The 121,896-nt window shown below is 47.8% G+C and overlaps 1 protein-coding gene and 1 pseudogene across 1 annotated transcript; one reads left to right on the top strand and one right to left on the bottom strand.

Annotated features, from left to right (window-relative positions):
- Positions 1-1,836: 1,836 nt before the first annotated feature.
- Positions 1,837-99,155, top strand: LOC119963902 (lysine-specific demethylase 3A-like). The gene is made up of 25 exons (XM_038793294.1): positions 1,837-2,407; positions 15,083-15,229; positions 22,857-22,970; positions 25,291-25,396; positions 27,919-28,043; positions 33,346-33,442; positions 35,074-35,615; positions 46,148-46,305; positions 46,913-47,649; positions 48,953-49,154; positions 50,507-50,721; positions 64,452-64,604; positions 65,072-65,167; positions 66,279-66,406; positions 67,163-67,337; positions 71,799-71,980; positions 77,128-77,394; positions 81,700-81,871; positions 83,421-83,511; positions 83,832-83,962; positions 84,068-84,187; positions 89,068-89,207; positions 93,060-93,236; positions 94,281-94,415; positions 98,488-99,155. Exons 1-25 carry the CDS (start codon positions 2,180-2,182, stop codon positions 98,572-98,574), a joined length of 4,725 nt encoding a protein of 1,574 aa, XP_038649222.1. The 5' UTR covers positions 1,837-2,179; the 3' UTR covers positions 98,575-99,155.
- LOC119963984 lies at positions 10,295-10,516 on the bottom strand (annotated as a pseudogene).
- Positions 99,156-121,896: the final 22,741 nt, after the last annotated feature.

Genomic DNA, 121,896 nt, shown 5'->3' with positions numbered 1-121,896 from the left:
CAGACTGGCTTCAAAAATCCCAGAAGGGCAATTCCCATTTTAAAGAGAAATCAATCTTTCAGGTCTACAGCTCTGCTGCTGGCTTTTCGTAATTCATTCACGGAATGTGGCCTCACTGGCCATGACAGTATTTATTGTCCATCTCAAATTGCCCTTCAGAAGGTGGTGGTGAGGTGCCTTCTTGAAACCTCTACACTCCCTGAGGTGTAAGTAGTGCTGTTAGGGAGGGGATTCCAGGGAAGAAGGCTATGCATTGAGTGTGCACCAACCCTCTGAAAGAGCATCCTACCCAGGCCCAATGTCCGCAATCACCGAGGGGCAAGTTAGCATAGTCAATCCAAAAAACCTGCACATCTTTGGACTCTGGGAGGAAACCGGAGCACCCAGAGAAAACCCATGCAGACACGGAGTGTGCAGACTTCCCACAGTCACCCGAGGTCAGATTCAAACCTGCAAACCACTGCTGCCAGTGCCAGGAATGGTGATATATTTCCAAGTCAGGATGGTGAGTGGCTTGGAGGGGAACCTCCAGGTGATGGCGTTCCCAGGTATCTGCTGCCCTTGTTCTGCTGTATGGTCGAGGTTGTGGGTTTGGAAGATGCTGTTCGAGGAGCCTTGGTGAGTTCCTGCAGTGGGTTATAGAAGGTATACACGGCTGCCACTGTGTGTTGGTGGTGGAGGGAGTGAATGTTTGTGGACAGGATGTCAATAAAACTGGCTGCTTTGTCCTGGATGGTGTAGAGCTTCTTGAATGTTGTTGGAGCTGCATTCATCCAGGCAAGTGGGGAGTCACACTCCTGACTTGTAGATGGACAGGCTTTGGGGAGTCAGGAGGTGAGTTATTCGCAGCCTCTGACCCACCCTTGTAGCCACAGTATTTATATGACTAGTCCAGTTCAGTTTCTGGTCAATGTTTACTCCCAGGATGTTGATGGTAGGGGATCTAGTGATGCTAAACCCATGGGGCAATGGTTCAATTCTCTGTTGTTGGAGATTGTCAATTCCTGGTGGAGTGGTTGAAATGAATGAAATTGAAAATCGCTTATTGTCACGAGTAGGCTTCAATGAAATTACTGTGAAAAGCCCCTAGTCGCCACATTCCGGCGCCTGTCCGGGGAGGCTGGTACGGGAATCGAACCGTGCTGCTGGCCTGCTTTATAAGCCAGCGAGTTAGCCTTGTGAGCTAAACCAGCCCCTAAACCAGGTTGGCGCTGCTACCTCACAGCGCCAGGGACCTAGGTTCAATTCGAACCTTGGGTCACTGTCTGTGTGGAGTTTGTATGTTCGCCCCATGTCTGCATGGATTTCCTACAAGTGCTTTGGTTTCCATCCAAAGATGTGTGGCTTAGGTGGATTGACCTTGCTAAATTGCCCTGTAGTGTCCAGGGATGTGCAGGTTAGGTGGGGTTATGCGGGGGGGGGGGGGGGGGGGGAGAGGGGGTGCTCTTTCAAAGGTTGGTGCGGACTCGGTGGGTCGAATGGACTCCTTCTGCACTGTAGGGGTTCTATGAATCTTAATGGCTGCTCAAGTTGGGGCCAAGAGTTTAGACAAATGATGCAAGCACCATCACTTAAGTCACTTTGCATTGGAAAGTTCCCTCTCCGCAGTTGTTCCAGGCCAGCTGAGTATTTCTCTTTTAATTCCAGCAGGTGCAGCATTCCGCTTTTTATGAGCACCAACAACAAGTGGGCGAACTAGGTAGACGAGGGGAGTAAGTTGCAACGGAAAAAGCTATTTCCAGGGGCGTCACATTGTACTGCGCTCTGTGGGCTGCAGAGGGCGGTTTTGGACCGGGCTGGCTCTCCTCCCCCCGCCCAGCCTGCTCGGTGGCTACGCACGGATCAGCACGTAGTGTGAACCTGCTCGCACCCCACCAAAACATTGTCGCCCGCCGCCTGCACGGGCTGACAGCAACCTGCTTTTGCAAAGCCCGCGGCGTCGGTGCCGCCTAGCAGTGCACCGCGAGCGGCCGGGACAAGCTGGCTGTCGGAGCTGCCCGGCCCGGGGCTTTGGGAAGGGCTGGAGGCGCCGAGCTATTTGGCAGCGAGGCCCCGGGACTGACAGCGGGGCGGAGGGTGAATGATTGACGCGGAGCCTGGAGTCCCCGCCCTCCCCAGCGGCCAATGGGCGGCCAGAGTTGGCTTGTTACAGCGGGTGCTCTGAATGTAGCCAGGTCGCATGCAGCCCGGTGCCCGGGTCAACGTTCTGAGGATGGAACGTTGGCACATGCCTCCGCTCGAGCAGCAGCAAGAAGGAGCTGCCCCCTTCGACCTGGTGGGAAGACGCTTCCTCTGCGTCCTCACCAGCTTCAGCCGGCAGGAGCTCGAGCGAATGTCAGAATGGGACTGGAGGGCAGGAATCATCAGAGCCGCTTCCCACAAGGATCTAGCAGACCCCGATCTGTCGGTGAGTGTGAACTTGGTAAAGTTCTATTTGAAATTCGAGCATTTGAAATTGTGAAACCTTTCAAAAAAGGAAAAACACGCCCACGACAAATACACATCGAAGGTGGTCAATCGATAATCTGCTCGATTTGGGGAATAAAAGTTGGGGCGGACTGTGGGCTAAAATATGCACATGTCCAACTCATTTCATTGAGTTATGGTATTTGAATCAACAGGCTGTGACTTTTTAAAGCTCGTGGAAAACATTTTTTTGGCGGTAAGAATAAAATGAATATAACTTACTCCCCTCCTTTTCCCACCGGTATCAATCAGCACTTTTTGCTGCTTTGGTTTTCAGAACTTTCCCTCAATAAATCTGATGTGCAATTGAATATTCCAGTTGGCTTGCTTATGATTGGTTTATAAGTTTTACCGAGATGAACTCGGAGGAGGAGAGCAAACGAGGCAGTTGTCGATCACTGAATGTACCTGATCTTTTTTTTATAACTAGCGTACTACATCGATCCAGCAGTGCAGCAATAAAAAGGGACAAGTCTCGACCTTGTTGGGCGTGGTTTTTTGAGTTGGGGATTAAACCAGCCCGAAACCAGCAACTCAAATCAGTGCCAGTGTGAAAGTCACATTCATGTGCTTGTCAGCAAAGCCAAGAGAACTTGCGTGTGGAGTGCCGATATTAAACACCATTCCAGCCGAGAAGATTCATCCGGCGTTTACTGGGGAAATTCGGGATATTATTAGATTAAAAGAAAAAGGCTGCATGTTGCAAAGATTATTGGTCAGCCTCAGGATTGGGAGACTTTCAGAAACCAGAAAAGGGAATCACAGAATTGTTGCAGTGCAGAAGGAGACTATTCGGCCCTTCCTATCGGCACTGATTTAGTTTGCTTCGTGTCATTCCCCTGTTTTATCTCCCTGTAACCCTGCACGTTCTTCCTTTTCATATAACAGTTGCCTCGATTGAACTTGCCTCTCCGGCACTCTCCAGTCCTAAAACACTCACCTGGATGAAAATGTATTTCCCTCTAGTCACCCTTTGCTTCTGTTGCCAATTAATTTCAACCTCTGCCCTCTCATTCTTTTTCCTTCAATAGTGGGTACAGTTTCTCTCTCGCTACTGAAAATGAAATGAAAATGAAAATCGCTTATTGTCACGAGTAGGCTTCAATGAAGTTACTGTGAAAAGCCCCTAGTCGCCACATTCCGGCGCCTGTCCGGGGAGGCTGGTACGGCTGTGTCCAGACAACTCATGATTTTGAATTACTCAATTAGAATCTCCTATCAGCCTTCTCTTCTCCAAGGATAATTCATTGTGATTTCGAGGGAATGCTGCATTTTTGAAGTTGCTGACATTTTTAGATCAGACATTAAACTGGAGCCCGAACTGAGGTCTTTTTCTTAAAAAAGACTAGGGAAGCCCTGGCCAACATTCAACATCCTTCAACAAATGCCACATGCTAGTCAGAGTAGAAATAGAATATATTGGATGAATATGTGACTGAAGAGATGGTGTGAGGGGGAGGATTTCAGATTCCTGGGAATTTGGGACTGGTTCTGGGGGAGGTGGGGCCTGTAAAAACTGGACAGGTTACACCTGGGCAGGACTGGTACTGATGTTCTTGGGTGGGTCTTGCAAGAGCGTTTGGGACATTTAAACTAATATGACGGGGACGGGAAACCTATGTAAGGATTCAGAGCAAGAGGAATCAAGAACAAGAGAAAAAGACAGAAAGGAGAATAAGAAAAGTGATAGGCAGAGAAATCAAGGGCCTGTATCAGATAATAATACTGTAAAAATAATAGGGATGGGGACAAGGTACATTAAAAGGACTAACCTTATGGTTTTGTGCCTGAACTTGCGGAGCATTCAAAATAAAATGGATTATTAAGTTGTGCAGATAGATGTAAAGGGATATGGTATAGTTGGGATTTGTTGATTAAAGAAGGTATTGATACAATATTGAGGAAAAATATTAGTACAGATGATGTGGAATCTGTCTGGGTCGTGTTAAGAAACATCAAGGGGTAAAACACATTCATAGGGGTGGTATACAGACCAGCAAACCAGTGGTAATGTTGGGAATAGCATAGATAGGAAATCAGAGCTGCATGTGAAGAAAGAACATCTGTGATTATGGGTGACTTCATTCTGCATTTAGATTGGGTGACTCAAATTAGTCACAGTCCAATAGAGGAGGAATTTCTGGAGTGTATACTGGATGGTTTTATTGACCAGTATGTTGAGAAACCAACAAGGGAATAGGCCACCTTGGACTGGGTGTTGCAATGAGAAAGGATGAGTTGGCAATCTTGTGAGAACCATTGCGGATGAGTGACCATAATATGGTATAATTCTTTATCAAGGTGAATAGTGAGGTAGTTGATTCTGATGGTGTAAGGCATGAGCTGGCTATGACAGACTGAGAAACATTACTGAAAGGAAGGACAGCAAACAGGCAATGAATAGGTGAACGCCCAAAAGTTGTTTATTCCTATTTGGCACAAGAGTAGAAAGGGAACTGTGGCTAAACCATGGCTTATAAGGAAAATTAGAGATAGTATTAGATTCTACAAATTAGCTAAAAAAAGCAATCGACTTGGGGATTGGGAACAGTTCAAAATTCAGGAATGGCAATTAAGAAACAGAAAATATAATTTTAAAGTAAACTAGCGGGGGAACCTAAAAACTGACTTAAAAGTTTATATAGGTTAAAAACTAATTTAGGCCCCTTACAATCAGAAACAGGGGAACACCTAACAGGGAACAATGAAATGGCCGAGGAACTAAATTCATACTTTGCTTCTGTAATCACAAAGGAAGACATCAAGTTTTAGGGAGGAGCTGAGTGAAGAAATGTTTATGAAATTAATGGGATTGAAGGTGGACAAATCTCCAGGGCATGATAATCTTCATCCCCGGAGTACATAAGGAAATGGCCCCACAAATAGTAGATCCATTAGTGGTCATTTTCCAAAATTCTTTGGACTCTGGAATGGTTCCTGCAGATTGGGGGGTAGCAAATTAACCACACTATTCAACAAGGGAGGTAGATCACGGCACCGAGGTCCCAGGTTTGATCCTGGCTCTGGGTCACTGTCCGTGTGGAGTTTGTACATTCTCTCCGTGTTTGCTTGGGTTTCACTCCCACAACCCAAAGATGTGCAGGGTAGGTGGATTGGCCATGCTAAATTGCCCTTTAATTGGAAAAAAATTAATTGGGTACTCTAAATTTAAAGAGAAAAAAAGGGAGGTAGAGAGAAAACAAAATACACCAGTGAGCCTAATGTCAGTAGGAGGAAAGTTGCTGGAGTCCATAATCTTTAAAAAAAAATTTTTTAGAGTACCCAATTAATTTTTTCCAATTAAGGGGCAATTATCATGGCCAATCACCTATCCGGCACATGAAATGAAATGAAAATCGCTTATTGTCACGAGTAGGCTTCAATGAAGTTACTGTGAAAAGCCCCTAGTCGCCACATTCCGGCGCCTGTCCGGGGAGGCTGGTACCCATCTTTTGGGTTGTGGGGGTGAGACACACGCAGACACGATGAGAATGTGCAAACTCCACACAGACAGTGACCAAGGCCAGGACCGAACCCAGATCCTCGGTGTAATGAGGCAGTAGTGTTCGCCACTGTGCCGCACTGCTGGAGTCCATTATCAAGGATTTCATAGCACAGCATTTGAAAAGCAGTGGTGTAAATCAGACAAAGTCATCATAGATTTACGAAAGAAAAATCCTACCTGACAAATCCACTAAAATTCTTTGAAGATTAACTAGTAGAGTTGACCAGGGAGAACTGGTGAATGTGGTTTCTTTAGACTTTCAGAAGGCTTTCAACAAGGTTTCACATAGCTGATCGATATGTAAAGTTAAAGTGCATGGGATTAAGGGTAGTGTCTAGAGATGGATAGAAAGCTGATTAGCAGACAGGAAGCAAAAAGCTGTAATAATTGGGTCTTTTTCTGATATGGCGGGACTGTCATTTGAGGAGAGACTAAATTGGTTAGGATTATATTCATTGGAGTTTAGAAAACTAAGAGAGGATCTCATAGAATCTTACAAAATTCTAATAGGATTAGACAGGGCAGATTAAGAAAGAATGTTCCCGATGGTGGGGGGGTCCAGAACTAAAGAACGAAGAACAAGACGGCTCAAGGACAGGCCCTTCAGGCCTGTATCGGTCATGATACTACCCTTGGTAGGTCTGAGGTGAGGAGACATTTCTTCACTCAAAGAGAGGTGAATCTGTGGAATTTACTACCACAGAAAATAATTGAGGCCAAAACATTGTGTAATTTCAAGAAGGAATTAGATATAGCTCTTGGGGCTAAAGGGGGCAAGGGATATGGGGGTAAGGCGGGATCAGGGTATTGAACTTGATGATCAGTCATGGTAACGTACGGCGGAGCAGGCTCGAAGAGCCGAATGGCCTCTTCCTGCTTCAATATCTATGTTTCTAACAACCACCATGAAAACAGATTAGCTGGTTATTCATCTTTGGTTTTTTCTCCAAAGAGCAACAGTGACTTCATCTCATAGTAACTTCGTAGTGCCTGTAAAGCACTTTGGCATTTCCTGGAGATATGAAAGATACTATATAAATGCAAGTTCACAGAATGGCTACAGCACCGAAGGAGGCCTTTCAGCCTGTTGTGTCTGTGCTGTCACCTAATCATCATCGCTTGAAGCAGAATTGAGTCCACATTTGTAAAGCATAGAAATAGCAGGAAAATGGGATTAGAATCGACAGCACCAGCACTAACACAGATGCACCTGCCCAGAAGGCTCCTTCAAGCCGTCAATTCGATGATAATTTAAAAGCTTGGCATCCCTGTATTAACCAGTTGCCAAGTAAAAACCAATCAAATATACAAATGTTTGTAAGTATATACACCGGAGAAATTATCATGGAATGAGGAAATGGTGGGACACAAAATAAAACATTTTGTCTTGTCTTCCCAGAGTAAGTAAAATTACATACCAGAAATAGGAGGTGACCAAAATATAATCTCAATTGGCTCCAGATCTTTAAAGGCGGATCCACCACTGGACTTTCTGTAAACTTCCCTGGGGTAAGTGGGAGTGGGGCAATGACAGCCCTCCCACCCGCCGATTTCTTTGGGTTCATAGAATATTATGAGCACATATAAAATCTGAAATTATTATATCCAGTTTATACAAAAATGTCTTGGGTAAAAATATCGAGAGGGAATGAAACAAATTATCACTAAAGCCCACTATTCACATCCATTGATCAGGTGCTGAACTGGATTAGCCGTGCAAGTTAAAAAAATATAAAAACTCGCTACAAAGCAGGTCAGAGGCTAGGAATCCTGCGGCGAGTAACTCTCTTCCTGACCCCCAAAGCCTGTCCACCACCTACGAAGCACTAGTCAGGAATGTGATGGAATACTCCCCACTTGCCTGGATGAGTACAACTCCAACAACACAAAAGAAGCTCAACATCAACTATCTACAAGATGCACTGCTGGAACTCACCAAGGCTCCTTAGACAGCACCTTCCAAATCCATGATCGTTACCATCTAGAAGGACAAGGCCAACAGATGCATGGGAGCACCAAAACCTGGAAGGTCCTCTCCAAGTCACACAATCCTGACTTGGAAATACATTGGCGTTACTTCACTGTCGCTGGGTCAAAATCCTGGAACTCACTCCCTAATAGCACTGTGGACTGCAACTCACCAGCACATTCAGGGCAATTGGGAAGGGTGGTAGATGCTGGCCTAGCCAGCAAAGTCCACATCCCATGAACGAATTAATAAAATATATTTTGCCCTGGCTGGGGGAATCTAGAACATGGAGGCACATCCTCAGGATAAGGGGTTGATCATTTGGAACTGAGATAGGAATCCTGTTCATTCAAAGAAATGTGTACCTTTTTGGAATTGTCTACCCCAGAGCTTGCTGGAACATATTCAAGGCTGGGATAAGTAAATTTTTTTAAAACCAGAAAATTGAGTGATTGGAGGAGCGAGGTGGCGGTGGGCAAATGGGAGTTGAAGAAGGTAAGCCATGATCATATGGTAGTGCAGGCTTGAGGGACCATATTTTGACCATGTCTACTCCTGTTCCTACTGCTTAAAAAGTTCTTATCGGAGAAATTACAGTACAATCTCTACCACTCTTATCATTCCCAATAAACTAAACTTAGCCTCCGAATTACTGAGATCAACTGATTTCATATCATAGTTTACAGCAAGACATGGTCGAAATATTTTCCAGTTCTGACATAGAAATTGTTCTGTCTTAATGTTTAGGACTGTTTAACTTTCCGGGATTAGCAGGTAGCAATGCAGAACATACATGTATGTAGCATCTTTTATGCTTCAGAGTGAAGAAAGGAAAAGAGTAGCCAGCTTTTGTGAGATGGCTGGTGAGATGATTGGAAATTAACTCTGATTCTCTCTCCACATGTGCTGCCCGCCCTTGCGTTTTCTGTTTGTATTTCTGAATCCTAGGTCCTTGTGGTCCAGGGCAGCTTTCTCCCAAACTAACTCCAGTGCCATAGTCAGGCCTGATATAGTGTTCCAAAATGATATTGCTTTTCTTCCGGTTTCTAGGAGATGCTTGCCCAGAAGGAAAAGAACAGTATATATTGGGGAATGACCCGTGCTGGTCTGATCTGGCCTTCTGTACCTTAAAATAGGACCTCCATTTTGGACAATTACCAATCATTTCCAGTTTTACTCCAGGTAGCTGAGGTTAGAAGCTGAATGATTGAAACTGCAACCCACTACATTTGTACACTCTGCCACTATTTATAAAGTCACAAGTCTTGCATGCTAAGCTAACAGCCTTATGAACCTGTCCTGCAATCTTCAAAAAATTGTGAGCCCCTAAGTATTTAGGATCATAAGAAATAGCAGCAAGAGCCAATCGAGCCTGCTCCGTCATTCAGTAAGATCATGGCTGATCTGAATGCAGCCGTAACACTACTTTCCTCCCTGTCACCCCCAGCGCCGGCCCTAGGGTTGCTGGCGCCCCCGGCAAGCTGAACTTCGGCGCCCTTGTGGGGGGGGGGGGGGGGGGGGCGGCCGAGGGGGGGCGGGGCCGGGGGGGGGGCGAGGGGAGGGGCGGGGCCGAGGGGGAGGGGCGGGGCCGAGGGGGGTGGGGCCGAGGGGGGTGGGGCCGAGGGGGAGGGGGGGAAGGGGGGGGCGACCCGAGGGGGGGAGGGGGGGGCGGACCCGAGGGGGGGAGGGGGGCGGACCCGAGGGGCGGCGGACCCGAGACGGGGGGCGGGCCCGAGAGGGGGGGGCGGACCGAGAGGGGGGGCGGGGGGGGGCGGACCCGAGAGGGGGAGGGGGGGGCGGACCCGAGGGGGGGAGGGGGGCGGACCCGAGGGGCGGCGGACCCGAGACGGGGGGCGGGCCCGAGAGGGGGGGGGCGGACCGAGAGGGGGGGCGGGGGGGGGGGGCGGACCCGAGAGGGGGGCGGACCCGGGGGGGCGGGGGGGGGGCGGACCCGAGAGGGGGGCGGACCCGGGGGGGCCCGCGCATGCGCTGGTTGGCACCGGCCCAACTGCGCATGCGCGGGACCCGAGTCTCTGGCGCCCCTAGCACATGGCGCCCCGGGCGACTGCCCGAGTTGCCGGTGCCTTGAGCCGGCCCTGGTCACCCCTTAACCCATGACTCCTTTGTCCATGACTGTACATATGATCAGCACCATTCGCGACTCCTCTGATAATGATGCAGTCCATGTCCAAATGCAGCAAGACCTAGACAGTACTAAACCCCCCCCCCCTCCCCCACTTCCTTAGGCACCCCCTTCTAAACGCACGACCACTACAAAAATTAAGGGCAATTTAGCATGGTCAGTCTGCCTACCCTGCACATCTTTGGGTAGTGGGGGTGAGACCCATGCAAACAATTTTTGTTTTACTTTTTCTGAGTTACAAAGCCAGGGCTCGGAGTGTGGTCGGAGCGAACCCCTAATCCAGCTCCTTGCCTGCTCTAAAAACCAATTCAAATTCAAATTCAAATTCAAATTGAATCCAATTCATGGTCCCCACAAGAGAGACATACCAGATCTGAGCCAAAAGGCAGAGCAGATACTATGCTTGATCTTAGCCAAAAGGCCGAGAAGCGATTGACCCACGCAGGCAAGGGGAGAATGTGCAACCTCCACACGGACAATGACCTGGGTCCTCAGCGATGTGTGGCAGCAGTGCTAACCACTGCGCCACCATGCCGTCCCATACTATTTAGGACAAGAGCACCAGATACCTGGGAACACCAGCACCTGGAGATTTCCTTCCAAGTCATTCACCATGCAGACTTGGAAATTTATCGCCTTTCCTTCACTGTGTCTACACCTCAGGGACTGATGGTTCAAGAAGACAGTTCACCACCACCTTCTGAAGGGCAACTAGGGATGGGCAAAAAATGATCTGATGAAGAACCAACTGGACTTGAAATGTTAACTTGTTTTCTCTCCCTCCAGATGCTGCCAGAACCTCTTGGTTTTTCCAGCATCCTGATTGTTTCAGATTCTAGCCTCTGTAGTGTTTTACTTATTTAAGTGCTTTTGGGGTGTGGTCACTTGTAATGTAGGAAACACACTCAACAACCAACTACAAACAACAATGTGACAATAACCAGTTTCTTGTGTGATGTCGATTTGAGGGATAAGTGCTGGCTCAAACGTCTGGTATACTCTCTGCTCTGCTTCCAAATAGCTACACCCACCTGAATGGGCAGATGGTTTAACACAAGTTCATAATTCAAAGGAGGGAACAAAACAGAAGTAAAACATAAAATTATCATTGTAACTGTTTTTGTAGAGTTCTTCTGTTGCAAAGGCATAAAATTGGTTACAAATTTGAAGTCAACTTAATGATTAGAGCAGGGATTTTCAAACTCAAAGCTGCGTCCCGCAGGTGGGTCGTGCAGCAATCCGTCGTGGCGTTCCGGATCGCGGAAGGAACGACCATAACCAGCTTTTAAAAATGCCGGCTGCGACTGACTTTCGAGATTGCCGGCTATCCTACGCTGGATTTGGCAGTGTGCAGGTCCGGAACCCAGGCGGACGGAGACCGGCGCCTCCTAACATTAGCAAATTGTCCCATGGCCAGTTTTCTTTAAACAAACGACGGAGTCCTCCCACCGGAATTGGAAGGTAGAGAGAGCAGGTCACGCTCCTCATACACTGATGTCATGTGTTTTGGGTGCAAAATCACCAAGCCGAGATTCCTCCAATTTGTAGCTGCTAGCAATGAAGAACTGAAAATGGATCGTTTTGTGATAAGGAAAAGAGGGCCAAAGAGACGAATGGCAAGGATCTCACAACTAAATCTGCTGCAGAGATCTGCTCAGGACAGTTCACAGCAGGACAAAGCAGTTCTGATGTGAGCCCCAGGGCCTCTGGTGAACAACTCGTTAAGAAGGAGCTGAAATCAGGAAAAAAGCAGTATAAAGATGATTTTTTTAAGGTGTGGCTTTATTAATTATGCCAGTGCTAATCAGGATAGAAAGCCCATGTGTGTTTATATGTACTGGCAAATGAAAGTTTAAAATCACCAAAACTTCAAAGCTGTTTGAAGACTAAACATGGTGAGTTCGAGGACAAACCTCTTGATATTTTTCAAAGGATACAGCGAGAACTTAAGTCCTCAGCAGAAATGTTACTCCAGGGTCCATACCTTGCAGCTGACACAAAATGAAGAAACTGAACTTCTGCACCTCACCTGTGACAGCACCTTTAAAACACGCTGCAAGTCGATAAGGCTGTCAGCATTCTGCAGTAGCATCTCTGAGGAGTGTCCAGTGCTGAGTAAAACAAGCATTTTGTTGCTTTTGCCCTTCACAACGACCTACATGTGCGAGGTTGGATTTTCTGTCCTCACAAAGATGAAGACAGCGCAAAGGAATCGGCTGAACTCTGCACCCGATATGCGCATAGCCCTCCTCCTGTGTACATGATTGGAGTGTGATTGTGAAGACCAACCAGGCTCACCTGTCGCATTAAAGGTGAGAGAAAACGGAGGGTCCTGAAGGTTGGCTAGCATGGGTGCTGAAGAATGGCCGGTTGGTAAAACTGGGTCCCGGCAAAATAGTTTGGAAAAATACTGGATTAGAGTAAATAACGGGTTAAATACGTTTGAAAGGGTGAGAAGCCCTCTAGGCAGAGCTGCCCAATATTTATCTGAATAAAACTTTGTTTGCTGTTGTATGTTAATTATGAATCTTTTAACCAGAGGAGGAGGTGAAAATAAATTATGGGGTGGGTTGATTGACTGTTCTCTGCATACATAACATGTACAGCACAGAAACAAACTGTTTGACCTCTGCAATAGTGTTTATGCCCCATTGTAAGCCTCCTCCCACCTTACTGGGGAGGTGGTGGTGTTGTGCTACTGTCACTGGACTAGTGAACAAGAGAACCAGAGTAATGCTCTGGGACCCAGGTTCAAATGTGACTGCTGCAGATGGTGCAATTTGAATTCAATAAAAATCTGGAATTAAAAGTCTAATGATGATCATGAAACTATTGTCGATTGTCGGAAAAAACCATCCTTTAGGGAATGAAATCTGCCGTCCTTACCTAGTCTGGCCTACGTGCGACTCCAGACCCACAGCAATGTTGTTGACTCTTAACTGCCCCCACAGCCTGTGATGCCCACGTCCCATGAACAGATTAAAAAAAAAAATTCTTACCCTGTCAGTGTAGACCTTTCTTCCTTGTATATAGATCTAGCGTCGTCGTTTAAGGTGAAATAGCGGGTTGAAAGATAGGAACTTTACGGTGATATTATGAATGAGTTTTATTTTAAGATGTTGCTGCTTCCTGCTAGACATTTCTTTCCCAGCAAAAATTGCATAGATGATCAAACATTCAAATTATTTTTTTCAATTTAAAACCTATCTTGCCTGCTGTGCTGTCGGTCTGGGAAATTCAGTGGACCTTCGCATAAATTGCTATTGTTACAGAAATAAAACGTCCCAACTGCTAGACTATGAAAAATGCTGATGCCCATTTTTATAAAGTTTATTGTAAGCCACAGTCAATGCAATAGTCTATTTTATTTTTGCTTCCACCATTGAAGGTGGCAGAGGTATTGTGTTTACCTATGTTTAGAAACAATATTTGCCAAAAGCTATTGGATGGATTTCAACAATACTTAGTGCACAGGTAGGGTATGTCCGAGAAAGAACTGATTAGCTTATTGGCAAGGATGCATAGCCGGACCTGGAATTTAAAAAAAAGGGATCAATTAACATTGCTAGAAAGGGCACATTGGCTTTTAAAAAAAAAATTAGTGTACCCAATTAATTTTTTCCAATTAAGCAGCAATTTAGCGTGGCCAATCCACCTACCCTGCACATAGAACATAGAACAGTACAGTACAGCACAGAACAGGCCCTTCGGCCCTCGATGTTGTGCCGAGCAATGATCACCCTACTTAAACCCACGTAACCCGTATATCCGTAGCCCAACAATCCCCCCATTAACCTTACACTACGGGCAATTTAGCATGGCCAATCCACCTAACCCGCACATCTTTGGACTGTGGGAGGAAACCGGAGCACCCGGAGGAAACCCACGCACACACGGGGAGGACGTGCAGACTCCACCCAGACAGTGACCCAGCCGGGAATCGAACCTGGGACCCTGGAGCTGTGAAGCATTGATGCTAACCACCATGCTACCGTGAGGCCATCTTTGGGTTGTGGGGGCGAAACCCACGCAAACATGGGGAGAATGTGCAAACTCCACACGAACAGTGACCCAGAGCCGGGATCGAACCTGGGACCTCGGCACCGTGAGGCTGCAGGGCTAACCCACTGCGCCACCGTGCTACCCCTTTTAAAATAAATAAATAAATAATGTTGTGGGTTGTTTTTGAATGTAGTTTATTTTCAAATGCAGTTGATTGTTTCAGCTGCTGTGGTGCAGCTCGTCACAACTGTCAAAATATGAGCAGCATTTTCAGAGCAGGTTGTTGGATATCGTTTGAACTGAAACCTCCTCTTAAGATGGAAGCTCCAAAAAGATTTATTTTTTCAGCGTTTTTTGTTACAAAGCCTCTAACAGGTTGGAAAAGCACAGAGGATGAACTATAATTGTAGTAATATTTCAGTTAATACAGCATGATGGAAGAATGTGCTCTTGCAGTACCCTCTTTGCTGGTTAACTGAGAATTGTTTTCAGTTAAATATAATTGGTAAAGGCCCTGATTATGCAAGTGTAGTACTTTGTACTGCTTTGTACTGCATTCAAATTCAAAGAATTTACAGTGCAGAAGGACGCCATTCGGCCCATCGAGTCTGCACCGGCTCTTGGAAAGAGCACCCTACCCAAGGTCAACACCTCCACCCTATCCCCATAACCCAGTAACCCCATCCAACACTAAGGGCAATTTAGGACACTAAGGGCAATTTATCATGGCCAATCCACCTAACCTGCACATCTTTGGACTGTGGGAGGAAACCGGAGCACCCGGAGGAAACCCACGCACACACGGGGAGGATGTGCAGACTCCGCACAGTGACCCAAGCCGGAATTGAACCTGGGACCCTGGAGCTGTGAAGCAATTGTGCTATCCACAATGCTACCGTGCTGCTAAATTAGTCTAAAATGTTCGGTAATGGTGGATTAATTGACCATATTCATTTATATGCATATTCATTTATGTCTCTTTCTTTCCCTACGTCAGGTATTTTTAGAATTTGATGAAAGTTGGTGTAGGTGGATGAAACTTCATGATGAGGAGCTAAGGGTCTTTCTGATCGAACACCAGTTAGTTTTGGCTGAAAGGAAATCTCCAAGAGAAACTACAGATGGTGTGCAGTGGCCTGTATTGGTAAGAAATTATTTTTAAAGTGTTGGTTTGGATGAATGTTCTTGACCAGAAAAATTTAATGGAGAACAAATATATTCTAAACCAACAGGTGTATTGTAAGCACCTATTGATAAAATCCAGGTTGTGTATGTTTTATTCACTGCTCTCTCAATCTGTCCTGCCACATTCAATGGTTTATGTGCATATACAGCCAGGTACCTCCCTCTGCTCCTTCACTGTCTTTCTTTAGGATTGTACCCTTCATTTTATCTTGTTTCTCTGCATTGAATTTCATCAGCCACTTGAACACCCATTCCACCAACCTGTGTATGCTCTTATTATATTCTAACTATCCTCCTTAATAGTATTAACTTCTTTAATACGCTAAGTATAAAGAACACAAGTGTGCAGATGCCCTTATGATTTGACTGTCCTTTTCCTGTCTTGATTGTTAATTTATATATTCCACGGATGGACTCCATTTTAAATTGCTCCAGTTTTTCCATTTAGTCATTTTAACTTCTTACCCTTTTGTCTCTAAATGTCTAGTTTCATGCAACATGCTGGCCCAATCCATCACATGGCATCTTCATATATACCTAGCCACAATCAGTAAGCTCCCATTCAAACCCAACCCAGCAATTCATCCTTTGCTTCACCAAAAGTTAACACAAAACATACAATACCAAAGGTACATAGCATACATAAGAACTAGGAGCAGGAGTAGGCCATCTGGCCCTTCAGGCCTGCTCCATCATTCAATGAGATCATGGCTGATCTTTTGTGGACTCAGCTCCACTTTCCCTTCCGAACGCCATAACCCTTTATTCCTTTATTCTTCAAAAAACTATTTGTCTTTATCTTGAAAACATTTAATGAAGGAGCCTTAACTGCTTCACTGTATAGAGAATTCCATAGATTCACAACCCTTTGGGTGAAGAAGTTCCTCCTAAACTCAGTCCTAAATCTACTTCCCCTTATTTTGAGGCTATGCCCCCTAATTCTGCTTTCACCCGCCAGTGGAAACAACCTCCCACATCTCTATCCTATTTATTCCCTTCATAATTTTGTATGTTTCTATAAGATCCCCCCCACCACCACCGCATCCTTCTAAATTCCAGCGAATACAGTCCCAGTCCACTCAACCTCTCCTCATAATCCAACCCCCTCAACTCTGGGATTAACCTCGTGAATCTCCTCTGAACACCCTCCAGCGCCAATACGTCCTTCCTCGGGTAAGGAGACCAAAACTAAACACAATACTTCAGGTGTGGCCTCAATAACACCTTATACAGCTGCAGCATAACCTTTGTAGTCCCTCGGGCGATGAAGGACAAAACTCCATTCACCTTCTTAATTACCTGTTGCATCTGTAAACCACTTTTTGCGACTCATGCACTAGGACACCCAGGTCCCTCTGCACAGCAGCATTTTTAAAATATTTTATTATTTAAATAATAATCCTTTTTGCTGTTATTCCTACCAAAATGGATAACCCCACATTTGTTAACATTTGTATTTCATCTGCCAAACCCTAGCCCATTCACTTAAACTATCCAAATCCCTCTGCAGACTTCCAGTATCCTCTGCACTTCTTTTTGCTTTGCCACTCATCTTAATGTCGTCTGCAAACTTGGACACATTGCACTTGGTCCCCAACTCCAAATCATCTATGTAAATTGTGAACAATTGTGGGCCCAACACTGATTCCCTGAGGGACACCACTAGCTACTGATTGCCAACCAGAGAAACACCCATTAACCCCACTCTTTGCTTTCTATTAATTAACCAATCCTCTATACATGATACTACTTTACTCTTAACGCCATGCATCTTTATCTTATGCAGCAACCTTTTGTGTGGCACCTTGTCAAAAGCTTTCTGGAAATCCAGATATACCACATCCATTGGCTCCCCGTTGTCTACCGCACTGGTAATATCCTCAAAAAATTCCATTAAATTAGTTAGGCACGACCTGCCCTATATGAACCCATGCTGCGTCTGTCCAATGGGATAATTTCCATCCAGATGCCTCGCTACTTCTTGCTTGATGATATATCCCAGCATTTTCACTACTACCGATGTTAAGCTCACTGGCCTATAATTACCCGCTTTCTGCCTACCTCCTTTTTTAAACAGTGGCGTCACGTTTGCTAATTTCCAATCCGCTGGGACTACCCCAGAGTCTAGTGAACTTTGGTAAATTATCACGAGTGCATATGCAATTTCCCTAGCCATCTCTTTTAGCACTCTGGGATGTATTCCATCAGGGCCAGGAGACTTGTCTACCGTTAGCCCATTAGCTTGCTCATCACTACCTCCTTAGTGATAACAATTGTCTCAAGGTCCTCAGCTGTCATAGCCTCATTTTCATCAGTCACTGGCATGTTATTTGTGTCTTCCACTGTGAAGACCGACCCAAAAAACCTGTTCAGTTCCTCAGCCATTTCCTCATCTCCCATTATTAAATAATCTCCCTTCTCATTCTCTAAAGGACCAATATTTACCTTAGCCACTCTTTATTGTTTTATTTATTTACTATCTGTTTATATATTCTGAGCAAGTTTACTCTTTATAGTCTTATACTCTTTACTCATAATCTTCTTTATAGCTTTCTTAGTAGCTTTCTGTTGACCCCTAAAGATTTCCCAATCCTCTAGTTTCCCTCTAAGTTTTGCCCACAATTGTTCACAATTTACAGAGATGATATGGAGTTGAGCCCAAGTGCAATGTGTCCGACTGCACTAAATTTTCAATTTGATGCTCTCCCTTATTTCCTTACAACTCCAGGTTAAAGTCCAACAGGTTTGTTTCGAATCACTAGCTTTCGGAGCACTGCCCTTTCCTCCGGTGAAGTAGTGCTCCGAAAGCTCGTGATTCGAAACCAACCTGTTGGACTTTAACCTGGTGTTGTAAGACTTCTTATTGTGCTCACCCCAGTCCATTGCTGGCATCTCCACATCTTATTTCCTTAGATATCCACAGTCGATTTTCCCTCTTTCTACTGTCCTTCCTTTTTGTTGGTATAAACTTTTGCTGAGCACTGTGAAAAACCGCTTGGAAGGTTTTCCACTGTTCCTTAACTGTTTCACCATAAAGTCTTTGCTCCCAGTCTACCTTAGCCAGCTCTTCTCTCATACCATTGTAATCTCCTTTGTTTAAGCACAAAACACTAGTGTTCGATTTTACCTTCTATAGACATAGCAATGTCTATGCTTCATACAGTATCTAATATCATTTTGGTTCAATTTTGTTTTTTAAATTCATTTTTATGGGATGTGGACATCGCTGGCTAGGCCAGCATTTATTGCCTATCCCTAATTGCCCTTGAGAAGGTGGTAGTGAACAATCGCCTTGAACCGCTGCAGTCGATGTGGTATAGGTACACCCACTGTACTGTTGGGGTGGAAGCTTCAGGATTTTGACCCAGCAACAGTGAAGGAATGGTGATATATTTCCAAGTCAGGATGGTGAGTGACTTGGAGGGGAACTTCCAGGTGGTCATGTTCCTATGTATCTGCTGCCCTTGACCCTCTAGATGGTAGTGGTTATGGGTTTGGAAGGTGCTGCCTAAGGAGCCTTGGTGAACTCCTGCAATGCGTCTTGTAGATCGTACACACAGCTGCTACTGAGCGCCAGTGGTGGAGGGATGTGAACGTTAGTGGAAGGGATGCCAATCCAGCAGGCTGCTTTGTCCTGGATAGTGTTGAGCTTCCCTAGCGTTGTTGGAGCTGCACTCATCCAGACAAGTGGGAAGTATTCCATCACACTGCTGACTCGTAGGTGGTAGGCAGGCTTTGGGGAGTCGCGCAGTGAGTTACTTGCTGCAGGATTCCTAACCTCTGACCTGCCTCAGTAGCCAGTGATATGGCCAGTCCAGTTCAATTTCAGGTCAATGGTAACCCCCAAGATGTTTTTTTAAAAAAAATAATTTTTATTGGAATTTTTTACAGAAAATATAAAATATAACGACAAACAATGAAGTGTAACAAAATAACCCTTAATAACTGTAACACCCCCCAGACCGTATCAACGTATATATCACATCCCCCCCCCCCCAAGATGTTGTTAATGAAGGATTATTGAATGTCAGCGGGTGTTGGCTTAATTCTATCATCTGAGATGACCATTACCTGGCACTTTGTGGCACAAATGCTACCTGCCACTTGATGGTCCAAGCCTGAATGCCCTCTAGATCTTGCTTTTTTGCCGTGTGGACTGCTTCACTGTCTGGGGAGTTGTAAATGGTGCTGAATATTGTGCAATCATCAGCGAACATCGTGTCGTCTTCCCCCCGCGATTCTTATTGACTCTCTTCCTTCCCCCCCCCCCGATTCTTATTGACTCCAGTTTTGCTCGGGCACCTTGATACCACACTCTACTAAATGCTGCCTTGATATCCAGGGGCAGTCACACTCCACTCACCTCTGGAGTACAGATCTTTTGTGTATGTTTGAACCAAGGCTGTAATGAGGTCAGGAACTGAGTGTCCCTGGTGGAACCCAAACTGAGCATCAGTGAACCCGCTATTGCTAAGAAAGTGCCGCTTGATGATGCCTTCCATCAGTTTACTGATGATTGAGAGTAGACTGATAGGGTGGCAATTGGCCAAGTTGGACTTTTCCTGTTTCTTGTGTACACTACATACCTGCGCAATTTTCCATGTTGCTGGGTAGATGCCAGTGTTGTAGCTGTACTGGAACAGCTTGGCTATGATTGCAAAAAGTTCTAGAGTGCTGGTCTTTAGTGCTATTGCTGAAATATTGTCAGGGCCTTTGCAGTCTCCAGTGCCTTCAGCTGTTTCTTGATATTATGTAGGGTGAATCTAATTGGCTGAAGACTGGCATCTGTGATGCTGGGAATCACTGGAGGAGGCTGAGATGGGTCATCCACGGCACTTCTGACTTCAGATTATTGCAAATATTTCAAACTTGTCTTTTGCACTGATTTGCTGGGCTCCTCCATTTTTGAGGATGATGATATTTGTGGAGTCTTCTCCTGCAGTGAGTTGTTTAATTGCCCTACACCATTCACCCTCTATCTGGGTGGTAGAGGGGGTTGTCTCACACCTTTTTAAAAAGTCCCTGGACGAGCACTTGGCATATCATAACATTCAAGGTCAAGTGCTGGCAAATTAAGTAGGCAGGTCAGGTGCCTTTCATGCATTAAGCAGACTCAATGGGCCCAAGGGCAATGTGGCCGGTAGATCGCGCCCACAATTGAACCTGTTTCCCCCACACTCCCGGATAGAGCATTCCACATCCTAACCACTTGTGAGGAAAATGTTTTTCCTCCTCCTTCTGCCAATCATTTTAGATCCGTGTCTTCTGGTTCGTGATCATTCTGCCCCTCTACCATGTCAAGGTCTCTCATGATTTTGAAAACCTCTATCAAATCTCTTCTCGACCATTTCATCCCCAGCTTTTCCAGTCTGTGTTTGTGACTGCAGTTTTTCATTTGTGGGAACATTCTCCTAAGTCTTACCTGCACTCTCTGTTGCCTTTGCATTCTTGCTAAATTGTGCTGTCCAGATTTGGACACAATATTCCAGTTGAGGTCAAAGCATTGCTTAGAAAGATTCACCATAACTTCCCTGCTTTTGTCCTCTCTTATCCCCAGCAGCATCTCATGCAGATGCCTTTCAATCCAATCTCAACCTGCCATTGCAACCTCAGTGATTTGTCCTGTACCTGCATCCCCTTTTTAGAATTTTATACTGTCCCTCCTCGTTCTTCCTTACAAAATTCAATTTTATCTGGCACGTATTGGCCCATTCCACCAGCCTTTTGAAGCCTATCCCTCTCTCCCTCACAGCTCCCAATACTTCCCCTTTTGTATTGTACACCCTGACAAGGTCATCAATATCGATCAAGGAACCATATTAGTGGTTCTAATATTGACCCCATGAACCCTATTATATACATTGCTCCAGTATGAAAAACAGCTATTCACCATTGCACTGTGTCTTGTCACTCTGCCAACTCTGTATCCATGCTGTGACTGTCCCTTTTATTTCATGGGCTATTAATTACGATATCAGTTTCAATGGAGCCATGAGATTGTTACACCAGTCAAGGGGCAATATTCTAGTTTCAATTCCATAATGAGAAATGGAGCACTGTCTCTCACCCAAATTAATGCAACAGCCGTTCCCATGTAGAACAAAGAAAATTACAACACAGGAACAGGCCCTTCAGCCCTCCCAAGCCTGCACCAACCATGCTATCCGTCTGAACTAAAACCCTGTACTCTTCCGAGGACCATATCCCTATATTCCCACCCTATTCATGTATTTATCAAGAAGTCCCTTAAAAGTCACTATCGTATCTGCTTTCAGTATCTCCTCCGGTAATGAGTTCCAGGCTCCCACCACCCTGTGCGTTAACCTTGCCTCGTACATCTCCTTTTAACCCTTGCCCCTTGCACCTTCAACCTATGCCCTCAAGTAATTAACTCTTTCACCCTGAGGACAGCACGGTGGCCTAGTGGTTAGCACAACCGCCTCACGGCGCTGAGGTCCCAGGTTCGATCCCGGCTCTGGGTCACTGTCCGTGTGGAGTTTGCACATTCTCCCCGTGTCTGCGTGGGTTTCGCCCCCACAACCCAAAAATGTGCTGAGTAGGTGGATTGGCCACGCTAAATTGCCCCTTAATTGGAAAAAATAATTGGGTAATCTAAATTTATAAAAAAAAACTCTTTCACTCTGGAAAAAGCTTCTGGCTATCCACTCTGTACATGCCCCTCATAATCTTGTAGACTTCTGTCAGGTCACCCCTCAACTTCCATCGTTCCAGTGACAACAAACCACGTTTTCCGACCTCTCCTCATAGCTAATGCCCTCCATACCAGGCAACATCCTGGTAAATCTCTTCTGCACCCTCTCTAAAGCCTCCACATCCTTCTGGTAGTGTGGCGACCAGAATCGAACACTGTACTCCAAGTGTGGCCCAACTAAGGTTCTATAAAGCTGCAACATGGCTTGCCAATTTTTAAACTCAATGCCCCGGCCGATGAAGACAAGCATGCCGTATGCCTTCTTGACTACCTTCTCCACCTGCGTTGCCACTTTCAGTGACTGTGTACCTGCACACCCAGATCCCTCAGCCTATCAATACGCTTAAGGGTTCTGCCATTTACTGTATATTTCCCATCTGTATGACCTTCCAAAATGCATTACTTCACATTTGTCCGGATTAAACTCCACTGCCATCCCCCCACCCGAGTCTCCAACCGATCTATATCCTGCTGTATCCTCTGATGGTCCCCATTGCTATCTGCAATTCCACCAATCTTTGTGTTGTCCGCAAGTGGTCCCAGCACTGATCCCTGAGGAACGCCACTAATCACAGCCCTCCATTTAGAAAAGCACCCTTTGACTGCTACCCTCTGCCTTCTATGACCGAGCCAGTTCTGTATCCATCTTGCCAGCTCACTTATGACCCCGTGTGACTTAATTGTCTGTACCAGTCTGCCATGAGGCACCTTGTCAAAGGCCTTACTGAAGTCCCATGTAGACAACATCCACCGCCCTCTCCTTATCAATCATCTTCGTCACTTCCTCGAAAAAAAGTTAGTACCTTAAATACATTTTAAGTCTTTCATGTCTCCGACTGAAAATAGTTTTTAAGTTGTGTTGATTGTGTTTCAGACTTTTAAATGCTTAATGGACAAAGTTGGTTTTGGATCAGTGACTCCTGTGGAATTTCTCACGGACAAGTACCGAATGTTTCTGCAAGATGAAATTCCTCTTCAGCTGTTAAAGGTAACCAATTTCACACTAACTTTGGACGAAGGAGGTCCTTTATCTTATTTGACCATGCTGCCTATTTAACAAATTGTTAGTAGAACTCACTTTAAATGGCCCACAATAATGTAGCACTTTGCGCTCCAACATGCGTGTGGACGTTGTCTGGGGCTGGAGCACATGAGTTTCTGCCACACCCAAGCTGACTGTTCCATGAAATGAGATGACTGGAGATTGAAACTCGAACAGTGTACCCAGTAATACGTCACTTGTCCAACTTCAGAAGATTGCTCCAGTACCACACCTGCCATTCTTGCAACTTGATCCAAGACTATGTTCTGTATTGAAGTTCCAATTTCTGCCAATGCACCATTTTGGTTTTGATTTAGCTTGTCAATGTTTTAGGTAGGCCGTTGTAAAGATTTATTGTTTTGTGCCTTTCTATGCGGAGATGGATGGGAGGGAATGCATTGTTGATTTAGCAAAACCAACTGACACCAGATAGGATCATTTGAAATTGTGCTGGGAGGCCAAACTAGAAGAGATAGGATTGACATTGCTGATTTCAAAAAGGACCATCGTGTTTTAGAGATCAATGGGTTAACATTATCTAAAGCGTCAGAGAAATGACACGCCAATGTATTAGAACTCAAAATCTTTTTAGAAAGACTTCTCACATCAGTCACCTCAGAATATTTTTTTTTCCATTCCTCTCTCCTGCTAAAGTGTACTTGTAGATGGCGTGTGCCCCCCCCCACCCACACCCACACACACACACACACACACACACACACTCACATATAAAAGGATCATTTCACCAGTAGGCCAACGAGATTCTTCACATTAACTGCTGTACCTATTTGGAGCATTTCCATTGATTACACTGAGCTAATGGAAGCAGTGCAGTTTATGATGTTCCTGCCCCTCAGCCTCTGTGTTTAGAGGTTAGGATGGTGATCTGTAGCTTACAGCTATTGCCACAACATAAATGACATGGAATAAACTTCTTAAAATGAGAACTAAATTGACTTTGTTGGGTTGACATAAGCCTGAGGATTTACGTGACTGGATTGGTGCGTATGGTTTGATTTTACAATCTCCATTATCACAGTCGGGTACTTTGCATTTCACAGTTTGATTGACAAGTGGTTATAGACTCTTCAAAGTGGGACTATGAATTCTAGTGTTTATTGTTATAAGGGATTGTGCACTTAAATGAAATGTTAGTTGTCATATTTAGTTGAATGAATGCAAATGTAAATGAGCTTTTATGATGAGAGGTATTTTTCAGTATAGTGAAGTCTGCAATAGATACTTCTGGATCCTGAGGTCTGCCCTTGCCTTGATGCCTGTGGTTGGCCTGGTAGATATAAGGGCAAAGGGGTGGGGTGGGGCGGGGGGGAAGAACAGCATGAGTTGGCACAAAGGGGCTGTAAATGGCCATGAGGAACATACCTCGCCATAAGGCTACGAGGTGGCATGGATGGGGCATGAGAGTTGAGGGTTGCAGGGATGTGTTTTTTCCCATTTTCAGACACAGCATTGGAAGCCCCAGAACAGGCCAACTTCCCAGCCTGCCTTTGCACCCAGCAGCCTCCTTTCCAAATCACGTGCTCTGCCTCCTATACTAGTTTCCTTTCCAAACTGTCTCACCCACTGGACAACAGCATTTTTAAAGGTTTGGTTTGTGGACCTGGGATTTCTCCCATCTTTGCACACCCAATCTGGGGTAAAAACGGTGGGCTCCAGTGTAGAGTCCTGCAGATTCGTAAGGTGCTGCTAGGTAGTTCTGCAGTCATGAGCTGTACCACAGGTGGGTTACAGAGCAAAACATATGAGGTGGTTTTCCCTCACTTGATCCTGACCAGCTTAGGTGTGTGGACATCATCTTGGGATGAGATAAGGCACAGCTGTGATGCAGCCCTAAAGCCAAATGACCTACTGTGAAGGTGATGATTAAGGTACAAAACGGTGGCAGCATGAGTCTGAATATAAAATATAAAACTGCCTTGACTTTGTAAAACAACCACTTCTCATTATGTACTATGGCCTGTACTTTTAAGAAACAAAATTATTTATTGATTTTCAGAATGAATAGTGCCCAATTGTAATGTTGCCTTCTGAAATCAATCCCATTGCAATATCTTCTATACACCCAAGACCTAAAATTGTGATTGTGCTAAGGCAGTGATTGACTGCCTATTTCTGTGTTCTTCCCCTGCCTTTTCAGTAAAACACTTGGCTTAAATGTTGAAGTCTGTAAATCAAAATTGAAGTGTGTAAAGTTTAACTTTTGTAGATTAATCTTAAAAAAAATATATGTTACATTGTTCAATAGATGAATAAGGATTGCTGGGCAAAACACCTCCAGGACAATGAGGAGATTTGTGCCAAGATTAAGGACTGGTTCATTAAAAAATCAACACAAGAACTTCTCCTATATGGTAAATATCCTACGTTCTCCCTGTGATTGCGCGGGTTTCCTCCGGGTGTTCCGGTTTCCTCCCACAGGTCCCGAGAGACGTGCTGTTGAGTAATTTGCACATTCTGAATTCTGTGTACCCAAACAGGTGCAGGAGGCGACTAGGGGCTTTTCATAGTAACTTCATTGCAGTGTTAATGTAAGCCTACTTGTGATGATAAATATTATTATTACTAATGGGTCTCACTTTGTTCCTGTGACAACCCTCTCCATCTAAACTCAGTGGGGAATCATTGACATAAGAATTATGAATCTTTACTTGATAGTAACTTTGAAGAACTGTTTGTATTGTCATTGGTTTTCCTCTGTGTTCATTGCAAATAAAGTTTTCTTTGAAGTGGGAATGACAATGATTGCTCTTGGCACATTGGGTGTCTGTGAACCTGCAGAAATCCTAACTGGCGCATGAACTAAAATCTTCATAGCTAGAGATCTGAAACAGGAAACACCAAATCCACTCGGGGCACTTGACATGGGTAAGGTGGTGTTTGGGTGGTAACCATCATTCAGACCTGCACCAGTTGTGGAGTGAAACTCAAACACAATCTGATGGTGGCTGGTCCCCTCTGTTTCCAAATGTCATGATTTCTGGTTATATGGGGCAAGGTGGAGGAATCCTTGGCGCAGCCCAGGTGGATAGGCCATGTTAAATTGCCCCTCTGTGTCCAAAGCTTGGGTGAGGTTACAGGGATAGGGCAGGGGATTGGGTTTGTGCCGGGTGGTCTTTCGAAGCGTTGTGCAGACTCAATGGGCCGAATGGTCTCCTGCACTATATACATTCTTCTATGATTCCCACATTGTGTTCAACATGCCACTTGCTCTAAGCTTAATTTAAAAAATAGAATTTAGAGTACCCAATTATTATTAAGGGTCAATTTAGTGTGGTCAATCCACCTACCCTGCACATCTTTGGATTGTGGGGCTGAGACCCATGCAAACACTGGGAGAATGTGACAACTCCACACGGACAGTGCCCCGAAGCCGGGATAGAACCTGGGTCCCCGGCGCCGTGAGGCAGCAGTGCTAACCACTGCACCACCGTGCCGCCCTCTAAGTTTAGTTCTCAAAGGATTAAAATCACAGGGCGATGCATTTGGAATAATAGATTAGGATGTAAGATGGGCACCTGAAATGGTATGCTCGAGTCAATAAAAGATAGTTTGAGGGTGGCACGGCAGCACATTGGTTAGCACTGTTGCTTCACAGTGCGAAGGTCCCAGGTTCGATTTCCGGCTTGGGACATTGTCTGTGCAGAGTCTAGACGTTCTCCCTGTGTTTGCGCGGGTTTCCTCCGGGTGTTCTGGTTTCCTCCCACAGGCCCCGAGAGACGTGCTGTTGGGTAATTTGCACATTCTGAATTCTGTGTACCCAAACAGGTGCCGGAGGCGACTAGGGGCTTTTCATAGTAACTTCATTGCAGTGTTAATGTAAGCCTACTTGTGACGATGTTTATTATTTATTATTGTGATGAGTATTATTACTAATGGGTCTCACTTTGTTCCTGTGACAACCCTCTCCATCTAAACTCAGTGGGGAATCATTGACAATTGTGGTGGGCGGAATCTATTTTTGGGTGGACAGATAGTCAGTTTGACCACAACTGGATACTGGAGTTAAGCTGACAGAGGGAAAAGTTAATAGACTGCAGGGGGAGGTGCTTCTACTCTGGGCTGAATGTTATTCTGTAAGCCAAATATTTTATATTATGTTGAGTCGAGTTGCATTGAATGTAATTAATTTCAATGTAACCGTTGGTCTGCACGTACACATGATGTAATTTTTTCCCCTTTCTTTATTCATTCATGGGATGTGGGTGTAGCTGGCTGGGCCAGCCTTTATTGCCCATCCCTGAGGGCATTGTAAGAGTCAACCACATTGCTGTGGGTCTGAAGTCACATGTAGGCCAGACGAGGTAAGGGCGACAGATTTTGTTCCCTAAAGGGCATTAGCGAACCAGATGGGCTTTTACGACACTTCACAATGGCTTCATGGTCATCATTAGACTTTTATTTCCAGATTTTTATTGAATTCAAATTCCACCACCACCCTAGTGGGATTTGAACTTGGGTCCCCAGAGCATTACCCTGGGCCTCTGGATTACTAGCCCAGTGATAATACCACTCCGCCATTGCCTCCCCTGAACAGTTTAACGATTAATATCCAACTTTTTGTCTTTGTCTGGCTTTGCAGAGATTGGCCTAGGCACATTTAAGAGCTCAGCGAGGCAGACACGAGTTCACCTGCACGTTGACTAGTTTTGTGACTGACGTACTTGGTATTAAACTTTTCGGATACTAATGGTGTAAAAATAGTCTTGATCAGACGGTCTACACTTTCAACTTTTGAAATAGGAATGAGCTAATTGTTTTCAACAATTAAGTAAATTTGATCTAATTAGTGTCTCTACAAAATGGTGCTCTGAACCTCTATGAATAATTGGAAACCATAGTGCTCACTTTCAACCTATGTTCCTCTGTTTATCAGGTAATAGCAATCTGGCTGGCTATAAAGTTAAGGTTTTTGACTTGAAATCTGCTACACATTGGTGCCCAGCCACAGTGACTCATCAGGATTCTACAACTCGATTAATGCAGATTAAAGGCAAACAGGTAAAGAAAGTATTTTGACAGGAGTTAAACATGTACTCTTCTTTTTTTTAAAACGCATTTTATTCAAACTTGTATCAAAGTAGGTTACAGCAAATAAACACCCCGGGAAGCATTCTTCCCAACAATCAACGATACAGTTTGTACAGATTTTTGTCCTTTTTCACCCCTCACCCCCCTGCGACGAACAGCTCCTCAAAGACATGCACAAACATCCCCCACCTTTTCTCAAACTGCCCTGCTGAGTCCCTTAACTCATACTTTTGGCGGTATTCTCCGCTCCCGATAAAAATCGGGATGGCCGTCGTGAAATCGGCCGAGGTTCACGACGGCCTCGGGACCCGCTCCCCGCACCTAATTCACCCCCACCCGGGGGGCTAGGAGCGGGCCTCCGTCTTTCCTCGTCGCGCCGGAAATGACGGGCAAAACTAATGCACAAACCTCCGTGAGGTCATCCGCGCATGCGTGGGTTGCCGGTTCCAACCCGCGTATGCGCGGATGACTTCATCGCGCAGACGGCGCGAACAGCGCATGCGCGGTGGCCGTCTTTCTCCTCAGCCGCCCGGCAAGACGTGGCGGCTTGATCTTGCCGGGCGGCGGAGGGGAAAGAGTGCGTCCGTTTTGGAAGCTGGCCCGACGATCGGTGGGCACCGATCGCGGGCCTGTCCCCTCCCGAGCACAGTCATGGTGCTCCCGTGCCAATCGGGCCCCTAGATGCCCCAAACGGGCATCTGGCGTCTGTTTCACGAATGCAGCGACCAGGTGTGGTTGCTGCCGTGTTGAAACGGGCGTGAGGGCTGGCCGCTCGGCCCATCGGGCTCGGAGAATCGCCGTTCGCCGTGAAAAACGGTGAGTGCCGATTTTTCCGAGCCAGGGGGGGGACTCGCTGGGGGCGCCAGGAGGGCGTGAAAGATGTCGGGAGGCCCTCCCACGATTCTCCCACGATTCTTCCACGCCACGTGGGGAGCGGAGAATTCCGCCTGTTACCTTCAATAAACGCAGGAAGTGATAAAGGTCACCCAACCATGCTTCTACCCCCGGTGGCGATGCTGACTGTCACTCCAGCAAAATTCGTCGCCGTGCAATCAGAGAGGCGAAGTCAAGACATCGGCATCCTCCTCTCCATGAGCTCCGGCTTCTCTGAAAACCCAAATATCGCCACCAAAGAGTCCAGTTCCACTCTCTCCTCCACTATCCTGGCTAAGACCGTGAACCATCCTGCCCAGAATCTTCCCAATTTTTCACAACCCCAAAACATGTGCGCATGATTCGCTGGCCCGCGCCCACACCTCTCACACTCATCTGCCACCCGCAGAAAGAACCCACTCATTCTCGCCCGAGTCATATGCACCCTGTGCACCACCTTAAACTGTATCAGGCTCATCCTTGCACAAGAGGAGGTCCAATTTACCCTTGGCAGTGCCTCACTCCATACTACCCAATTGATCTCCATTCCCAACTCCGCTTCCCATTTCTCCTTGATCATCACCACCCGCTCACCTCCCTACTCCCCCAGCCACTTGTATGTATCCCCAATTCTTCCCACCCTTCCACATCCGGAAGCAGCAGTCACTCCAACAGGATGTATCCCAGCAATCTGGGGAACCCCTTCCAGACCTTTCGTGCAAAGTCCCTAACCTGTAGATACCTGAACTCACTACCCTTCGGCAGCTCTACCTCTCCCTCAGCTCCTCCAGACTGGCGAACCCTTCCTCCAAATACAATCCCTCACCTTGACCAGCCCCACTTCCCTTCACCTCCTGTATACACTATCCATCCCCCCCGGCTCAAACCCATGATTCTCGCACAGCGGCGTTAGCACTGACATCCCTTCCACCCTAACATGCCTCCTCAGCTGATTCCATATCTTCACCATGGACAACTCCACTCGGCTCCCTGAATACCTACTCGGAGCCATTGGCGATGCTGCCGTCACCATAGCCCTCAAACTAGACCCCTTACAAGATTCCTCCTGCATCCTAACCCACTCTACCCCTTCTCCTTCCCACGACCGCTGCACCTTGTCCACATTTGTCACCCAATAATAATGAAGCAAGTTTGGCAATGCCAACAACCCCCTTCTGCCTCTGTAGCAGGGTCCTCCCCACCTTCGGCACCTTCCCCGCCCATACAAAGTCAGAGATGATTGTGTCCACTTTCCGAAAAAAGGCCTTTGGTATAAAGATCGGGAGAGCTTGAAAGATAAACAAGAACCGTGGCAGAATATTCATTTTCACCACTTGGACACTCCCCGTCAACGTTTCCCACCTCTTAAGATCCTCCCTGGCCTCCTCCACCAGCTTTGTTAAGTTCCACTTATGGAGTCCTGTCCATTCCCTTGCTAGCTGAATCCCCAAGTATCTAAACCTATCCCTCGCTACCGTGAATTGCATCCCTCCTAAATTAGCCTGCTGTGCCAGCTCATTCACTGGGAATAACTCGCTTTTCCATACATTCAGCTTGTATCCCGAGAACCCTCCAAACCCCCTCAACAGGTCCATAATCCTTCCCATACCATCCAACAGATCCGAAATATACAGCAAGAGATCATCGGCACAGAGCGACACCCAATGCTCCCTCTGTCTCCTCATTATCCCCTGCCACTCTGCCGACCCCCTGAGAGCCATCGTCAACGGCTCTATGGCAGCACAAACAGCAGCCGTGACAGCAGGCACCCCTGCCTCGTACCCCTGTATAATTCAAAGCTTTTTGTGTGCTCATATCTTTCGTCCTCACCCTCACTTTTGGCGCCACATACAGCAACCGCACCCATGCCACAAATCACGGCCCAAACCCAAACCGTCCCAAAACGTCGAACAAGTACCGCCACTTGACCCGATCAAATGCTTTCTCCGCATCCATGGACACCACCACCTCCAGTACCAGAGCTCTTGATGGATTCATCACCACATTCAACAGCTGTCTTATATTACTCGCGAGCTACCTGTCCTTCACGAAGCCTGTTTGATCTTCTGCAACCACCCCTGGGACACAATCCTCCATCCTCTCCACCAACAACTTAGCCAATACTTTCACATCCGTGTTCAATAGTGATATGGGTCAATACGACCCACATTCCACCGGATCCTTCCCTTTTTTCGGGATTAGTGTGATTACTGCCTGCTTCATCGTTTCCGGCAACTCCCCCTTCTCCAGTGCTTCATTAAACGCCCCCAGCAGATGTGGTGCCAAGTCTGCAGTAAATTCCTTATAAAATTCTGCCGGGTACCCATCGGGCCCAGGGGCCTTCCCCGACTTCATACCCCTGATACTATCCAGCACCTCCCTCAGCCCCAGGGGCTCCTCCAACGCCTGCCTCTTTGCTCCCTCCACCTGGGGAAATTCCAACTCGTCCAGAAACCACCCCATGTCCCCCTCCTCTCCTGAAAATCAAATGAAATGAAAATTGCTTATTGTCACGAGTAGGCTTCAATGAAGTTACTGTGAAAAGCCCCTAGTCGCCCCTCATAAAACCCACATCATCCCAATTTGGGGCATACATGTTTACCAACGCTACCGGTGCCCCTTCCAATACCCGACTCACAATCACATATGTCCCACCTAGATCCCTCACTTCCTTCGCACTCACGAATCCCATTTTTTTGCTCATTAAAATCGCCACATTTCAAATCAAACACCGAGTGAAAAACCTGCCCGACCCACCCTTACTTAACCTAACCTGGTCCTTCACACGGAGGTGTGTCTCCTGCAAAAAGACAACCCCCGCTTTCAAGCTCCTGAGCTGCACGAAGACCCGCGACCTTTTAACCGGCCCATTCAGTCCCTGGACATTCCACGTTACCAACCTTACTGGAGGCTTGTGCCTCCATCCCCTCTACCGTCCGTCATCTTCCCCGCTTAACGCCTACCCCTTTAATTCCACTCTGGACCTAGCCTATCCCAGATGGCCCCTTTCTTCGCTCTTGACCATGTCATCTCTCACCCCCTGCCGCGTCGCCGAAACCCCCCCCCCTTCTTTTCCCCTTCCCCTTTCCCCCGGCCACCCCTCTTGGCCTTCTCCCCCACCACCTCACTTCCGTTCACCAGCATAACCTGCTCACGCGGCTGCCCCTGCCCAAAGGCACATCCTAATGACCTCCTCCTCCCTCTCCGCCCCCCACTCCTCAGCTCAAAGAAGAAGGCCTCCTGCTGGCCTTACCCTTCCCCATCCAAACAAGGACTTCTCCTGAACTCCAGGTAGCCTCCTCCAAAAGCAAACAAACAGATGTTAAACACAAACAGTCCCATAAAACAGGAAGGGGGATGGGAACATCCAACCCAACAACTTCTTACAATCTCAACATTGAAAAGAACCCCCCCGTCCCCCCCACAAAAAAAGGCTAATATCTGCCAATCCCTATACCCACTTCAAACATGCTCCCCACCATTACATAGTGGCAGCACTCCGGTTCCCAAGCATTGACCACTCGGTTCTCCCCCAGTTTGTGTTCCTTAACGAAGTCTTCGGCTGCTTCTGGGCTCTCCAAATAATAGTCCTGGTCTCCGAACGCCACCCATAATTTCGCTGGGCAGAGCACCCCAAACCTGATCTGCCGCCGGTACAGCACCGCCTTGGCCTTGTTGAAGCCTGCCCGCCGTTTTGCCAACTCTGCTCCAATGTCCTGATAAATCCGGACGTTATTTCCCTCCCAGTCGCAGCTGCGCTTCTCCCTGGCCCACCGTAGAATTTTCTCTTTCTCCACAAATTTATGGAGTCTCACGATCAAACATGTACTCTTCTAATCTGTCACTTTTTGTTCATAAATGGTGGGATTTCAAATATAAACAACTTTAAGTCCTTGAGTGAAGATGATCTTTAGTATCTGTTCAAGAATGTTGCTCTCTTAGTAGTGACACATTGGATATTATTTGTACCCTGCTGCCCAGAGTGATTAATTGGATAATTTTATTTGGATTTTTTTATAATTATAAACATGGTTTTATTGTTGAGAGATTAAAATATTGAGGTTAAGGATTATCCTTGGGGAAAGTTGCAAAAATTCCTTCATAAGCTAAACTCAATGCTAAACTTGATGGCTGCCTATTGATGTTGAAGATAACCCTTCCAATTGTATTGCTTCATGAACCTGTACTTAATTTGTGTAACCTACCTTGTGTTTGGTTGTGTTTTAAAGAATGCTGTCTGATCCCTCAGCCCCTAACCTCCAAGACTGGGCGACATTGTGAATTTAAATCTTTTGACAATTTATTGCCCTTCCAGTAGACGGTCTGCTTTGACAATTCCTTTTTCTGAGCTTTCCTAGGTGGATTTAAGTAGCATGGATTTTTTGTTTAACTGTTGCAGTTTCCAGAGAAGCAAACAGTTGACCCTGCTTTGATACACATGGCTTTCCTTCATAATGAAGATATTGAGGCACTGACCAATGATGAAATGGAATTTGGTGAGTGGCTGGCACTTCTGGTTGACTTTTGTTTTGTGCCCTAACTCTCATGTTGGTATTTGTGGATGAGTTGGGGTATAGACACCAGCTTTAGATTTAGATTTATTGTCACACGTACTAAGGTACAGTGAAAAGTATTGTTCTGCATCCAGTCCAGGCAGATCATTCCATATATGAAAATCATAGGACATACATAAACACACAACAGGTGAAGCATATGGATTGCAGTACTACTCAGTAGAGAAGATGCATGGCGAGATTAGTTCAGTCCTTTAGAGGGTCATTCAGGAGTCTGGTAACAGTGGGGAAGAAACTGTTTTTCAATCTGTTAGTGCCTGTTCTCAAACTTTTGTATCTCCTGCCTGAGGGAAGAGAGAATAACCTGGGTGGGAGGGGTCTTTGATTATGCTGCCTGCTTTCCCAATGCAGCGAGAGGTGTAGACCAGGTTTGCACGATGGACTGGGCTGTCTTCACGACTCTCTGTAGTTTCTTGCCTATTTGCTAACCTGATCGGTCTCTCGTAGGCCACCCCTCAGAGACTCTTTGGAGAAAATGGTCTGCGCAGGTCCCAGGTTAATTTAGATGTTAATCACCGTTAAGTGATTGCTAGTTTCTTTGAGTTTTTTAGGCTCCAAGCAATTGGCCACTTCCACTTGCGCAGCAAAAAAAAAATCCTGTTCTTAAAACAAAACATACTTGACCCCACTGTCCTGCCTCATCTCTACTTTAGTTTTATCCTCAAATCCTTGAACGTTTAGTCATATCTCAAATCCATGTTTGTGTTTCTTGGGACTCCATGTTTGAATCCCTCCAGGTTGGGGTTTCACCCCTGCCTCAGTACCAAAATGGCTCTTGTAAAAGTCACAAGTAAACTTCTATGTGAGTCCGATAAACGCAATCTAACTTTCCTTGTTCTTCTCAACCTATCAGCAGCCCGTTACACGGTTGACCACTGTATTCTCTGCCAACTCTCCACTGTTGTCCAGCTGAATTGGACTGCTCTCACCAGGTTCCATTCGTATTTATCTAACTGCAGCCAGAGAATCGTTCTTCATCCTGCTCCTACACTGTTGCTTCTTCTAGGCGCAATCTATCCTTGCTGCCCTCCTATTTCTCAACTGCGTGCTGCCCCTCGGCAACATCATCCAAAAGCGAAGCATTAGGTTTCACATGTATCCTGATGACACCCAACACTACCTCCCCATTGCAGTCACTAGGTCAAAACTCTGGAACTCGGTGTGATACTCGGGACCCTATCTTAAAGAGCAACTAGCTTGCCGGCACAAAAAGAGTTGGTGAGTGACCATATTTTCAGGTCACCTGCTGCAGAGTTTATACACCTAGCAGTTAAAATGGGAGCAGGGAGTCAAAACCAAGTGTAGATTTCAGGGGAAGCAGCATTGGAAGTTGAGGAATAATTGAGCAGGGTGTGCGTACCTCCCATTCTGCTGTTATTCTTATCTCCAATATAAATTCATGAACACACCTATAATGAAAACAGCTCACTGGCCTTGATTGGGCAAACATCGTGGCTGATAAAGGTTGCATTCTTTGCATTATACTGCAGCAACGATATGCAATAGATTGCAATTCCAACTCCCTGCTTTAACTTCAGATATGTTGTGTGCAGATAAATCCGTAAAAGCATGCTGTACAAAAAGAAAGTCTGCCGATGGCCACAACGATGGTGGAGTAAAGAGAAAAAAGTGCATTACATTGACCAAGAGCAAAGAACGCAACTCTGGAGTGACTGAGCAAAGTGAGGACCAATGCAGTAATGAGCAGTCGCCGCCTTCAGCTGCAGGAACATTCACAAGACACAATCATGTGAAAGTGCGGCAGTTCCTAGAATGCAGAACTGGCCACATAAATGGACTACTTGCAAAGGAAGATATTGGAAACGCGAAGGTTGTGGCTCCTCAAAAACCAAAGCCTTTGTTTGGGTTCGGCAACAGTTGGAATAGTTTTAATCATGTTTTCTCAACTTGGGCAACTGATAATGGAAGAACATTAGTGGTTGAGGACAAACCTCAGCCGGGGACTGACCTTCTGACACCCCTTCGAGAAGTAGGTCCATCGCGGTGTGCAGAGCCTGTTTTTACTGGACTTCAGAAACCTGAACGTTCTTCGATACAGTCAAGCAAAGAAACGACCACTTGCTCATCCTTTGAAGTAAGGTTTATTTTTCTGACTGCTGTGCTGTTCTTCTTTCAGTGGTGTTTAATTCTGATGAGAATTTATTTTGCAGATTGACAGCTTGTATTGAGGCTGATCATGGACAATGAAGTGCTGGAATGTGCACTGTTGAATTATTTGGCTGATATGAATAGCATACTATGCACACTTCTGGACCAGAAGGTGAAAAATTAAGACTCACACGCATCATACAGCCTGTGAGGTTATGTCAAAGGGCTGAATAGGCTGGGGGCATTTACCCCTAGAAAAAAGGCCAAATATTATCAAGGGATTTGATGGTGTAAAGGCAGAGAAGATGTTCCCACCCGTAGGGAGGACAAAACCTAGGGGTTATAAATGTAAGATAACAAATGGCGAAACCAGCATTCAGGCAAAAAACAGTGAATTCAGCAGGAACTTTGGCTACAAAATGGTAAGAATGTGGCTCTCTTCCCTACAACGGCGGCACAGTGGTTAGCACTGTTGCCCCACAGTGCCAGAGACCCGGGTTCAATTCCAGCGTTGGGTGGCTGTCTGTGTGGAGTTTGCATGTTCTCTCCAAATCTGCTCGGGTTTCCTCCAGGTACTCTGGTTTCCTCCCACAGTCCAAAGATGTGTAGGTTAGGTGGATTGGCCATGATAAATTGTCCCTTTGTGTTCAATGATGTGCAGGTTATGTGGGGGAGTGGGTCTAGGTAGGGTGCTCTTTCAGAGGGTCGGTGTAGACTCGATGGACCGAATGGTCTCCTAATCTTTATTGTCACAAGTAGGCTTACATTAACACTGCAATAAGGTTACTGTGAAAAGCCTCTAGTCGCCACATTCCGGCGCCTGTTCAGGTGCACAGGGGGAGAATTCAGAATGTCCAAATGACCTAACCGCATCTTTTGGGACTTGTGGGAGGAAACCGGAGCACCCGGAGGAAACCCACGCTGTCACAGGGAGAACGTGCAGACTCCACACAGACAGTGACCCAAGCCGGGAATCGAACCTGGGACACTGGCTCTGTGAAGCAACACAGTGCTAACCACTGTGCTACCGTGTTGTTCTAAATCAAAGTGGAGAATGTGGGCATCGATCCCGCGACCTCTCGCGTGCAAAGCGAGCGCTTTACCATTTGAGCTAATTCCCCCTTCTGCACTGTAGGAATTCTATGGTTCTGTGACTCGAAGGAGTACTTGAGGTGAATGAGACAGATGCGTTTTAAGGGGAAGCACGATAAACCGAAGGGACAAAACAATTCTAGGATATGCCGACAGCTTTAACACCGACATCTACCTTGTATTTATATAGTACCTCTAATGAAACACAATTTCCCAACGAGTTGCATAGGAGCGTTGTAAAGCAAAACCTGACTTTACCAAAAGAGATGGCCAAAATCTGGACAAGGAGGCAGGTCTTTAAGGAATGTCTGAAAGGTAGAAAGAGAGTTGGTGAGGTTTAGGGAAGAAAATTCAAGGACTGGCCATCTGGTGGGGCAATTAAAATCCGGGATGCTGGATATCCGAATGAGAGGATTGCAGATCTCTCTTGAGGTTTGTTGCAGGGATTGATTAGAGATGTAAGGAAAGGGGTGAGGGGGGTGGAGGAGTTGGAAAAACGAGGACAAGAATTTTAAAACCAAGGCGTTGCTTGACTGGGAGCCAGTGAGCACAGGTGAGGGGTGAACTCGGTGCGAGTAAGGACGCTGTGACCGCAAAGTTTTGGATGACTTCCAGTTGGCAGGGGTTAAAATGTGAGTGGTCAGACAGAATGAAGGTGATGAGGACTGGGAGGAAGCTCATTTGGTGCATCAACACTGGCAAAGACAACATGGTTGTCAAGTACGCAAGCTTGTTCAGTAAAATGATAATTGGTTCAGCTGCAATACTGGCTATGCTGTGTGCCCACTGCCTCTACTAACCTGACATTTGGATCAGATGATTTAAAATAACTCTTGGTTCTTCTCTGAAACTTCTCCTTGGTGCTTCAGGAGGACAAACTCTGACACCTGTTTCCCCCTCTGCCCACCCAGCCCTGTACTCCACCAATCTCTTCAATGAACAAACAGAAAAGCACCAAACCAGACCTGTTTACAGTAATTTGGTTACATTTAATTTGGCAATGTTTTCTGAGGTTCTGCAGACGTGTGGTTTACAGGGTGAGGATTTGGACGAAATACCTTGACCTGACCATATCTAAAATGGTCAGGCAGTAGTTAATGGGATCAGAGAATCTTGCATATTTTTCACTTCTTCCAAGAATGGGAGATGATTTTTTTTCTCCCCCATGTCCTTTGGGCGCTCACAGTTTAAAAAAAAAATATTTTAATGATTTTTCAAGTTATCTCCTGAATTTACACCCACCAACAATAAACAATAATCAGCAACAAATATCTCAATCCCCATAACAATAACAACAATCCCATCCTCCCACCAACCCCCAAACATCAGCCTGCATGTTTACATAAACCAGTGACAAAAACGGAATTGGGGATTACCCATAGTCACCATTAATACACACAGCCTCCCCCCCCCCCCCCCCAAACCCTTCCACCCCCCCCCCCCCAACTAATGTTCGATGTTATCCAGTTCTTGAAAGTGCATAATGAATAATGCCCATGACTTGTAGAACCCCTCCGTCCTTCCCCTCAGTTCAAACTTAACCTTCTCAAGGGTCAAGTATTCCAACAGGTCCCCCTGCCACGCCAGGGCACAGGGTGGAGAGGCTGCTCTCCATCCCAGCAGGATCCGCCTTTCGGCGATCAACGAGGCGAAAGCTACGATATCTGCCTCCTCACCTTGGCTGGTCCAACACCCCGAATATGGCCTCCCGGGGACCCGGGTCGAGTTTCACGTGCACCATCTTGGAAATGACCCTAAAAACATCCTTCCAATAATCCTCTAGCTTTGGACAGGACCAAAACATATGAACGTGATTAGCCCCCCACCCCGGGCAACGTTCACACACATCTTCTACTCCTTGAAAAAAATCAGCTTATCCTCGCCCTTGTGAGGTGTGCTCTGTATACCACCTTCAGCTGTATCAGCCCCAACCTCGCACGTGAGTTGGAGGCATTTACTCTGCGGAGCACCTCACATCAAACCCCCTCCTCTGTAACCTCTCCCAACTCTACCTCCCACTTTGCTTTGATCCCTTCCAGTGGTGCCTTATCCTCTTCCAAAATAGCTCCGTACACCGCTGACACTACCCGCTTCTCCAGTCCACTTGTCGTCAGCACCTCCTCCAGCAATGTGGAGGCCGGTTCCTCCAGGAAGCTCTGTATCTCCTGCCTGGCAAAATCTCGAACCTGCATGTATCTAAACATTTCCCCCTGCTCCAGCCCATACTTTGCTTCCAGCTCCCTCAATTCTGCAAACCGACCTTTAAGAAACAAATCTTTTAGCGTCTTAATCCCCTTCTCTTCCCATTTCCGAAAACTCCAATCCCACCTCCCTGGCTCAAATCTGTGGTTCTCCGGAATCGGCATTTGCCTTGACCCTGCCCCCAACCCGAAGTGAAACTGCCTCCAAATTCTCAATGAAGCTAGTATTACCGGACTCCCTGAGTATTTCCCCGGAGCTATCGGGAGCGGCGCTGTTGCTGGTGCTTTCAGTCCCGACCCCCTGCACAAACTCTCCTCCATTCTGACCCACTGGGAATCAACGCCTCTGACCCAGCTCCGCACCTTCTCCACATTCGCCGCCCAGTAGTAGTACATCAGGTTTGGGAGACCCAAACCCCCTGCCTGCCTTCCCCTCTGTAGCAGCACCTTTTTCACTCTGGTCACCTTCCCTCCCCATATGAATGAGGTAATCCTTCCCTCAATCTCCCTGAAAAAAGCCTTTGGCAGGAAAATCAGTAGACATTGAAAAATAAACAGAAATCGCGGCAACACATTCATTTTAACCGCTTGTACCCGACCCGCCAGTGACAGAGGTAGACCATCCCACCGTGCCAGATCGGCTTTCACTCTCCCCACCAAACTAGTGATGTTGTACCTGCGAAGTCTCCCCCACGCCCAGGCAACCTGCTCCCCAGATACCTAAAGTGAGTCTCTGCCCTAGGAGTGGCAGCTCCCCCACCCCTGCCCTCACCCCCGGCCCAGACACCACAAAATACTCACTCTTGTCCAAGTTCAGCTTGTACCCCGAGAAAGACCCAAATACTCGCAGTAGCTCCAATATTCCCCCTATCGACACACTCTGTTCTGACACCTAACAGCAGCAAGTCGTCGGCATATATGGACACCCTATGCTCTATTCCCCACCCATGCCGCACTATTCCTTTCCATGCTCTCGAACTTTTTAATGCGATGGCCAACAGCTCAATCGCAAGTGCAAACAGCAGGGGTGACATAGAACATTACAGCGCAGTACAGGCCCTTCGGCCCACGATGTTGCACCGTCCTGTGAAACCCCTCTAAAGTCCCTCTACACTATGCCCTTATAGTCCATATGCCTATCCAATGACCATTTGAATGCGTTTAGTGTTGGCGAGTCCACTACTGTTGCAGGCAGGGCATTCCACGCCCTTACTACTCTCTGGGTAAAGAACCTACGTCTGACATCTGTCCTATATCTATCTCCCCTCAATTTAAAGCTATGTCCCCTCGTGCTGGACATCACCATCCGAGGAAAAAGGCTCTCAATGTCCACCCTATCTCATCCTCTGATCATCTTGTATGCCTCAATTAAGTCACCTCTTGACCTTCTTCTCTCTAACGAAAACAGCCTCAAGTCCTTCAGCCTTTCCTCATAAGATCTTCCCTCCATACCAGGCAACATCCTTGTAAATCTCCTCTGTGCCCTTTCCAATGCTTCCACATCCTTCCTATAATGTGGCGACCAGAACTGCACACAATACTCCAAATGCGGCTGCACCAGAGTTTTGTACAACTGCAACATGACCTCATGGCTCCGAAACTCAATTCCTCTACCAATAAAAGCTAACACACCGTACGCCTTCTTAACAACCCTCTCAACCTGGGTGGCAACTTTCAGGGATCTATGGACATGGACACTGAGATCTCTCTGTTCGTCCACACTACCAAGAATCTTACCATTAGCCCAGTACTCTGTCTTCCTGTTATTCCTTCCAAAATGAATCACCTCACACTTTTCTGCATTAAACTCCATTTGCCACTTGTCAGCCCAGCTCTGCAGCTTATCTATGTCCCTCTGTAACTTGTAACATCCTTCTGCACTGTCCACAACTCCACCGACTTTAGTGTCATCTGCAAATGTACTCACCCATCCTTCTACGCCCTCCTCCAGGTCATTTATAAAAACGACAAACAGCAGCGGCCCCAAAACAGATCCTTGTGGTACACCACTAGTAACTGGACACCAGTCAGAACATTTCCCATCAACCACCACCCTTTGTCTTCTATCAGCTAGCCAATTTCTGATCCAAACTGCTAAATCACCCTGAATCCCATGCCTCTGTATTTTCTGCAATAGCCTACCGTGGGGAACCTTATCAAACGCTTAACTGAAATCCATATACACCACATCAACTGCTTTACCCTCGTCCACCTGTTTGGTCACCTTCTCGAAGAACTCAATGAGGTTTGTGAGGCACGACCTACCCTTCACAAAACCATGTTGACTATCTCTAATCAAATTATTCCTTTCCAGATGATTATACATCCTATCTCTTATAAACCTTTCCAAGACTTTTCCCACAACAGAAGTAAGGCTCACTGGTCTATAGTTACCGGAGTTATCAGTACTCCCCTTCTTGATCAAGGGGACAACATTTGCTATCCTCCAGTCTTCTGGCACTATTCCTGTAGACAAAGGTGACTTAAAGATCAAAGCCAAAGGCTCAGCAATCTCGTCCCTAGCTTCCCAGAGAATCATATGATAAATCCCATCCGGCCCAGAGGACTTATCTATTTTCACATTTTCCAGAATCGCTAACACCTCCTCCTTATGAACCTCAAGCCCTTCTAGTCTAGTAGCCTGTATCTCAGTATTCTCCTTGACAACTTTGACTTTTTCCTGTGTGAATACAGACAAAAAATACTCATTTAGCACCTCTCCTATCTCCTAGTTCCCACTACTGTCCTTGACTGGCCCTACTCTTACCTTAGTCATTCTTTTATTCCTGACATATCTATGGAAAGCTTTAGGGTTATCCTTGATCCTACCTGCCAAAGACTTCTCATGTCCTCGCCTGGCTCTTCTTAGCTCTCTCTTTAGAGCTTTCCTAATATAGGACATTCCTGCCTCATCCCACGGTGGAGAGAAAAGTATCTCGAGCTGATGTTGTTTGTGTGTCACTTGCCTTCGGCTCCTTATATAGTAGTTTTACCCAGTTCACAAATCTTGGTCCAATCCCAAACCGCTCCAGAACTGCCAACAAGCACCCCCATTCTATCCGGTCAAACGCCTTCTCGGCATCCAATGCCACAACCACCTCTGTTTTCTTCCCTTCCGCCGGTGCCATAACGACGTTCAAAACCCTCCTAATGTTCGAAAAAAGCTGCCTCCCTCTCATGAACCCCGTCTGATCCTCACCTATCACCTTCGGGAGGCACTCCTCCAGCCTACCCGCCAATGCCTTCGCCAGTACTTTTGCATCCACATTCAGAAGTGATATGGGCCTGTACGACCCACACTCCGGATCCTTATTTTTTTTTAGCAACAGTGAAATCGACTGCCCCAAGGTTTGTAGCAACACCTATCGCCTCTTCAAACATCCCCACCATCAGGGGTGCCAGCTGATCCTTGAATTTTTAAATAATATTCCACCGGAAACCCATCCGGCCCTGCCACCTTCCCTGACTGCATCCTCCCAATCGCATCCTTTATCTCCTGCTCCACTATTGCTCCTCCTAATGTAACCCTGTCCCCTCCCCTAGCCTCGGGTACTCCAACCCATCTAGAAATTCCTGCATCTCACGGTCTCCCCCGTCTCTTACCTGTACAACCTCTCATAAAACGCCTCAAAAATCTTGTTAATCAGCTCCGGAGCTATCACCAACTTCCCTGCCCTATCCCTCACCTGAAGAATTTCCCTTGCCGCTGCTTCCCTCCGGAGCTGACCTACCTTATCTCCATGTTCATAAACTGCACCCCTTGCTCGTCTCAGATGGCGCACCGCCTTCCTGGTAGACAGTCGGTTGAAGTTCGCCTGTAGTTCCTTCCTCTTTTCCAGCTTCACTGGGTCCCCATCTTCTGCATAACTCCTATCTACTTCCAACATTTCCCGTACCAGCCTCCCCGGATAGGCGCCGGAATGTGGCGACTAGGGGCTTTTCACAGTAACTTCATTGAAGCCTACTCGTGACAATAAGCGATTTTCATTTTTCATTTTTTTCAACATCTCATCTATTACCCTCTGCCGCTCCAATCTCTCCTCTTGTCCACCCTGGCCTCAAATGAAATTACCTCACCCCTCACCACCGCCTATAGAGCCTCCCAGACAACTGCCTTCGACATCTCGCCCGTACAGTTGAAACCTACATATTCCTCAATTACCTTTTCAATTTTCTCACAGAACACTTAGTTCCCCAAGAGCCCCACATCCAGTTTTCACCCTGGCCTCTGTGCTACCCCCTTCTCCAGCACCATATCCACCCAATGTGGAGCGTGATCTGACACTGCAATTGCAATTGACTCCAGCCAGCAAAGCCTTTCCCACCGCGAGTATACCTTATGGACTGCTGAGAAAAACGAGTACTCCCGTTCCCTTGGGTGCAGGAACCTCCAAGGGTCCACCCCCCCTGATGGGACCAGCAAGTGCGGCCGTGATCTGTCCAACCTTGGCTCTTGCACCAAGTTCCAGTCACCCCTCACAATCGGCTCGTGTGTGTGCAAGTCGGGGATGGCCCCAAACACCTTCTTCGCGAATCCCACATTGTCCCAATTGGGACCGTATACACTTAACAGTGCCACTAACCACCCCTCCAGCGCCCATGCCACAATCACATATCTATCCCCCTGATCTGCCACCACATTCTCCATCTGGAAACGTACCCTTTTGTTGTCCAGCACCTCGAGCCCTTCCGTCAAATCGAGAGTGAAACACTTGGCCAACCCAGCCCTTTTTAAGTCTCACCAAGTCCTTCTCCCTCAAGTGAGTCTCCTGCAGCATTGCCACATCTGCTTTCAAACTTCTAAGACGCGCAAGCATCCTTGACCTCCTGACTGGACCTCCTAGCCCTCTCACGTTCCACGTGACTATCCTTACTGGGGGTCTCTCATCCACCCCCCCACCTTTCTTATCCACCATCAAGGGCCTGCCCCACAAGCCTGACCTGCCCCGTCCATTGTTAACATCGAACCCCTCCCCCCCCCCCCTTCCCAAGACCCCCCTACATTTCCCCTTGAAGAAACATCTCCCAGCATCAATCCCCCCCCCCCCCCGGCCTCGTAGGCCCATTGAAGCCTGCTATCCAGGCTCCAACGTCCGTAGCCCTCCTCTCACCTCACCTCCGTTAACTAGCTGAATTTGGTTAGCTCCCCCCGCCAAGATATATCTTTGGGTGGCTCCCCCCGCCAAGATATATCGTTGGGTGGCTCCTCCCGCCAAGATATATCGTCCCTTTCCACCCAGTCCCAGAGAAAGAAAAAAAAAAACAAGACCAACAATCCAACCCATACAATTCACTAACATAACATTTAACCGTCGCAACCCAGAACGCCAATCGACCCACTATTAACTTGAACTCTGTAACAATGCAAAGAGAAGGAAATTTCAATACACATCAGTAAAAAGAAAGTTGTAGCATTTATACATTTTCCAGTTCCACTCCTCATGTCTGTCCCAAGCCTTCTGCCCTCACGAACGCCTCAGCCGCCTCCGCTGTCTCAAAATAAAAGTCTTTGACATTATATGTTACCCTCAGCTTCGCCGGGTACACTATACCAAATCGCGCCCCCTTCTTGTACAGTGCCGCCTTCACTCGCCCAAGCACCGCTCGTCTTTTGGCCAACTCCACTGTCAAGTCCTGGTAGATCCGAACCGCAGAACCATCCCATTGCACCTCGCGCTTCTGCTTCGCCCAGCTTAACACCTTCTCCTTCAATCAGAACTTACGGAAGCAGATAATTACTGCTCTTGACAGCTCGTTCACCTTGGGCTTCGGCTTTAATGACCGACGAGCTTGGTCGAGTTTGTACCGGGTGGGGTTCTCACCCTCCCCCATCAGCTCCGCCAACTTCTTAGCGAAGTATTGTGTTGGCCTTGGGCCCTCTGTGCCTTCGGGCAAGCCCACAATTCTCAAATTGTGCCGCCTTGAGCGGTTCTCCAAGTCCTCGAGCTTTGCTCGGAGTCCTCTGTTGACCTCCACCCCCCACCGCAGCTCGTCCCCCATCGAGGTGACCTGGTTGCTGTGCTGTGTCACGGCCTCCTCCACTTCTTTCATCTCGCCCTGCTCTCTCACCTCGGCCGATATCTTTGCCACTACCACCCTCACCGGGGCGATTGCCTCCTCCACCAATGACTTAAATGCGACCGCCGTCTCCTTCCTCAAGGCCTCCATGCGCCTCGCAAACTGTTCTTCCATCTCCACCGCCATCACCTCTGTCATCTTCTCCACCCCGCCTTGCGGTTCGGCTTCCGCCATCCTGTCAGCGCTTTTGCTCGTCCTCTCATTCAGCGGCGAACCTGCATTTCCTCCTTTCTTCGATACTGCTCTTCGCATCCTTTAGCGGCTTATTGTTTTTCCATTATTTTCTTTCCCCTTCCACCCTCCTGTCCTTCATCAATCTGAATTTTCTTTTCTTTTGAAAAAAAAACAAATTTTCTTCCTTCACACAAAAAAAGGGGAGAAAAAAAAAACTTTCACCAAACTTCCTTAATCCTTCTTTCTCTTCTCCTTTTACATTCCCCCAGAGCTCCCCTGGGACCGGACTTCAGCCTTTTTTACTTCATCCTAGGTGGGAGCCATCCAATGTGGGACACCCCACCTACATCGTGCCCTGGCCTCGGGCCTGCCGCCTCGGCCTGGTTTTAGCTCCGCCCCCGCTGCTCCGACCTCCGCGCCGCGCTGGGCCCAACGCCTCGGCCCCCGCCGCCCGACACCCGCGCGGGGTTCTTCACCGGTTTTTACACCGGCCCCGCTAGCTGCCCGTGACGGCCCCAAAGGCCGACCCGACGATAGTCGGGGGTTGAATGATGACTCGGGGAAATCCCCGAAAGCGCCGCAAATCGTGGCCACTGGCGGGAACTCTTCTTAATGCGGCCGCCCTGCTCGCATATGCCACCGGATGTCGGGGCGCTCACAGTTGTTCATGATGTTGAATGTCCTGATTTGTCCTTGTGCCATCCAAAGGATGAAGTGGTGGTCTTTGACTTTTTTTTTCATAGAATTTACAGTGCAAAAGGAGGCCATTCGGCCCATCGAGTCTGCACCGGCTCTTGGAAAGAGCACCCTACCCAAGGTCAACACCTCCACCCTATCCCCATAACCCAGTAACCCCACCCAACACTAAGGGCAATTTTGGACACTAAGGGCAATTTATCATGGCCAATCCACCTAACCTGCACGTCTTTGGACTTGACATTGTTGCTGGACTAATGCTTTGCTCCTGCTGTAGTTTTCCAGAACGATTCGTGCAGCTCAATTTGTTCACTCCACTTTGGGTGACGTGCTGCTAGGCAGTGCTGCTACGACTCCTGAGAGTAAAGACGTGAGACAGACGACCCCTCCGCCTGCGAATTTGCCTCCAGCCATTACTGCGGTGGTACCCCAAGGGTAAGTGGTCTGATTAAACCTTAAGGCGAAGATACACTCTGATATTCGTTGTTGCAAAGTTTATTTAACTTTTCAAATCTACTCAAATGTTAGTCTGATGCCGTCACAGCTGCAGTAGAATCCATTCAGAAGGAACCTTTTTCTACGGCATTATCAGGAAATGTTTTCATTCTCCCTCTTGAAGGAGCTGGCACTATATATCGATGTATCAGCTTTGTATCATTCCAAAAGGGGACTAGTCTCCGCTAGGACCGCTGGTATATTGCTATCTTTAAATACCCTTTTGCTCTACATATTTGCTTCCCTCCTGAGCGAATCAAATTTGTGTAGCTGAAATGAAATATTCATTTATTGACTTCAGAAGAGAGTCAAAAGTTATCTGGGTGGGCGGAATGTGGAGTTGATACCACAATCCGATCAGCCATGATCTTATTGAATGGCGGACCAGACTCCAGGGGCTGAATGGCCTACTGATCACACTTCGTATGTATGTTCCGTATAATCATATGAAGCCAGATTAATGCAATTGTGCTATAGGCCGCAGCCTGCGTTTCATCAGTCTCCAAGTGTTACTATTTGGCAGTCAATCTTGTCTTTTTTTTTGTAGGACTGTTGAAGAGCAAAGAATGGGAGTAGCGCTGAGTGAAAGGCAGTTCACTCCTGTAAGCAACCGGAATGTTAACCCCATCTGTCCAGATTCCAATAGGTCAACATTATTTGTGGAAGGTCATCATAAACCACCTTCAGCGGGGAGCCACTCTGACACTGGTGGTCTGGACAAGCGTGAGTGGTGGTCGGGATTGTCCAGCACCGTGAAACCTTCGCCAACAGAAGTGGCATTTCAGACTTCGAGAAACAGTCGGCCTGAAAGATGTGAGAATGAAAAGTCCCTTCATCACGAGAAGGTAGCAAGCGTTCTGATGAGTGATCCTTCAAACTGCAAGGTGTTGCTTCCGGCTGCAAACACTAAAGCCGGCGCAGCGACTAGCATTCAGCCCCATTCATCTCCAGCACTTAACCCATCCAGTATCTTTTCGGTCAGTTCATGTGGTCAGCACGCCGCCACTCCATCTTTCGGCCTCTCTGAGCACATGGAAGCAAAAGACAGCAAGGCTTTACTGGCGGGTTCCCGGCTACATATCGACGGCAATGAAAGTGATGCAGAAAGTACAATGAGTGACTTGAGCTGCTCGTCTGGAATGAGTTCAGAACTAGGATTTGAGCCCCTGACCCCAAAGGGTTTGAGGAATTCGGCGTTCCACAAAACTTGGTCTCCGAGTCGGAGGCCGAAAGGGGAAGGAGGTGACCTGCTGAGAAATACTCTCTTCAAAGGAAGAGGCAGGAGTGAGTAATTTTTATGGTCGGGTAAAATACATTTTCGATGGAACAGGTCAGGTTGTCCGCCACAGGGGCTGGTTTAGCACAGGGCTAAATTGCTGTCTTTTAAAGCAGACCAAGGCAGGCCAGCAGCGCGGGTTCAATTCCCGTACCGGTCTCCCCGAACAGGCGCCGGAATGTGGCGACTAGGGGCTTTTCACGGTAACTTCATTTGAAGCCTACTTGTGACAATAAGCGATTTTCATTTGACTGGATGGTGGCTGATGCTTTTGCCCCCTATCCCTTATTATCTTCGGTTAACAAATCTGGCAACCTCTAATGCAAAATTAACAATTGACTTGTTTCCATTTCTGGAAGAGTTCCAAACTTATACCACCCCTTTGTGACTCCTGAAAGGGCTGGCTCTTATTTTTAGATTATTGACCTCCAATCCTAGACTCTCTAAACATTGTTTCCCTCTATCTACCCCCCATCTGTTCCCTTTAATATCTTGAAAGCTTTAATCAAGTCAACCTGTAACTGTATGAATTCCAGGGAATATAACCCATGAGTTGGGTAACCGCTCCTTGTAATTTAACCCTTGGGGTCCTGGTATCGTTCTGTCAGCTGATGTACTCGTTGAGAATTTTAATGGTACTTTCTCTTGTATTTGTTTGCCTGTTTTGCAAGTGATTCCACGCACCAAAGTTTTCTGCCTCTGGTCTAGACCATTAACGGGCAGTATTGACTTGGTGTTTCTTTTCCTTCCCATGGTGGCAAGTGTAACGCAGCTGTAAGAGGCTCGGGAAACACTGGTGAGGACTTCCTTGTTTGCGTGACTTGGTCCAGGACGTTACTGAGTCACTGGGTGAGCCCAGTGCCCTTGAACTGGCCTTCCCAACTGTTAGATCCCTTGTTCTGATTTGGCTTCTAAATCACTTGAGACAACACTCCTGGGGCAGTGGGCAGTTTCATGGCAGGCTGTATTTTAATATTCACAGTGAACTGCCTGCACGTTTGGGGCTCTGATGGGCTGTTTGCTGAATGGATTGTGGGGGAAGGGGACTGCAGCATGTTCTTTGGGGGTGGGGAGGGGGGGGTTCTCCAGCTGCTGTGAGGCAGAGGTGGTCTTGGAGTGGGGCGATGTGGTATTCCGAAGGGCCAGAAGGAGTGTTCGGTGTTTTGCTGTGTTCGATTATTTGGCCAAAAAGCTGCCTGTGTGCATAAACCAGCTCTGGGGTTGGCAGTGACGTTGAAAGCCTGCCGTGCGTGCAGGTCTGTCTGCAATCTAATGGATCTACTTGCTGATGGACGTTGCTGTGTTTTCTAGCCAATGCCTCCCAGTCGGTGCTGAATGATGCTCAGAAAGTCCGGGCTTTGCAGCAGAGTGGCGAGTCCTTCCTGCAAGATGGCTCCTGTATTAACACTGCTCCCCATCTGCACAAGTGCAGAGAATGTCGCTTGGCCAGTCACCATCGATACAGAGATGAGTCCGATTCCACTGTCTTCTGCAGGTTCTTCCACTTCAGAAAGTGAGCATTGGCTTTTCTAATGGACCAAAAGATGCATAATCTCTCGTCTTCCTGTTGCTTCACTGTATTAACCCATTAACTTGATCCAGGTGTGTTTCTCACTGCAAGTCCAACTGGACATCTGTACCTGACCACTTCCCATCATGGACGGCACAGTAGCACAGTGGTTAACACAGTTGCTTCACAGCTCCTGGGTCCCAGGTTCGATTCCGGGCTTGGGTCACTGTCTGTGCGGAGTCTGCACATTCTCCCCGTGTCTGCGTGGGTTTCATCCGGGTGCTCCGGTTTCCTCCCACAGTCCAAAGATGTGCAGGTTAGGTGGATTGGCCATGCTAAATTGCCTTTGGGTTAGGTGGGGCTGCTGGGTTACGGGAATGGGTATAGGTGTACGCTTAAGTGGGGTGTTCTTTCCAAGAGCTGGTGCACACTCGATGGGCTGAATGGCCTCCTTCTGCACTGTAAATTCTATTCTATGATAATGTGGTGCATTAAACCATACCGAGCACAAAGGTTTTCGGTTCACCTGCAAGACTCTGTCCCATCATCCTGATCCTAGCTGGGTACGCTGTGCGCACCAGAATAAGCTCCTGGGCACTTATTCAGCTGATAAGAGGCATCACAGTTCAATGGATATTGTCTTTTCCCAAATAAGCAGGCCACGTAACAAGTGGCCACTTGACTAAGGTCCTGTTGGCAGTTTTAAAGAGAAGTGCTCAAATGGTGATTATGGACCCTTTTTAAATTGTCTGGTTTCCTGTTGTTGGTGGCCTGTTACCAATGGAAGGTAACCTGTGCTGGTGGGTACTGTGCCTGAGTAATATTATCCTTTAAGAGAAAGACCTGTCCAACACTAGGCTTTAAAATCTTTAAATGTACAATAAAAATTCATCACCCCTTACTTCCAGAAGTCCTGGTTCCCTCCATTTGAGGCACAGAATAGTAATCTTCTAATTCAGTGTGAACATTTTTGTTAATTACTTTTAGCATTTATGTTAAAACGTGATTCCGGGTAGATTGAGGAATAAATAGATTTAAGAAAAATGTTTTGCTTAGATGTAATCTGGAAAGGCACTGTCTGACAGGGCGCTGGTAAGGGAAGCATTTTCAGTCGTAACTTTCAAAAGGGAATTGGATATATGTGCTTGAAAAGGAAAATATTTGGGAGGAGGGGAGTAAGGCAGTAGAATGGGTAACTGTTTCCCAGACTAGCATGGGTGCATGGACTGTATGATTTTCTTCTGCTCAACAATTGGCCTGAACATTTGCAAATATCGTATCTTCCCACAAATGTGTGGTTGGAGTCTGGCATTATAAACCGCTCGATAAGTTTCAAAAATTTCTTGTCGTTATAGGTTGCATTTTAACAAACATGGAGTGCTGCGTGCAGAAGGATTCCTCAGTCCAAACCAGTGTGATCCAGAAGCCTTACACTTGTGGATACCTCCCGATGGTAACGTTGAGGGCTTGGACCTGGATACTTCCAAGTACATTTTGGCTAATATTGGAGACCACTTCTGCCAATTGGTTATGTCTGAAAAAGAAGCGCTGAAGTTGGTGGAACCTTGCAGTAAGTATTTATGACATGGTTTGCTCTCTTAGTTTTGTGTAATCGGGTTGAAGCCAGATATAATTTCAAGCAAATTTGATTGAAAAGAAAACCTCTGGGCTGAAAGGATCCAAAATCTTGTCTATATTCTCAACAGAAAATTATTGTTGAATGAAAATCTAATTTAGTAGGACTATATGGAAGTTACAAGATTCAAGCAGGTACTTGACTGTGCCAATTCTTTTTTTAAAAATTCATTTATGGGATGTGAGCCTTGCCGGCCAGCATTTATTGCCCAGCCCCATTCACACAAGCAAATAGTCCTAATCACATTTGCCTATCCTACACCTGTATCCCTTCATTTCCACCCACCCCCAGCCCTTGTTGCTGGTCCAGTGAGCCAATGTTAGGATTTCTGCCTCAAACACTAACCATGCTTCCCAGTGGGTCAGAATGGAGGAGAGTTTGTGCAGGAGGTCGGGATTGAAAGCACTAGCAATAGCACCGCTCCGATGGCCCCGGGGAAGTACTCAGGGAGTCCAGTAATAATAGCTTCATTGAGAATTTGGAGGCAGTTTCACCAAAACTTCGGGTTGAGGGCAGGGTCAAGGGAAATGCCGATTCGGGGGAACCACAGATTTGAGCCAGGGAGGTGGGATGGAAATTTTTGGAAATGGGAGGAGAAGGGGATTAAGACACTAAAAGATTTGTTTCTTAGGGGTCGGTTTGCAGGGCTGAAGGAGCTGGAAGCGAAGTATGGGTTGGAGCAGGGGGAAATGTTTAGATACGTGCAGGTTCGAGATTTTGCCAGAAAGGAGATAGAGAGCTTCCAGATGGAGCCGGCCTCCGCATTGCTGGAGGAGGTGCTGACGACAGGGGCCTGGAGAAGGGGGTAGTGTCAGCGGTGTACGGAGCTATTTTGGAAGAGGAGAAGGCACCACTGGAAGGTATCAAAGCAAAGTGGGAGGAGGAGTAGGGAGAGGATATGGAGGAGGGGTTCTGGTGTGAGGTGCTCCGGAGAGTGAATGCCTGCACCTCGTGCACGACCGGGGTGGGGGGGAGGGACTTGTTGGAATTCTTGACTCTTGAACTGAGGGGAAGGATGGAGGGGTTCTACAATTCATGGGCATTATTCATCATGCACTTTCAAGAACTGGATAACATTGAAAATCAGTTGGTTGGGGGGTGGTGGGGGGGGGGGGGGGGGGCGGTTGTGTGTGTGTGTGTGTGTGTGTTGATGGTGACCATGGGTGATTCCTGATTCCTTTTTGTCATTTGTTTATGTGAACATGCGGGTTAATGTTTGGGGTTTGGTGGGAGGATGGGATCGTTGTTATTGATATGGGGATTGACATATTTGTTACTGGTCATTGTTGTTGGTGGGTATAAATTTTGGAGAAAATGTGAAAGAGGAGGAGAATAAAAAATATTTTAAAAAAAACACTAACCATGCAGCCACCCATAGATAGCCCTGCCGCTTAATGGGCAAATGATTTTCTCTTGATCCCTTTGTATTTTTGTACACCAGAGTGAATCGGTGTTGTACCCTCTTCAACAACATTTACCTATCACATCGAGCCCATTGCTGCACCTGATGCTGAGGCCTTGTGAAGCCTTTTAATAATCTTTATTAGTGTCACAAGTAGGCTGACATTAACACTGCAATGAAGTTACTGTGCAAAGCCCCTAGTCGCCACATTCTGGCACCTGTCCGGTTACACAGAGGGAGAATTCAGAATGTCCAAATTGCCCAACAGCACGTCTTTTGCGACTTGTGGACAGACTGGCTTGATCTCAGACTGTTTCCAGGGAGAGGGATGGGATCGGTTAATTAGGAAACCCAAGTTTGTAACTGGGGCCGGAAACGATGGCTTCAGTCTTCCCAATATTTAATTGGAGGCTAAGTTAATTGAAGGAAGAGAGAGAGAGAGGATGTGCTATACTAGAAACTAGTAGAAGTTGGGTTCCTTCGGACTCCTGTTGATCTGCACTGTGAACAGGGTGTGCTTCCTATGTGCATTTGGTAGGTTTTTTTGATTTTGAGCTGAACGTTATTTTAAACGCGAAATTAGAATATGTTTCCCAACTTCTTCCATCAACACATACTCCGCCCTGTTGTGGTATGCTGCTGCACTAAAGGGACCATTTGCTGATGGTTGCTGACAATATGCAACAAACAGTTAGCGTATTTGGTGCTGAGATCCTCAGTTGAACATGGTTGACTAGAGCTAATGTACCCGTGGGCGTCATGAGCTACTTGGCTGTTAAGTTTTATGTTTTAGAGAAGAGCAGACTGATTTTTTGTAAAATTGTGAGATACCTAAAGTTCAGTCCAACTATTAAAATGTGACTTTTTAACCAGGCTACTGCTGAAATCAGGTCAGTGAGATTGTACCTTGAGGTGGTTTTGTATCTCTTGCTTTCAGTGCAGGCATTAACTGACTATCCTCCATCTATTGGAAGTGGAGGCTTGTTAAATGAAGACTTTTTAAAAGTTTTACACAAAACGTGAAAAAGTGGAAAAAATCTCACCTGCAGGGACCACTCAAGGTGACATCGTTGCAACGTTACGAACATCAGGACCAGATGAATCGGGGACAAAGGCACCAGTAGGTTTCCTCCCGTGAATAAATGACCCGTCTGCACCCGAGCAGGATTCAGGCAATAATCAGACATCACATCCATAGTTTAAAAACCGAATGACAGAAATAGAAAATAATACCCAAGATCCCCATTACTGAGAGGAATTCGGCTAACTCTTACACCACCATTTGAACTCTTCGACAGACGTGGACCGGAACAGGCAGTCACCCTCCTGTTCGAGATGGCAAAAGACATGGATAAATGAGAGGAGAGGACCGGGTACAACCAGACCTATATTAATCATCTATAGTCTCCCACAGAGAGAGTAAACAGAGAGCAAGAACAAGAGCAGAGAGTGAAGGATCAAACCTCCACAACTCCATCTTCCGACTCCAGGACAAAGGCCAAACCCCCCTCACCTCCTAACCACTGAGATCATCAAATAAAGGAAAGGATAACTGGGCTGCATGGTATCACAGTGGTTAGCACAGTTGCTTCATAGCTCTAGGGTCACAGATTCGATTCCCAGCTTGGATCACTGTCTGTGCGGAGTCTGCACGTTCTCCCCGTGTCTGTGTGGGTTTCCTCCGGGTGCTCCGGTTTCCTCCGGAGTCCAAAGTCCACAGTTCAAAGATGTGCAGGTTAGGTGGATTGGCCATGATAAATTTCCCCAAAAGGTTAGGTGGGGTTACTGGGTTACGACGATAGGGTAGAGGCGTGGGGCTTAAGTGGGGTGCTCTTTCCAAGGGCTGGTGCAGACTCGATGGGCCGAATGGCCTCCTTCTGCACTGTAAATTGTATGATATGATTCTGCCACCCAAAAGCCAAAAAAAAATTGATCTGTTTGCCCATGCCCACACTGCCACCACCAGTGCAAAAGGGCATCAAAACTATATGTAATGCTCCTAACACCTCACCAGGTCCGAAGAAAAATGAAGAAGAGCAAGAATTGTCAGAACTAACCTCTCTGATCCACCATGTTGCGACAAATAAAAATGGGCCTATCAAAGAAACCATCCCCCGAAGGACAGCTCATGCACCCACCACCACCACCACGTCCTGAGCAGGATAAAACAGAATCCGCCTGGGTGCAGAGAAGAATAAGCTCAGCCAAAAGCAGAGGATTAGATCTGACTAAGGCAACCCCACCACCCACACCCCTCACCATGGGCGAGATTCTCCCAAAACGGGAGAAATTGTAAAGCTGGCGTAAAACCCGGGCGGGTTTTACGGCAGCGCGCCCCTTCCCGACCGGGGACCGATTCTGGTCCCCGGTCGGGGCTAGCAGCCCGACGCCGTAGGCTCCGGCAAGACGGGCTTAACGAAAATCGTTAAGCCCGCTTGCCGGAGTTAGCGCCGGCTGACGCGTCATATGACGTCAGCCGCGCATGCGCAGTTTGGAAGACTCCAACCCGCGCATGCGCGGGTGACGTCATCGCGTTTTTGCGCGAAACCCGCGCATGCGCGGGCCGGGTTGCCCCTCAGCCGCCCCGCGAATGGATACTGCTGGGCGGCGGAAGGACAAGTAGTGCGCGGGCATCGGGCCCGCTGCCCGCGATCGGTGCCCACCGATCGCGGGCCCATGGCACCGATTGGCACGGCAGTACCACGGCCGTGCCAAGGGTGCCATGGTTATTAATAGCGAGTTTGTGACGCCGTTTTTACGAACGGCAAGACCAGGTGTGTTTGCCGTTCGTAAAAACGGCGGAAAGGGCTGGGACTTCGGCCCATCTAACAGCTGAGAATCGCTGCCGGCTGTAAAAAAACGGCGGCAGCGATTCGGGTCGGGACTTCGGCGGGGGGGGGGGGGGGGGGGGAGAATAGCGGGAGGGCGGGAAAAATGTCGGGAAGGCCCTCCCGCTATTCTCCCACCCGTCGTGGGGGGCGGAGAATTTCGCCCGTGGTTTACAGGGTGAGGATTTGGACGAAATACCTTGACCTGACCATATCTAAAATGGTCAGGCAGTAGTTAATGGGATCAGAGAATCTTGCATATTTTTCACTTCTTCCAAGAATGGGAGATGATTTTTTTCCCCCCCATGTCCTTTGGGCGCTCACAGTTTAAAAAAAAAAATATTTTTATTATTTTTCAAGTTATCTCCTGAATTTACACCCACCAACAATAAACAATAATCAGCAACAAATATCTCAATCCCCATAACAATAACAACAATCCCATCCTCCCACCAACCCCCAAACATCAGCCCGCATGTTTACATAAACCAGTGACAAAAACGGAATCAGGGATTACCCATAGTCACCATTAATACACACAGGTGCCAATCGGTGCCATGGTTATTAATAGCGAGTTTGTGACGCCGTTTTTACGAACGGCAAGACCAGGTGTGTTTGCCGTTCGTAAAAACGGCGGAAAGGGCTGGGACTTCGGCCCATCTAACAGCTGAGAATCGCTGCCGGCCGTAAAAAAACGGCGGCAGCGATTCGGGTCGGGACTTCGGCGGGGGGGGGGGGGGAGAATAGCGGGAGGGCGGGAAAAATGTCGGGAAGGCCCTCCCGCTATTCTCCCACCCGTCGTGGGGGGCGGAGAATTTCGCCCGTGGTTTACAGGGTGAGGATTTGGACGAAATACCTTGACCTGACCATATCTAAAATGGTCAGGCAGTAGTTAATGGGATCAGAGAATCTTGCATATTTTTCACTTCTTCCAAGAATGGGAGATGATTTTTTTCCCCCCCATGTCCTTTGGGCGCTCACAGTTTTAAAAAAAAAATATTTTTATTATTTTTCAAGTTATCTCCTGAATTTACACCCACCAACAATAAACAATAATCAGCAACAAATATCTCAATCCCCATAACAATAACAACAATCCCATCCTCCCACCAACCCCCAAACATCAGCCCGCATGTTTACATAAACCAGTGACAAAAACGGAATCAGGGATTACCCATAGTCACCATTAATACACACAGGTGCCAATCGGTGCCATGGTTATTAATAGCGAGTTTGTGACGCCGTTTTTACGAACGGCAAGACCAGGTGTGTTTGCCGTTCGTAAAAACGGCGGAAAGGGCTGGGACTTCGGCCCATCTAACAGCTGAGAATCGCTGCCGGCCGTAAAAAAAACGGCGGCAGCGATTCGGGTCGGGACTTCGGCGGGGGGGGGGGGGGGGGAGAATAGCGGGAGGGCGGCAAAAATGTCGGGAAGGCCCTCCCGCTATTCTCCCACCCGTCGTGGGGGGCGGAGAATTTCGCCCCATGTTCTTTCCCTCTCCATCACTCTCTCTTTCTCTCTCCTCTCTTTTCTCTCCCTCCCCACCAACAAGGATACAAAAGGATAAAGGAACTGCAAAAATCCCACATACAATATCACATGATACAACCGTATTAATTTAGGATAATTAACAATGCCTGATATCACCCCCCATTCACTACCATGCATGCAAATAAAATAACAAAAACAACATCATGATTATAATTTGAGTAAAGTCAAGTCCACTCGACTGGCGCACAAAGAAAGTAGACATCCAGGAGAAAGCAGGATCTGTAACGGACAGCATCCCTCAGGAACCTCTAAGGGTTTCAACAATCCGAACATCAGAACAGGAACTTCATCACTTCAAGCTTGCCGACTCGACCTGGCCGAGGCGGTCAACCTGGCAGGCTCGGCTAGCTCCTACCCCTCCCAGCCGGCGCCAGGAACACGACCACACAGAGCTAGACGTTGTAGAGCCACCACAATGCCAGGCTTCGAGGACTGGATCAAATGCGTTATCCAGATCGGGATCCTCGAACCATGGCAGCCAGTTCTTAAATTCGGCCGGGAACCTTCTCACCAGAGACACCAGACCCAGCAGGGCTCCTCACTGGTTCCCCCTCCTCCGCACCCCTCAGGTTGGACAACAGGCAAAGCAACAGAACCTCAACCCCGTGGAGGCGTGTCTCCACCAAAGGCAATACTCTGTCCATAAGACCATAAGACCATAAGACATAGGAGTGGAAGTAAGGCCATTCGGCCCATCGAGTCCACTCCGCCATTCAATCATGGCTGATGGGCATTTCAACTCCACCTCCCAGCATTCTCCCCATAGCCCTTAATTCCTCGCGACATCAAGAATTTATCTATCTCTGCCTTGAAGCCATTTAGCGTCCCGGCCTCCACTGCACTCTGCGGCAATGAATTCCACAGGCCCACCACTCTCTGGCTGAAGAAATGTCTCCGCATTTCTGTTTTGAATTTACCCCCTCTAATTCTAAGGCTGTGCCCACGGGTCCTCGACTCCTCGCCTAACGGAAACAGTTTCTTTGCGTCCATCCTTTCTAAGCCATGTATTATCTTGTAAGTTTCTATTAGATCTCCCCTTAACCTTCTGAACTCCAATGAATACAATCCCAGGAACGCCAGCCGTTCCTCATATGCTAGACCCGCCATTCCAGGGATCATCCGTGTGAATCTCCGCTGGACACGCTCCAGTGCCAGTATGTCCTTCCTGAGATGTGGGGCCCAAAACTGGACACAGTACTCCAAATGGGGCCTAACCAGAGCCTTATAAAGGCTCAGTAGCACATCGCTGCTTTTATATTCCAACCCTCTTGAGATAAATGACAACATAGCATTCGCTTTCTTAATCACGGATTCAACCTGCATGTTTACCTTTAGGGAATCCTCGACTAGCACTCCCAGATCCCTTTGTACTTTGGCATTATGAATTTTCTCACCGTTTAGAAAGTAGTCTATGCTTGGATTCTTTTTTCCAAAGTGCAAGACCTCACATTTTCTCACGTTGAAATGCATCAGCCATTTCCTGCACCACTCTCCCAAACTGTCTAGATCCTTCTGCAGCCTCCCCACTTCCTCAGCACTACCTGCCTGACCACCTAACTTCGTATCATCAGCAAACTTCGCTAGAATGCCCCCAGTCCCTTCATCCAGATCATTAATATATATGGTGAACAGCTGCGGCCCCAACACTGAACCCTGTGGGACACCGCTGGTCACCGGCTGCCATTCCGAAAAAGAACCTTTTATCCCAACTCTCTGCCTTCTGTCAGACAGCCAATCCTCAACCCATGCCAGTAGCTCACCTCGAACACCATGGGCCCTCACCTTACTCAGCAGCCTCCTGTGTGGCACCTTATCAAAGGCCTTTTGGAAATCCAGATAGACCACATCCACTGGGTTTCCCTGGTCTAACCTACTTGTCACCTCCTCAAAGAATTCTAACAGGTTCGTCAGGCACGACCTCCCCTTACTAAATCCATGTTGACTTGTTCTAATCCGACCCTGCTCTTCCAAGAAATTAGAAATCTCATCCTTAACGATCGATTCTAGAATTTTACCAACAACCGAGGTTAGGCTAATTGGCCTATAATTTTCCATCTTTTGTCTTGATCCTTTCTTGAACAAGGGGGTTACAACAGCGATCTTCCAATCGTCCGGGACTTTCCCTGACTCCAGTGATTTTTGAAAGATCTCAACCAACGCTTCCGCTATTTCTTCAGCCACCTCCCTCAGAACTCTAGGATGTAGCCCATCGGGGCCAGGAGATTTGTCAATTTTAAGACCTTTTAGCTTTTTTAGCACCATCTCTTTTGTAATGGCAACCATACTCAACTCAGCCCCCTGACCCTTTATAATTTTCGGGATATTACTAACGTCTTCCACTGTGAAGACAGACGCAAAGTACTTATTAAGTTCTCCAGCCATTTCCTCATCTCCCATCACTAGCCTTCCAAAATCAGTTTGAATTGGCCCAATGTCTACTTTGGCCTGACGTTTGTTTCTTATGTATTGAAAGAAACTTTTACTATCATTTCTTATATTACTGGCTAGCCTGCCTTCATATTTGATCCTCTCCTTCCTTATTTGTCTCTTTGTTAACCTCTGTTTGTTTTTGTAGCCTTCCCAATCTTCTGATTTCCCGGTGCTTTTGGCCACTTTATAGGATCTCTCTTTTTCTTTGATACATTTCCTGACCTCCTTTGTCAGCCATGGCTGTCTAATCCCTCCCTGGATAATCTTTCTTTTCTTGGGGATGAACCTCTGTACAGTGTCCTCAATTATGCATACAAACTCCTGCCATTTTTGCTCTACTGTCTTCCCTGCTAGGGTCTGCTTCCAGTTGATTTTCACCAGTTCCTCTCTCATGCCCTCGTAATTACCTTTATTTAACTGTAACACCATTACATCCGATTTTGCCTTCTCTCTTTCAAACTGCAGACTGAACTCAACCATATTATGATCGCTGCTTCCTAAGTGTTCCCTTACTTTAAGATCTTTAATAAAGTCTGGTTCATTACATAGCACTAGGTCCAGAATAGCCTGCTCCCTTGTGGGCTCCATGACAAGCTGTTCCAAAAAGCCATCTTGTAAGCATTCCATGAATTCCTTTTCTTTGGATCCACTGGCTACATTATTTACCCAATCCACCTGCATATTGAAGTCCCCCATGATCACTGTGACCTTGCCTTTCTGACATGCCTTTTCTATTTCCCGGTACATGTTGCGCCCCTGGTCCTGACCACTGTTAGGCGGTCTGTACATAACTCCCATTATGGTTTTTTTGCCTTTGTGGTTCCTCAATTCTACCCACACAGACTCCACATCATCCGACCCTATGTCTTTTAGTGCCATAGATTTAATTTTGTTCTTAACTAACAAGGCAACCCCACCCCCTCGGCCCACCTCCCTGTCTTTTCGATAGGTTGTATATCCTTGGATGTTTAACTGCCAGTCCTGAACCCCCTGCAGCCATGTCTCTGTGATGCCTACCACATCATAATCATTCACGATGATCTGTGCCATTAGTTCATCTACTTTGTTACAAATGCTACGAGCATTCAGGTAAAGTGCCTTAATGTTAACTTTCTTATCAGTACAGATATTGGAAGTCCTAAGATGTCCAAAGTTATCCTTCCTTTTTGTTGCATTCCTAGTCTGCCCCAAGCTTAAATCCACCTGCCTACATGTTATCCTCCTGCGTATCTTGCCATTTAACTCCCTGCTCCCTGTCGCTTTCACTTTCCCTTCCCCCCAACTCAGAAGTTGGGCTGTCCTGCCGAATCAAGCCGTTCAGACAGATTAAGTTCATGGCTGGCAGTCATCTTCCGTGGATGACCATCGTACTGGCAGGGCAGGAATCCTCTCAAACGTGACTGCGCCGCCAAAAACCAGGCCCACACCAACTTCCTCGAGTTGCCATGAATCAATGAGGATTAAAACCTTTCAGCTCGACTCAATAAAGATGAAACACTGATCAACAACTCCTGCTACGTTGCACTAACCATGCAGACCAAGAAAAGACCAAAAACAAAAGTGCACAAGGGAAAAATAAAGGTTGAAAGATGAGCAGAGCCAGAGCTCATACACAGCCCATCCCACGCTCACATCACGTGATCCCAAATGAACATTTTTATATCCAGCTTCATCATAGAGGAAGAGGATATAATATTTAGTGTGTGTGCTGTGTAATAAAGGATATTGAAATACGTCAGAGAGGAAGACTTATGGATTTAATATAATTGAAGAAATAAAATCATGAGAATGGAGTAAAAAAATGAGAATCAAGATGGACAGAATTGCCAGAACTTTCATAGAACATTACAGCGCAATACAGGCCCTTCGGCCCTCGATGTTGCGCTGTCCTGTGAAACCCCTCTAAAGTCCCTCTGCACTATTCCACATATCATTGGATATGCCTATCCAATGACCATTTGAATGCGTTTAGTGTTGGCGAGTCCACTACTGTTACAGGTAGGGAATTCCACGCCCTTACTACTCTCTGAGTAAAGAACCTACCTCTGACATCTGTCCTATATCTATCTCCCCTCGATTTAAAGCTATGTCCCCTCGTGCTGGACATCACCATCCGAGGAAAAAGGCTCTCACTGTCCACCCTATCTAATCCTCTGATCATCTTGTATCCCTTAATTAAGTCTCCTCTTAACCGTCTTCTCTCTAATGAAAACAGCCTCAAGTCCTTCAGCCTTTCCTCATAAGATCTTCCCTCCATACCAGGCAACATCCTTGTAAATCTCCTCTGTACCCTTTCCAATGCTTCCACATCCTTCCTATAATGTGGCGACCAGAACTGCACGCAATACTCCAAATGCGGCCGCACCAGAGTTTTGTACAGCTGCAACATGACCCCATGGCTCCGAAACTCAATTCCTCTACCAATAAAAGCTAACACACCGTACGTCTTCTTAACAACCCTCTCAACCTGGGTGGCAACCTTCAGGGATCTATGGACGTGGACACCGAGATCTCTCTGCTCGTCCATACTACCAAGATACCCAAATGAGCGAGGAAATTGTAGATGTAGAAGACAGAATTTTTCCAAAGTCTCCCCGTGTCAGGATTTGCCTCTTTTGGATTGTAAGATTACAAATGCCACTCCATTATTGAAGAGAAAATGAGAAACCAAACAACGACAGATTTGCTGTTTTATCATCGATTATGAGGAAGTCTCTGAAATCCTGTCTGCAGTGTGAGAGTAACTGAGCACTTGGACGTGTCAGCATGGAGTTGCGAATGGTAGCTCATGTTTGGCTAATCCAATTGAACATGCAGGTCACTAACATGCTAGATAGGGGAGTGTACATGGATGTTGTCTATGTGGACTTCCAGGAGGTAATTGGTAAGGTTTCACGTGCCATTATTAGCAAAATTGAAAGGCAATGGATAGGAGGTAAATCTTGGTTTTACGTATTTGTTATTGATTGTGAAGTTGGAGGCAGGGATAAAGGGAACGTTTGTTTGATTTGACACTCTGTGTAAAGTAGAAATCTGTGCTGTGGCTCCAGCATTTGACCATGTGTTTTAATGACTTGGATGAAGGTATAGAGAATTGTCCAAGTTTACAAATGATATTAATTTAGGCACAGTAAGTTGTACACCTGGGAATGGGAAATTATAAACAAAGAAAATAGGAGCAGGAGTAGGCCATTCGGCCCTTTCAGCCTGCTCCGCCATACAATATGAACATGGCTGATTCTCTATCTCAACACCTGCGCTGTCCCCATACCTCGTGTCGTATCTATTTCCTTCTTAAATATATTGAGTGAATTGGTCTCCAAGGCTTTCTGTGGTAGAGAATTCCACAGGTTCACCACTCTGGAGGAGAAATGTCTCCGTGTCTCTGTCCTAAATAGAATCATAGAATCATTGCGGTGCAGAAGGAGGCCATTCGGCCTATCGAGTTTGCACCGCCCATTGGAAAGAGCACTCTACGCCGTCCCAGTAACCCCACCTAATCTTTTGGGCACTGAGGGGCAATTTTAGCATGACTAAGCCACCTAACCTGCACATTATGATCTTTGGACTTGGGAGAAAATTGGAGCACCCGGAGGAAACCCACGCAGCCACTGGGAGGAAGTGCAAACACCACATAGACAGTCACCCAAGGCCGGAATTGAACCCGGGTCCCTGGAGCTTTGAGGCAGAAGTGCTAACCACTGCTACCGTGGCCTACTTCGTGTCCTGAGTTTGTGATCCTTTGTTTTACACCCTCCAGCCAGAGGAAACAACAACATCCTAACCACCAGAATTTTATGAGTTACAATGAAGTCCCTCCCATTCTTCTAAATTCCAGTGAATACAGGCCCAATTAACCCAATCTCTCCTCGTACGACAATCCTGCCATCCCAGGGATCCGTCTGATGAACCTTCGCTGCAGGGTCTCTTAAGTATATCCTTTCTTGATAAAATGACCTAAACTGCACACAGATGAGGTCTCACCAATGCAACTGCACACGGGTGTAGTCTCACCAAAACCCTGTACAACCGCAGTAAGACCTCCTTATTCCGGTACTCCAGTCCTCTTGCAGTGAAGGCCAAAATACCATTTGCCTTCATACTTTTTGCTGTACCTGCATGCTCCGTTTCCGTGACTGGTGTACAAGGGTACCCAGATCCCTTTCTACGTCAACATTTCCCAACCTATCACCATTTAAATAATACTCTGCCATTCTGTTTCTCCATCCAAAATGGATAATAACTTGACCTTTGTTCACATTATACTGCAACTCCCATGACTAGCCCACTCCCTCAACTTGTCTAAATCACCTTGAAGCCTCTTCACGTCCTCCTCACCACTTACATTCCCACCAGGTTGCAGCAAGCTTGGAAATATTACACTTGGTTCCCTCATCCAAATCATTGATGTATATTGTGAATAGCTGGGGCACGAGCACTGATCCCTGCAGGACCCCACACTGCTGGCCACTTCAAAAAAAAAAAGAAACCTATTTATTCCTACACTCAACACCCCCACTATTTCCATGGCCACCTCCTTTTCAAAGAAAATTACTTGAGTGAATAGGCAAAACTGTAGCACATGGTGTTTAGTATGGGGTCATTTTTTTTCTCAATCCGGGAAAGGTGGATTGGAATATGATGAGGAAGTCTGAAATGTGGGAGAGTATTGGTGGAACCAGATCAGTCAGCCCCTTCAGCTTATTCCATCCCTCAGTTAGATCATGGCTGATTCAGATTGTTGCCTGAGGCTTACTGACCCCTCCCGTCATTTAATCCTGAACTGGGAAACCAAAATGTATTTGTTTTTCAATAATGCAGCTTTTTCTTTTAGTGCTCAATCACGTTTTTGCTTCAACCCTAACTCGGATGAAGAAAAGCTCAGCTTTGTGAGTCACTTGGGACCCCGAGTACCACATTCATCCTTTTTTTAAAAAATGTTCTGTAAACTTCATAAGCCCTGTTTCTTCACCCTCGGAACAAAGAAACAAGGGGCGTCTTGGGATTCCTCGGTGACTGTCCCGCTTAGAAAGGTGCATGGAAAATGAAGGCGAAAGGCTGTTGCTGAGTTGGAATTAAAAACTTGGAGGGGGGAAAATTACTTTACATTATTGGAATTGGCTCAACTGTTTGAGTTGAAAGGAGGGCAACAGATTTGAGTGTCTTGTTGCACTAACAAACTAAATGGGATTGGGTCAAAATTAAATTGCCTCCTCCATTTGATCAATGATGGCCCCTGTTCCTGAAAGAGTGAGTGATTTCTGATAAACTGGGGTTTCTCTTAAGGCCGTTGATCAGGTTGTTAAGTCTGAAGTGTATAGTCTTTGATTTTAAAATGTGGAATGTTCTGTAAGCGTTCATTTTTTTTCTATCACTATGCAGTAGAAATGGTAATACAAGCAGGGAAAAGGATCTTGTTCTATCTGTCTCTCTGTCTGTCTGATTCTTTTAGAAAAGATCGCATGGAAGCGAGCGGTACGAGGTATTCGAGAAATGTGCGATGCCTGCGAGACAACGCTCTTCAACATCCACTGGGTGTGTCCCAAGTGTGGCTTCGGGGTGTGTCTCGATTGCTACAAGATTAAGAAAACCAATCCACAGCAAGGTAAACTGGAGGGAACTGGACTTACCCATCATCTTTAAATAGTTAACTTCCCTCCTGGAACATGCACCCTGTATTAGTGCAACATCATTGTGTCTATGACCATGGAATTGAGCAGTGAAGACTTATTTGAATGTCGCTGCCTGGAATGTTCCATCTGTGTATAGTACCTTTCACCACCTCCGGATGCTCCGGAGCACTCCATGGCCAATGGAGTCCTTTTTGAAGTGTAAATAGGCTGTAGAAAGAGCGCCACTGTTCCATCATTGTGTCTGAGCACTACTACATTTCGGGGTTGCTGTTGACCTTTTCTGTCGTTCAAGTCAGTGTCTACGTTCAGTGAATAATGAATTGTATGCACGTGTAATGCCACCGGTGAAATGGCAACTTGATTTTTCAGTAAGTGATGGTAATGTTTTTAAAATCTTTTTCCTCCTCCTCCCCACCCCGCACCACAACCGGATGCACAGATAGCAAAGAGGAGATGTTTTCCTGGTTGAAATGTGCTAATGGCCACATCCATGAACCAGAGAAGCTGATGCCGACGCAGATTATTCCCGGTTCAGGTAAAGCCGCGTTTGCTCAGCACGTTTACGTAATTGTGAAGATTGGTCTGCTCTCGTGCCGTTGAGTAAAACCTTAACGAGTAACTCTAGTTTGTAAGAAAACCGGTATCTGCCATTGTGCAATGCATCTGTTATCAATGCTGGATATTTGGAATCGAGGGTTACGGGGATAAAGGGGGAAAGTTGAGTTAAGGATTATGTCCGATCGGCCATGTTGTCATTGAATGGTGGAGCAGCCCCACCTCTGCGCATCCATTCCCAACCCTGTTGACACTGATCCATTCTTTCGCACGTAGAAGAGGTTCTGAATCATGTACAGTAATCTCACAAAAGGTGAACTTATCTTACCTGAAGTGCGTAGATCAGCCTCTTATTGTAAATGGTTGAAGCTCTTCACTGAACTATAACTGGAATGAATGGAAAATATTAGTGTTCCAACCAATATCACTACATGCCATGTGCATGTGCTTGTACATCGGTATATTGCTCCTCCTTAGTCCAGGCGTTTAGTTGCCCTGACGCTTGTACAACCTGGCAGTGGATTTCTGATGATTTATTAGGCATATCTCACTTTGTTCCTGTCAAATGAATACATCTCTAACTTGTCTGTCCGACGGGCGGCACGTGGCAGAGTGGTTAACACTGCTGCTTCACGGCGCCGAGGATCCAGGTTCGATCCCAGCCCTGGATCACTGTCCTTGTGAAGTTTGCATTCTCCCCGTGTCTGTGTGGGTCTCACCCCCACAACCCAAAGATGCGCAGCGTAGGTGGATTGGTCATGCTAAATTGCCCCTTAATTGGAAAAAAATAATTGGGTACTTTAAATATTTAAAAAGCTGTCTGAGATTGAATTGTGCAATAACTCTGCAGCCACCACTCTCGGCTGCTATCTCCATTCCAGCTGCATGTTACCCTATGTACGTAATGGTTCCTGCCTGTGGACATTCAATGACTATTGTTTAGGCACCTGAAGCAATTTAGCAACAATCTAAATCTTCGTGAATCCATTAAATACCAGGATAAAGGTTGCTTTAGTGATAACAGTCTGCTGATCCATTCAAAAGATCTTCCACTTAATTCTTATGCATTTTTTTCCGCCTTTTGGTTTCAGCCCTGTATCAGATTGGAAACATTGTTCATTCTACGAGGGGAAAATGGGGCATAAAATCCAACTGTCCTTGTACATTGAGGAAGAACAAGCCTTTGGTTAAACCTCCCTTGGTCACTGAGGCAGATCAGGTAACGGGCATCCTGATTTAATTTGAAGTTTCATCCTATCAATATGTGCAAGAATTCTGAAATTCAGAGCATGAGCCTCTTTCTTTAAGGAAAAAGTGTTGGATGGCTACAAATTTGTTTTCCCATATTTCCATTCACCCTTGCTCAAGGTGGTTGGACTTCCAGCTGTAGCTCAAGTCGGCATTACTGGCCCCACCCCCTCTGCACTCCCCTCCGTCATTACCTCGCTGTTTGTGGGAGCTTGCTGCATGCCAACCTGACTGCCACTTATCCTATGTTAACCACAGTGACTACATTTCAAAGGGTACACAGCCCTTTCTGAACAGTGGGACCACCAGCAGTTGGGGATGGACAATAAAAGCTGGTATAGCCAGTGACGCCCACCCATAACTAAAAGATAGAGTACCAACTATTTTTTTCCAATTAAGGGGTAATTTAGTGTGACCAATCCACCTACCCTGCACATCTTTGGGTTGTAGGGTTGAGACCCACGCAGACACGGGGAGAATGTGCAAACTCCACACAGACAGTGACCCGGGGCAGGGATCGAACCCGGGTCCTCAGCGCCATGTGGCAGTCCCAGGTCCCATAATTAACATAAACATTTTTTCTCATGTCGTCCCCTCCACCACCATTATGTTGGCCCTTGTGGTTCTCCCCTTTCTCACATGCCATGTTTTGAAAGAGTATGCCAGAGGTGGGTTTTACTGTGGATGCCTTCTTTTGAATTTTGAATGTCTTTTCCCTGTATTCCAGAAATTAAATACTAGTGAGGGATCAACCTGTGATAAACCAGCAACACCTGAATGTAATTTGACACCAAGTGTGACCAGCACCAGCAGTAACATAACTGCCCCCTTTGCTGCAACAATCCCGAAGAAGAAAGAGGACTCTCCCTTCACGTGGATGATGGGCCTGAGCGATGTTAAAGGTAGCCTCATTCACTTGCGATGTTAAACCGTCTCTTCCCCTGCCAAATCACATCCTCCAAACGCCCCACCCCAAATTCCCATCCCTTGGCAGTGGATCCCCTCACCCCCACCCTCAATCAAGGGGAACAAGGTCCTCCCACCCCAGCAAAATTCCACACACCTCTCCCTTCACTCCATAGAACACCCCCTGCCCATCCGATCCACCCCAGTAGCCAATGCTGAACATAGAACAGTACACAGCACAGTCCAGGTCCTTCAGCCCACAATGTTGTGCCGACCATTTATCCTAGTCCAAGATCAACCTAACATCAATTTACTGCTGTCCATGTGCCTGTCTAAGAGTCACTTAAATGTACCTAATGACTCTGACTCCACCACCTCTGCTGGCAGTGCATTCCGCACACCCACCACTCTCTGTGTAAAGAATCTACCTCTGACATCTCTCCTACCTTCCTCCATGAGAATTATGTCCCCTCGTGACAGCTATTTCCACCCTGGGGAAAAGTCTCTGGCGATCCACTCTATGCAGTCCTGGCAACATCTCTGTACCCTCTCCCATGCAACCCCATCCCCCTCACGGTGCAGCAACTGGAACCAGCAGCAGTGCTGCCACTGGGAGAATAATGTGGTTTATGCAGCAGATCATCGCAAAGGACCTGTGTCATTTGCTTATGTGCCGTGAGCCGTCCTTAACTTCAGAAAAAACATATAATAGAAAAATGACTGGTGGAATTCTGTTCCTCCGATGTGAGTAATGTGATCCATGGCCGAAGGTTTTTGAGATTAATTGGGTGGGGTGGAATGTTGCAGTCGTTACAGAATGTTCCTGTAATCATTGCTATTTACTTCTCAATAAGCTTACAGTAATGACCCAGCATTTATTAATTCAATTTGAACATCATCCCACATCAATAATCTCGCCAATGTTAACAGTAGTAGCCAGTGCTGACTGCACTGAAAGAAGGAATGAAATCACCTCATAAAATTTATTACGCCTTCTAAAATCCTGGAATGATTTACAAGGTGGTAATCACCAAGTTCAGAAGATGATTATAAATTGCCTGAGCTTTGCTCTTGAATTTTTTTTTCAGTGACTGTATGTCATGTAAGTGGCTAATCGCTGTCGTATTTCATGGCCTATATGAAATACCTGGAGGAAAAAGTTGACATTACAATTCTGGATGGGTGAATAAGTCCGATACTTTTACTATTTGAATTTTTCATTGGCCCTCTGTATCCTCTAATCCTCAGTCACCTGAGGAAGGAGCAGTGCTCCGAAAGCTAGTGTTTGAAACAAACCTGTTGGACTTTAACCTGGTGTTGTAAGACTTCTTACTGTCCTCTAGTGGTAGCAGTGAGATATTACAGCAGTAATTCTTGAACTCACTTCAGGGGCGGAATTCTCTGGGCGCGATTCTCCGCTCCCCACGCCGGGTGGGAGAATCGCGGGAGGGCTGCTCTGGCACCCCCCGCGATTCTCCCACCCGCCCCCAAATGCGACACGCCGCTCGGAGAATCGCTGGTCGCCGTTTTTCCCGGCGACCAACGATTCTCCGGCCCGGATGGGCCGAGCGGCCTGACGACCCCGACGGGTTCACACCGGCGGCAACCACACCTGGTCACTGCCGGCATGAACAGCGCGTGACAGGTAGGTGTGGGGCCTGTGGGGGGCGGAGAGGGGATCGAGCACCACGGGCTCCCCCACCACGGGGGGAGGGGAGGGGGGGGGGGGGGGGGAGAGAGAGAATAGGGGGCGAGGAGCTGCCTCCGACGCCGGAGTGAAACACTCCGGGTTTCACTCCGGCGTCGGCCATTGCGAAGAATTTCGCCCTCTGTTTCAGAGACTACGGGCGGGATTATCTGGCCGTGTTCGTCCGGCGACTGGAGAATCCCATCCGAGGTCAATGGATTTTTCCACTGCTGGCGTTTTGCCCATGGAGTTCCTGCAATGAGTGGAGCAGGAGAATCCGGCCAAAAGAGTTCTGAGGCCCCATATCCTGCCCATCCTCGCCCTCCCTTGCATCCTCCTCATCGGACGAGCCTGGCGTTCATCCTCCTCTTCCAGCACATCGTTCCTCTGCTGCGCGATGTTGTGGAGGACACAGCAGGCCCACCACAACGTGGGAGACACTGCTAGCGCTATACTGGAGGGCTCCTCCAGGGTGGTCCAGGCACCTGAACCGTATCATCAGGATGTCGAAGCACCGCTTGACCACGCCCCTGGTCGCTGCATGGGCATCGTTGTAGCAGGTCTCTGCGGCTGTCTGGCCTTCGGTTAGGCGTCATCAGCCACAACCGCTGTGGATAACCCGTGTCGCCAGATAGCCAAGCCCTCACTGGGGGTGTGCCGCAAGGACATCAGGAACTGTTGACTGTGCCAGGATGAAGGCGCCGTGCACACTGCCCGGATATTGGGCGCAGATGTGCATCTGCTGGTCACACATCAACTGCACATTCATCGAGTGGAACCCCTTTCGGTTTGTGAGGAGCAGCCTGTCATGGGCCGGTGCTGGTAGGGGGACATACATCCCATCGATCATCCACTGGACCCGGGGCATGTTGGCGATGATGGTGAACCTTGCTGCCTGGGCATCCTGGTGGGCTCAGTCCACATTCCATTTGGTATATTGTGCTGAGCGGGCGCTAAGGGCCTCCGTGACTGAGGTCTGTGAGATCGCAAACTTGTCCCCACTCGGCACCTGGAAGGATCCTGGGTGTTGCGGTTCAGGGCGACTGTCACCTTCCCGGCCAACTGAAGCGGATGTCCTCCCCCATATCCCCATGGTGCCAGTGCACCATGTTCCGGCATATCTGTTGTATGGTTCCCCTGCTCGGCTGGTGTCTTCAACTGCATGCCTGTTCCGGCAGTTCCTCGAATGACGGGCGCTGCCTGTACACATGAGACCTGATGCAGTGCCTCCTTCCCACCTTCTTGGCCTGTTGGGGCGGCCGGCTATCCTTCCTCACCGGCTGCCTCTTGTTCCTGTGGGGCAAGCTCAAAGGCAGACATGTTACCATGGTGCGTAATGCGTGTCCAACCAGGTCCACCGTGCTACACAGTGGCCCTGGTCTGCACTGCAACCCCTGTTCCCACACCCAGCTGCTCCCCCGGCCCATTTAGTTCCAGTACTGTAGGGGCCTCTGGCCTTGGCGCCTGTCCCTGCTGACAGGCGCCCATTCCTGCTGATAGGGGGACCGGTGTTGGCCCTATCCATGCCAGCAGTATACTCCTCGGCCCCCGTCTGGCAGCCTCCTGCAGGGACTACTGTCGCGTTGCCCTTGGGTGGGCCGCGTGATGCCCTGCTGGCAGGTGGTGCCTAGTGTGTGGGATGGGGGCACCCATACGGCCGGTGTCACTGCTCAACCACTGGTCAACCACTGTGACCACACTGATGGTGGTCAGTGGAGTGCACAGCAAGATGGCTGCCTTATAGGTGGCGGCCTGGATGTCCCGGTTCCATGGGGGTGTCACCCAGTTCCCACAGTCCATCTCCTGGTCACTCCCCTGCTTCTACCTCCCAACCAGCCTACAATCGCGCCTGTGGGAACATGTCCTACCTGCTCTCTGTCCCTCAGCAGCCATGGCGCCTGATTCCCAATTTTTAAAACCACAAGTGGGCGGCACTGTGGCACATTGGCTAGCCCTGCTGGCCCTCCGCTCCAGGGACCCAGGTTCAGTTCCGGCCTCGGATGTCTGCATAGGTTTCCTCTGGATGCTCCGGTTTCGTCCCACAGTCCAAAGGTGAGCAGGTTAGGTGGGTTGGCCAAGCTAAATTGCCCCTTAGTGTCCAAAAGGTTGGGTGGGTTACTGGGTTATGGGGATAGGGTGGAGGTGTGGGCTTATGTAGGGTGCTCTTTCCAAGGGCCAGTGCAGACTAGATGGGAATGAATGGCTGCTTTCTGCACAGTATATTCTATGATCTACATCATGAAACTCGATGTCGGTAATTCCTATCGGAGACGGAGCATCGGACAGAGAATCCCGCCGCAGATCTTTTTAATAAACAGAAAATACTGGAAATGCTCAGGTCATGCAGAATCTGTGGAGAGAGAGAAACTGTTAACATCTTGACAAAATGTTATGTTCAGCGCTGTGTCCAACATCTATCCCTCTGCTCCCCTTCTTTCCAATGACCTCCAAACCTCTTTTCTGCTCATCAAAGTGGAGGTTTCAAGAGATGATGGAGAATAGTTACTTGTTATGTTTGTCTGTATTTATCTTCAGTGCTCCCCATTTCACTACACCTTCAAAAATTAACATTTTGGTTATAGAAACTTTTTGTCTGAACGCATGAAACAGAATTCCAGATTGTGTTTCAATTAATGTCAATTTTCTGGGCCAAATGTTTAAAAACCCCATTCAGGGAAGGAATCGATTTGAAATTCGTCGACAGTACCCAAAATCCAAATCCCTCCCCCCCCCCCCCAAGTTACGCTAACCGGTTCAATATTTCCTACAGGAAGCCGACAGCTGCCTTCGCTGAATCGAGAGATCAAGCCCGTTGGCTTGTTTGACTCATTGAGTGCCGTGTCGAAGCCTGCAGCATCGCTGCAAACATTCAACAGCCTGTTAACCCTCACGCCCAGTAGCTGCAGCACCACCGGCTCACTGAGAAATCTCCTGTCCCCCAGCTTGGGGAAGGTGAGTCTCGTACAGCCTCTCGGGAATTTGCTGGGCCTCTGTCTGTCTTTCTCTGCTTTTTACAAGATTACTTTCAAAGCGCGGCAAGTTATACCAAATCATCACTCTGCGTCTGTCGCTGTGAGCTGTTGTACTGAGTGCGATTTGAGTGAAAATTGTCTTTTGTTCTAAAAACAGAAAATGTTGGACAAACTCAGCAGGTCTGACAGCATCTGTGGAGGAAGCAAATAGAGTTAATGTTTCAAGTCCATATGACCCGTCCACAAAAACTGTGTTGACCTTTTGTTGGTTGCTAGTCAAATGGTACAGGTCTCTGTCTCAAAGTCAAAGGGAAGGAATCTTGAAATTTGTTTATCTGCAGATGCAAAACAATAGTGTGAGGCGGGGTGGGGGTGAGTGTGAAGACTTGCACCTTTTTTACCTCACAACATCCTTGAAGCATTTTACAACCAGTGATGCGCTTTTTGAAAAGAAAAGTGTGGTAATTTGGGAAACAGCCACATGTCAAACATCTCACAACGATAATGACCATATAACTTTAGTGATGTTGGTTAAGGGATCGGCATTGGCCAGAGCATTGGGGAGAACTCCTCTGCTCTTTGAAATAGTGCCAGAGGATCTTTACCAGAGTGGGTACACTCCGCTTAATATCTTAATAATAATAATTGCTTATTGTCACAAGTAGGCTTCAATGAAGTTACTGTGAAAAGCCCCTAGTCGCCACATTCCGGCGCCTGTTCGGGGAGGCTGGTGTGGGAATTGAACCCGTGCTTCTGCCTTATTCTGCATTACAAGGCAGTGATTTAGCCCACTGTGCTAAACCAGCCCCTACCTTATCAGAAAGTATACATCTCTGATAGTGCAGCAGCCCCTCTGAACTTGATGATGGCATTAAATAGTCTCAAATCCAGTATAACACTGGCCCAGTAGGGTCAGATTGTCTCTTTTTTTTTTGCATGGGTATGGTAGTGTATCAATTATAGTTCTGGACCAGTGGTTAGCACTGCTGCCTCACCGTACCGAGGACCTGGGTTCAATCCTGGCCACGGGTCACTGTGTGGAGTTTGCACATTCTCCCCGTGTCTGCGTGTGTCTCACCCCCCCCACAACCCAAAAGATGTGCAGAGTAGGTGAATTGGCCACGCCAAATTGCCCCTTAATTTGAGAGGGGGGGGGGAATGGGGTACTCTAAATTTTTTTTTAAAAATTATGGTTCTGGACTGATAACCCAGAGATGGTTTCTTCAAACGCCAGCATCATAAATTCGAAATTGAATTGAATAGATTTTTTGCATAATCCAAAAACAATCAAAATTAAGTGCCAACTTTTTTCACCAAGCACTGAACTTGTTCACCTAATAATCTTCAGGAAGGCCACCAGTCACCTCCTATGTAGCTGTGACTGCATTCCCACATTGTGTGGTGTGTGGTTGACACTTGAGTGTCCTCTGAAGCGGCCGAACAAGCCACAGAGTTGGGAAGTGCAGTTGCTTCCAGAAAGTATCTCACCGCCACATTCTCAAGGCAGTTTGGGATGAGTAATTAATGCCAAGTCCTGACTACAAATGCACCAAACATTAAATGGGAATCTGCTGTGCCAACAGGATGCTGTTCCCACATCAGTCATCCTTAAAGCCTCTGTTGTTACATTTGGTGCTGATGGGTGGCCAGTTCGTAGCTTTCCTCCTGTAAATATCTGGCTAAGAACATTCGGATACTAATTGAATGAAACTAACTATTTCTTATAGGTAAAAGAGGGGGTTAATTAAGAATTGATTTAAAGGCAATCATAAAGTCAGTCAAATATGGATTCCACCATGACTGTGCAAAATAAATATCTGGTTGCAAAAAGCAGACAATTGCAAAAGAACTAGCAAATGCAGCATTCTAACAAGGTCAGGTTGACACTGAATATGTACATGAACAGTCTGAAAGAGAGAATTGGCTATCATCCAGCTACGTGCCCTGGATAAACCACATAGATATCACATACCAATATATGATGAGCACCACCAAAGAATGTGTTGAAGTAACATAACTGTTAATTCTAAGATTACTGAAATAATGTTTCTTTTACTGGATTGACAAACGCACTGATCAAATCAAATGTATTAAAGATTGATTGAAACCAATCAACGCGTTAAGGGGCATGGATTAGATTGACTTAGATTGATAACAAACTTCTTAAAAATCATGGTGACAGACTGAAAATCCCATTCCAGAATCATTCTCTACTTTTGACTATCCTATCTTATCGATTTGCTAGTTTCTCATTCTATCTTAAACTGTGCAGCTTGTCTTGAACTGTGCCTAAGAACTGTTACTGTATTTTGAATTACTTTTTTTGGTAAATAATTTTTATTGAAAAATTTTGAATTTACACAACAATAACGCACCATAGTAAAATACCAAAAATAACAATGATATTAACAATCATAAACATTCGCCCCACCCCCATGCACAACACAGCATTTTAACAACAACGCAAATTAACACAATATAAAGTTACAGAATAGAAACTATAATAAGGAACACCCCCCACTCCCCCCGGGTTGCTGCTGCTATTGACCAAGATACCTATCTTTGCGCCAGGAAGTCCAGAAAAGGCTGCCATCGTTTATAGAACCCTTGTATTGATCCTCTCAGGGCAAATTTGACCCGTTCCTGTTTTATAAATCCCGCCATGTCACTGATCCAGGTCTCCACACTTGGGGGCCTTGCATCCTTCCACTGTAGCAGAATCCTTCGACGGGCTACTAGGGACGCAAAGGCCAGGACACCGGCCTCTTTTGCCTCCTGCACTCCCGGCTCTACCGCAACTCCAAAAATCGCGAGTCCCCACCCTGGTTTGACCCTGGATCCGACCACCCTCGACACCGTCTCCGCCACCCCCTTCCAGAATTCTTCCAGTGCTGGGCATGCCCAGAACATATGGGCGTGGTTCGCTGGACTCCCCGAACATCTGGTGCACCTATCCTCACACCCAAAGAACCTACTCATCCTAGTCCCGGACATGTGGGCCCGGTGCAGCACCTTAAATTGGATGAGACTAAGCCTCGCACATGAGGAGGAAGAGTTGACTCTGTCCAAGGCATCCGCCCAAGTCCCGTCCTCTATCTGCTCCCCGAGTTCCTCCTCCCATTTAGCCTTCAGCTCCTCCACTGACGACTCCTCCACCTCCTGCATTACCTTATAGATGTCAGACACCTTCCCCTCTCCGACCCACACCCCCGAAAGCACTCTGTCCATCGTCCCCTGCGAGGGCAGCAAAGGGAATCCCTTTACCTGTCGCCTAGCAAATGCCTTTACCTGCAAGTATCTGAACATGTTCCCTTGGGGAAGGCCAAATTTATCTTCCAGTTCCCCCAGGCCCGCAAACCTCCCGCCAATAAACAGGTCCTCAATTTGCTGATGCCCGCCCTTTGCCACCCCCTAAATCCCCCATCCTTGTTCCCCGGGATGAACCGATGGTTGCCACCCAGTGGAGCCTCCATCGACTCCCCTATGCCGCCTACACTGTCCCCAGATTCTTAGGGTCGCCGCCACCACCGGGCTCGTGGTAAACCTCTTAGGGGAGAGCGGCAACGGCACCGTTACCATGGCACCCAGGCTCGTACCTCTACATGACGCCATCTCCATTCTTTTCCAAGCCGCCCCTCCCCCCTCCATCACCCATTTACGCACCATTGACACATTGGCTGCCCAATAGTACCCCAGAAGGTTGGGCAGCGCCAGCCCGCCTCTATCCCTCCCTCGCTCCAGGAACACCCTCCTCACTCTCGGAGTCCCATGCGCCCACACAAAGCTCAGAATACTGCTAGTCACTCTCCTAAAGAAGGCCCTGGGGATAAAGATGGGCAGGCACTGAAAGAGGAACAAGAACCTCGGAAGCACCGTCATTTTGACGGACTGTACCCTCCCCGCCAACGATAATGGCAGCATGTCCCACCTCTTGAACTCCTCCTCCATCTGATCTACAAGTCTGGTGAAATTATGCTTGTGAAGAGTCCCCCAGTCCCTGGCCACCTGCACCCCCAGGTACCTAAAGCTCTCCCCTGCCCGCCTAAGCGGGAGCCTACCAATTCCTTCCTCCTGGTCTCCAGGGTGCACCACAAACACCTCACTCTTGCCTAAATTTAATTTATAACCTGAAAAGGTCCCAAACTCAGCTAGCAACTCCATCACCCCCGGCATCCCTCCCACCGGGTCCGCCACATACAGTAACAGGTCATCGGCATACAACGACACCCTATGTTCCTCTCCACCTCGCACCAAGCCTCTCTACCTCTCTGAATCCCTCAACGCCATCGCCAGCGGCTCGATTGCCAGTGCAAACAACAAGGGGGACAGGGGGCAACCCTGCCTGGTCCCTCGGTAAAGCCGGAAGTACTCCGACCTCCTCCTATTCGTGGCCACGCACGCCATCGGGGCCTCATATAGCAGCCTTACCCATCTAATGAACCCTTCACCAAATCCAAACCTCCCCAACACCTCCCATAAGTACCCCCACTCCACTCTATCGAAGGCCTTCTCTGCATCCAGCGCCACCACTATCTCTGCCTCCCCCTCAATCACCGGCATCATGATGACATTCAACAATCTCCGCACATTCGTGTTCAGCTGCCTTCCCTTCACAAAACCTGTCTGGTCCTCGTGCACAACCCCTGGCACACAGTCCTCTATCCTGGTGGCCAGGATTTTTGACAGCACCTTAGCATCCACGTTGAGGAGAGATATGGGCCTGTATGAACCACACTGCTGGGGGTCCTTGTCCCTCTTTAAAATTAACGAGATCAGCGCCCGCGATATCGTCGGGGGCAAAGTCCCCCCTTTCCACGCTTCGTTGAGTGTCCGCACCAGCAAGGGGCCCACTAGGTCCTGTATTTTGAATTACTAAGTCAATCATCTCGACCAAGCCTTCTGCAGGGGCCAAATTGAGAATGTTTTACATTCTTTAATGAGAACACCTTTTATACTCGATCAATAGATACACAAATAAAATTACTTTGCACCCGAGACATGTAGTCAAAATTTCTGCATGTTTAGTTGTATGTGCGGTGTCACAGATATACAATAACAGAAGTGCAGATATACAATAACAGAAGTGCAGATCTAAGACTAATTAAAAGAAAAATGTTTCTGTATTAGTCTGATACAGGATCAAGAAGCACTTCCAACCTCCTTGATGACATCTTTGCCTCGCTGGTGCAAAGCAAACCCTCCAGTGACGTGTCAAAGGCACCGAGCAAAATGTGTGATAACCAAGATCTCCCCAAGCCTCCGCCCGGGAAAGTGCTGATTTTTGGCTCGGATACCCCTCACACCTGGTACTGTGGTGGGCGTCTGCTGTGCTTGCAAGATCCAAGCAACAAAAACAATTGGAATATTTTCAGAGAGTGCTGGAAGCAAGGGCATGTAAGTATAGAGCCTGAAATGTTTAAACAATGCCAGAGGGGTGTGCGAGCATCTGTGTGAGGCTCGATTTTGATTTGATATTGACTTTCCGTGAATAAAATCATCATCGGACCATTTTAGCAAGAGTACAGAGCAATAAGCAAGTAGGTATTACCTTTACTCTGGCTCGGGCTGCAATACCTTCCTCTTCATCATTGTGCGTGTTCTTCTACCCTCTCGCTAACTTTCTGCTAGTTTACATCGTGTCCCCTGCCAGGGACGTTCAGAGGCTTTGGCTGCTTCTTGTGTTGTCACTGCACTTCATTGTTGTTCAGACTCTGCTGCGGATTGTTGCAGCTCCCTAGCTGCAGCACCTGTTCTACTTCCTATAATCAGTAGACCCCATAATTTGATCACTTAGCTCAAAAGCAAAATACTGCAGATGCTGGAATCTGAAGTATGGAAATGGGCGGCATGGTAGCACAATGGTTAGCACTGTTGTTTCACAGCCCCAGGGACATGGGTTCAATTCCCGGCTTGGGTCACTCTGTGCAGAGTCTGCACGTTCTCCCTCTGTCTGCGTCGGTTTCCTCCGTTTTCCTCCCACACGTCCCGAAAGACGTGCTGTTAGGCAATTTGGACATTTACTTGTTTTCTTAGAGATGCCTAATGCAGCATTGTTATGATTGCTGGAGATTTCCTGGAGAGTAGATAATTTATGAGGCATTGTGTGTAGTCCTAGCTTAGCAGGTGATGAAACATCATAGTGGGATAAAGATGATGTAATTAATGGGAAGAGCCAGGTCTGTCTGTAGTTTTTCAGTTTGATATAGCTTTTGGAGACTAGGGGCCTTTCATAGTAACTTCATTGAAGCCTACTTGTGATCTAACTCTACTCACCAGGCTTGTATAATTCAACCTCCGAAGCCGGCCCCAGTCCCTCACCATCTGGGCCCCTAGGTATCGGAAACTAGTCCCCGCCAACCGAAACAGCAAACTCCATCACCCACCAATCCAGTTCCCCTCCCTGATGCACTAAGCACAAAATATTCGCTCTTCCCTGTGTTCAACGTGTAACTGGAGAAGGCATCAAAGCTCTGCAAGATACCCACCATATTCCCTATAGACGACCGCGGCTCCCTCTCATATTGTCAGCATGTAACAATGCCCTATGTTCCACCCCACCTCTTAATGATCCCACTCCACGCATTTGAACTCGATTGCCAACGCAAACAACAGGGGAGACATCGAACACCCCTGCCTCGTACCCCAATGCAACCGAAAGTTGGTGTTGGGACAAACATTAGCAAACACACATAGCAACCGCACCCAAACTTTTCCAAAACTGCAAAAAGGTACCCCCACTCCACCTGGTCGAACAACCTCTCCGCGTCCAAAGATACAATAATAATAATAATCTCTATTATTGTCACAAGTAGGCTTACATTAACACTGCAATGAAGTTACTGTGAAAAGCCCCTAGTCGCCACACTCAGGCGCTGAGGGCGAATTCAGAATGTCCAATTCACCTAACATCTTTCAGGATTTGTGGGAGGAAACCCACACAGACACTGGGAAAACGTGCAGACTCCGCACAGACAGTGACCCAAGCTGGGAATCAAACCTCGGACCCGGGCTTTGTGAATCAACAGTGCTAACCACTGTGTTCTCTGGTACCGGCCCAGTCGCAGGGGTAAGCACCACATGCAGCAACCTGCGCATGTTTGCCGACAACCTCCGCCCTGTCGATCTTCCCTTACTACCTCCTGGAGTCAAGGGATTTGTTTTTGTTTGTTTATTGTCACATGTACCGAGGTACAGTGAAAAGTATTTTTCTGCGAGCAGCTCAAACATCGTTTAGTACATGAAAATAAAAGAAAATTAAAAGAAAATAAATAATAGGGCAACACTATGTAAATACATAGACACCGGCTTCAGGTGAAGCATACAGGAGTGTAGTGTTAATGAGGTCTGTCCATAAGAGGGTCGTTTAGGAGTCTGGTAACAGTGGGGAAGAAGCTGATTTTGAGTCTGTTCGTGCGTGTTCTCAGACTTTTGTATCTCCTGCCCGCTGGAAGCAGTTGGAAGAGTGAGTAAGCCGGATGTTAGGGGTCTTTGATTATGCTGCCCGCTTTCCCCAGGCAGCGGGATGTGTAAATAGAGTCAATGATGGTAGGCAGGTTTGTGGCTCCAACCTTAATGCCAATACTTTGGCCAGTAACTTGGCATCCACATTCATCAGGGAGATCAGACGATACAACCCACACTCTGTGGGATCCTTATCCTTCTTCAGGAGAAGTGAGATGGATGCCTGCCCCAGTATCTCTGGGAGGATGCCCCGTGCCAATGATTCCCTAAACATGCCCAGCAACAACAGACCCAATCCAAAGGCTACTTAGAAAATTGCACCGAGAACCCATCCAGCCCCTTCTTGCTGCACACACTTCAATGGTACCTGAATCTTCTCCAAGCCCCCAATAGGACATTGAGTAATTTGAGAAGGAGACAGACAGATTTTTAATTAGTAATTGGTTGAATGAAGGGTTATGGAGAGCGGGCAGTACAGTGGAGATGAGGCTGAGATGAGATCAGCCATGCTTTTATGTTTTTGCTAGATTACATGTATATTTGTTCTCCCTTTCTTTATCAGTTTCTTGTCCTTCCTTTGCTGTATTTTTAAATCCTCCCAATCCCCAGGTTCACTACTATTTCTGGCAACTTTGAAAACCATTCCTTTTAATCTTATACGCTCCTTAACTTCCTTTGTCAGGCACAGTTGGCTGGCTTTTGTTGATTTTTGCACCCTGAAGAAATGTAAGCTATGTGATAGTTCTCTGAAGATCACCCTTTACCTAGGAAATTAAATGAAATGAAAATCGCTTATTGTCACAAGTAGGCTTCAAATGAAGTGTCTGTGAAAAGCCCCTAGTCGCCACATTCCAGTGCCTGTTCGGGGAGGCTGGTACGGGAATTGAACCGTGCTGCTGGCCTGCCTTGGTCTGCTTTAAAAGCCAGCTCTTTAGCTCTGTGCTAAACCAGTCATCCACCCGTTACCTATGCACAGTCATACCTTTTTAATGTATTTTCCCAATCCACCTCCGCCAATTTGTCCCTCGTGCCGTCATAATTTCCTTCATTCAACTTTAACACCCTGGCTTCAGATTGAACTTCCTCGCTTTCAAACATAATGTAATATTCTGTTGTCACTCATTCCTAAATGTTCTTTCACTATTATTAATTACCCTTTCTCATTGACTCCTGCTGGTCTGGAAACCCATCCCAGAAACACGTCTTCCACAGCATTAATGCTCATTTGGTTTAACCAGTCCACGTGCAAATTGAAGTCCCCCATAATCACAGTACAGTATTGCACATGCAACATGTTTCTCTCATCACCTGATGTTTCTCTCATCACTACATTGTCATTACAATTTGGTAGGCTATAAACCATTCCAACCAATGATCACTGCCATTTGCTGTTTCTTGCCTCCATCCAAACACATTCCACATATTGTTCTTCCGATCTGAGATCCTACTTCACTGATCCTATCCCTTATTGTGGCACAACTCCACCTCCTTCCTTGCCCGTCCTTCCTAAACACATCTTTGAATATTCAGTTCCCAGTCTTGGTTACCATGTAGCCATGTTTCTTTTAATGACAATTATACCATACCCATTTACCCCTATCTGTGCCGTTAGATCATCTTGCCTTGTTCCAAATGTTGCGCGCATTCAGGTAGAGCACCCGTAACTTTGCCTTTTTGATACATTCCGCATTCGACACTTACCCGATGCTTTGCTTTGTTTCTCCTGCCTTCTGGTCCCATTACAACTACCTGTTACCAACTTTCCCTCCTTCCAATTTGGGCCGCCCTTCAGTTCCTATCCTTTCTAAGCTGTGGTGATCTCTGTACATCGACTCCTGGACCTCCACCGTCTAGTTTTTCACAATTTAAATTGTACTCTGATCTATCCTTGTTTGGCCCAAAATGGATTACCTCACATGTCTACCATGGTTTTTTTTCCCTGCCTTGAGATCACATTCAGCCCTCCACCTCTCTTTCCTCCTTTTCAAGACCTCTTTGACCAGATCTTAGGTCACCTGCCCAAATAACTCCGAGCGGCCAGTGTCAAAATTCTGCCTGATCATGTTTCTGTGAAGTCCCCTGCGATAGTTTGCTAAGTGGTTAAAGGTGCTATATGAATTGAACTTGTTGGCGTAACAATAAACTTGCATTCTGTCGCTCCCTGCCTCCGACTGCTTTTATTCTTCACTACACACTTGGATGCCTTTTAGCTACATTTTGGATTTTTTTTTAATATAGCCTGTAATCGTATCTGGTGTCCACATGAAGCTACGAGAAGAACTCTGGAAGCCAGAAGCATTTGGGGAAGAGTTTGGAGAGCAGGATGCTGACCTGGTTGACTGCAGAACTAACACTATTATCGCTGGTGCAAAGATCCGAGATTTCTGGGATGGGTTCGAAGACCTTTCACGTAAGTCGTGTTGATAAAGGACTTGACTAGCATCCATTACAGTCTTGAAATGTGCTAAAGTGCTTTACAGCCAATGAAGTACTGTAGTTTTGAAGTGGAGTCACTGTTGTTATGTAGGAAATGCACAGCAATACAGTTACCAGATTTGTCTGTTCTTTAGTGATGTTGCTTGAGGTGAGGAGTTTGGGTATTTTTGCCTACCTGAGGGGGCAGATGAGGCTCTGGCTGAAAGGTGGCAGCGCGGCACTCACTCAGTACTGCCTGGGAGTATCAGCTTAGATTCTGAGTTTGTTTCTGAATTTTGCACTCCGAGGCAAGACTGCTACCATTGAACCACGATTGGCACCCTTCTTCATGTAACAACCATCTGGAGCCAAAGAAAACCATTACCAAAATTACTCCTTTCCTGTTGTTTAGTCTCGAAATACAGGATATGTTGTACAGACGGGGCTAGTTGTGTCCACAAAGTACCTGGCCCCTCAAACTGAAACCTGGTATACATCGTCGCGGGTGACACCTGACGTATTTGAACCATGGAGATCATGCTATCTGTACACTCTGCACCTGAACACAGCAGAAGAAGGTGTTCTTCCTTTTCAAAATAGCAGATTTCAGACAAATCGTTGTATGATTGGAGTAACTAGTGGAAGGTACCTGACAAGTAGGAGGTGTTGATAGCCTTTGACAGGTGCTGACCACATTGTGAATCATTAATTGGGGTGAATTTTCCAGTTCTGTCCACCGAGGGAATTGTCACGGTGACATGGAAAATTGACCATTTAAATGTCCCTTGACCTGGGGCGGGGAATTTCCAGTCTTGGGGTGGGCACAACTGGAAAATCCCACCCAGTATCTTTGTTTCTGTCTGTGCGCAGATACTGCAAGCTACGTGATGTCGGTAAAACACATTATCTTAAAGAGAAAAATGGGTTATGGGTTAATGTTAGTGGTGTAACCTATCACTGGTATGACGGCACACTAGCACAGTGGTTAGCACAGTTGCTTCATAGCTCCATGGTCCAAGGTTTGAGTCCGGCTTGGGTCACTGTGTAGAGTCTGCACGTTCTCCCCATGTCTGCATGGGTTTCCTCCGGTTTCCTCGCACAGTCCAAAGATGTGCAGGTTAGATGGATTGGTCATGATAAATTGCCCTTAGTGTCCAAAAAGATTAGGTGGGGTTGCGGAGATTGGGTGGATGTGTGGACTTAGGTGGGGTGCTCTTTCTAAGCACCGTTGCAGACTCGATGGGCCGAATAGCCTCCTTCTGCACTGTAAATTCTATGGTACAGGGCTCTTGGCATTCCTAGCTTGGTAGGAATCTTTGGAATGATTCTTCATCTTGAAGATGTTTACATAAATGTTCCTGCTTAATTGTTACGGCATCTAATGTGTGCTTCTTTTCTCCCCATTTGAGAGGTAGTGCAACCCCAAAGCAAACGTTCAGCTACTTCATTAAATTTAAATGCCAGCACCTTGCACAAGGAGACATTTTTCACAAGTCAAAAAACGATTTATTTTGAGACCGTACACCAATTTTTTCTTTTTTAAGGACGCCTTGTCACGAAAGAGAAGGAACCGATGGCTCTGAAACTGAAGGACTGGCCCCCAGGGGAGGATTTCCGAGACATGATGCTTTCCAGGTACTAGATCTAAAGATGTGCTTGTCAAAGAACTGGTTACGATGCACTGCAGACAAATAACATTTCCGATCTCTGTACCCTGCTGAAATTGATTGACTTCTCTGGCTCTTTCTGGGGATACAGACGATGCTAGTGAAGCCAGTATTTAATCATCCATCCCTCCTTACCTTTAGTTGGGGCCGCTGCCAATGTTGCGATCTATTTGGTGAAGATGTTCACACAGTGTTGTTAAGTCTGGAACCCTGGAGTCATCGATAAAGCAACAATATGTGTCCAAATTATCAAATGGTTGCCTCCCGTCTTGATTGTTTTCCTTACAGATTTGATGACCTGATGAATAATCTACCTTTGCCTGAATATACCAAAAGAGATGGTAAACTGAACCTGGCCTCCAGGCTGCCAGAGTTTTTTGTCAGACCTGATTTGGGACCAAAGATGTACAATGCTTACGGTGAGTGAGCTGTGTTTTTTTTTCCCCTTTCCATGCTGTCAACACATGTTTGAAGAAGTGGTGATTCTTACCGTAAATGGTTAACTCTTTCACCTGTTCTTCTAGGATTATTATCAGCAGAAGATAGAAAGTTTGGCACGACCAACCTCCACTTGGATGTGTCAGATGCTGCTAATGTTATGGTGTACGTTGGGATCCCCAGTGGCCTGCCCAATCATGAAGAGGGTGAGTGCTGAATGACTCTGACCTGCCAAATAAACTACTTTGAAATGAAATTGCTGAATAGCAATTCTTTATGCAACTTTCATGGGATTGCTGACGCTCCAGTGCAGTACTGAGGGAGTAACATCTTGAGATGTTGTCTTTCAGGTGAAACATTAAACTGAGGGATTGTCTACCCTCCCGCATGGACGTAAAGGCTCCTTATGGCATTATTTTAATGATCAGGGCTGTTCTCCCAATGATCTGGCTGATTATCTCTCAGTCCAATGCAACGGTGGTAGTTGTTATGGGGAACATGTTGCTAAGGGCACTGAAAGAACTGCTGCTTTTTTCAATACTATCATGAGACTTTTTAAAGCTGTGTCGAAGGGGTCAGACAGGCTCTAATTGAAACCTGTTGCAAACCTGGGGCCTCTGGCAATGCTGCAGTACCTCAGTACTGCATCAGAGTGGCAGCCTAGAGCATGCACTGTAAGGCTTAAATGTATCCAAGTATGCAGTCGGACATTTCTCTATAAAGCAACTTACCCCTATGAAATGTTGCTTCTGTGGCAGGAAACTAACTTCTTTTGTAGGCAAACCTCCATATCCTTCACAAAGTGGCATAAAAAGTGGCAAATATTGGTGGGAGGACTGGGAAATCTTTAGGGGCCAACAGAAAGCTACTAAAAAAGATATAAAGAAGAGTAAGATAGATTATGAGAGTAAACTTGCTCAGAATATAAAAACAGATAGTAAAAGTTTCTACAAATATATAAAACAAAAAAGAGTGGCTAAGGTAAATATTGGTCCTTTAGAGGATGAGAAGGGAGTTTTAATAATGGGAGATGAGGAAATGGCTGAGGAACTGAACAGGTTTTTTGGGTCGGTCTTCACAGTGGAAGACACAAGTAACATGCCAGTGACTGATAGAAATGAGGCTATGACAGGTGAGGACCTTGAGATGATTGTTATCACTAAGGAGGTAGTGATGGGCAAGCTAATGGGGCTAAAGATAGACAAGTCTCCTGGCCCTGATGGAATGCATCCTAGAATGCTAAAAGAGATGGCTAGGGAAATTGCAAATGCACTAGTGATAATTTACCAAAATTCACTAGACTCTGGGGTGGTCCCAGCGGATTGGAAATTAGCAAACGTGACACAACTGTTTAAAAAAGGAGGTAGGCAGAGAGCGGGTAATTATAGGCCAGTGAGCTTAACTTCGGTAGTAGGGAAGATGCTGGAATCTATCATCAACGAAGAAATTCGGTGACCTTTACGTTAGTGATGGAAAGGGATAAGTATACCCCGCAGGGCAAGAGTTATAGCTGGGGGAAGGGCAATTATGATGCCATTAGATATGACTTAGGATGTGTAGGTTGGAGAAGTAGGCTGCAAGGGTTGGGCACACTGGATATGTGAAGCTTGTTCAAGGAACAGCTATTGCATGTTCTTGATAAGTACGTACCAGTCAGGCAGGGAGGAAGGGGTCGAGCGAGGGAATCGTGGTTTACCAAAGAAGTGGAATCTCTTGTTAAGAGGAAGAAGGAGGCCTATGTGAAGATGAGGCGTGAAGTTTCAGTTGGGGCGCTTGATAGTTACAAGGAAGCGAGGAAGGATCTAAAGAGAGAGCTGAGACGAGCAAGGAGGGGACATGAGAAGTCTTTGGCAGGTAGGATCAAGGAAAACCCAAAAGCTTTCTATAGGTATGTCAGGAATAAAAGAATGACTAGGGTAAGAGTAGGGCCAGTCAAGGACAGTGGTGGGAAGTTGTGTGTGGAGGCTGAGGAGATAAGCGAGATACTAAATGAATACTTTTCGTCAGTATTCACTCAAGAAAAAGATAATATTGTGGAGGAGAATGCTGAGACCCAGGCTATTAGAATAGATGGCATTGAGGTGCGTAGGGAAGAAGTGTTGGCAATTCTGGACAAGGTGAAAATAGATAAGTCCCCGGGGCCTGATGGGATTTATCCTAGGATTCTCTGGGAAGCCAGGGAAGAGATTGCTGAGCCTTTGGCTTTGATTTTTAGGTCATCATTGGCTACAGGAATAGTGCCAGAGGACTGGAGGATAGCAAATGTGGTCCCTTTGTTCAAGAAGGGGAGTAGAGATAACCCCGGTAACTATAGGCCGGTGAGCCTAACGTCTGTGGTGGGTAAAGTCTTGGAGAGGATTATAAAAGATACGATTTATAATCAACTAGATAGGAATAATATGATTAGGGATAGTCAGCATGGTTTTGTGAAGGGTAGGTCATGCCTCACAAACCTTATCGAGTTCTTTGAGAAGGTGACTGAACAGGTAGACTAGGGTAGAGCAGTTGATGTGGTGTATATGGATTTCAGTAAAGCGTTTGATAAGGTTCCCCACAGTCGGCTATTACAGAAAATACGGAGGCTGGGGATTGAGGGTGATTTAGAGATGTGGATCAGAAATTGGCTAGTTGAAAGAAGACAGAGAGTGGTAGTTGATGGGAAATGTTCAGAATGGAGTTCAGTTACGAGTGGCGTACCACAAGGATCTGTTCTGGGGCCGTTGCTGTTTGTCATTTTTATAAATGACCTAGAGGAGGGCGCAGAAGGATGGGTGAGTAAATTTGCAGACGACACTAAAGTCGGTGGAGTTGTAGACAGTGCGGAAGGATGTTGCAGGTTATAGAGGGACATAGATAAGCTGCAGAGCTGGGCTGAGAGGTGGCAAATGGAGTTTAATGTGGAGAAGTGTGAGGTGATTCACTTTGGAAAGAATAACAGGAATGCAGAATATTTGGCTAATGGTAAAATTCTTGGTAGTGTGGATGAGCAGAGGGATCTCGGTGTCCATGTACATAGATCCCTGAAAGTTGCCACCCAGGTTGATAGGGTTGTGAAGAAGGCCTATGGTGTGTTGGCCTTTATTGGTAGAGGGATTGAGTTCCGGAGCCATGAGGTCATGTTGCAGTTGTACAAAACTCTAGTACGGCCGCATTTGGAGTATTGCGTACAGTTCTGGTCGCCTCATTATAGGAAGGACGTGGAAGCTTTGGAACGGGTGCAGAGGAGATTTACCAGGATGTTGCCTGGTATGGAGGGAAAATCTTATGAGGAAAGGCTGATGGACTTGAGGTTGTTTTCGTTAGAGAGAAGAAGGTTAAGAGGTGACTTAATAGAGGCATACAAAATGATCAGAGGGTTAGATAGGGTGGACAGCGAGTGCCTTCTCCCGTGGATGGAGGTGGCTAGCACGAGGGGACATAGCCTTAAATTGAGGGGTAATAGATATAGGACAGAGGTCAGAGGTGGGTTTTTTACGCAAAGAGTGGTGAGGCCGTGGAATGCCCTACCTGCAACAGTAGTGAACTCGCCAACATTGAGGGCATTTAAAAGTTTATTGGATAAGCATATGGATGATAAGGGCATAGTGTAGGTTAGATGGCCTTTAGTATTTTCCATGTCGGTGCAACATCGAGGGCCGAAGGGCCTGTACTGTGCTGTATCGTTCTATGTTCTATGTTCTAAATAGCGAGGCATCTGGATAGAAATTGTCCCATTGGGCAGATGCAGCATGGGTTCATAAAGGGCAGGTCATCCCTAACTAATTTAGTGGAATTTTTTGAGGACATTACCAGTGCAGTAGATAACGGGGAGCCAATGGATGTGCTATATCTGGATTTCTAGAAAGCCTTTGACAAGGTGCCACACAAAAGGTTGCTGCATAAGATAAAGATACATGGCATTAAGGGTAAAGTAGCATGGATAGAGGATTGGTTAATTAATAGAAAGCAAAGAGTTGGAATTAATGGGTGTTTCTCTGGTTGGCAATCAGTAGCTCGTGGTGTCCCAAAGGGATCAATGTTGTTGGGCCCACAATTGTTCACAATTTACATAGATGATTTGGAGTTGGGGACCAAGGGCAATGTGTCCAAGCTTGCAGATGGCACTAAGATGAGTGGTAAAGCGAAAAGTGCAGAGGATACTGGAAGTCTGCAGAGGGATTTGGATAGGTTAAGTGAATGGGCTAGGGTCTGGCAGATGGAATACAATGTTGACAAATGTGAGGTTATCCATTTTGGTAGGAATAAAAGGAAAAGGAATTATTATTTAAATGATAAAATATTAAAGCATGTGGCTGTGCAGAGAGACCCGGGTGTGCTAGTGCAAGAGTCGCAAAAAGTTGGTTTACAGGTGCAACAGGTGATTAAGAAGGCAAATGGAATTTTGTCCTTCATTGCTAGAGGGATGGAGTTTAAGACTAGGGAGGTTATGCTGCAATTGTATAAGGTGTTAGTGAGGCCACACCTGGAGTATTGTGTTCAGTTTTGGTCTCCTTACTTGAGAAAGGACATACTGGCACTGGAGGGTGTGCAGAGGAGATTCACTAGGTTAATCCCAGAGTTGAAGGGGTTGGATTATGAGGAGAGGTTGAGTAGACTGGGACTGTACTCGTTGGAATTTAGAAGGATGCGGGGGGATCTTATAGAAACATATTAAATTATGAAGGGAATAGATAGGATAGATGCGGGCAGGTTGTTTCCACTGGCGGGTGAAAACAGAACTAGGGAGCATAGCCTCAAAATAAGGGGAAGTAGATTTAGGACTGAGTTTAGGAGGAACTTCTTCACCCAAAGGGTTGTGAATCTATGGAATTCCTTGCCCAGTGAAGCAGTTGAAGCTCCTTCAATAAATGTTTTTAAGATAAAGATACTTAGTTTTTTGAAGAATAAAGGGATTAAGGGTTATGGTGTTCGGGCCGGAAAGTGGAGCTGAGTCCACAAAAGATCAGCCATGATCTAATTGAATGGCGGAGCAGGCTCGAGGGGCCAGATGGCCTACTCCTGCTCCTAGTTCTTATATTCTTATGTTGCACCGAAACAACTGTTTACTGACAAGTTGTTTGGTTTACGAATCATTTTATTTTGATAGAAATTCTTAAGACCATGGAGGATGGTGATGCAGATGAGTTAACAATAAAACGCTTCACAGAGTCCAGTGAACGGCCTGGTGCCTTGTGGCACATTTACTCCGCCAAAGATGCAGAGAAGATCCGAGATCTACTGAGGAAGGTAAGATGGGGGAGACGGTTGAGGTTTGGCAGAGAACATTTGTAATTATTCTGGCATTGCTGTCGCTGGCAGAGAAACGGGAATTGTGTGTCTTGTTTTCCAAGAGGGTCGAAGGATCGCTGAGATGGGGGAGATAATACTGTTTCAGGTGGCCATCTCTAATCATCCTTTACGGTTTGCACCTTGCGACACACCACAAATCCGTTGGCCCTCATTTTTCCCCATCCCAGCCAAAAGGAAGCTTCTTTGACCACTCTGACTCCACGTGGCGTAGCGTTGTTGGCTGTTTCAACCTGCTAAATGGCAACCAAACTTCTGTCTTCGCCAACCTCTTTTTCCAGCTGTGCATTTTTCTCTTTCACTCTTGCCAAGGGCCATCAAGCCAATCTCTGTGACCTCCAGTGTGAGAGTCACAATCTTCAGTGAATTTCACATTCATTGGAGTTCACTAGATGACCTCCAATTGCATTGCCTCATCTCAGCCAAAGCATACAAGTCTATGGGTCAAGTTCTGCAAAAAGGGATTAGAAGGGGTGGTTGTTTTTGACCGGCACAGATGCAATGGGCCAAAGGACCTTTCCTGTGCTGTAGTCCTCTATTTTTAAAAACATTTTATTAAGGTATTTATGATTTTATAGCAATAAACACAACTGCAAATACAAATATAAACATAGTTCAGTGTGGAACACATCCCTCCATCTCCCACTGTTCCCGCCTACTCTAGACACAAAATAGCCTGACTCCTCCCTACCCCCTGATCCCCCCCCCCCCCCCCCCCCCCCCCCCCCCACCCTTATTGAACCTGCTGACAGTTTTTTTTCTCCGATGAAGTCGATAAACGGCTGCCATCTCTGAACGAACCCTAACGATAATCCTCTCAGGGTGAACTTAATTTTCTCAAGTCTAAGAAACCCAGCCATGTCGCTAACCCAAACCCCTGATTTCTGGGGCTTCGAGTCCCTCCAAGCTAACAATATCCGTCTCGGGGCTACCAAAGAGGCAAAGGCCAAAACATCAGCTTCTCTCGCCCCCTGGACTCCCAGATCTTCCGACACTCCAAAAATTGCCATCTCTGGACTCGGCGCCACCCTCGTTTTTAGCACCGTGGACATGACATCCGCGAATCCCTGCCAGTATCCCCTAAGCTTCGGACATGCCCAAAACATGTGGACATGGTTTGCGGACCCTCCCGTGCACCTCACACACACCTATCCTCCACCCCAAAAAACTTGCTCATCCAGGCCACCGTCATGTGTGCCCGGTGAACCACCTTGAATTGTATCAGGCTGAGCCTGGCACATGATGAGGACTTGTTGACTCTGCTCAAAGCATCTGGCCACAGACCCACCACTATCTCCCCTCCCAGCTCATCTTCCCATTTACGCTTTAGCTCACCTATCTGGGTTTCCTCCCACTCCATAAGTTCTTTATAGATTTCCGAAACCTTCCCCTCCCCCAACCCCATTCTAGAAACTACCTTGTCCTGTATCTCCTGTGGAGGTAGAAGTGGAAAGGTTGAAACTTGCCTTCGCGCAAAATCCCTTATCTGCAGATATTGAAACCCATTCCCTCCCGGTAATTCAAACTCCTCCTCTAAATCCTCCAAACACGGAAAGCTCCCGTCAATAAATAGATCCCCCAGCCTCTCAATCCCTGCGCTCTGCCACCTCCAAAACCCCCATCCAGCCTCCCCGGGACAAACCGGTGGTTGCCACAAATTGGAGCCCATACCCAAGGCTCCCTCCACTCTCATATGTTTCCACCACTGCCCCCTAACTCTCAGAGCCACTACTACCACTGGGTTTGTGGAGTACCGGGCCAGCGAGAACAGCAGAGGAGCTGTTACCAATGCCCCCAAACCTGTGCCCTTACATGATGCCGCCATTATCCACTTCCTAATCATGGCTATATTTGCCGCCCAGTAGTAGTTACTAAAGTTCGGCAGTGCCAGTCCCACCCCCCTCCCCCTCTGCTCCGCTCCAGCAACACTTTCTTTACTCGCGGCTAACCGGGTCAAATTTAATTCATGAAACTGCTCCCATTCCTGTGCCACCTGAATTCCTAGGTAACTGAAACTCCCTCCCGAGAACCGGCCAGATTCCCCTAATATCCGCATAATCTCTCCCATTCCCCACTAACGGGTCAGAAATATACAGGGGTAGGTCGTCTGCATATAGCAAAACCGTGTCCCAGGACCTCCCACAAATAATTCCATTCCACCCGCTTGAAGGTCTTTTCCGCATCCATAGCGACCACTACCTCCGCCTCCCTCCCCTCAGAGGACATCATAATCACATTTAGGAGCCTTCTAACGTCGGCTGTTAGCTGCCTGCCTTTAACAAACCCCATCACCCCCGGAACACAAACCTCTATCCTTGAGGCCAAATTTTGGCCAGCAATTTGGTATCGACATTCAGTAGCGTCTGTGTGACCCACATTGCTCTGGGTCCTTCTCCCGCTTCAGGATCAATGATATCGAAACCTGCGACATTGTTGGGGGAAGGACACCCCCTCTCCCTAGCCTCATTAAATGCCCTTGCCAGCAACTGACCCAGCATCCCAGAAAACTTCTAGTAAAATTCCACAGGGTAGTCATCCGGTCCCAGGGCCTTGCCCGACTACACGGCCTCCAATCCCGCTATTACTTCTACAACTACGATCCCAATCGGGGCTCCTAACCCCTCCATTAACCCTTCCTCCACCTTCGGAAACTCCAACTCTTCCAAAAAAATGCCTCTTCCCCTCCACCCCAGCTGGGGGTTCTGACTCATACAGCCGGCTATAAAGCTCCTTGAACACCCCATTCACCCCTGCTGTGTCGAAGACCGTGTTCCCTCCTCTGTCCTTCACTCTTCCTACCTGCCTGGCCCCCCCCTTTTCCTGAGCTGGTGTGCTAGCATCCTCCTGGCCTTCTCCCCATACTCGTACACCGCCCCACCGCCTTCCCTGTGGATATCAGACCAAACCCCATCTGCAGCTTCTGCCGCTCCTTCAACAACCCCGCCTCCGGGGCTTCAGAATACCTTCTATCCACCTGGAGTATTTCCCTACCCAGCCTATCCATCTCTACCTGCTCCAGCGTCTCCCTATGAACCCAAATTGAAATGAGCTCCCCCCACTAACCACTGCCTTCAGTGCTTCCCATACCGTTGCTGCTGAAACTTTCCCCGTCTCATTTATCTCCAAATAATTCTGGATAGCCTCCTGGCACCCTCCCTGTCCTTGAACTCGACTGATCCAACCTCGGATCAATTACCGTATTGAAGTCCCCCATGATCAGCTTATGCGAGTCCAGGTCCGGAATCTAACACCCGCCTCATAACCTGCATCGTCCCAATTCCGTGTGTAGATATTCACTAGTACCACCGGCATCCCCTCCAGCTTCTCACTCACTGTGATATACCTGCCCCCTGAGTCCGCCACTATATTCCCTACCTCAAATGACACCCACTTATTGATCAAGATCGCAACCCCCCCCCTATTTTTAGAGTCTAGCCCCGAGTGAAATACCTGCCTGACCCACCCCTTCCTCGGCCTAGTCTGATCCACTACCCTCAGGTGTGCCTCTTGTAACATTGCCACATCTGCCTTCAACCTCCTCAAATGCGTGAATACGCGAATCCTCTTGACCGGCCCATTCAGCCCTCTGACATTCCATGTGATCAGCCACCCACCACACTCTGGGGTAGTGAATTCCACAGATTCACAGCTCTTTGAGAGAAATAATTTCTCATCTCCGTTTTAAATCTGGTGATTGACTGGAACAGTCCGAATTTATTTTAACCAGCTGACTTGACTGGAGTTGTGAATGATTGCAGCTAGATACATACAAAACACTGTCCAATGTTTCAGGTGGCAGAAGAACAGGATCAAGAAAACCCTCCAGACCATGATCCCATTCATGATCAAAGCTGGTACCTAGACAGGACTCTACGTAAGAGACTTTATCAGGAATATAGTGTCCAGGGTTGGGCCATTGTGCAGTACCTAGGTGATGTGGTGTTCATCCCAGCTGGAGCTCCTCACCAGGTTAGTGATGGTTCACCTTTTGTCTGCAGTTTTAAAAAATTAATCAGCTGTTCCCCATTGTCTGACCAATAGGTGTAAACAAAGATCTGTTCCTGCGTGTCTGGGCACCGAGATATGTGCAGGAGGGCCCTGTGTTAACTGGCTTGCGTACGTCTCCCACCAATTCTAGCAAAAGTGTGTGACCTCTGCGTCCAGTGGATCTTACTTCGATGAACTTGAAATGAAATGAAATGAAAATCGCTTATTGTCACGAGTAGGCTTCAATGAAGTTACTGTGAAAAGCCCCTAGTCGCCACATTCCGGCACCTGTCCGGGGAGGCTGGTATGGGAATCGAACCGTGCTGCTGGCCTGCTTGGTCTGCTTTAAAAGCCAGCGATTTAGCCTGGTGAGCTAAACCAGCCCCTTGACAGAACTTGACAGAATGGTTGTTAAATCTAGCTACATATGTAAAGGAAGTGTGGAACGCTACTAGTTAAAAGTTTTTAGTGTAACCCTAGTGGTGGGGACTGGATCTGCCAAGTGTCCAGATATTCCGACGGGGGGGGGGGGGGTGGGGGGGGGGGGGGGGGGGGGGGAGAGAGGATGATTATAACTAATGTACCATTTTCTGCTTCTTCCCCATTGCCACTTAATTCTGGGCAATAGATTCATAGGTGATTGGCTCTATTCATGCCTATTCAATATTTTCTTTTTAAACATTTAAAAAAAAAAATCTGAGACAGAGTTGCGGAATATTAAGTTGTGCTAAATGTTTACTGAATAGCTACCCAGATAACTGTTGGCAAGTATGGTATTGCTCCATGCAATTTGTGAAAGTTTCCTGTCTGTGCTAAGGTTGGTGAAGGTACAACTGCAACTGGCCTCTGAATTGGGGGGGGGGTCATGTTGCACATGAGAAAATGCCCAGTAGGAACCACTGCCTTCAGGAGAAGGAGGGAAGGGACTGACGGCTGGAATCTAGTCCTGGTGCACTTACAGAAGTGTAATTTTAGTTTTGTTTCATAGAATTAATGTTTAAGCATATATTCTGTTGCTTGCTACAGGTTCACAACTTGTACAGTTGCATCAAAGTGGCGGAGGATTTCGTTTCAACTGAACATGTCAGACACTGTTTCCGACTTACGCAGGAGTTTCGACACCTCTCTCACACACATACCAACCACGAGGATAAGCTGCAGGTAAGATAAAATCAGCTCTCGAGGTGATTTGTTTACAGGGCAGTGCTTTTCTGGAAGCCATAGTTGGTTCAGTTTCTCAGCCGTGGCTCGGTTGGTAGCACCCTCGCCTCTGAATCACAAGGGCCTGGGTTCAAGCCCCACTACAGGGCAGGTGCACAAGATCGAGGCTGACCCTCCGTGCAGTACCGAGGAAGTGCTGCACTGTCTAAGAGGTGTGTGGTCTTACGGGGGTTTGCCGAGCACCGATGCCATGTTTCTTACATTACAATAGTGACTACACTTTGGAAAGTGCCCGTCTAAAAATCTTTAAGACCTGTGATGGGTTTTGAAAGCGCAATAGAAATAAAGTCATTATTTCCTTTCCTGGAATACAAGTTAAAGCACACCCCAAATTAAATACAAGGCATTCACCATTTAACTCATATTTTGATATTGCTTTTAAGCATTGCATGCAGGAAAGGCTTTTATGTGGAGAGGGGAATGAATTCTGTGGCTCAATTAGGGGCAGCAGGGTAGCATGGTGGTTAGCATAAATGCTTCACAGCTCCAGGGTCCCAGGTTCGATTCCCGGCTGGGTCACTGTCTGTGTGGAGTCTGCACGTCCTCCCCCTGTGCGTGGGTTTCCTCCGGGTGCTCCGGTTTCCTCCCACAGTCCAAAGATGTGCGGGTTAGGTGGATTGGCCATGCTAAATTGCCCGTAGTGTCCTAATAAAAGTAAGGTTAAGGGGGGAGGTTGTTGGGTTACGGGTATAGGGTGGATACGTGGGTTTGAGTAGGGTGATCATGGCTCGGCACAACATTGAGGGCCGACGGGCCTGTTCTGTGCTGTACTGTTCTATGTTCTATGTTCTAATTGGTGGCATTTCCTGCTTCTGAATTGGAAGATTTTGGGTTCATTTTCCACTCTTGGAAGTGCCATTTGTTTGGTTGAGACATTTGGGCTAATGTGTGGCACGGATATTGCTTGCCGTACTAGTGCCAGGCAATGATCATCTCAACAAGAAATAATTTAACCTTAGCATTGTATCAACATCTTGGGGGTTATCATAGAGGGCCGGATTTCGAATAATGAGATCCGACCCACTAAAGACGAGTCATAATACAGGAGGGAGATAGAGAACCTAGTGGAGTGGTGCAACGACAACAATCTATCCCTCGATGCCAGCAAAATTAAAGAACTGGTCATTGACTTCAGGAAGCAAAGTACTGTACACACCCTGTCAGCATCAATGGGGCCGAGATAGAAATGGTTGACAGTTTCAAATTCGTTGGGGTACACATTTCCAAAAATCTGTCCTGATCCACCCACGTCGATGCTACCACCAAGAAAGCACAACAGCGCCTATACTTCCTCAGGAAACTAAGCGGCATGTCCACATTAACTCTACCAACTTTTACAGATGCACCATAGACAGCATCCTATCGGGCTGCATCACAGCCTGGTATGGCAACTGCTCGGCCCAAGACCACAAGAAGCTTCAGAGAGTCGTGAACACCGCCCAGTCCACACGAACCTGCCTCCCATCCATTGACTCCAACTACACCTCCCGCTGCCGGGGGAAAGCGGGCAGCATAATCAAAGACCCCTCCCACCCGGCTTACTCACTCTTTCAACTGCTTCCATCGGGCAGGAGATATAAAAGTCTGAGAACACGCACGAACAGACTCAAAAACAGCTTCTTCCCCACTGTTACCAGACTCCTAAACGACCCTCTTATGGACTGACCTCATTAACACTACACCCTGTATGCTTCACCCGATTCACCCGACGCCGGTGTTATGTAGTTACATTGTGTACCCTGTGTTGCCCTATTATGTATTTTCTTTTATTTCCTTTTCTTTTCATTTACTTAATGATTTGTTGAACTGCTTGCTGAAAAATAGAACATAGAACAGTACAGCACAGAACAGGCCCTTTGGCCCTCGATGTTGTGCCGAGCCATGATCACCCTACTCAAACCCACGTATCCACCCTATACCCGTAACCCAACAACCCCCCCTTAACCTTACTTTTTAGGACACTACGGGCAATTTAGCATGGCCAATCCACCTAACCCGCACATCTTTGGACTGTGGGAGGAAACCGGAGCACCCGGAGGAAATCCACGCACACACGGGGAGGACGTGCAGACTCCGCACAGACAGTGACCCAGCCGGGAATCGAACCTGGGACCCTGGAGCTGTGAAGCATTTATGCTAACCACCATGCTACCGTGCTGCCCAATACTTTTCACTGTACCTCGGTGCACGTGACAATAAACAAAATCCAAATCCAAATCATGTTCCAGAAGCTAAACTGAACCACCCATATAAAATACAGTGGTTACAAGAGCAGGACAGCAGCTGCGAATTCTCTAACTCGTCTGACTCCCTAGAGTCTGTATTCTCGAGTTGAGTCTTGTAGATGGAGTGTGATGGTGTGGTAACTGGAAACCACAAAGTAGGTAGTAGAATGCGTATATTGTATCCACTTGCCTGGATGGCTGTGGCTCCAACAACACTCTCTTTGACACCATCCAAGAAAAAGCAGCCACCCCGTCCTCCATCTTCAACATTCACTTCTTCCACCACAAACACACAGTGGGTAGAGGCAAGAACCCTCACAACATTTAAGGAGCGTTTAGATGAGCCCTTGAAACACCTTAGCATACAAGGCTACGGACTAAGTGCTGGAAAATGGGATTAGATAGGTCGGTGCTTGATGACCAGTGCAGATACAATGGGGCTGAATATCCTCTTTTTGTGCTGTAAAATGCAATGGGCCGAATTTGTGAAGGCCGTCGTGAACTCGGCCGAGGTTCACGACGACCTTGGAGCCCGCTCCCCGCACCTAATTCACCCCCACCCGGGGGGCTAGGAGCGGGCCTCCGTCTTTCTCGGCAGCGACCTCGTCGGCGCATTTGTGAAGTCATCCGCGCGGGTTGCTGGTTCCAACCCGCGCATGTGCGGATGACTTCATCGCGCAGACGGCACGAACCCGCGCATGCGCGGTGGCCGTCTTTCTCCTCAGCCGCTCGGCAAGACTTGGCGGCTTGATCTTGCCGGGCGGTGGAGGGGAAAGAGTGCGTCCTTTTTGGACGGTGGACCGACGATCGGTGGGCACCGATCGCGGGCCTGTCCCCTCCCGAGCACAGTCGTGGTGCTCCCGTCCCAATCGGGCCCCTAGAAGCCCCAAACGGGCGTCTGGCACCCGTTTCATGACGGCAGCGACCAGGTGTGGTTGCTGCCGTGTTGAAACGGGCGTGAAGGGCCGGCCGCTCAGCCCATCTGGCTCGGAGATTCGCCGATTTTTACGAGCGGGGGGGCGTAAAAAATGTCGGGGGGCCCTCCCGCGATTCTCCCAGGCCGCGTGGGGAGCGGAGAATTCCGCTCCATGACAGTGTGTACCATCTAGAAGTTGCTCCGCAGCAGCTCATCAAGCCTCTTCTGGCAACACTTTCTCTACAAGCTGGAAGGACAAGGGCAGCAGATACATGGGGACACCACCATCTCAAAGTTTCCCTCCGAGTCGCTCATCATCCTGACTTGGAAATATATTGTTACTCCTTCACTGTCGCTGGGTCAAATTTCTGGAACTCCCTCCCTAACAGCACTGTGCGTGTACCACATGGACTACTGCTAAGGAGACATCTTACCGCCACAATCTACCTAAAAAATCTGAACAATGTTTAGGGCTTGACTTAATTTGTGACTCCGATTAGTCAATCAGATGTAAGAATTTGTAGCTTTGGGTAGTGGGATATTTGGTAACCATATCGGGTGAGCTGGTTGTGTAGTTTAATGTCACTGGCCCAGGCTAATACCCTGGAGACACCGGTTCCTATCCCACCAACTGATTCACTAATGTCCTTTTTAAGGGAAGGAAATCTGCCATCCTTAACTGGTCTGGCCTACATGTGACTCCAGACTTTAAACTTTTTTGAAATGGCTGAGCAAGCCACTCGGTTCAAGGGCAATTAGGGATGGAGAGCAAATGCTGGTTCTGCCAGTGATGCCCACAATGCTTGAAATAATGAGGGCGGGGAGAAATAAGATTTCCATGATACATTTGTGTTTTTCATTTTGTGTATAGGTGAAGAATATTATCTACCATGCCGTGAAGGATGCTGTTGGGATGTTGAAAGCTCACGAATCCAGCCTTCTCAAGACTCCAGTCTGAAGCACCAATTAAAATCTGGGTTGTCCTGAAAAAAAACCTCACCGTAATCTTACGGGCAACTTTTTTTTTTAAAAGAAGAAAATGACTTGCTCAAGGAGGCGACGTGATGATACCTTTGCATTAAACAGGTTGAACTTTTCTCGTGAATGGCGTGGGAAAAAAGCACAATATAGTATCTGTAATATACTTTAATTTTGCAAAACCTGAGAAATGAAGATGGTCTGTAAACTCCACATCCTATTTGTAGCAAACAAATTTTGGATCTCTTCCCCAATTTTCTTTTTTATGGTTGTAGCATTGTGCTTCGGCCTATGGACATTTATTCACTCTCCTTTCCCAAAGAGAGATTGTGTATTGGGATAAAGGTATCTGGAGAAGTACCTTGTACAAATAAAAACTTATTTGTGGTTACTATGGAGGTTGGAGCAGGCGACTGGGATCCAATAGAAAGGGTAGCCCCCTGTGAATTAGTTGCAGATGTTATTTTCAGTGCCTCTGGTGTAATTGGCGGCACGTCTGTGTGTGTGTATTTAATTTCCATTTTCTACAATTGTCACCGCTTAAAATCGAACTGAATCCTGCCTGAAAGTATCCTCTTTGCTTCGTCAGTCACTACTGGATGCTACTCCTTTAACCTGCTTAACCAATGGTGCACAATGTCCAACACACATTTAGTTAGGGTAGCACAGTGGTTAGCACACAGTTGCTTCACAGCTCCAGGGTCCCAGGTTCGATTCACGGCTCGGATTCACTGTCTGTGCGGAGTCTGCACGTCCTCCCCGTGTCTGCGTGGGTTTCCTCCGGGTGCTCCGGTTTCCTCCCACAGTCCAAAGATGTGCAGGTTAGGTGGATTGGCCATGATAAATTGCCCTTAGTGTGTAAAAAGGTTGGGTGGGGTTGCTGAGTTACGGGGATAGGGTTGAGACGTGGGGTGCTCTTTCCAAGGGCCGGTACAAACTCGATGGGCGGAATGGCTTCTTCTGCACTGTAAATTTTATGATTCTAGTTTTGGCATTCTGCTATCCACATGCAGCAGATTGTGATAGACACCATGGGCGGGATTCTCCCCTACCCGGCGGGGCGGGGGGTCCCGGAGTGGCGCCAACCACTCCGGCGTCGGGCCTCCGCAAAGGTGCGGAATTCTCGGCACCTTTAGGGGCCAAGTCCTGACATTGAGGGGTCAGGCCCATGCCGGAGTGATTGGCTCCACACCGACTGGTGCCCAAACAGGCTCCAGCGGCCTTTGATGCCCGCCACCCGGCGCCGGAGCTGGCCGCCACCGGTGCATGCGCGCTGGGGGATTCTCTTCCGCCTCCACCATGGTGGAGGCCGTGGCGGCGGCGGAAGAAAAAGAGTGCCCCCACAGCACTGGCCTGCCCGCCGATCGGTGGGCCCCGATCGCGGGCCTGGGCACCCCCCGGGGTCCGATTGCCCGCGACCCCCCCAGGACCCCGGGGGCCCGCTCACGCCGCCGATCCCGCCGCCACCAGAGGTGGTTCAAACCACGGCGGCGGGAGAGGCCTCCCAGCGGCGGGACTTCGGCCCATCGCGGGCCGGAGAATCGGCGCAGGGGCCTCGCCGATCGGCGGGTGGTGTTTCCCGCCCCCACCAATTCCCGGGTGGCTTAGAATTTCTGCCACGGCGGGGGCGGGATTTTCGGCGGCCCCGGGCGATTTCCGACCCTGCCGGGGGTCGGAGAATTTCACCCCATGTATCTTCTGCTTTCGTTTTTTATTATTATTTTATCACATTAATTTTGTATATACTTGAGGTGGGGGCCTTTTACTGGTTAAACGTAGCTAAGCCACTTGAAAGGGTACAACCAGACAAGAAAGAAAGACGTACGGAATTGGGATTGTTTAAATTTAATCTTTGGTTGTGTAGTAAGAAGAATATTCCTCACAATGCCGTTTTAAATATTTTGCATCAATGAAGCGGATAAAATGACGTTAGTTGCTTTGTGGGGGTGCCTTCTCCTGCCTTAACACATTTAAAAAGCCACGGATTCTGTTTTTTTTTTTAATTAAAGGGCAATTTGGTTTGTGGGGGTGAGAGCCGCGCAGACACGGGGAGAATGTGCAAACTCCACACGGACAGTGACCCGGCCTGGGATTGAATCCAGGTCCTCAGCGAGTTCTAAAGTGACTTCCGATTGTTTTTTTAAAATTCAAAGCTTATTAAGGAATAAGCTAGGTTGCATTGATGAGTACAGTATTCGAAATAGAGGAGGCATTTGCTGCACGGTATTGGGTGGCTGAGAGTAGTTGCTACAGGAGATTTTCCAAAACCATGTCACACATTATACAATAATAAGCAAATTGAACTGCTGGAGAAACCAGCACTGTACAAAGAGATCCATTTTCTTTCTAAGTTTACCTCCGAGTAAATTATGGGTTCACACTAATGCCCAGTTCAAGCTGTGTTTAGTTTACTCAGTTGAGGTTGGTGATGCTCGACTGTAATTTTCATCCAGACTGCTGTTTTATTTTTAAATACACTTGTTGCTGGAACGTTGAATTTGAAAGCAACCTTTTTCAGTCTTGTATACAACCTATGTACTAATCAATAAGCAAGTGTCTTGTTTCTTTTGAGGTTTACTTGCGGCTGTTAAATTGAGGATTCTAGCCAAGCTGCTTTTGTAAACAGAAAGTCCTTCCGAAGGTAAAGGAAATGCATTGTAAATTGAATTTTGATTACTCAGGATCTACACTTGAATGTGTGATGTATTCAGTCGGTTTGTTTGCTTTGTACATTTTTTTTTGTGTGTGTGGTTTAAGAAGAGTGCAACTGAAGGTTTGCCTTGTGGAAAATGACAAGTTAATCAGTAGAATTGTTTACAGGTTGTGCACGATGGTTTTTCTGCACCAAATAATTTGTTTTAAACACAATATATCAACATGTTTCTGAGACTCCGCACAGCCTCCATTTTTAATATCAAAGTAGGTTTTAATGTTCTTGTTTTTATTTTAATCTCATTTTGGATACGGGTTTTTGTGCATGAAGCATTGATTAATCAGGAAGGGTTAGAATAACCCTTTTTCTGTGGATGCCGCATATTTGCAATGTGGTGGGAAGACTTGATGAAGTCCCACATATATCTGATGCAGGAAAAGAATATGCTCAATCTAATGCTGTTCGGGTGATTTTGATTTTTTTTTTTTCCGGAAAAGGCTGGTGTGGAAGCGTCAGGAATTGGTGCTCTGCTGAGTGTGTGGACTGAACTCTGGCAGGTGGGAGTTCAATCTAGAGAAATGCAAAGTTACCCACTTTGAATGTGAGGAAGCCAAATCCAAAATTTTTTTTTTAAGAGCAAGAGACTAGGAACAGCTGAAAAGCAAAAGTATTTGACTGTCCTAGTGCACAAATGACTAACAGCTACTCGTGAGCTAAGCTGGAAGATTAATGAAATGTTTGGCCTGAATCTCAAGGTGCATGCAGTTGTTCCAGCTGTGCAGAGCCTTGGCCGGACCCCCATCTCGAGTACCTTATTGCATTTTTGAAAAAAATCAACTTTACCCCTTCCCACATTGTTTCACTTGGTCCTCATTCCATCTACAGTCCTCACTGATCCACATTGACTCACTGTTCCACCCCACTCTTGGAAAACTTGAAATCTAAAACCATCTTTTGTATTTACATCCCTTCATAGCGACACACCGCTCCACTTAGTAAACCTTCACTGGCCCATCTCTCTCTTTCTCTTCCCCTTCCACCACCCTCTCTCCACCTGTCATAAGGAAAATACTGGAATCTATTATTCAGGGAGTTATCGCAGAAAATATCTGAATGCAGTCAGGCAGAGGCTACCTGGATTTGTGAAATGGAAATCATATTTGACTAATTTGTTACAAATCTTTGATGGAGTTAATAAGTGATGTGGGTAAAGGGGATCCTGTGTTGTGGTGTACTTGTATTTTCTTTCTTTCCCCCCAATTAAGGGGAAATTTAGCGTGGCCAATCCACCTACCCTGCACATCTTTTGGGTTGTGGGGGCGAGACCCACGCAGACACGGGGAGAATGTGCAAATCTCTCACAGACAGTGGGCCGAACCTGGGTCCTCAGCGCTGTGAGGCAGCCATGCTAACCACTGCGCCATTGTGCCGCCTAATACTGGTATTTTCAAAAGGCATTTGACAAGGTGCCAGATCAAAGGTTACTATGGAAAATTAGAGCTCATGGTGTTTGGGGCGAGGTAGGGGGTTGGCATATTAGCATAAACGATAAGAAATAGGAACCGGAGTAGACCGTTCAGCTCCTCGAGCCTGCCCTGCCATTCAAAAGGATCGGGGCTGATTCCTCACGTCCACTTTCCTGCCCTTTCCCCGTAACTCTTGATCCCCTTACTGATCAACGGTAGCACAGTGATTAGCACTGTTGCTTCACAGCGCCAGGGTCCCAGGTTCGAATTTCGGCTTGGGCCACTGTCTGTGCGGAGTCCACACGTTCTCCCCGTGTCTGCGTGGGTTTCCTCCGGGTGCTCCGGTTTCCGCCCACAAGTCCCGAAAGACGTGCTGGACATCCTGAATTCTCTCTCTGTGTACCCGAACAGGTGCCGGACTGTGGCGACTAGGGGATTTTTCACAGTAACTTCATTGCGGTGTTAATGTAAGCCTACTTGTGACAAAGATTATTATTATTTCAGCCTTAAATGTACACACGGACTCTGCCCCCACAGCTATCTGTGATAGGAGTTCCAAAGACACTCAACCCTCTTTGAGAAGAAAATCCTGCTAATCTCAGTCTTAAATTGGCTCCCCTTTTATTCTGAGACTCTACCCTTTGGTCATAGACTCTCCCATGAGAGGAAACATCCTCTCAGCATTTACCCTGTCAAGCTCCTTAAGAATTCTACATGTTTCAATGAGATCGTCTCTCATTCTTCTAAATTCCAATGAGTAGAGTCCCAACCTGTTTAACCTTTGCTCAAAGACAATCCCTCCACACCGGGGATCATCCTAGTGAACCTTCTCTGACCCACCTCCAATGAAATAATATTTTTCCGTAAATATGGGGATCAGAACTGCTCACAATACTCCAGATGTGTAGATAGGTAGAGGATTGGTTAGCTAACTGGAAACAGTAGGCATAACTGGGTCATTTTTGAGTTGGCAAGATATGACGGTTGGAGTGCCACAGGGATCTGCGTTAGGGCCCTCAACCATTTACAATTTGAAATGAAATGAAAATCGCTTATTGTCACAAGTAGGCTTCAAATGAAGTTACTATGAAAATCCCATAGTCACCACATTCCGGCACCTGTTCGGGGAGGTTGGTATAGGAATTGAACCGTGCTGCTGGCCTGCTTTAAAAGACAGCTCTTTAGCCCATGTGCTAAACCAGGTAGACAAGCTGCCAATGACTTGGATGAAGAGTCTATGGTGACAACTTGCGGATTAGAAAGGTGGGTAGAAGTGAGATGAGTGGTCAAACATTTGGCAGCTGGAGTATAATGTGAGAAAATGAGAAATTGTCCACTCTGGCAGGAAGAATAGAAAAACAGCATATTAAAAAGAGAGCAAAACTCTGCGATACAGAGGGATCAGCATGTCCTGGTGCATGAGCCACAAAAGGTTAGTATGCAGGCACAGCAAGTGATTAGGATGGCAAATGGAATGTTGTCATTCATTGAAAGGGGAATTGAAGATCGAAGTGGGGACATTTTGCTACAGTTGGTAAGACCACATCTGAAGTAGTGTGTACAGCTTTGACCCATTTTAACAAAAGGATATAAATGCATTAAAGTAATTCTGAGAAGGTTCACTCGACTGATACCTGGATTTGGGGGTTTGTTATTTTGAAAGGTTGGGTCTGTATCCATTGGAGTTTAGATGAACGAGGTAATCTCACTGAAACATACTAGAGTCTCTGAGTGGACTTGACAGGGTGGATGCTGGAAAGATGCTTCCCCTTGTGGGACAGACTAGAACCAGGGGACACTGTATATAAATAAAGGGTCAACCATTTAAGATGGATACGAGGAGACATCTTTTCTCTGAGGGCCATGATTTTGACTCCCTTATTGGTCAAGAATATTCAAAGTTTATTGCGGTAGGTGGCAATGTGGAGCTGAGTTAAAATCAGATCAGCCGTGACCTTATCGAATGGTGGAGCAGGATCAAATGCCTATGCTTGTATGTTCTGGACAGGAGTCTTGGTGCTGTGCTCTGGCATTTCTTTCCTAAACCCTTCTTCCCCTTCCTGTAAGGCCCTGCCTGAAAATCCACTTTCTCTTGGCTTAGTTTCAGCCCAACAAGTATCTCCTCCCTCCTTAATGGCACAGTGTATGTTTTCTTGTAAACCTGTGGAAACAATTGTTTTTTTTCATCTCCCTCTTCCCCTACGTGTGTTTGGAGATGCATATTGTGGATGTTTGGATGTCAGACTTGCTCCATGCCTTGTGTAAGGTGATTGGGAAAAGGAATGTGTATGCATTTGATGTCAATTTAAGCTTCTCTTTAGTCAAGCTGACCCACGCAACAGCGTTACGGAGAGGTGGGGATTAATTTAAATACCCCTGGTTCTTCCTCTCAATACTCACCTGGAAACAAAAGTTTTTTTATTGTCCCCAACCCTTCAGTTTTGAGTGATCTGATCCTCTACTAACAACCCCACAGCAAATCCAAGGTAAAATAATGGGGTTAATTTATTTTACACATGCACAAAGCAGGAAAGGGGATTTATAATGTCCGCCTATTTTGTACTCCCCAAAAAAAACGAGATAAGGGGGCGGTGTACAGGACAAGACCATTGTAAAAATAAGGGCCGGGATTCTCCGAGCCTGCGCCAGGTCGGAGAATTGTTGGGGGCGCGGGAGATTCCCGCCACGCCGTTACGATGCCGGGCTGTCGATTCTCCAATGACTGGAGAATAGGCGCCGGTCGAGGTCCGCTGAAAAACGCCCCGCGGCAATTCTCCGTGGGCGACTGGTTGAACTCGCGCCAGCATGGTTTACATCTGGTACCACCCGGCGGGAGCTGGGACCCGTGGTGGCGGTCCTGGTGGGTGGCGGCGGGAATCTGAATCCGGAGTGGGAGCCCTCCGCACTAGCCAGTCCCACAATCGGGGACCACCGATCGGCAGGCATCGCGATATTGGGGGGAAGCTACCTTCTTCCGCGCGGCAACCACGCCGAGGTGGGCCGCCACGTGCACCCATGGACCCGCTTATGGCCATCATGCGCGGCCGCCCGGTCTGTACAGCAGGGCCCCACCAGCACCCAGAGCCACGGGACGCATGCCGGGGCTCTGCTAGCCCCTTGGAAAACAGAGAATCACCCCATCAAGGAAAAAGTCCAGAGGAGTGATTCTCACCCGTTTTCCGGCGCGAGTGGGGACTTAATCCCCAAAAGGGAGAATCCCGGCCATAGTAGAATTTTGTGTGAATCTAGAATCAAAGGCCCAATGGTATAATCTTCACAGGTTTGCACGCTGATCAGTCTTTCCAGAAGCAAGGACTTCCACAATGGACGAATGAGATGAATTATTTCCATAGGCACCAATAAAAGAGTTTTGATGTTCCAGTAGTCTGCAATATAGATGAGGGCCAGGACAGAACTCTTTCGGCAGCTACTTGATTGGTGGTAAAATGGGAGACTGCCAGGGTGCAGATCCACACGGCAATATTACAGGTTGGGGGAGATGTTGGGCGGTATTCTCTCCCCCGTCTCCCCCCTTCCCCCCTCCTCATGCCAGGTGGGAGAATCGCTGAGGCATCGCACCACGTCGCCCCCAACCCCCGCACGCGATTCTCTTCCTCCCCCCCCCCCCCAAACCAGTGCCACAAGAATCGCCGCAAATGGCGAGCGGCCGGTGAAAAAAATGACAGTCCCGCTGGCGCCGTCCACACCTGGTCGCTGCCGGCGGTACTCGGCGCGAAGGCTTGGGGGGGGCGGCCTGTGGGGTGTCTGCGACGGAGTCTGGCCAACAATCGGCGGGCCGGCTTCTTCCACCGCCCCCCCCTCTACTTTGCGTTGCGGCCGGCCCCTGAACATCGACCCCATGTTGGGTCGGGCCCGGCGCGCGTAATAAGTTCCCCACGCCCATGCGCAGGATGGCGTGGCCCAACTGCATGCGCAGGATTGAGCTAGCCCAGCTGCGCATGCGCGGGTTGGCGCGGCGGTAAGGAGGCTGGAGCGGCGTGAACCGCTCCAGCGCCGTGCTGTCCCCCTATGGGGGCCAAAATAGTTCAAAATGAACCACGACGGCGCGAACACTTGGCCTCAATATCGGAGAATGTGTCACAACTCACACTTCTCTGACATTTTGGACAATGGATGTATTTTCCCGGTCTAGAATGTTGCAGTTTAATAGAAGAGTCCTTGTCCTTGCAGGCACACTATCTCAGTGGCCAGAGCTATGACATAGAAATATAAAGGGTGTTGGTGCAGTTCTTTGAAATTTGATTTTTTTTTTGCAGTATTAGCACATCTCATAATAATAATAATAATAACCTTTATTTTCACAAGTAGGCTTACATTAACACTGCAATGAAGTTACTGTGAAAAGCCTCTAGTCGCCACATTTCGGCGCCTGTTCGGGTACACAGAGGGAGAATTCAGAATATCCAAATTACCTAATAGCATGTCTTTCGGGACTTGTGGGAGGAAACTGGAGCCCCAGAGGAAACCCACATAGACAGGGGGAGAACATGCAGACTCCACACAGACAGTGACCCAAGCCAGAATAGAACCTGGGACCCTGGAACTGTGAAGCAACAGTGCTAACCACTGTGCTACTGATAACAAGGTCCCTGCTGGTTCCTGTAGACTGGAAATCCTTATGATATCAATCCTGGCTAGTCAGGCATATCAGATATGCCTTTGCCCATTGCCAAAAAAATAATTTGGTAGCAGGTTGACAGATATATTTTCTTACTGTCTTCTGGACAGGACAAGAAATCCTATTTGTTCAAATGATATTCTGTTCATAAGACATTTGATGTGATCTTGATATTCATTTAGAAAGTGACAGGTTGGTAAGTATGATTGGCAGTGAGTTCAATCCCACGAAAGGAAAGAGTTGCTGTTATTTAATTTCATATGATCAGCTACAGAAACCACAATTTGTGAGAGAAACCATTCCTCTTTCAGGACAGTAACCTTTCATCAGAACTGGAAAACGTTAGATATAAATCCTGTTTTTAAATATGGACAGGGTAAGAGGGGAGAATGAACAAAAGCAAAGGTCTGATTAGGTGGGAGGCTGTCAAGTGACAACATCTCCTCTTTGGACCTGGCACTATGTTCAACATCAAGTTCAACAACTGCTGTTCCCATTTTATTTCCAGAGAAGTTGGTAATGATTATGCTGTTGCCACTTCTAGCTCCTCAATTAGTCCCTCCTTTTTGCCATGTCTGTCTGTTTTATTGAGGTGACCTTACTCCAGGTGCTGCTGCTTTGATATCAATTCATTGTTTTAATTAAAGAGTTGAGAACACACCTTTTACACACGCCATAGAAATGACAATTGTAGATCAAAATGTTGAATGTCTTGTCAGCAATGTCCTTGATATCTTGGTGGAGCTATTACGTCAGCAATGTCCTTGTTTCACTAGACATAGATTTCATAGTGAGGGAATTTGACCTTTCCCCCATAAAGGGCTCAGTGACAAGTCAGTGACAAACCTGTGATTGTTGCATATCGGGGTCCAGACCGACGCTCCCTCCACCCTTTTGTACCTCCTCCACTGTCCCCAGATCCGCAGTGTTGCCACCACCACCGGACTTGTGGAGTAGCAGGTTGACGAGAACGGCAAAGGAGCTGTTATCAAAGCTCCCAGATTAGTACCTTTATGTGATGCCGCCTCCAGCGGCTCCCACGCCGTTCCCCCCCCATCACCCACTTCCTAATCATAGCTATATTGGCCGCCCAGTAGTAGTTGCGAAAGTTCAGCAGCGCCCCCCCCCCCCCCCCCCCCCCCCCCCCCGCGCTCCAACAGTGATCTCCTTACTTGCGGGGTCTTATTCGCCCACACAGAGCCTGTAATGATCCTACTCACCCGCTTTAAAAAGGCCTTAGGGATGAGGATGGGGAGGCATTGAAAGACAAACAAAAATCTGGGGAGGACAGTCATTTTCACGGTCTGCACCCTCCCTGCCAGTGACAGAGGGAGCATGTCCCGCCTTTTAAAGTCCCCTTCCATTTGCTCCACCAACCGGGTCAGGTTGTGCCTGTGCAGGGCATCCCATTTCCTGGCCACCTGTATACCCAGGTAACAAAAACTTTTCTCTACCATCCTGAGCGGCAGCTCTTTCAGTCTCTCCTCCTGCCCCTTGGCCTCGATCACAAACAACTTGCTCTTTCCCATTTCAGTTTGTACCCTGAAAAACTACCAAAATCCCTCGGGATCCGCAGAACCTCCCCCGTCCCCTCCACGGGGTCCAAAATGTACAGGAGCAAATCATCCGCGTATAGCGAGACCCGATGTCGATACCCCGCCTCGTTTCCCGGTGAAGCTCGAAGTACCCCGACCTCAGCCAGTTTGTACATGCACTTGCTACAGGCGCCTGCTGCAGCAACTTCACCCAGCCAATAAAGCCCTCACCAAACCCGAACCTCTCCAGCATTTCCCACAGGTACTTTCACTCCACCCGGTTAAAGGCTTTCTCCGTGTCCATCGCTGTTACCACCTCCACCTCCCCTCCCTCTTGAGGGCATCATAATAATATTCAAAAGTCTCCAGACATTGGTATTGACTTGTCTGCCTTTAACAAACCCAGTCTGGCCTTCCGCTATCACCCCTAGGACGAAATCCTCAATTCTTGTGGCCAGAATCTTAGCTAACAATTTGGCATCCATGTTTAAAAGCGAAATCAGCCTGTATGACCTGCAATGTTCCGGGTCCTTCCCTTGTTTAAGAATGAGTGAGATCAAAGCCTGTGACATTGTTGGGGGGGAGGGTTCCTTTCTCTCTACCCTCATTGAAAGACCTCATCAGCAGTGGGCTTAATATTTCCAAAAATTCTTATAGAATTCTACTTGGTAACCGTCCGGCCCCAGGGCTTTACCCGATTGCATGCCCTCTATACCCTTGACAGTCTCCTCTAATTCAATCGGGGCCCCCAGCCCCTCCACCAGGTCCTCTTCCACCTTTGGAAACCTCAACTGGTCCAAAAATGGCCTCATCCTTTCTGCTCCCGTCGGGGGCTCCGACTCGTGTAGCTTACTATAGAATTCCTTAAAGACTTCATTCACCCCCCCCCCCCCCCCCTCGGATCAAGACCGTGTTACCCTCCTTATTCTTTACTCCCCCGATTTCCCTTGCCGCCTCCCTCTTTCGCAGTTGGTGTGCCAGCATTCAACTCACTTTCTCCCCAGACTCCTACACTGCCCCCCTTGCTTTCCTCAGCTGTGCTACCGCTTTCCCTGTGGTCAGCAGTTCAAACTCCGACTGCCGACTCCGCCGCTCCCTCAGTAGCCCCGCCTCGGGGGCTTCCGCGTATCTCCTGTCCACTCGGAGTATCTCCTCCACCAGTCTCTTGCTGACTAGCCATCGCCCTTTCTTGGCCAATCTCGAGCCCACGCCCTTTGCTTCCTCGAGCACACCCACAGGGAGACTGTCACCTCATTGTCCGGATCCTTCTCCCCACGTGAATAAACCAATTAAACTACCTCTCCAGCCCCAGTGAGTAAATAGTAATACGAAACAAAAAAATAAACAGAAGACACTAACATTGCCCCGTGAGGAGACACTTGTTGAACCAGGGCTCCAACATCCCGAAAATTCGCACTTAAGTACTCTCCCCTCCGTATCTCTACTTTGTCGAAAACACTGCACCCTCCAGCCACCACCACAGCCACTTACATGTACCCAACATTGCATACAATTTTGTATTAGAAACGGTACCGTGTTACCCAGCCCCACCGCCGCATTCCACCAAAGCTTAACTGTCCTTTAATTCGAGTCTAGTTTTTCTTGTTTGACGATTGACACACCTCGTCCGGCATCTCAAAATAGTGATGCCGTTCCTTGTACGTGACCCATAGCCTCGCTGGGTGTAGCATCCCAAATTTCACGCCCTTGCTGAAGAGGGTCGCCTTCACACGGTTGAATACAGCACGCCTCTTGGCCAGCTCCGCACCCAGGTCCTGGTAGATGCGTATCACGCTGTTCTCCCACCTGCTTCTCTGTTCTTTTTTTGCCCATTGCAAGACAAGTTCCTTGTCTGAGAAGCGATGAAATCTCACCACCATGGCCCTCGGCGGTTCATTTGCCTTGGGCTTCCTTACGAGGGCTCTGTGCACCCCGTCCAGCTCCAGGGGTCGAGGGAATACCCCTGTCCCTATCAGCGTCTCCAGCATCTTGGACACAAATGCTTCCGCATCCGATCCCTCCACACCTTCGGGGAGGCCCACAATTCTCAAGTTCTGTCTCCTGGACCTGTTTTCTAGGTCCTCCAGCCTCTCCTGCCACTTCTTGTGGAGGTCATCCTGCGCCTCCACCTTAAGGGCCAATACAACCAACTCGTCCTCATGGTCGGAGAGCTTTTTCTCCATCTCCTTAATCGCTTTCCCTTGTGCCACCTGAGTTGTGATCATTTGGTCTATTGATGCCTTCATTGGGGCCAGCATGTCCTTTTTAAGATCAGCAAAACAGCCCCTCAGGAGCTCCTGTTTCTCCTGTGCCCTTGCACCCTGGTCTATACCGGCCGCCATGCCGTGCCTCGGCGCCCGCTCTGCACGCTTCTGTCTGCTGGGACTTGAACGCTTCACCCAGCCACTCCTGGTCCAGCTATCCATACAACAGAGGGAATCCTTTTGGCAGTGTTCGCTTCACCAATCTGCCCCAAAAAGTCCGTGGAAACTCCCGAGAAAGGTCCGAGAGTCGTTCCAGACGGGAGCTGCCGAATGCGCGACTTACTCCTCCATGGCCGCCACTGGAAGTCTCGTCACCGCTTCTCCGGTGGTCTTGGCAAGATCTTTTCACATATGTTCCCTCTGCTGCTGGAATTCAGCTTTAATAAAGGCCCTCGAGTCAGCTTGAGGCCTTTCAGCTCGCCCTTCCCCCGCCTGCCTGCTGGAAGAGGCTTTTGTCTGCTGCAGCTTCAGCCAAATCTTTCACTGTTTCTGCCAGGTCTGGTAATCAAGAGACATACCATTCCTGGGGGAAAGTACTCATCCAACATTCACCGACGTCTGTTCATCAAAATTCCATCCAGTATTGATTAAAAAAGAGGTATTTTCTGTAACCTTGGGCAGGAGCTGCCTTGTGTGTGACCACTTACTCCATGGTGCACACCGGCGTAACTTCCACTTCTAATGAATCCCTAAAAATCCCTGTAAAAATATTTGCCATTGCTTTAGACGTATATGACACAGGAGCACTGACAGAAACATGGTTCAAGCTAGAACAGGACTGGGTGCTTAACATCCCAGTTATACGGTTTTTAGTAGGAACAGGGTTGGTAAGCAGGGAGGAGGTGTAGCAGTCTTAGTCAAAGGTAGTATCACGGCTCTTGAATGAGATGCAGTTCCTGAATTAGAATCTATATGGTTAGAGGTGAGAAATAGGAAGACCGCGGTGACCTTGTTTGGTATTTACTATAGACTTCCAAATAGTGGGGAGGAAGGGGAAAAGAGCATTTGTAGGCAGATTATGGAAACCTGCAGGGCAAGTAGAGTTGTGATAGTTGGGCATTTCATTTACCCGAGGGTAGACTGGGAAAAGGGTGGAGTGTGGGGCACGGAAGGGGAGAAATTCCTGCAGAGTGTGCAGGAAAACTTTCTGGAACAGTACATTTCCAGTCCTACCAGGGAGCAAGCTGTACTGGATCTGATCCTAGGAAATGATGCAGGGCAGGTTGGGGAGTCATTGGGAAGTAGCGATCATAATATAATACGATTCAATATTAGGTTAGAAAAAGGTAAAAAATCATTCATGTATTAAGATCCCAGACTGGAAAAGCTGAACTGGAGCAGGTTGACTGGAAACACATTTTGGTGGATAAAACAGTGGATGGTAAAAGATTAGTGGAGGATAGAGTGTGGCCCATAAGCGACAAGTGGGGTAAACTGGTCATTGAATCGGAGGGTATGGCAGTGGTACTAAGATTACTTTGCTTCTGTCTTTACCAAATTAGAAGATGGTGACAATGGCCCAGTTGAAAATGTGGGTGTTGAGCAACTGAGCAGTATAGTGATGGATCAAGAAAAGGTGCTAAAAAGCCTGTCAACACTCCAGGTAGAGAAGTCGCCAGGCCCGGATGGGATGCATTCTAGATTGCTGAGAGAGGTAAGGGAGCATATTGTGGAGCTGTTGACAGAAATTTTCCAGACATCTCTGAATGCAGGATTAGTCCCGGGGGACTGGAGGATTGCAAATGCGATACCGTTGTTTAAGAAAGGGGCAAATGATAACCCAGGAAACTATGGACCTGTCAGCTTGACATCAATAATGGGAAAAATGAAGGAGGCCATAATATGGGATGAGATAAATATAGTTAGAGAAAAATAAGCTAATTACTTGATAGTCAACATGGCTCTACCAAGGGAAGGTCATGTTAAATTAATTAAGATGAGGTGACAGGCAGTGGATGAAGGTAGTGCCGTGGATGTTGTATATTTGGACTTTCAAGAAGCATTTGATACAGTGCCACATGACAGGTTGGTTAGCAAATTAAAAATGTTTGGGATTGATGGGTCCTTGGCAGCATGGATTAGAAGTGGGCTAAGAGACAGGAAACAGAGGGTATGTATAGATGGATATTTCTCAAACTGGAGGGGCGGCACAGTGGTTAGCACTTCTGCCTCACAGGGAGCCGGGTTCAATTCTGGCCTTGGGTGACTGTGGAGTTTGCACTTTCTCCCCGTGTCTGCGTGGGTTTCTTCCCTGTGCTCCGGTTTCTTCCCAAAGTCCAAAGATGTGCGGGTTAGGTGGATTGGCCATGATCAATTGCCCTTGATGTGCAGGTTAAGTTATGGGGGTAGGGTGAAGTGGGGGAGTGAACGTGGTCATTCAAAGTGTCAGTGCAGACTTTATAGGCCGAATGGCCTCCTTCTGTACTGTAGGGATTCTATGGAGACAAGTTGAAAGTAATAATAATCGCTTATTGTCATGAGGAAGCTTCAATGAAGTTACTGTGGAGAAGCCCCTAGTCGCCACATTCCGGTGCCTGTCCGGGGAGGCTGGTACAGGAATTGAACCTGCGCTGCTGGCATTGTTCTGTATTAAAAGCCAGCGATTTAGCCCACTGTGCTAAACCAGCCCATGATGTCCCCCAGGGTGTCAGTGTTGGGACCCTTTCTTTTTCTGGTTTTATATGAATAATTTGGAAGTGCTGAGGGCAAAACTTCTAAATTTGCAGATGATAGTAAGCTGAGGGGAATAGTGAATTGTGAGGATGATGCTGAGTGACTTCAGAGGGACATTGACAAGCTGGCTAAATGGGCAAACACTGGCAGATGAACTTAGATGCAGTGAAATGTGAGGTAATGCATTTTGGTAGAAGAAACATGGGGAGACATGTAGACTTGATGGTACAACTTTGAGGGGAGTACAGGAGCAGAGGGACCTCGGGGTTCAAGTGCATAATTCTCTGAAGGTGGCCAGGCAAGTTGAAAGAGTTCTCAAGAAGGCTTAAAATATTTTTGGGTTTATAAATAGAGGAATCGAATATAAAAGCAAGGAGGTGATGCTACACCTCTACAAATCATTGGTCAGACCACATTTGGAGTATTGAGTTCCGTTCTGGGCCTCATTTAAGGAAGGATTGTTAAAGCTGTGGAGTGAATGCAGAGATTTACTGGAATGATACCCGGGGCGAAATTCTCTGCAGACCGTCGTAACGCCGATTTCCGGCGAGCAAAATTGGAGTAGATGACTCCGGCGTGGGGGCCTTCTTTTAGGCGGCGATTCTCCGTTCCCGGAGGGGCCAGCAGCTGACTGACGCGATACGCGTCAGTTTCACCAGCTGCGGAAGTGGTGAGACCCGGCGTTTTTTGGAGGAGGAGAGAGACTGACCCGGCGTTGGGGGGGGGGGGGGGGGGGGGGGGGGGGGGGGGGGGGGGGGGGGGGGGGGGGGGGGGGGGGGGGGGTGGGGGGGGTGGGGGGTGGGGGGGGGGGGGGTGGGGGGTTCCGGCATTTGGGGGGGGGGGGGGTTGCGGCATTGGGGGGGGGGGGTTGCGGCATGGGGGGGGGGGGGTTCCGGCATTTGGGGGGGGGGGGGCTGCGGCATCGGGGGGGGGGTTGCGGCATCGGGGGGGGGGGGGGGTTTGGGGGCAGCGGCGTGCAGAGAGGGGGGGGCGACGGATGCCCGGGGCCAACGCACTGTCGCCCCCCCCCCTCTGTACGCCGCTGCCCCCGACCCCAACCACCCCCCCCTCACCACCCCTACCTCCCTCCCCACCACCCCTACCCCCCTCCCCACCACCCCTACCCCCCTCCCCACCACCCCTACCCCCCTCCCCACCACCCCTACCCCCCTCCCCACCACCCCTACCCCCCTCCCCACACCCCTACCCCCCTCCCCACCACCCCACCTCCCTCCCCACCACTCCACCTCCCTCCCCACCACCCCTACCTCCCTCCCCACCACCCCTCCCCCCCTCCCCACCACCCCTCCCCCCCTCCCCACCACCCCTACCTCCCTCCCCACCACCCCTACCTCCCTCCCCACCACCCCTACCCCCCCTCCCCACCACCCATACCCCCTCCAACGCCGTCCCCCATCTCTCGCAACGCCGCAACCCCCCCCTCAACGGCGGGTCCCCCCCCCCTCAATGCCGGTACCCCCCCCTCAACGCCGGTACCCACACCCCGTCCCCCTCCCTCTGAAGGCCGGTACCCACACCCCCCCCCCTCTCCTCCTCCCCCCCTTCCTTCCTCCTCCTCCCCTTCTTCCTCCTCCCCCCCTTCCTTCCTCCGTCCCCCCTCCTTCCTCCGTCCCCCCTCCTTCCTCCCCCCCCCCCTTCCTTCCTCCGTTAGTGGGGGGGGGTGTGCGTCGTTAGTGGGGGGTGGGGGGTGGGGGGGTGCGGCATTGGAGGGGGGTAGGGGTGGTGAAGGGGGTAGGGGTGGTGAGGCGAGGGGGTTGGGGTAGGGGCAGCTGCGTGCAGAGGGGGGGCGACGGTGCGTTGGCCCCGGGCACCCGTCGCCCCCTCCTCTGCACGCCGCTGCCCCTACCCCAACCCCCCCTCACCACCCCTACCCCCCTCCAACGCCGCACCCCCCACCCCCCACTAACGGAGGAAGGAAGGGGGGGAGGAGGAAGGAAGGGGGGGAGGAGGAAGAAGGGGGGGAGGAGGAAGGAAAGGGGGGAGGAGGAGGGGGGAGGAGGAGGGGGGGGGGTGTGTGGGTACCGGCCTTCAGAGGGAGGGGGACGGGGTGTGGGAACCGGCGTTGAGAGGGGGGGGACCCGGCGTTGAGAGGGGGGGGACCCGGCGATGAGAGGGGTGGGTTGCGGCGTTGAGGGGGGGTTGCGGCATTGAGGGTGGGGGGTTGCGGTGTTGCGAGAGATGGGGGGGCGGCGTTGGAGGGGGGTAGGGGTGGTGGGGAGGGGGGTAGGGGTGGTGGGGAGGGGGGTAGGGGTGGTGGGGAGGGGGTAGGGGCGTTGGAGTGAGGTAGGGGTGGTGAGGGGGGGTGGTTGGGGTAGGGGGCAGCGGCGTACAGAGGGGGGGGGGGGGCGACGGTGCGTTGGTCCCGGGCATCCGTCGCCCTCCCTCTCTGCACGCCGCTGCCCCCAAAACCCCCCCCCCCCCGGATGCCGCAACCCCCCCCGGATGCCGCAACCCACCCCCGATGCCGCAACCCACCCCCCGATGCCGCAACCCACCCCCCGATGCCGCAACCCACCCCCCCGATGCCGCAATCCACCCCCCCGATGCCGCAACCCACCCCCCCGATGCCGCAACCCATCCCCCCCCCGATGCCGCAATCCACCCCCCGCCCGATGCCGCAACCCCCCCCCGATGCCGCAACCCCCCCCCGATGCCGCAACCCCCCCCCGATGCCGCAACCCCCCCCCCGATGCCGCAACCCACCCCCCCCCCGATGCCGCCCCCCCCCCCCCCGATGCCGCAACCCACCCCCCGACACTGAACGGCGTCAACCATCATCAATGGTTGACGCCGTTTTAAAGCAACTGTGATTTTCGCCGACGTGACCCATGGCTACGTCGGCGGGACTTCGGCCCATCCGGGCCGGAGATTTGTGGAAACTAAAAAAAAAATGAAATCCCGCCGGCGCCAGCTGTTTTCTGAGGCTGCCGGCGGGATTTGCACAACGCCGGTTTTTGGCCGGTCAGAGATTTAAAAACCCTGCGGGAGCGGGAATAACGCCGCTGCCGGCCGATTCTCCGACCCTGCGTGGGGTTGGAGAATTTCGCCCCTGGAATGAGGAATTTTAGATACAATTTTAGATATGGAAATTGGGCTTGTTCTCCTCAACAGACGATTAAGAGGTGACGTTATTGAGGTGTTCAAAATTCTGAACAATTTTGACACGGAAAAAAGTGGTGGAGGTGGATTCCATAGGAGGTTTCAAAAGAGCGGGATATTTATTTGAAAGTGATGAATTTAGAGGGTTACGGAGCTATGGCTGGGGAATGAGACTAACTAGGTTGCTCTTTTTTTTTTTTTTTTTAATTTTTTTTTTTTTTTTAAATTTAGAGTACCCAATTATTTTTTCCAATTAGGGGGCAATTTAGCGTGGCCAATCCACCTACCCTGCACATCTTTGGGTTGTGGGGGCGAAACCCACGCAGACACGGGGAGAATGTGCAAACTCCTTACAGACAGTGACCCAGGGCCGGGATTCGAACCCAGGTCCTCAGCGCCGTAGGCAGCAATGCTAACCACTGTGCCACCGTGCTGCCCCCTAGGTTGCTCTTTTGAGAGCCAGTGCAGACGCGATAGACTGAACGGCCTCCTTCTGTGCTGTAGATAAGAAACAAATAATAAATCTCACTTGCCCTTGCTTTACAGACGCCTTCTCCCCATGCTCGTAAAGCTACCCTCGTATCCGACGAAACCGTTCCAACTCCATCTGAAGCTTCTTCCTTTTTTTAAACAACTCCTCCTTTGGGGTAGCCGAATACTCCCGGTCTGCTGCCAGAATGGCCTCTACCCAATCCATGTATTTCCATCCTTCCTGCCAGTTTCCTCCCACAAGTCCCAAAAGCCCGCTTGTTAAGTGAATTGGACATTCTGAATTCTCCCTCTGTGTAGCCGAACAGGCACCAAAATGTGGCGACGAGGGGATTTTCACAGTAACTTCACCACAAGTAAACCTACTTGTGACAATAATAAAGGTTATTATTCTCCCTCTGCACCTTAATTTATTCCAACCCCCCCCCCCCCCCCCCCCCCCCCCATTGCCACCCTTAATATTTCCCAGAATGTGGAGGGTAAGACCTCCTCGCTCTTACTGAATTACACATGTTTATATAGTCACGTGTACCTTCTTGCATGCACCCAACAGTGCTACAATCAATCCCCATGGCAGTCACAATTACCGAGTATCCCAATCCTACTACCACCCTGGGAGCAGTGCCTTACCCATAATAGAAAAGTAATTGTGGGAGTAAACTCGGTGCACATGCAAGAAAAAAGAGAAATCCTTCTCTTGGATGCCTAAATCTCCACGGATCCCCCCCCCCCCCTCCCCCCCCCCCCAACCGCCACCCCCAATCCATCTGTTCCATGAACTCAAGCAACTCCTTCGCCACCCCCAATATCTTCAGGGATTTAGGGCACAACCTATTCAGCCTGGGGTCAAGCACATAATTAAAATCCACCCCCCCCCCCCCCCCTTCCTGGGGCTGTCGCCAACAGCTTAATGATCCCTCATCATCCCAGTGAAGAGTGTACACATTCACCAACACCACAGGAACAACCCCCCCCCCTCCCCCCCACACCCCCCCCCCCCCCCGGATCCCCCACTGTACCCACTGGAAAGGCTACCCTCTTATTAGTAAGCACCATCTTCGTATCAAGTCCCAAATGGAACACTTGTCCCACCCACCCTTGCCTCAACCGCATTTGACCCCCCTAATCCTCAGGTGAGTCTTCTGTTAAAAGATCACGCCTTCAAACTCTTTCAATGGGTGAACACCCAAGATCCTTTATTAATCGGCCCATTCAATCCACTCGCATTCCATGAGACCATGGTCTGTGTCTCCAGGTCTCCCACCACCCTGATCCATCATAACTTACTCATAATGGATTCCCATAGGTTCCTACCGCACCCAGATTCCAGGCCCACTCAAGGTGGCCACCACCAACTTCCTCCACCCAATAACCACCACAAAACCTTCACTGTCAACAACCCACCCCTTTCCCCGTCACAGACAAAGAAAACCCCAAGGCTCATTGCCTTGCCTGCCTTGCCCCCCCCCCCCCCCCCCCCCCCCCCAAATAACCAGCCACAGCTTTCTCCTCCACTTCACTTTAAACCAGCATCTCTGCTGGCAGGGTGACCCCCACCCGGGGAAAAATGCAAGTTATATTTACAAAACATTTCACACACTACTCCCCTACCCAAACACACTTTCAATCGTGTACCCCAAACTAATCCACCCTCACATCGCCACTTCTCCCCCCGCCTCCCCATTCCCAACTTTAAAATCTCCAAGGCCTGTATCCCATACGCAGGGTGGCAGATATTACAGCATGATGCAGACATTGAACAGAAAAAACCCAAATAATAACAGTACTCAGCACACTGCCAAAACTCAGCCATACAGGCGAACCCACCCACATTCTTCGAATGTCACCCAATCCATGTTCCTTAATAAATTTATTTACCTCCTCCAATGTATCTAAGTAATGTTCTCCATTCCCATGTCTAGCCAAGCCAGGTACACCATTCCAAACTTCACTTTGTTCCTAAGAGCAGCCTTGGCCTTTTCAAACATAATGAGGAGATGCCGATGTTGGACTGGGGTGAGCACAGTAAGAAGTCTTACAACACCAGGTTAAAGTCCAACAGGTTTGTTTCAAACACTAGCTTTTGGAGCACTGCTCCTTCCTCAGGTCAATGAGGTATGTTCCAGAAAAATATATATAGACAAAGTCAAAGATGTAAGACAATGCGTTGAAGGTGAGCATTTGCTGGCAATTAAGTCTTTACAGATCCAGAGATGGGGGTAACCCCAGGTTAAAGAGGTGTGAATTGGCTCAAGCCAGGACAGTTGGTAGGATTTTGCAAGCCCGGGGCAGATGGTGGGGGATGAATGTAATGCAAAATGAATGCAAGGTCCCGGTTGAGGCCGTACTCATGTGTGCAGAACTTGGCTATAAGTTTCTGCTCGGCGATTTTGCATTGTCGCACGTCCTGAAGGCCGCCTTGGAGAACGCTTACCCAGAGATCAGAGGCTGAATGACCTTGACTGCTTGAAGTGTTCCCTGACTGGAAGGGAACATTCCTGTCTTGCGATTGTCGCGCAATGTCCGTTCATCTGTTGTCGCAGCGTCTGCATGGTCTCGCCAATGTACCACGCTTCAGGGATCTTATTGAAACTTACAGGATACTGCGATGCCTGGATAGAGTGGACATGGAGAGGATGTTTCCACTTGTTGAAAAGACAGAGATAGATAGGTTCTTGATTAAAGGGATCAGGGGTTATGGGGAGAAGGCAGGAGAATGGGGATGAGAAAAATATCAGCCATGATTGAATGGCGGAGCAGACACAATGGGCTGAATGGCCTAATTTTACTCCTATGTCTTATCGTCCTAAAACAGGCAAATAGGGCAGCAAAACCAAGCCTCAGACAGGAACCACCTTTGTGCGACCACTCAGTCCATGGCAGCCGCTGGAAGTCATTTGGGGAAGTATTGAATACAAAAGCAGGGATGTAATTAGGGAACTGCATCATACACTGGTTAGGCCACAGCTGGAACTTTGTGTACACTTCTGGTCACCACAGGAGAAGAACTAGGAGCAGGAGTAGGCCATCTAGAACATAGAACATAGAACAGTACAACACAGAACAGGCCCTTCGGCCCTCGATGTTGTGCCGAGCAATGATCACCCTACTCAAACCCACGTATCCACCCTATACCCGTAACCCAACAACTCCCCCCTTAACCTTACTATTAGGACACTACGGGCAATTTATCATGGCCAATCCACCTAACCCGCACATCTTTGGACTGTGGGAGGAAACCGGAGCACCCGGAGGAAACCCACGCACACACGGGGAGCACGTGCAGACTCCATACAGACAGTGACCCAGCTGGGAATCGAACCTGGGACCCTGGAGCTGTGAAGCATTTATGTAAACCACCATGCTACCGTGCTGCCATCTGACCCTCGAGCCTGCTCCGCCATTCAATGAGATCATGGCTGATCTTTTTTTGGCCTCAGCTCCACTTTCCCCGCCCGAACACCATAACCCTTAATCCCTTTATTCCTCTATCTATCTTTACCTTAAAAACATTTAATGAAGGAGCCTCAACTGCTTCACTGGGTAAGGAATTCCATAGATTCACAACCCTTTGGGTGAAAAAGTTCCTCCTAAACTCAGTCCTAAATCTACTTCCCCTTATTTTGAGGCTATGTCCCCTAGTTCTGCTTTCACCTGCCAATGGAAACAACCTGCCCGCATCTATCCTATCTATTCCCTTCATAATTTTATACATTTCTATAAGATCCCCCCCCCCCCCCCCCGCATCCTTCTAAATTCTAATGAGTACAGTCCCAGTCTACTCAACCTCTCCTCGTAATCCAACCCCTTCAGCTCTGGGATTAACCTAATAAATCTCCTCTGCACACCCTCCAGCGCTAGTACCTGTACATCCTTTCTCAGGTAAGGAGACCAAAACTGAACACAATACTCCAGGTATGGCCTCACTAACAGCTTATACAGTTGCAGCATAACCTCTCTAGTCTTAAACTCCATCCCTCTAGCAATGAAGGACAAAACTCCATTTGCCTTCTTAATCACCTGTTGCACCTGTAAACCAACGTTTTGCGACTCATGCACTAGCACACCCAGGTCTCTCTGCACAGCGGCATGTTTTAATATTTTATCATTTAAATAATAATCCTGTTTGCTGTTATTCCTACCAAAATGGATAACCTCACATTTGTCAACATTATATTCCATCTGCTAGACCATAGCCCATTCACTTAACTTATCCAAATCCCTCTGCAGAATTCCAGTATCCTCTGCACTTTTTGCTTTACCACTCATCTTAGTGTCGTCTGCAAACTTGGACACATTGCCCTTGGTCCCCAACTCCAAATCATCTATGTAAATTGTGAACAAGTGTGGGCCCAACACGGATCCCTGATCCCTGAGGGACACCACTAGCTACTGATTCCCAACCAGAGAAACACCCATTAATCCCCACTCTTTGCTTTCTATTAATTAACCAATCCTCTATC

This window comes from Scyliorhinus canicula, chromosome 3, assembly GCF_902713615.1.
Source record: "Scyliorhinus canicula chromosome 3, sScyCan1.1, whole genome shotgun sequence".
Classification (NCBI taxonomy): Eukaryota; Metazoa; Chordata; class Chondrichthyes; order Carcharhiniformes; family Scyliorhinidae; genus Scyliorhinus; species Scyliorhinus canicula.
This window is presented reverse-complemented; position numbering and strand designations above follow the sequence as displayed.

Bases quoted from the DNA above. Each gene is read 5' to 3' on its own strand.
- LOC119963902 (XM_038793294.1), top strand. From the start codon at position 2,180: ATGCAGCCCGGTGCCCGGGTCAACGTTCTGAGGATGGAACGTTGGCAC. The intron at 83,512-83,831 runs GTACTAGATCTA...TTTTCCTTACAG, and splicing joins CGAGACATGATGCTTTCCAG to ATTTGATGACCTGATGAATA. The intron at 83,963-84,067 runs GTGAGTGAGCTG...CTGTTCTTCTAG, and splicing joins AAAGATGTACAATGCTTACG to GATTATTATCAGCAGAAGAT.